This window comes from Lagenorhynchus albirostris, chromosome 2 (genome assembly GCF_949774975.1).
Source record: "Lagenorhynchus albirostris chromosome 2, mLagAlb1.1, whole genome shotgun sequence".
In the NCBI taxonomy this organism is placed as follows: Eukaryota; Metazoa; Chordata; class Mammalia; order Artiodactyla; family Delphinidae; genus Lagenorhynchus; species Lagenorhynchus albirostris.
In genome coordinates, this window is record NC_083096.1 from 169,696,223 (window position 1) to 169,827,258 (window position 131,036).

General features: G+C 48.0%; 1 protein-coding gene and 1 non-coding gene across 3 annotated transcripts; one reads left to right on the top strand and one right to left on the bottom strand.

The window, feature by feature from the left end:
- Positions 1-11,541: 11,541 nt before the first annotated feature.
- On the bottom strand, positions 11,542-75,913 carry ALPL (alkaline phosphatase, biomineralization associated). 2 transcript variants are annotated; one of them, XM_060141181.1, is made up of 12 exons: positions 75,748-75,913; positions 31,151-31,314; positions 26,467-26,586; positions 26,039-26,154; positions 24,640-24,814; positions 23,682-23,857; positions 20,316-20,459; positions 18,351-18,420; positions 16,099-16,233; positions 13,835-14,026; positions 13,247-13,366; positions 11,542-12,546 (listed from the first exon to the last, which is right to left on the bottom strand). In XM_060141181.1, exons 2-12 carry the CDS (start codon positions 31,209-31,211, stop codon positions 12,281-12,283), a joined length of 1,575 nt encoding a protein of 524 aa, XP_059997164.1. In that variant the 5' UTR covers positions 31,212-31,314; positions 75,748-75,913; the 3' UTR covers positions 11,542-12,280. The 2 variants fall into 2 exon arrangements, with proteins under 2 accessions (XP_059997164.1, XP_059997165.1); XM_060141182.1 differs by lacking the exon at positions 75,748-75,913 and adding an exon at positions 65,868-65,950.
- Positions 32,541-32,614, top strand: TRNAR-UCU (transfer RNA arginine (anticodon UCU)). The gene has a single exon. It is a non-coding gene; the product is annotated as a tRNA-Arg (tRNA).
- Positions 75,914-131,036: the final 55,123 nt, after the last annotated feature.

A 131,036-nucleotide genomic window follows, 5' to 3' on the forward strand; every position in this document is an offset into this window, starting at 1 on the left:
CCTCTAATGGATGTGGCATAGACCCCATGCCCAATAGGAGGGGTCCTCCCCATCCCCCAGCAGCTGGGGCATCCCTGGACATCCACGGCTAACTCTGGGGCAACGTTGCCAAAGAGCCGGCCGCAGGCCCAGGCCCGCCCAGTGCCAGGGGACTGGGACCTGGACAGTCTCTGCTGCTCAGGCCACAGGGGGTACTTAACCAGGGACCCTGGAATGTGGAGGTCCCTCCCTCCTTCCCTGTATCCGCCCTGCCAAGGGGACAGTCAGGGACGGAGCCTCCTGAAATAACCAGATCTGGTTAGCAAGGCTAATTTTAAAAGCCACTCTGGCTGCCCCATAGGCCCTTCTGGGAAGCCATGAATGTCCCTGTGTTTGCCCCTGGGAGGCAGGGTGAGGGGAGAGCAGAGGGGCTGGGAGGACTCCCACCCCTGACTGCCAGTGCCGGAGACCCCAAGCTGCCTCCCAAGGCCTGCCCATCCAGGGCGCAGAGCCCTGGCCCAGTACAGGGGCTCAGGGGCCCAGCCTCTGCCCTGATCCACTCAGAATGAACCCTGGTGGGCTCTCAGGATCCTCCACCCTCTGCACTGGTCTCCCTGAAGCAGTTCTGGGCAGGGAGCCTTAAGCTCTCTGTCTGTCTCTGTCTTGGCTATCTCCCACAGTCTCCATCTGCTTACTCTTTATGTCCCTTTATCTCTGTGTCTCTGCCTCTCTCTGTCTCTGACACTCAAGGTCTGTCTCTGCAGCTGTGACTCTATCCCCCTCTCTCTGGGTCCATCATGCAGGAGGCCCCCGCAGCCTTCTGACAGTCTGTAGGCTGGACTGTGCACTCCAGGTAAGGGGTGAGTGTCCACCTGGGAGCTGGGGCTGCAGGTGGGTCCTGGTGGGGGAGGACAGTAGTCCTGGGGACCGACAGGAGCTGTAACTGGGCAGGCAGGGGCTCTGTCATGGCCTGGGCCATCCATCCAGGCCAGGTGTGAGCAGAAGAATTGAGCTCCAGGGGTAGGGTGGCCAGATTTAGCAAGTAGAAACACACAGAGCCCAGTTAAACTTGAATTTCAGATAAACAAGGGATGATTTTTAGTTTAAGTATACCTCATGCAATATTTGGGACATACTTAAACTAAAAATCATCCCTTGTTTCTGAAATTTAAGTTTGACTGGACATCCTATGTTTTATCTGGCAGCCCTATTGGGGAGGCTCTAAGAATGAGAGGAGAAATTTCTTAGGAGCAGCAGGTTCTATAGACCGAGGGAGCCCCGCCTGGCGGGGATGTCACAGCCACGCCTGGGGGAAATCCCTGTCTGATGTGGGAGGAACAGCTCCTACCCACAGGGAGCTTTCAGTTTTCTGGGGTGGGGCCAGTCCTCAGGAGTTTGGCTGGCGGGGTGCGGTGCACGTGATACACAGACACCAGTTACCTCCTCAGGGGAACCATAGACATCAGAAGGGAGGGTCTCTCCTGAGCCCTGGTGCCTCATCCAGGGCCTGGCACACAGTAGGGGCTTCATAAATATTTGTTGAATGAATGAAGGATTCTCCCAACCCATGCCCACAGCAGTGGGGTGGTGCCTGGCCAGCAGGGGCTCCAGCACCCTACCTGCCCCTCCCAAGCTCCTTGGATCCAGCGGGAGGGTGCACCGCCCTCACCCCAGGGGCTCCCCAAAGTGAGCTGTGGAGGGGAGGAGCAGGGCAGAGGGCACAGAGAGATGATGCCAGCTTTTCTCCTACCCCACCCTCACCCCAGACCCCAGTCCCAACTCAGAGTCCAGCCTGGGCAAGCATGCAGGTCGGGGCTGGGAACTAGGGCAGGGTGACCTCTGGCTTCCGGCATTGGGGGCTTTTGGGGACTAAGGTAGGGGAGCAGGCCAAAGAGGTGCTGATCAGTGCTCCTTAGGGAGACATTTGGACAGTTGGGAGATCCTGGGACCCAGAAACTTGAGGACACTTGTTTCTGGGGAGGTAAGATTTGGATCTTTTCCTGAAGCGCATCGATCTCAGGGGTCTTCCTGAAGGGGCCAACTAGGGAGAGGCCTGTGGTTCTCCCACACCTCCCCCAGGACAGAGTCCCTTAAACAGCCTTTGTGTTCATTCATTCATACATTCATTCACTTATTCACTTGCTGATCCCTCCCTCACTGCCTCCATTCGCTGGGATGACCCGGCTCCAGGCCAGGTGATAAAGGACTGCAGCATCTCTTCTGGTCTCAGTAGGAACATACCTGTTCCAGTGCTGGCCCTGCCACTGGCTCCCCATGTGACCTTGGGCAAGTCACTGACCACTTTGAACCTCAGTTTCCCCATCCCTACAATGGGGATAACGGTAGCAGCTCCCTCCCTGGCTACTGTGAAGGGTATGAGATGATGCCAGCCCTCGGTGAGAGAGCTTCAGAGGGGGAGCCACCATGATTATTGTTGTTATTATTATTATCAGTATCATTTTTTAAAATTTTATTTATTTTTGGCTGCGTTGGGTCCTCGTTGCTGCGCGCGGGCTTCCTCTAGTCGCGGCGAGCGGGGGCTACTCTTCTTTGCGGTGCGGAGGCTTCTCATTGTGGTGGCTTCTCTTGTTGCGGGGCACGGGCTCTAGATGCACAGGCTTCAGTAGTCGTGGCTCGCGGGCTCAGTAGTTGTGGCTCTTGGGCTCTAGAGTGCAGGCTCAGTAGTTGTGGAGCACGGGCTTTGTTGCTCCGCGGCATGTGAGATCTTCCTGGACCAGGGCTCGAACCCGTGTCCCCTGCACTGGCAGGCGGATTCTTAACCACTGCGCTACCAGGGAAGCCCCATATTATCGGTATCATTTTGAGGCCCCTGTGGGTTGGGCAGGGAGTGGCTGGCCCCAAGGCCCAGGTCCCATGGCCAGTGTCACACTGAACCATCCCGACAGGCCCGCTTCCTCTCGGGGCTTCAACCATCTTGGACCCCATCCCTCTTTTTCAAGTCATGTCAGCTCCTTCAAGGTGCCTCTGGCTTCTAGATCAGCAAGAAATCCTTCAGAGAAAAGTTAGAGTTGGGGACAGAGCTTGGAGTGGCCATCCGGTGGCAGGGCTTGGGCTGCAGTGTGAGCTGGAGCTAGTCCCTCCTGCTCTGGCCTGGTTTCCCCAGTTGTACAGTGAGGGGGCGGGGCTGGATGTCCTGCCACGGCCTGGACGGGGCCCTCCGTGTGTCATCCTGTTAGTAACGGGTTAGCTCCGAGCCTATAATCACATCTGCCCTGGGAAGAACTAACAGTGACTCTGTAAATTGAGCTCTAATTGCGGCTTTTAGTGGAGTCAGCTGCTCCCCCATTCCCCACCCCCCCGCCCTGCCCACTGCTCTGAATCAGCGCGGTTGTCCCGGCCTGCCCTGCCAGGCCCAGGAATCCCCCAGGGTTGTTCTGGTTCCCACTGAGCCAGCGATGGGTCAGGGACTAATGTCCTTCCAGGACCTACTGTGCACGAGGCTCTGAGCCGGGTGCTTTCCATGCAGTGGACTCCAGGTCATGTGACTACAGCTCTGGGAGGCAGGGGCTACTGGGGCTGTTTTTGCAGAAGGGGAAACTGAGGCACAGGGCAGAAAAGTCACTTGCCCCAGGCCACTCAGCTAGGATGTGGCAGAGTCTGGATATAAACCTAGATCCGTCTGATTCCGAGGCTTTGTTCCCGGCCTGAGGCGGAGGAGACACACCCCACCCAACCCAGGGGCTCCGAGCCCCACAGCTGATGCGCCTTCCCCACTGGCGTTTGCTGACAAGGTCAGAGGCAGCTCCCCTCCTCAGGCGGGGCGCAGGCCTGTGGTTTCCCTGTTTGTTCTGGAGGTCCCAGCCGCTACCCCGAGGAGACAGCTAGTGGTTCCCAGGCCACAGCCCCTCGGGCGGAGCCAGACCACGACTGGCCGGCCTGGGAACACTGCCCGCCAGCCCCACGGGGCTCCACCAGGCCCTGGCGCTGGGTGGTCTGGGCAGGGGCCGGGGAGGGCCTCGATCCTGGCCACGGGGCAGGAGCCACAACTGGTTCCAGACTCGAGGATGCCCTGACAGAGACCTGGAAGGGTCCTGAGGCCGGGGATGGCTAAACTGGGGCAAACGTTGCCCTGGTGGGGAGCCCAGGAGGGAAGGCCCCAGGCCCCAGTTCTCTCTGAGGACCTCAAGAGAAACATCCACCCCCTTCAGGATTGTCATTGTTGGGTGGCTGCAACTCAACCACTGAATTGGTTCAGACAGGAGCCCTCCTTAGAGGCTAGTGGAGAAGCCAGGGTTGGCAGGCAGAAGACCTAGCGTCCAGCCCTGCCCTCCTCTGGACCTCAGTTTCTCCATCTGTACAATGGGCAGGGGTCAGGACTCCATGCTTGACCAGGGCTCCACCAGCTGGGCAGGCTGTGGTTGTGGGGTGGGCAGCCCAGGCTGGAAGGATCTCAGTTGTTCCCAAAGTCATTTTCAGGGGCTTCTTCTTGCCCCCGCCCCCAAGTCTTACAGCCCCCGCCCACACCTCTGACACAGCCCCCTCTGTTCCCCTCTCCCAGGTGACTGCCTGATGGAGTGGAAAGAGCTCCCATGGGTTTTGGAGTCTGACAGAGCCCAGTTCAAATCCTGGCCACTGGCTCTCTGTGATCTTGGGCACGTTTCATCTTCTCCCTCCCCCATAGCTTTAAATGCCATTGTGACGCTCATCCTTCTATCTCCGGCCTGGGCTCCTCGCCTGAACTCCAGACTCTTTCCCAACTACCTACCAGCATGTCCACTCCAAAGTCCAATGGGCATCTCCAAGCTAACGTGATCCAAACCAACTCTCTATTTTCTCCCCAAATCTGCTCCCCCATATGCATAAATGGCATCCCACCCAGGTGCTCAGACCCCAAACTGAAGGGGCATCCCTGCTTCCGCTGTCTCCTCCGCTCCCTGCATTCAGCCCGTCAGCAAGCCCGGCTGGCTTTAATTCCCAAACGTGTCTGGGATGAAGCCCCTTCCCACCACACTTAGCTGGTCCAAGCCATCACCACCTCCACCCCCAGCAACAGAAAGGCCTCCAGACTGCCCTCCGGCATCTGCCCCTGGCGTTGCTGATCCCTGCATGGCAGCCAGAGCAATCTTTCCATAAGCTGGATTGTGTCGCTCCCTGCGTCTAACCTTCCCGTGTGACAGAAGAAGATGCAGGTGCCTATCGTGCCCCACGCGACACAGCTCCTGTCCGCCACTCCCACCTCATCCCATCCACCGTCTCCCCTTTCTCTGGGCTCCAGCCACATTGGTTATTTCTGTCCCTCAAACATATTAAGAGTATTCCTGCCCCCGGGTCTTTGCACTTGCTTTATCCTACTTGGACTAATCTTTCCTCCAGCTCTTTGAAAGGCCGCCTTCTTACCGACTGGGTCTCAAACCAAGTGTCACCTCCTCAGACAAGTCCTCCCTGCCCACCAGCTACAGCAGGGCCCCCAGGCACTCTCTGGACCTTGGTTTTCTTATTTGTAAAATGGGGCCAGTGCCAGTGTCCTACCTAAGAGGGTGGAGAGAGATGGCTGGCGGGGAGGGGGTGCTGAGATGCCAGCGTGAGGCAGGCACTGGGCTCCTGTGTCCTCCTCTCTCACTGGCACCCCCCAAGGCATGGCTGACCCTGAGCTGGCTGGACCCAGGGTCAGGAGACAGGGAGAACCCTTTGCCAGAGGTGGAAGCTGGGCTCCTCTGCCCGTTTTACTGTGTGACTTCAACTCGGTCTCTGACCCTCTCTCGGCTACCTTCCTCCCTGGCCTGCAGAAGCCAACTCCAGCCCTGAGCTTTGTCTGGGTGACAATGGAAAGAGGCCTGTCCCCAGGAGATCCCTCAGGAGTGGAGGGATCAGGGCAAAAGGCCCATCCAGCACTGAATCTTGCCTTGAGGTTGGATGTCAGGACAGCACCTGTTCATACCCTGAGAACAGGCAGCAGCTGCTCAGGCCTTAGCCCTGGAAGGGCTCTGGGAGAAGAGGGAATGGTCACATCTTGAGCCCGTCCATATTCTGCCCCAGAGCCCTCTTCTCATCCTGACCCAGCCCCCATCCTCAGGGCACAGCCTCTTAGCCACCACTGTTCCCCAACCAGGTCACCTGAGTGGGCAGGAGGCTGATTACAGGGCCCTCAGCCAGAGTGTTCAAGCCCAGGCTGACCTCAGAGACCCTGGGGCCACCCGCCCTGGCCTGGGCAGCGGCAGGGAGGAGGAGGAAGGGGGAGGGAGGGGGAGGGAGGGGAGGGAGGGGGAGGGAGGGGAGGCAGGGGGAGGGAGGGGAGGCAGGGGCTCTGCCTGAGGCTGCTGGGCACTCCCCACTGGGACAAGGGCACAGGCCCAAGAGGTCAGGATCTCCTGACTGACGCCGGCAGCCCTGCTCCCTCGAACCTTTGCAGAGTTACAATCCCGACTCCTGCTTTCTGCTGCTCATCCGGCCCGGTGCGCGGTCGCACTGCCTGCCTTCACATCCTTCTCATCTCCTGTTAGTTGTGGGACTTCACAGAAGTTATCAGATTTCTCTCTGCTTCCTTTTCCTCATCTGTAAACCAGAGACAGTAACAGTCCCTGCCCTCGGAGAGTGGTTGGCGGATAAATGAGTTAAGTGCGCTATGAAGCACTAGGAAGGATACTGGCACTCAGGGAGCACCGTGGAAATGTCCACGGCTGTGCCTGTAGCCAGTGTTTCCAACACCTCAGCGACTCTAAGCCTCGGTTCCAGCGGGCAGGAGGGAGAGCCAGCACTGGCCGGTGGCGTCCCCACGCCCCGCCTGCCCCTGCTGGGCTGGTGGGTCATGTGCGTGCCCCCCATCCTGAGGTTGCGGGCAGATGGCTGAGGAGCCGGAAAAGATCCTGGAGCCATGATCAAGGCAGCATCACAAGGAGGCCCCAGGAAGCCACACAGGAACTCGGAAGCCCAAATCCTCTCTGAGAACTTAATCCCCCACCCCACCCCCAGATCGGCTGGTACTAGATCTTGGTGGGAGGCCTCAGGGTTAGCCACCAGGGCTAATTATAAACGCTGCTGCTTTGGGGATCTCACTACCTGATCGAAGGGCTTCTGTGGCTGATGGAGCTGGGGTTGTTTTCCTTGGAGAGATTAGCGCCTCGGAGGGCCTTGGAGGAGGTGGACTGGGGGTCAGGCAGACCTGGGTTCAACTTGCAGCTGTCACTAACAAGCCATGGAACAGGTCCCTGTGCCCTGCCAAGCCTCAACTTTCTAATCTGTAAAATGGGGATGATATTGTCCAGCTCACAGGATGGTGGTGGGGTATGTGGATGTGTCTAGCATCTGGGGATGCTACTAACCGTCCTACAACTTCACTGCCATGTCTGGGGTGCTTAGTAGGGTGTGCGATGCATTGTAGGTCCCCTGCTCCCTCCTGCCTTCAATCTCAGAGCAGTAAGTTTGCTGACAATCTATCCACTTACATGCTGGTCCAGTTTCCTTCTTCACAAACAGGACTGAGACTCTCAGGCACAGGTTTGGGGACTGCTTCCTCCTCCCCACCTCCATGACCCCAGCTTTCCTTGCCTGGCCTCTTGCAGCAGACTTCCTTGTTGGTTTCCCAGGCTCTAATTCTTCTCAAAGCTGGCAGCCAAGATGATCTTTCAAAAATGATGCTCATGTCCCAGCTCCAGAATCTTCCATGGCTCCCCAGGGTCTTCAAGGTCAACCCCCGGCTTCTTGGAATGGCATTTGAGGCCCTCCTGCCCATCTTTCCCGCAACATTTCCTCTGAATTCCCCTCTGTAGCCTCATGCCTGCCTCAGTCCTCCTCGCCTTGTCAAGCCCCAGTTCATTCTTTGCCTTCTGCCTGTGCCCACCCCACTTGTGCCCCCAGCTGGTTAGGTGCCCCCTCCATGCCCCCACAGTTCCTTGCCTCCCCACTGCCCTGGAATTCCCCCTGGTGGTCTCTACCATGAGACATGAACTTCCTGAGGACAGAGTCTTGGGCCTATTCGCAGTTGTCTCCCAGGCGTGGCCCAGGCTATGGCCCAGAATAAGGCAGAGGCCACAAGCTCAGTTTCCACAACGACCAGACAAGTAACGCCAGTCCAGAGGGGCTTTGCATAAGGGCCCAGGGAACCCTGGGGACTGAGGCAAACAGGAGAGGTACCCCCAAGATGGGCAGCCATCTCTCAGCTCCAGCTGACTACTGCCTTGCAGAAATGTGGGGCAGTGCCAGCACACCTTCCAATTTTTCAAAAAAAGCCAGAAATCCAAATCTTTTGTGCACGTTCCCAATGTTCTAAAGCGCTGTGAGTTGGAAGGTGGCCTGAGCGTAAGTGAAGCTGAGACAAGACAACCCAAGCTTCCTACACCCCTTCCTTTCTGTGGAGCAAAGGTGCTCATTGTTGAGTGGGGTGGGGGGCAGTGGTCGCATCCCCTAGAAATCTAGTGAGGAGGGGCTGGGCATGTTGCTAACCATCCTATAATGCACAGGACAGTCCTCACAACAGAGAAGCACCCAGCCCCAAGTGCTGGTAGTGCCGCAGTTGAGAACCTGCTAGAGTTGTTGGTGGGAAACAGCCACTCAACCGAAGACTACATTTCCCAGCCTCCTTTGCATTTGATGGGATCATGTGACTAGTTCTCACCAATGCACCGTGAGTAGAAGGGACATATGTTACTTCCAGGAAGAAGTGGTTAAAAAGTGGGTCCCTCCCACCCCCCCATTGGTGAGCTGGTCAGATAGACGTTCTGGTTAGATAGAACATCTGGAATTTAGAGGACAGCAGAGCCACATAGTGGAAAGAACCTGGGTCCCAGGCACCTGACCAGAGGCACCACCAGCTGTTTGAGATAGAAATAAACTCTTATTGTGTTAAGTTCTAGATTTCTCTTTAACAGAAGACAGGGTTATCTGGATGACTAGGAGAGGATTTGTCAGCTTAGCTTCAGTCTTCCTCCCTGAGAAAGCATCTTACCGTCACCCCTAGCTTCTAGTTCTGCGGGTGGATGGGTGGAGCTGGGACCTCTGTCTGGACCCCTGGCCTGGATTAGGACTCAGAGCCACCAACAGTTAGACTAAAGGGGTGATGAGTGACGTGAAGGTGTGGGGTCCAGCCTGGGTGAGGGAGGCATGGGGAAGACTCTGGAGCAGCGGCGCCTGAGCACCCTTGATTATCCTTGAAGCAGACATCAGCCCACAGCCTGGACTCACGGCAGGAGGAGCTCCTTGTTTCTCATGGGATCCTAAAGGCTCAGTATGTGTTCAGCATGGTGCTGGGACTGTACATTCAGATGCAGGAATGGAACGTCAGCGAAGTTAAAGAACTCTCCTGAGCTCATGGAAACGAGAAAGTGATGGAGCAGAGACAGGAACCCCTATCATCTCTCTGACTCACAGCCCATGCTTTTGAACCCCATCCCAAAGTCTAGCAGATGTGATGGTGCTTGTTTGTATCCTTTGAGCATTTACTGTTCTAGCACATGCTTGGGAGCTTTGTCTCAGCCCTTCCAGGGGCCGGTTGGAAGGGCTAGGGTGTTCATTTTCCTGGGAGCCGCCCTCAGCCAATGAGGGATTAGAGCTGGAGAATAAATACCCCAGCTCCCTCGCCCCACAGTGGTATAACTCTGAGATACATCTTCTACACAGTCTCCTGGAGGCCCACAGTGGGACTGAGCCCTAGTTGTCCAGAATGGTAACCTGCTTAATAACATATCCTTCCCTTTCCATGCTGACTCCCCCACTCTGCCTGGTGCTTTCTGGGTTCCTTTTATAAACCAGTTGTACCCAGATCCTTGTCTCAGAGTCTGCCTCTGGATAAACCCAACCTAAGAAGACACAAAGGATGGTTTGCATACCCCAGAGACGTGTAAATTGATTTTGGGTGGTACTGGCGAAATTTTTTAAAATTTATTTTTGGCTGCGTTGGGTCTTTGTTGCTGCACATGGGCTTTCTCTAGTTGTGGCGAGCAGGGGCTACTCTTTGTTGCAGTGCGAAGGCTTCTCATTGCAGTGGCTTCTCTTGTTGCGGAGCACAGGCTCTAGGCATGCGGGCTTCAGTAGTTGTGGCGCACAGGCTTAGTTGCTCCACGACATGTGGGATCTTCCCGGACCAGGGCTCGAACCTGTGTCCCCTGCATTGACAGGCAGATTCTTAACCACTGTGCCACCAGGGAAGTCCCTGGCAAACTTTTAAAAACAGCCTGCTTAACTGTGAATTTAAAGAAGTGTTTAGGGGGACTCCCCTGGTGGTCTAGGGGGTAAACACTCCATGCTCCCAGTGCAGGGGATGTGGGTTTGGTCCCTGGTCAGGGAACCAGATCCTGCATGTATGCCACTACTAAGAGTTTGCATGCCCCAACTAAGAAGTCCGCATGCCGCAACTAAGGATCCTGCATGCCGCCAACTGAGACCCGGTGCAGCCAAAATAAATTTAAAAAAAGAAAAAAGAAGTGTTTAGGAAATGATAGTACAGAGATATGACAAAAATTATGAAGATGGTATGAGAATAACAAATGAAAATGCTGTAATGTACAGTTGAAGATGAGGTCTCCGTCCTGGCGAGAACGTAGGCATGTAGTTTAATTTGTTATCCCAGCATCAGCTCGGCTGCGCTTCCCTTTTTGCCAGGACTGCTTGGAAACTCAAAGAGAAATCTGCTCAGCTGCATTTTCATTCTTGAAGGATGTCTGCTTCTGACATACAATTTCTCATCTTTCCAAGTTCATATTTAACTGGCCCCTGTTATGAGTCATTAGTACTGGCTGCCTCAGAGCCCGGTTGGCAGGAGGTCGGAAATGCATTATAAAGAAATAAAGCGTGTCATTAAGTATGGGAACTTTGTAATCAAATTCCAGCTCCACAACTTGAGGGACCTTGGGCACTCACATCCCCTCCTGCACCCTTGGCTTCATCATCTAGAAATGTGGATGATGGAGGCCTACTTCCTAGTGAGGATTAAATGAACTGAATGCATACAAGCATCAAGCACAGAGATCGGCAGATGGCAAATGATCAATATTAATTGTTAGGATTAGTATCATTATTGGGACTTTGATTCTAATTGAGGAAAGAGGAGCAAACTTGGGCAACTCTGTATACTCCCAATATCGGGTGTAATCTTGAGTCTGGTACCCGGGCTTGACAATCAGGAATGGAAAAATCACAATCATCTAGGCTGAAGCTCTGTGAGGGCAGCCACTAAATTCTTAGGACCTAGTACAGTGCCTGGCTCATACTCAATGCTTATTGAGTGAATGAATGGAGGAACAGCTACAATGGGCCAAGGTGGGCAGTTGTTTGTGAGCGCCATGCAGCAAGGGTGTCCCAGGGCCCTTGAAGGCCTTCCTGCCGTGGGTTTCAGGGCACAGAGGCAGTCTTCTTTAATCCTCATGGCAGCCCCAGAGTGGACTGTCTCCCATTTTACAGATAAGGAAATGGAGAGGCAGAGACACAAAGGACTTTGTCCAAAGTCGCCCAGGTAATGAGCGGTGAAGTTCCCAGGTCAGCAGGAGACCCCTTTCTCCCCATCCAACCCCACCTGTGCTCCTGGGCCCTGAGTCCAGTTCTTCCCAGAGAAATGATCTTATTTCAGTCTCTTCCTCACTGACCACAAAGACTCAGTCCTGTCCTCAGAAATATTTGGAAAGTTTTATTTAAATGTTTTGTGTTCCCTTTTAACCAACATCAAAAAGAGAAAAAATTTTGGCTGCTCCGAACAGGAGAGTCACTTCAGAGAGGAGCTGGCATGTGTGTTCAGAGCTAGGAAGTGTCTGCTCTGCCAGGCTGCCCTTCCCAGCCTGGGCCACCCTGGGCTGGATGGCCAGTCCCAGGAGCTGACTTCCTGGGAGCCCCAGGCGGCCTTGGAATGAGTGAGTGAGCAAACCCCCATCCTGAGGAGAAGGACTTGGTCTCCCCTGCAGTTAGGACTGGGCTTGGGGACAGGGACATGAGCCTGGTGGGGCCTGGTGGGTTCCAGAGGGAAGGAGAGGGGAGTGGGAGGGTCAGATCCGGAATGTTCTGTAGAAGCTCTAAGGCCTCTGGGTCTGGAGAAATACGTCTGCTAGAAAAATAAGATGCTTTGAGAAGTTCTGCAGTCTATGCTCTCTGCCTGCCCAAGAGAAACCTACCCTGTTGGCCAAAGGGGCAGCGGGTGGGGGCAGAGGCTGGAGGCCAGCAACTGGTGGAGATTTCCAGCGGGGAGCGAGGTGGGCAGCAGGCAGACTTTGGTTTCCTGGGTCCCCTTTCTGGCAGCTGCAGAGGCTGTGGAGGCCTCTGCCTCCCGCCCCTTGAGGTGTGGGCTGCCGGGGGTGGGCAGCACTTGGAGAGGGAGGCCAGCCATCTGTCGTGGGCTGGTAGATGCCCAGGCCCTGGGCCCTCAGAACAGGATGGCCAGGGGGAGCAGGGCCAGCAGGAACAGCAGAGGGCCTGGGGAGGGGCTGCCTGACAAGCTGGCGGAGGCACAGTGGTCGCGGTTGGCACCGATGCAGGCTGCGTAAGCCATCACGTGGGGGATGTAGTTCTGCTCGTGGACGCCGTGCAGCAGGTGTGCCATGGGGCCCTTGGCAAAGATGGCTACGTCCTCCCCGCCATGGGTCTCGTGGCGCAGGGGCACGGCGGACTGTGCCTGGTAGTTGTTGTGAGCTGCGGGCCAGAAGAAACACTTGCTGAGAGCCTATCAGGGGCCTGGCACTATGCAGTAGCTTCCCCGTGCCCCTTCCAGGTTGGCTTGAATGCCCCCATTTTATAGAAGAGGAAACTGAGGCTCTCTGGAGGGAAGTCATTTCACACCAGGCCACAGGATTTGGGCCTGAGTCTGTTCTGACACAGAAGCCTGCACTCTCAACCCCCAGACCTCATCCGGGCCGTCTGGATTAGAAGGGAAGAGTCAACCCAGGAAAGCCTCTTACCATTGGCTGTGCCATTAGGCCCCCAGGGACCCCTGGGGACATCATGAACAAACATCCAACAATATGGAGTTGGATAAGCAGACTGGGAAGACTCACACACTGGAATATTATACAGCCAGTAAAAATGACAGTGTAACATAGCAAGTACCTACACATGCCAGGCACCACGCTAAGCTCATCAGATCTATCTAGTCCTTCAGACAAACTTAGGAGGTAGATATGGAGGAAACAGAAGCTGAGGAAGGTGAAGTTATTTGCCCAAGGTCACAGAGCTGCTAGATTTTAGGAGGGATTCAAATTAAGGTTGTTCTGACTCAAGTCCTGGCTATTCTGAGACACCCCCCCCGAGCCTTAACCACAGGACTACACTGTTTCCAAGCTCATCCCTAAGGGGGTGCCCTGTCCCCTCCCAACTCTGGGCCTTGCAGTCTTACCGTAGTCCACCATGGAGACATTCTCTCGCTCACCGCCTACCACCTTGTAGCCAGGCCCGTTGCCGTACAGGATGGCAGTGAAAGGCTTCTTGTCTGTGTCACTCACCATGGGGGCCAGACCTGCACAGGGAGGCACTGGTCCAGGGGTCATGTTGGAGTACAGTCCCCAGCCCCCAGCTTGGCAACCTCTGGGTCCCCTTTCAAGGAAGTCGCCTTCCAAACCCAATTTATTTCCAACCAGCCACCCTTCAGTTTTCACTGTGCCCACATCCTCCCATCTGTTGGTCTGTCCTTCCATCCTTCCATCCATCCATCCATTCTCTCCTCTCCCCTGTCCATTAATCCATCCTCCCTCTCATTTTTCTACCCATCCATCATCCAGGTGGCCACCCATACACCCACCCAGGCATCACTTCACTCCATCCCCCATCCTGTGTTCCCCCACCTGTCAGTGACTTCTCCTCCCTGCCCAATTCTGAGTCTCACACGTGCCAGGCCCTGGGCTTGCCAGGTCTCCCACCCCACTCCTGCTCCCAGAGGGCAGACCCTGGGAGTGCCCAGTGCTCACCCCAATGGAGGCCCACCTACCAAAAATAGAGTTGCCACGGGGGGTGTACCCGCCAAAGGTAAAGACGTGGGAGTGGTCGGCGGTGACAACGGTCAGCGTGTCTTCCACGGAGGTCATGGCGCCTGCCTGCCCGATTGCCCGGTCCATCTCCACCGCCTCATGCAGTGCCTGCTTGGCTTTGCCCTCATGGTGCCCGTGGTCAATCCTTCCCCCTTGGGACACCAAGGCAAAGGCCTCCCGTGAGGGGGCAGGGAAGGAGATCTGACCTCCAATTCCCATCCCATGATGGCCAGGGGACTCCCCTGGGCCAGGCACCACACGAGGCACTTGACACAGCCATTTGACCTTCACAGCGCCTCCGAAGGCGAGTTGTTGGACCACAGGCCCACGCATGGAGAGTGCAAAGCCAGGGCTTAAAGCAGCCCCACCACCCCACTCGGCTCCCAGCACTGCTTCTTCAGCTTCTCGGGGTCCCTGAAGACCTCGGAGAGGGAGGGAAGGGACCCAACATGCCTGAATGGCTACTAGGTGCCAGGCATCATACGCTGATGTCTTGTTTCCCTTTCACAACAACCGTGGGCAGAGATGGGTATGATTAGCCCCGTTTACAGATGGAGCAGCTGAGGCCGGGAGTGGGAAGTGATGTGTCCAAGGTGGGATCTGCTAGGATTTGATTTCAGGCGTGACTCGCTGTAAAGCCCTGTTTTTCCATCTCCGCTTTGAATACATCCCCTCCGAGGGTTAAGCACGCTCCTAAAGGGGAAAAACCCTCCATGCCTGGGCAGTGCCTACGGCAGCCTTCCATAAAGGCCCGGGGAAGCCTGCACCTCATGCCACCTCCCCAGACGAGCACAGGAGGCCTGGCGTTAAGCCTGGCTTAAAGGTCACGGCTAAGGCTGTGTGACTTCGGAGAACACCTTCCATCTCTAACAGGAAGACGATGCCTGGTGGACACTCCCATCTCTGAGGCTCCTGAGCCTGGGGGCCTGGCCGCCCTCCTTCCTGCTAGCCTGGGCCTCACCACTCTGGCCCGGCAGGCTAGCAGGGTGGGTCCCTCCTTTGTTGTGGCTCTGGGAGCAGCTGGTCTGGCAGGCCCAGTCTTGGCCGCGCTCACAAAGAAGACCGCTCCCGGGGGAGCCCGTGCTCACCACTGGTTCCTGGTTGGTTCTTAGGCATCAGAGGCCCGTTCAGGGCCAGGCCGAGACCGCCGTGCTTCAGTGGGAACCCCGGGGCTTGGCAAGAAAGCCGCCGAGTTGGGCTGGCGGCCGCTGGCCTCCGGAGGGCGGAGGGGCCTGAGCGTGTGCGTATGTGTGGTGACAGGATGTGTGCAAATACGTCCGTGTGCGTGTGTCCATTTAGAACATGAAAGACAATAGTTGTTAGAACCTTGGAAGATTCTGGAAACTTTATCATTTCCTCTCACTTCCTATTGTGATTGACTTAGCTACTGTGTAATCATAATAATGATAATAACAGAAGCATAAAGGATTTATTCTCTTTTGGGCCCTGCTCCAAGTACATTATGTCTCTGAACTCAATGGATGCTAATAACCCTTCTTGGAGAGGGGGTCTATTTTTGGCCTCGTTTTACAGAAATGTACAGGTAGAGGTCACAGAGCCAGTGGGTGGCAGCATCAGGACAATGACTCCAGGGCCTCACAACAGTGCTGGGAAACCCCAGGAATGTCGGCATACAGCACCGCTGCCTCCTGAAGGGTCTGGCTCTCCCAACCCAGGGGACCCCGGGATATCCCAGGGCCCGCCCTGGGCCTTCTCCTCTCTGACCTTGTTCCTACACGGGCCCAGTAACATCAGAGGTCTGCTGTCCAGCTGCGAGGGTTCCTGCAGACCGATGGGCACCTACAGAGGAGGACCCTGGGCCGGCGTCCTTGGGCCCAGCCAGGCAGCTGCTAAGAGCACATTTGTCTACCGGGCCTGCTGATTTGTCTTTTGGGAGGAGTGAAGCTGAGGGGCCTGCACACCCCTCCAGAGCCAGGCCTTGGGGAGGTATTTCCAAAAGGAAGAAACTTGCCTCCTCTCTCAGGAAGCCTTCCTGAACTAGTAAGCCAGATGTGCCATCTCCACGCCCAGAGGAGAGCTGCTTTTTGGGCTGGGAACTTCAGCACCACCCCCTTTCCCCCCCTCCCTCCACAACCCATCTCCCTAAAGGAATCTCCCTGCTCATCCCCAAACTGGACAGTTCTGAGAGCTGGACCGCCCTACCCCTGAACCCATCTGGAAGCTGCCAGGGAAGTGGCCCTGCAGTCAGGTCCTGGACCCCTACCTTCCACCAGCAAGAAGAAGCCTTTGGGGTTCTTGCTCAGGATCTTGATGGCCATCTCCACCATCTCGGAGAGTGAAGGGTCAGTCACGTTGTTCCTGTTGAGCTCATACTGCATGTCCCCTGGCTCAAAGAGACCTGAGGAGGACCCGGGAGGATGTGGGTGTCTCAGGGAGCACAGGCTCCCCACACACAGCTTGGGGGTAAAGTGGGGGGATGGAAGCTCATCTGGGTGGTGCTTGCGGGCCTGACTTGTGCCAGGTGCTTTGGGCGCACTTCCTCCTTTCATCTTCTTAGCCACGCCATGGTGAGAGGGACCACCGTGTCCATTTCACAGAGGAGGAGACTGAGCCTCAGGTGTTTAGTACCTTGCTATTTTCAGCTGCTAAGTGGGAGACCTGGGATTCCAATCCGTCAGCCCACCCTGAGCCCATAGAACCCTGGACATGGCAGAGGATTGTGTCCTGGCCTCCACAAGGCAGCCTGGGCGTGTATTTACATGTCATTTACAGGTCAGCCTTGAAGGGCTCAGTGCCCTGTGCAGTGAAACAGAAGAAGGGTTGGGGTCACTGTCCCTTCTGTTCACCGAGCTCGGTTTTTTCCCTTGTGAAGTAAGGAGAGTGATCCATTTCTTACCCATGTCACAAGATTCCACAAGTACTGGGTTGGTGCTTCCAGTCCTGGATGTCCTTCCAGAACACCTTGCCCTTCCATAATTGCACGCAGCCAAGCAAGGGCTCCGAAGAACAGAGTGCTTACTCTGTGCCACACGCTGTCCTATGCGCTTTGGAAGCACTTAGGCGCCAGCCTCCGAGATGGTGCCCAATAACCCTCCCTCCTGGAATTCATGCCCGTGTGTGCCCCTCCCTCACGGACTGGGGCTGGCCGGTGTATCCAACAGAACACTGTAGAAATGATGGCGTGTGACTTCCAGGCCAGGGCATAACACATTGTGGCCTCGGCCTTGCATACTCTTACATTTCTGGGGGAAGCCAGCCGCCATGTTGTAAGGACACTCAAGCAACTCAATGGAGAGATTCATGTGGCAAGGAGCTGAGGCCTCCTGCCAACAGCCTGCACCAAGTTATGAGCCATGTGAGTGGCCCACCTCGGAAGCCCCAGCCCCAGACAAGTCTTCAGATGACTGCAATCTCATGAGAGACCCAGCTAAATCACTTGCAAACTCTCGACCCAGAGAAACTGTGAAGGAATAAATTGTTCAACAATCATTATAAATAAAACAACTTTACAGTTGTTTTAAACTGTAAAGTTTTGGGATAATTTGTTATGCAGCAACAGGTAACTTATATATTAGCTCACTTAATCCTCATGACAACCCTGAGGTAGGCCCTATTGTTATCCCCATTTTACGGAGGATTCATTATCCTTATTTTATAGAAGAGAAAACTGTGGCACAGAGAGGAGAAATCACTTGCCCAAGGTTGCACAGCTCATGGGTGGTAGGAGCTGGATTTGAACCCAGCACTCTGGCTCTAAGATCCATGAACAGAACTTTCTTGCTCCATGGGTACATGCATAACTCTACACAGCCAGTGTGGGGTATGGGGTGTGTGCTGTGTGAGCCAGGCAAGTAGAGAGCTGTGTGTGTATCTGAGGGATCCTCCAGGTGCCCAGCTCTAAGCCCATAACTTCCAGTGACACACCCAGGACCCAGGGGCTGTGCTCCTTGAGAAAGATTTGCAGGAGGTCTTGCCACCACTTGCTTGGCCCAATAGCCAGAAGGGAAAGAGGACCCAGATGTCTGCATGGTGGCACTCAGGGTCTCATTCCACCTGGCCTGGAGCCGCCCCCAGGCCCCACACCTGTTTCCCACTCCCTGGGGAAATGGGGGTACCCCCCCCCACCCCAGTCGAGACCACTGGCGACAATCTAGCTGGCTTCTGCCCTGGCAACGCAGCAGGGCTGGCTCTGGGTCCCCTTGCTCCTCAGTCTAGGATCTGTTTAAGTCCCAGCTCCAGCCAGGGTTCAAACTCACCTGCGCCCTAATTCTAACTGGCTGTGTGGTATGCCAGAGGTCGCTTCCTTTCTCTGAGCTTTGTTTCCCTTTGTGCTCAATGGAGCTATTCACCCTGCACAGCCAGCAGATTTCAGGTCTAATTCTATGAACCAGAACCCCTCCTTCACCCCTCCCAGGTCCTGGAGCCTGAGGGCGAAGGTCCCTAAGTAGCGGGGCAGCCTGGGACCTCGTCCCCGGGGCACCCAGCTGGATGTCCACTCCACCCCCCTCCACTTACCCAAGAGGTAGTCCACGGTGTAGGGGTCGAGGGCCAGGAGTTCGGTGCGGTTCCAGATATAGTGAGAGTGCTAGGAAGGAGGGCGGTGTCAGCCATGCGGGGCTGGGGAAGTCGGAAGGACTAACCCCAGCTGGTCTCAGAGTCTGCGGCATGTACTGGTTCTCTTCAGTCATTTAAAATCCCTCCCCGAAGACCCACCATCCCTGCCTTCAAGAAATGGCAAATAAACGGGAAATTTTAATGCAGGGAGATGAGAATTTGGAGACCAGAGACCACTGTGAGCCTTGAGGCAGGATCAGAGAGAGCTTCCTGATGTCCTAATGGGGCCTTGAAGGACAAGCAGGAATTGATCAGCCTGGGGTCAGGGAGCAGAGTTCCAAGCATGGGGAGGGATCAGGGAGCAAAGAGGGAGGCGCAGATCACAGGCGGCCCTGAGTGCCCACTGAGAGGTATGGGCTCTGTGTATTCTGAGAGCTGTGGAGAGCCAGGGAGGAAGCAAAGCCCTAGCTCTGCCCTGGGGACCCCATCCAAGGGGGAGATAAAGGAAGTGCTGTTTCCCCAGGGCATAGAGGCCATGGGAAGGGCTGGCCAGCTTGCCTGGTGATGGTACCATTCAGGCCTAGACCGGGGGGTCCCGAACTACCGGGAATCAGCTGTGTGTCCATTAGAGAGCCCCTTGCCTTCTCTGGCCAATGGCATTGGGATCAGAGGTTTCTGAACCTCAGGGGCTGCTTTGGGAAGGAGGGTGGGAAGGCTAAGAAAGTGGAGCTCCCCTCCTTCACTGAGATGATTCTCCTACGTTATGTCATTTGTCCCTCACATCACCCACCCAAGGTAGGTACTGTATTCTCATTTTACGGATGGGGACACTGAGACACACAGATTAGCCCATACTAAGGCACGATTTGCAAAGAATGTGTGGCTTATCTGAAACCTCAAAGTGATACCCTGTTCGCTCCAGTGATGTGGGTGCCTCTCTCCCTCTTGGTGTCTAGACTGAGTTCCAGGGTAAGCCCCCTGCCTGGGCAAGAAGAATTATAAGCTCCGGTCCCATGTTCCAGGTAGAGAAACTGAGGCTGGGAGTGGCGGTGTCTCTCTGACTCGGGCTGGGATGGGGCTCTGGTCCAGCCTGAGCTGACTCAGGAGTGGGAAAGGTTCAAAGCAGCTCAGTCCCACCCCTACCAGCCCCGGGGGGCCGTTTCCCAGCCCCTACCCCCCACCTCGCTCTTGGCCCAGCCCTATCCCACAAGGCCTCCCCGGGGGCCAGTCCTGGAACCCTCAGAAACCCAACCCCAGAGTGACATCAAAGTGGCTGCCAGGCTGCTTCCCACTGTCTTCAGCCCTGACCGCAGTCATTTCCAGACCCCAGCTGCCCCAGGCCCAGCGGCCGGCAGACGGATTTTAAGGGTCAGGGCTGCTCCAGGGAGCCAGCGCCCAGGTCTTCCCACGCTCCGGGGGGCCAGCACGTGCCCGGCCCGGCCCCTCCCTGCCACCTCTGCCTGCAAGACCCTCCCAATATTGCCTCCTCCCCCTCCTCCCCCTTGTCAGGGCTTCTCAGCCCCACCCTTGTGTTCTGTCCCCTCTGGGTTCCCGTAGCTCCTGGGCGTCTCGCCATCCAAGCACACAGCATTCCACGTTTCCTTAACCATCTGACTCATCCTTTGGACCTCATGCCTAGCCAGGGGCCCTGCACACAGTAGGGGTGCAGGTGGACTGAATGTCTCTGCAGGTTATCCTTGGCCCGCCTTCCTCCTTACCGCCTGAAGGTATTTCACTGTGGTCTTGAAGGAAGGAATTGATGGGCACCTACTATGTGCCATTCATATATCTGTAAGGCCCTCTGAGCCCGCTGAGGTAAGAATTATGACCCCATTCTACAGAAATGAACACGGATTCAGAGAGGACTCCCGCAGCCCTGCCCACTGCAGGCGTACCCTGCAGCCATCAGGCCCCCGGACAGGCTACCTTGTGTTTCGGTTTGAAGCTCTTCCAGATGTCGATGAGGTTCAGGCCGTCCAGCCTCGTGCCCCTGGCCTTCTCGTCCATCTCATACTCCACATCGGTTCTATTCTTGGGGAACATGTACTTCCGGCCGCCCCCCATGATCACCTAAAGGGGACACAGCCATGAGGAGCCCAGGGCGCCATGACATCCAGAGGCTCCAGAGGCCCCGCCTGGAGAGCTGGGCTCCTGGAGGCCCGGCGGGTGGAGTGGAAGCTTCTCCAGCATGGCGAGTCCTGGCTTCAGTCCATGCTGCCCTCCCCGAGCCTCCACGTCTCCAGCTCGGGGGCAGGGATGAAATCACGAGGCTATTGGGACTGTGATTTGGGCTTCTGGGTGAAATATTGGAGCTAACCTCCCTTATTCGGCTTTCCAGAAGCCCGACGCATAACTTGGGCTTCTGTGAGAATAATACCGTGTACAGAGTGTGTGTCAGGCACTAAGGACTTGAGATACATGATCTTATTCAACGTCATACCAAGGCTGTAAGGGAACCCGTGTCACCTGTTTTCCAAATAAAGAAATGGGTGTAGAAATGTGATTTCTTTCCCATAAGGCCACACGGCCAGTGAGGGGCAGAGCCAGGATTCAAACCCGAGCCTCCTCCAGCCCCGGCACCAGGGCCCGGCAGCGTCCATGGAGCTGAGGATGGGGACTCTGAGAGCCTCCTCCCCCCACAGCCAGGGAGGTCTTGGGGCAGCCCAGCTGGGAGCCTGGCAAACAGAGGACCAGTGCTCACGTCTGTGTAGTCACCGCCAGGCTAATTTTACCCACTGTGCTGACCCGCTTGGGCAGACGGACGCGGGACTGTTTGTTTTCCTGGGGAGTCCGTGTTTGAAGTCCTGGCTATTTTTAGAATGGAGGCCAAGAGCATACTAGCCGCCGCCCGCAGTGACCACCGCACCGGTGTCCTCCTGTCACCATGGGCGTCAGCCCAGGCCGCTGCCCCTGGCTGACACCTTGGGAGAGCAGACCCAGTGACGGCTGGCCTCAGATCCACTGGCATTTCATGCGCACCCTTCTCAACCTTCCATTCCAGCTCCCTCCTCAGAACCCAGGTTCCACAGGGTGGAGGGGGAGCCAGGAGTCCAGGCCGGTGGTACAGGTGGTACAGGTGAGGGGTACACGCTGGCCCCCAGGACCAGCCTGGATCCTGGGGAACCAGAAAGAGCTCTGAAGTCAGACTTGGGTTTGAATCTTGACTCTCCTGCATCTTGACCAAGGGCTTGTCACTTAAGCTCTCTGCACCTCAGTTTCCTCAACTATAACATGGCAGTAATGCCCACGCACGGGACCGTCCCAGCCACTGGACTGTCCCAGGAGGAAATGCAGTGACGCAGTGCAGTCCCGGCACCTGGGGCTGGCCTCCCGTGGAAGGTATTCTCAACGGCCAGAAGCAGTAGAGATCCAAGTAGTTCCAAGTTCCTCACTGCCAGCTCCAGCCAGGAGCTCTGGGGGCAGGGCAGGCTGTTAAAAAAGGAGAAGGGGACCCCGGGTCACTGGTCCCCCGCCCCCCCCAATTGTTCCCACAGAACCTGACCCCTTGCCATTTCCAGAATGGAAAATGAAGCCCCCAATCTTGTTGCCTGGAGCCTCATCATTTCCAGCCCCAGCACGCACTTCACACACTCATTAAACTCCCAAATAACAGACTTGCTGTTTGGCTTTGGGGTTTGGGTTTGTGTCTTTCATTTTTCTTTTTCTTTTTTTTTTTTTTTTTTTTTAGCAAAAGATATTTATTTTCAGGGCGGACACTAGGATTTTTGTTTCATGTACAGCCTGGGGGCTGGGGGGCTTTGGGGTGGTGCTGGTGCAGGGGCAGAGGGGAGAGGGAAGGACGAGGAGGCTGAGAGAGGAAAGGGAGGAGGGGCAATCCTCACAGCTGCCCCACCTCCACACTCACGCCCTAGCTCATCCCCCAGTGGCCTCTGTGGCTTACCACCCCCCTAAACCCAGTTAACACCCCTCCCCCCACCGCCCCCCCCCCAAGCCTTCATTTAAGCTCCTGTCCCCTTCTCAGGCTGTCGCTGCCAAATCTCTCTCAAGAGCAGCCCCGTAATTACACCCTGTGCTTGTACAACAAATGTTCTCACGTCCATGACCTCATCTCAGCCTCCAGCGGCCCTGGGAGGGGGCAGGTGGGGCTCTCGGCCCCTGTTGCACAGGTGGGGACACTGAGGCTTGGGGAGGGGAAGCGACTTGTCCCAGGACATGAGTCGGGTACAGGCAAAGTCAGAACGGCGGCTTTGCCTGACACGGTCGCTTGCTAGGAGCGATCAACGGGACTACGTGTCCCGAGAGGGGCAACTCAGTCCACTGCTCAGAAAAACAAGGGGTTGGAAGAGGGGCCAGGTGGCACTTAGAAATTGGGGGGATGGCATGGGGGGGGCAGAGGGTGGGTCTGGGAGCCAGGAAGTTTGTCTGGTGGGGGTAGAAACAGAGGTAAGGGGTAGGAGGGACCTGGGGGCTCTCTGAGCCTCACTGAACCCCCATTCTAGGCTTGGGGGCCGAAGTCCCCTCACTCCCTCACCAGCCCCTGGCAGTAGGTAACAAGAGTCTGAAAAGGGAACAAGTCAGAGGTTCTCATTTAAGAACAGAGAGTAGGGACCCATCTGAACATCAGGTGGACAATGCTGGGGTGCACATGTGCTGAGCCTGCCCCGTATGTCAAAGCTGGTGTTTCAGGGCAGGGACATGAGGCTGCTCGTGCATAAATGCTGCCACTTTCTGAGCACTCACTCGGCACTGGGCCCAGGGCTAAGCTCTACAGGGATTATTTTATTTAGATCTTGCAATGGGCTTATAAGGTAGGTACATTTCACAAAAGGGCTGTAGAAGGGAAGGCTCAGAGAGGTTAAGTAACTGACCCAAGGTCACACAGCTAGCAAACAGCAGGGCAAGGATTGGAACCCAAGTTTTAAAAGTAAGAGCTCGGGCTAACCACGGCCCACACCACCTTTTCTCTGGGCATGCTGCCTGAGTGCACGGGACGCGTGCCTGTCTGTGCATGTGGGAATGTACAGGGCAGGTACTCCCCTGAGATGGCACTGTGTCACCCCCACGCTCCAGTGCAGTGCCAGTTTCCAATTTACAGAATAATCCCTGGGCGTCTGGTTCTTGAGGTGTGGTGGCGGCCACATCAGGATTCATCCCTCAGCCCCACTGCGGAGAAATCCTACAGTGCCTCCCTGCCCCAACCGCAAATCCCCTAATGGGCTGGGAGCCCTCCCAGGTGTGTGGGGAGCCAGGCCAAACTGCTTTTCCCGGGCCAGTCTAGGCCTGAGGCCTCGGACCCACAAGCCCCTACTCTGACTGCACTCCCGCACTCACCTCGATGTCCCTGACGTTGTGCATGAGCTGGTAGGCGATGTCCTTGCAGCCCTGGCTAAGGGCCTCCGGGGGCATCTCGTTGTCCGAGTACCAGTCCCGGTCAGCAGAGTGGGCGTAGGCGGCGCTGGGGGTGGCGTGGTTCACTCGCGTAGTGGTCACGATGCCCACGGATTTCCCTGGGGTGTGGGAGAGGAGGGGTTGGTTTCGCCTGGAAATGGGCGTGTCCAAGCTGTCTTCCCCCTCCCTCTCCTAGCTAAAGACAGGTTAGTTCTGCTGCCTGACTGGGCCCCAGTCTCCGCATCCGTACTAAAGGTGGGGTTGGTGGCTTCCAAATATCCCGGCAGCTCAGATACTCTGCTTCTGTGACCCTCCCCTGTCCTGAGGGCCCTTGAGCTGTGAGCCCCTGGGCTGGAGCCCTCCCTTCCACCAAGGACCCTGCAGAGCCCCAGCCTGCAGGAAGCCCCCCCACTGCCCTGCAGGAACACAAGGGCCCCTCCGAAGGGCTCTCAGGTGGAGTGTGGTTCCGTCACCTATGTCAGCCAGCCTCATAGCCTGACTCCAAAGTCCCTGGGGGCACGTGCCAGGGCCTCCCAATTCCCAGGAGGAAGGGAGAAGGGGTAGACATTTACTGGACTTCCACGGGAACAGTGCTGGGCTCGTTCCTGACCTCCCTCACACTAAACCTGGGAGGGGGCTACATTTTCATGCCCATTTCATAGTCAAAGGAATAGACTCAGGGAAATGAGCTGGGAGCAAACGCACACCTGAGTGACCCCCTAAACCACTAGCTTTCACTGTCATGGAAAGGAATCCATGACTATTTCACAGAGGCCCAGAACCTCAGAGCTGGAAGGGCCCTGGAGAGCATCTTCTTCTTCCCTCTCCCCATTGTACGGTTGGAAAGAGGCTCAGACAGGCCACAGAGCCAGGCCCATTCCCCACCACTCACCCCACTCACCTGCGTCCTTGGCCCAGCGCAGGATGGAGGTGACCTCGTTGCCCTGAGTGGTGTTGCACTCGGTGCGCTGGGTCGCTGCGCTCACCCCCACGGTGCCCTCGTTGGCCTTCACCCCACACAAATAGGCGGTGGCGGTGCCCGCGCTGTCAGGGACCTGAGCGTTGGTGTTGTATGTCTGCAGGCGGGAAAGGAGGATCGGGAGGTGGCCCGGCCTCGGCCCGCTCTGCTGCCCTCCGACCCCCACTCACACCATGGGGCCTGGGCATGAGGGAGACACAGGCCTCCCGTGGCCTTGGCCGAGCCCTGCTACCCACCGAGGTCCCCCCAGAGCCACAGGATCACCTAGCTGCCTGCTTCCTGCCCACGCCCGGTGCCCTGGCAGCCACTGCAGGAAGGGGCGGGAACGCAATGTTCCAATATGTGGAGACTCGGTTGGCAGAGAAATGGGGGCTGGGTCAGCTCTCTCTGGGTCTGGGGCTGCAGAAGCCAGTAAGGGGGAGGGGGAGGCAGGTGAGCCGTGGAGAAGGGAGACGGAGGGGGTTCTTGAGGGAGTGAGGGAGGCTGGGGAAGGGGAGGGAAAGTTAGGGGGAGGCAGGATCTAGGATGGGGAAATGGGGACCCCCCCCACTATTCAGACCTCTGGTCTGAAACTATCTGCCCGTCTCCCTGCCCCACCAGCCTGAGAGCTCCTTGAAGACCAGAAAACATTACAGTCCCTGCTTTCCCCCAGAAGGGAGCCCAGGGCCTGGCCTAAAGGTCTAAAGGCCTAAAGGTCTAAAGGCCTTTAGGTCTAAAGGCCCTTTAGGTCTAAAGGCCTAAAGGTCTAAAGGCCTAAATGTCTAAAGGCCTAAAGGCCTAAAGGTCTAAAGGACCTTTATTATGTGACACCACGGCCACCAGCAATTACAACACCAGAAACAAAGCTACCACTTTCTATCTGAGCCGCCTTGGGAGAGAACGAATGTAACAGAACCCCATGCAAAAAGTACACACTGCGTGAACCCATTTACGTCAAGTACAAAGGCAGGAACAGCTAAGCTATGGTGTTAGAAGTCAAGGAGCAAGGACTGGAGCGGGGTGCGGGGGGACCCCTGGCTGCTGTCATGTTCAGTTTCTCAACCTGGATATTGGACATACAGACACGTGCCAAGTTTGTGAAAATTCACTCTGTACACCGGTGCACTTCTCTCTATGTATGTCATGTGTCAATAGATTTTGAAATCAATGAGCGGAAATCCCCAGAGTCTTAGGAAGCAGCCGCTACTGTCCTCAATTCACAGAGGGGCCACAGAGCCCCCGGGAGGGCTGACTGCATTGCCAGCAGGTTTGAGGGCTCCAGCGAATGCCATTCCCCTGCCCTTTCCTCCTGAGAGGTGGGAGGCTTGGGGCTGGAGCTCACCTTGGAGAGGGCCACGTAGGGAAACTTGTCCATCTCCAGCCTGGTCTCCTCCCCTGGGCTGTGGTGGAGCTGACCCTTGAGGATGCGGGCCGCCGTCACCGTGGAGACGCCCATCCCTGTGGCGGGGGGTGGGGAACGGGGGTCAGGGGGGCTCAGTCTCTCGGGCTCCCAGCCTCTCCAATCAGCTCTCTTGGGCACCCAGAGCTCCCTAGAGTTAGGTGCCAAGGCAGGCTGAGCAGTGGGCACCAGAGCATGACTGGGTGGTCCCTTTCCTCCTTCCCTCCCGAGACCCTTGGGGTTCACAGCCCGGCTCTCCCATCCTCTTCAACATGCCCCCAGGGCCCCAGCCTCTACAACACAGCCACCTTCACCTCTGCCTGGCTCCCTGGGCCCCCATCCAGCCCCTCCCTTTGGCCCCCAGGCCTCACCATCTCCAAGGAATATGATGACATTCTTAGCCACGTTGGTGTTGAGAGTCTGAAGCCTCAGGGCATTTTTCAGGGTCTGCTGAGCTTGGTCTCTCCAGTACTTGGGGTCTTTCTCTTTCTCTGTACCGACAGAGAGGCAGAGTTATTTGGGAGGGGGTGGGGCAGCTTCCCATCCCCAGCCACTACAGACACCGACTTCTCATTGCAGAAGGCTGCCTGGACTCGGCAGAGGAAGCAGTAGTTGTCCATCTCAGACAGCCATTGTGAGATCTGCAAAACCTGTGCCAGTCCCATCCTCCAAACGAGCCTGTGGACCCTACAGCTGAGACTGGAAAAACCAAGGCTCAGAGACACCAAGCGACTTGCCCAAGAAGGCCACACCGCTCTGGCAGACACTGGCAGAGCTGGGCTTCACTCCAAAGCCCACGCTCTTTCCTTCCACCCAGCAGAGAGACATTGTGCTACAGCAGCACATGAACTGTGCTAGCACAATTAGGAGGGTGATGTTTAACTCACTCAAGAGAACAAACTACTTCCAACTGCAGGAGCCCCCAGATGTATCCAGCCATCAATTATAAACCCTGCTTGGCTTATTCATTAAAGTAGGCTCCGCAGGAACCTGACTTAGCAACAGCTATTTAGCTGTGCTGGAAAGCAAGACTTGCCTGTTGTTTAACGTATCAAACTTAAAGTAGCCAAGAACAGCCTCACTCCTGTAAGGATAAGTTAGCAAAGACGTTCTGTGTCCCTAATCTTGAGAAAAATTGGGAACCAGGAATGCCCTCTCCTCTCTCTCTCTCATGTCCATGAGTCTAGTCGTCAATTCTCCAGTGGAAAGAACACTCTAGTGCCCGACAGTCCTCAGTTAGAACCGCATCTGTGCCAAGCAGCAGCTGTGTGGACAAGTGATTCCCTGGACCTCAGTCTCCTCCCCGTCAGATGCAGGTGTTTGTACCTTCCTCTCGGGGTCTTCACGAGGGCGGGATTTAGATAAGGAAAGCGACACACCTGACCCACAGGAGAGGATCGATGCCCCCCCACCCCAGTAAGTCCTGGAATCCCCTTTTCATACAAGCAGAGGCCCAGGATCCCTTTCCACGGGGGTGGGGGTCCCTGCCACCATCTGCTGGTTTGTCTTCTGTACTCAGGCCCCATCAAACCTGCCCATCGAAATACAGAAGCCTAGAGAGGGGAGCTCCTTGGGGATTCTCTCTTTCAGTGGCCTCCATTGCATGGAAGGAAGGCTGAGGCCAGCAGAGGTGGGAGGGTCCTATCCAAGGCCATGTTACACATTCATAGGCTGAAGACACAGGCCTCATCCCTTGGCCCAGCTCAGGCCCATGCTGTGCGGGTGAAGAGCACAGCTCTCCTTTCTTACACACTCATGGTACCCAGGCTCGTGCCAAGTGCCCCGTACACGGCAACAGTGCTTTCCCCTCCCCCCAGCCTTACAGGGTGGCTACCATTACTTCCTCCACGTTGCGGAATGAGGAAACAGGATTCTGAGACTGAGCTGCAGGGGAACCCACACATCTCCATGGCTGTGCTCCTGCCTGGGGCAGGTAGCGCAGGCAAGGAGATGGAAGGAAGCAGTTCTCCACCTCAAGCCTGGGACCTACCACGCCCCACTCCTCCCCCTAGAGGTCCCATCCCCACCCTGATCCCTTAGTCCCCCACCTTCACGCTGGCAGCCCCCCAGCGCCACATCTCTCTTCTGAAGCTCCCCAATTTCAGACCTCACGGGCGGAGGCCCCTGGCTGGAGCCCGGAGAGCCCTGGCCCTTCCATCCAGCTGTGCACCTTTAGGCAAGTTCCTGCCCCAGAAAAATAGGAGGACATAGCTACTCGCAGGCAGTTCTAGGATCAAGTGAGGTAAAGCCTGGGCAAGTGCCCTGAGCCAGTGTTTTTTTTTTTTAAACTTGGGTTTGTTTTATTTCCAAATATAAGCTTTTCTTATAAATTTATTTATCTATTTTTTATTATTTATTTTATTTATTTATTTTTGGGCTGCATTGGGTCTTTGTTGTGTCATGCCGGCTTTCTCTAGTTGCGGCGAGCGGGGGCTACTCTTCGTTGTGGTGCGCGGGCTTCTCATTGTGATGGCTTCTCTTTGTTGCAGAGCACGGGCTCTAGGTGCGCGGGCTTCAATAGTTGTGGCACATGGGCTCGGAAGTTGTGGCTCACGGGCTCTAGAGTGCAGGCTCAGTAGTTGTGGCACACGGGCTTAGTTGCTCCGCGGCATGTGGGATCTTCCCGGACCAGGGCTCGAACCCATGTCCCCTGCATTGGCAGGCAGATTCTTAACCACTGTGCCACCAGGGAAGTCCTATAAATTTATTTTTTAATTGAAATATAGTTGACTTACAGTGTTGTGTTAATTTCTGCTGTACAGCAAAGTGACTCAGTTATACACATAGATACGTTCTTTTTCATATTCTTTTCCATTATGGTTTATCCCAGGATATTGAATATAGTTCCCTGTGCTATACAGTAGGACCTTGTTGTTTCTCCATTTTACATGTAACAGTTTGCATCTGCTAACTGCAAACTCCCTGGGCTAGTGGTTTTCATCAGGGATCCCACTAGCTCTGGGCGGGTTTCAATCTCCCTCCCGCCTTCCTCCCACATACCATGGTGCCAGGGCTTTGGTCAAGGAGCTTCTTTGGCCATTTGGGTGCCATCTGGGTGGTGATGAACTTCTACCCACCTTGCCCTCCCCCAGCACCTGGCACAGCACCCCCGGGGCTGGGCTGCCATCAGCCTCCCCATTCCCGTTGCTACTTCTCCAGGTAAGCCCTGTTACCCGTTTGCCAGTTCCCTGCTGTGCCTGCTCCCTGAAGGACTGGGACTCGGGCAGAGCCCTTGTCTTTTTCACCAGCACCATCCCAGGGTCCGAGAAGGGTTCAGTGGGTGTCAAACTGACTTTATTGTCAGAGGACTGGTTTAAGCAATGGTGGCTTTGGACAAGTGAGTATCAGGAGGCCATTGTGTTTGGAGACCATTAAATGACACTCAGAAATGCTCGTGCTGTAATGAATGCTACGTGAAGAGTGCTTGTCAGTACGTACTGTATGACTCCATTTATACAAAGCTCAAAACAGGCAAAACTCGACTAAGGTGACAGGAGTTAGCCTAATCACTTCCTCTGGCTTGGGGCAGGGCGGGGCGGGGGCAGTGGTTGGGAGGGGCACAGGAAAGCCCTTGGTGTCCCATGATCAATATTCTTTCTTGATCCCAGTGATGGTTACATGGGTACAAAAATATGTCAAAACTCATCAAGCTATACATTTAAGATCTGTGCACTTTGCTGTAAGTTACACCTAATTTTTTAAAAAAAGTTAAAGACCATGATGTAACACCATTACACACCCATCAGAATGACTAAAATGAAACATGCAAAAAACTGAAGTGCTGAATATTTGAAGATTTTTCGTTTTGTCACTTTTTCGTCTTCTCACATTTCATCCATCTGCTCACCTTTTGCTCAGGTGGGTTGTGAGTGCTGAGAAAGCAGGGACTCGGTCCCAGAGTGACCTTGGGCCCCCAAGGACACAAGCCGAAAGGCATCATGGGATCGCAGAGGGAGCAGTGGCCTGGGAATCTAGCGGCTCAGGTTCAGTCCCCAGGGCTGCTACTGACTTGCTGTGTGACCTGGGAGGGCCAGTCCCTTCTCTGAATCCCAATTCCCTCATCTGCTGAAATATATTCTTCCTACGAGCACCCACTCCCTGCCTGCACTGTGACTGTCCCTTATAATTCCCACAACAGCCCTAAGGAGGAGAGATGATTATCTCCACTGGACAGATGGAGAAATTAAGGTTCAGGGAGGGCAAGTGGGGACTTCCAGCCACATGATGGACTGAGCCAAGGAGGGCTCCCCTCCTACAACAGACACTAAAATGTTGAAAAAAAAAAATCAAGAACAGTATATTACTTGAAAAAGGAAGAAAAGGGGGAAGGGAAACCCCCAGGAGGCAGAAATTCAGAGGGTATTCAAAACCAGAAAGGTAAACAGGAGCTGAGGCCGAAGGACCCTTGCAGTGTCAGACCAAACACAAGTCTAGGCTGAAACTTTTCAGGTACATGTTTTGCCTGGGAGCTATGGAAGGGATGGGGACAGAAAGCCAGTCATCAAAATGTGAACTCAACTCCAAATCTGCGCCTGAATTTATAGTGTAAGAACCAAAAACTGAGAAATTAACGTAAGTACTCTCATAGAATTAGTTGAAGAATCAAACACAATACTGCACTGTAGAAACACTTTTGTACGAGTTTACAACAGGAAACAAATACAAAACGACAACAACAAAAGAACTGTTGAAGGTGAGTTTACAAGCAAGAATTACAAAATATAAGGAAATGTACTATCATGAGGGAGAGTTAAGCAGACGAAGCCAACAGGAGACTTAACATACCGCGACTTGGAAGAGTTTATAGAATAAAGTTCTATTTCAGATTCTTTGAGTTAAGAGAGAATAGAAACCCCAATTAAAGAATAATAAAAAGGGGAAAAGAGTGACCTTTCCAACACTAGCATGTGTAGAGGCTGGGATTTCCTGCTCTGAACATTTGTTTCCAGCTCTTAAATACTTTGGATGGTTCTATGACCCTGAACAGACACTGCCCTCATCCTATCCTACCTGCACCATGTCTCCCCCTCCCTCCACCCTTGCCCCCAATCCTACCTGGCACTAAGGAGTTGGTAAGGCAGGTGCCAATGGCCAGCACTAAGAATGGTGAAATCATGGTGCACTCCAAGACCTGCTTTTTCTCTGGAGCCCAGAGGTATGATGGATATGGGTGGGAAGGGTGGGCTGCCAGTGGTCAGTAGTTAATTGATGTTCCAATCCTAGAAAAAAAAAAAAAAAAAGACATGAAGGTCACAGCTCCAGAGTTCATTTGTTCATTCACTTATTTATTCGTTGATTCATTCATTATTCACCTATTACAAGACACTAGGCATTTAGATGCAAAGCCTAGGTGGTCCCTCCCTCAAGAAGCTTCATCACATAAACAGTTGTATAGGCATAAATGAGTTCCATGCTGCAAAGCGGTTCCTTCTCCTTTCCCAAGTGAATTCCCACTTTCAATCCACCTGAAGCCCAGAATCCACCAGAGTTCACGTTCTGTGTAGTGCTTCTCAAACTGCAGCATGCATCAGAATCTTCTAGAAGGATTGCTGAAACAGATTCCAGTACCCTCCACCCCTCGCCCAGAGACTCCAGCTGCATTTCTAACAAGCTCCCAGGTGCTGCAGCTACTGCTGCTGCTGGCTCGTGGACCCCACTTTGAGAAGCACTGTTCTAGAACATCAGCCTTTAGCCTTGAATTACCCATGTCCCAAGCACATCAGAGACAAAACCAAGAGTCCACCTTTTCTTACAGGGACACCTACATTTGCTCTTACTGTATTTGCTACGTTCTACAGCTTGTCATTTATGGCGAGAGATATAAAAACTATAGGAGGGACATACAGGAAAAGATTGTCTTATAAGTGTGGCCATTTCTGGGCAGTGACATTTTAGATGACTCATTATTTTTTCATTGTCTTTTTTGCATTTTCCAAATTTTCCTTCTGTGTTGAGATGTTACCTTTATAATTTTTTTTTAAAATGTTATTAAAAAAAAACTGGAAGGAAATACACCAAAATGTTAACTGGTTTTCTCTGGGCAGTAGGACTGTGAATGATTATTTCTTCTTTAATTTTTTTTTTTGAATTTTCCAAATTGCCTAAAATGAGCATGTATTAATGGCCTAAGAATGTTTTTAAACTGTGGTCATCCTGTTAGGATCACATGGGATAATCCCATTGGCAGCTGCGAAATGTAAATACTAACCATGTTGTGTATAAATGTTACTGGAAGATGAGGAATTTTAAATGGTAAGAGTTTCACTGGGAAATAATGTTATTATTTCCACCAAAATCAAGATAAAAATGATCATTTCATTTGTTGTGGGAAATGGCAGTGATACAAAACATTCTACCATTAGACAGAGTGGGCTGTTAGGTAAGAAACCACTCTAACTGGAAAAAGGGCTTTTGATTCAACCTTAAAAATGTGCATGGAGGGAATTCCCTGATGGTCCAGTGGTTAAGACTCTGCACTTCTCCTGCAGGGGGGCACAGGTTCGATCCCTGGTTGGGGAACTAAGATCCCACATGCCATGAGGTACGGCCAAAAAAAAATTTTTTTAAGTGCACTCTGGCGCTTTTCTACTGCGTTCCTTGTCCACCTGGCTCCTTAAAAACCTGGCTTGGGGCAGGGACAGGTGGCGGGAAGGAAAGCACAGGAATTGAAAGGAAATACCTTTCATCTAACGTCTAACAGCATTTAACTCTGAGTGGTGGGATTTCAGATGACTTCTAATTCTTTAAGTCTACTTTAGTTTCCAAACATTACTAGAGTAAATTCTAACATCAGAAAAAAAGTTATTAAATTGATATACAATATCAATACAATCACTGCATGTACCTCTCTGTTTTGAAAGTAATTCCTTCCTGGTCCATCTCACCTACCATCTCACCTACTGGGAGCTTCTAAGAGCAGAGACTTTGCCTTGTTCGTTTCCACTCCAGGGCTTGGCATAGGAAGTATTTACATCATCAGTTGAAAGTCAGTGCTCTAAGAAGTGGAGGTAGGGAGGAATCACCCCCAAATCCTCCCTTTGTGTGTGAAGAAAAGTCCAAGTGTTGGCAAGGAATTGGGACTACCAGAGCATCTGTTCACTGCTGGTAGAGTGTCGATTGGTACAACCACTTTGGAAAACTGACAGTACTACCAAGGTGACACCATACACATGCCCTCTGACCCATTTAACTTCAACAGAAATGTACATGTGTTCACCAAAAGAATATATAAGAATGTTCATATCAGCCCTGTTCATAATGGCTTAAAAACTCTGTCCAACTTCAGCAGGATGGATAAATCCATTGTATGGGTTCACAAGAAGGTAATCCACACACAACAATGAGAATGAATAATTGAGAACTCTATACACCAACATGGATGCATCCCGCAAAGGTGAGGCTGAGTGAAGGAAGCTGACCCGAGAGTATATATAGTGTGATTCTAATGATATAAAGCAGGGGTCGCCAACCCCGGGCCTCGGACCGGTACTGGTCCTCAGCCTGTTAGGAACCAGGCCACACAGCAGGAGGTGAGCGGCGTGCGAGCGAGTGAAGCTTCATCTACTGCTCCCCATCGCTCGCTTTCCCACCTGAACCATTTCCCCTCTCCCCGTGAAAAAACTGTCTTCCACAAAATGGGTCCCTGGTGCCAAAAAGGTTGGGGATCGTTGATATAAAGTATAAAACCCAAGGGGGGGGAGGGGCAATATAGGGGTAGGGGATCAAGAGGTACAAACTACTATGTATAAAATAAGCTACAGGGCTTCCCTGGTGGTGCCGTAGTTGGGAGTCCGCCTGCCGATGCAGGGGACACGGGTTCGTGCCCCGGTCCGGGAGGATCCCACATGCCGCGGAGCGGCTGGGCCCGTGAGCCATGGCCACTGAGCCTGCGCGTCCGGAGCCTGTGCTCCGCAACGGGAGAGGCCACAACAGTGAGAGGCCCGCGTACCGCAAAAAAAAAAAAAAAAGCTACAAGGATATATTGTACAACATCAGGAATATTGCCTGTATTTTATAATTATAAATGGAAAATAACCTTTAAAAATTGTGAATCACTATACAGTACACCTGTAACTTACATAATATTGTACATCAACTATATACTTCAATTTAAAAGAATTTTTTAAAAAGTATAAAAACCAACTAAGGGTATTACAAGACAGGATAAAGGCAGAGGGAGATTTGACACAGAAGAGAAGGCTGAGTGAGGACAGAAGATTCATAGAAGGAAGATGCTAAGCGACTGGCTTTGAAGAAAAAGGCCACAAGCCAAAAAATACAGAAGCCTCCAGAAGCTAGAAAGGCGAGGAAGTGGATTCCCTCTGGAGCCTCCCCAGAAGGGAGCGGCCCCACCAATGTGTTGATTCTCAGCCCCAAAGACTCTCTTGGAGCTCCTGACTTCCAGAACTGAGGATAACTTTGTATTGTTTTAAGTCACTGTGTTTGCGGTCATTTGTTATGGCAGCGACAAGAAAGTGAATATTGAACATCAAAAAAAAAAAAAAAGGCATTCTGCCTTATATGGGTGGGCTCAATCTGAAAATCCAACAAGCTGTCAATTGAGGATATAGACATTTTGCTGTATGTATGTTATACTTCAATAAAATGAAAACACTACTCTCTCAGAGATTATATGAACAATCCCTAAAGGACACTGATAAAATGTTCACCATAATAACTTATGTGGTAGACAAACAGAGCTGTATGAGCTCCTTTGTAGACAGGAAAAACAAGGCTCTGAAACGAAAAGTGACTCGCCCAAGGTTACAAACAAGCAGGTAGCAGAGCTGAACTCTAACCACTAAGCTGCCAATTACAAAATTAGCAACGAGGTTACCACGGTGATCCCCCAAGGGTGGGATCACCAACTACAGGTTCACCAACTACAGGATGAAGGTTCTGAACTTTAACACATGGATAGATTCGTGGATATGGATATCCACATGGATATCCACCACAATCAGGATAGAGAACAGCTCTGCCAGCCCAAAAAACTCTCTTGTGCTTTCGCTTTGTAGTCAGAAGCTGCCCATGCCTGTACCTGGCAGCCACAGGTCTATTCTCCATCACTATAGCTTTTTTTTTTAACTAATTAATTTATTTTATTTATTTATTTTTGGCTGCGTTGGGTTCGTTGCTATGCGTGGGCTTTCTCTAGTTGCAGTGAGTGGGGGCTATTCTTTGTTGCGGTGCGCGGGCTTCTCGTTGCAGTGGCTTCTTGTTACGGAACACAGGCTCTAGGTGCACAGGCTTCAGTAGTTGTGGCATGCAGGCTCAGTCGTTGTGGCACACGGGCTTAGTTGTTCCGCTGCATGTGGGATCTTCCCGGACCAGGGCTCGAACCCGTGTCCCCTGAATGGGCAGGAGGATTCTTAACCACTGTGCCACCAGGGAAGCCCCATCAGTATAGTTTTGATTGATATTGTATTAAATCTGTGGATCAATATGGGGAAGATTTGCATTTTGACAATATTCAGTCTTCCAATCATGAACACAGTATGTCTCTCTGTGCGTTTAAATCTTATAGTCTTCATCATACAGATCCTGTTAGATTTATACTGTTGTATTGCACTTTGGGGGAAGCTATTAAAATAGCATTGCTTTTTTTTTCTTTTGGCCACGCCATGCAGCATGTGGGATCTTAGTTCCCCGACCAGGGATCGAACCCCTGCCCCCTACAGTGGAAGTGCAGAGTCTCAACCACTGGACCCCCAGGGAAGCCCCTTTTCTGTTTTGTTTTCTTTTTGGCCGTGCTGCGTAGCTTGCAGGATCTTAGTTCCCTGACTAGGAACTGAACCTGGGTCCTTGCCATCTTCTGTGTAGTCAATCATGTCATTGACAAATAGGGACAGTTTTAGTTCTTCCTATCCAATCTTTATGCCTTTTATTTCTTTTTCTTGCTTTATTGTGCTGGCTAGGACTTCCAGCACCATGCTGAATAGGAGAGGGAAGAGTGGACATCCTCACCTTGTTCCTAATCTTAGAGGAAAAGCATTCAGCCTTTTAGCATTTGGGGCGGTGTTTTGAGGTGTGAGGTGGAGTAAATTTGGTGGGGAAAATCAGGAACGTGGTTTTGGACATGTTGAGTTTAAGATGAAGTGGAGATGTTAAGCGGACCGTTGCATATAGGCATCTGGCAACCGGGAAAGAGTTCTTGGCTAGAGGTATACACTTGGGAACCCTGGGCATAAAGGTGGCATTTAAAACCTTAATCAAACTTACAAGATCATTTAAGAAGAGGGAATGGGGGTGTACAGAACTATATGATAAAAGCCCTCAGAAAACCAGGAATTGAAATAATATTTTTAAATTGATAAAGACTTTATATATATCAAAAAAACCCTACAGAATGATCATATTTATTGAAGAAACTTTTGGCGTGTTCCCTTTAACACTGGCGTATGATTAGAAGATTTGGGGGCAACCTCTAGGTCCATAACTAGGGGAAGGAAGTTATAAAGAGTGGTGGGGCAATAACTATGTGGCAGGAGTATTAAAACTAGAAGTAAAACAGTAGGATCGGTGGAGTTTAAAAACACAGGATTTCAGTAGTTCGTATGTCAGTGTAAACCACACTCATATACACAACACAGCGTTACTTGCAAGGACACTTATAAATTCAACAACATATTAAATAAAGCATATTAGCATGAAGACCTTTGGAGGGTGGTGGGATTGGTACTGGGGAGCAGGGATGAAGGGGAAAATGAGCAAATAAAACAAAAACTGAGCTCATGATAGTACCCCACGCACTGAGGAATATGACTTGTTCAACCCTCTGCACCGCAGGTCCAAAACAAACACATAAATAAGGTCCAAAGCAAACACATAAATAAGGAAAAATAAAAGTGAAGCGTGGCTCCAGGAGCTCTAAAGGGCTCGCCCAGCCCTGCACGGTTATTCTCATTTGTCTCTCTTCTCTGCTAGCCCGACACTGTGTGCGAGTAAAGACCATCTCTTCTCCATCTCCGACTCCCAACCCCGTGCACATAGAGTCAGCTCTGAAAATGCTAACTTCATGAAAAGCTCCATGATTCAGGCTGGAATGCTTTGAATTTTGGCCCCAGAGATGTGGCATTGAGAAGGGCCTGTTGTGGAGACACTCAGGTGCCTTCTCCCACTGCCTCTGCCTGGAAAGGAGAATCTAGGAAACCCGTCAGGAGCCAGAGTCTCCCCTGCTGGCTCCCCTTCACGGCCCCCGTCCCTACTCAGAGGCTCCAGGTCCGCTCTCCGGCAGCCCTAGATGCTGGGCTCCGTGGGGCCCAGCCTGGGGCTGAGGGGCCCCAGCTGCCCACCACCCTCTGCCAACGCTCCACCAGTTCATAATGGAGCCTCCGGGTGAGTGCCAGCCCCATCGCTCCCCACCTCCCAGCCGAACCATCTCTGCCAGGCTCCCAGCTACATGCCCTGACTATTCATGACAAGTGTGCAGAAGCCCTGGCTGCGCTCTGGCCTTGGAGGAGAAACAGCCACTTGGCAGGTCAGGGGAGGGAGCGGAGGCTGGGCCTTGCCCCTGGGGACTGACTCAGCATCCTGGGACAGAGGGCACTGGAGCCCTTTGGAGCTGGGCAGAAAGCCAGCCCTGGGCTGGGTCTCAAAAGGTCCAGGACAAATGACAGAACCATAGGACTGATAAGAATCACTACCACTTCTTGGGCATCTCACTTGATCCTCACAAGTGTTATTAACTCCTGTTTTACCGTTTAGGAAACCGAGCAAAGGATCTCAGCTCGTCCATGGCCAAGTGCAATTCGATCCCAAGCTGACTCAACCTCTCTGGGCCTCAGTTTCCCCACCACGGAGAGGGAGAGAGACCGGCGCCCACCTTTCCACTATCCCTCAAGAGCAAACAGAAGCCAAATGAACTTAGGGCGGGAGATCTGGCAGAGGAAGGAGTCGGGCCGGGGTGAGTTCTACCTGAGCGGCCTGGCCAGGCGGCAGGTGAAGAAGCAGACCAGGCTCAAGGTCAGCGCCAGGAGGAGAAGGCTGAGGACCGCTGTGAGGACCACGTCCATGGTGGGGGCCGGGAGGGCCATCTTGGGTGAAGAGAGCCCCACGGAGTAGCCAGCACAACCTGTAACACCTAGTCACAGTAGCCTTGGATGTCTGCTCCAAAGCTCTGGGTCAGTGGCGGTGACCTGGCTTTGTTCCCTGGGGTTAATCTTTGGGGCTTAGCCCAGGAGGGGTGAAATGGGAGGGAGGACAGTCCATGGGGCTCCCCTCCCCCAGCCCAGTCCTTCCCCACCTGAAGCTTGTTCATTCCTCTTTGTCCATTTATTCTTTATTCCCAAACATTTACTGAATACTTGCTATGTACCTGGCTCTGTTCTAGGTACTAAGGACTCAGTGCGGAGGAGGACAGACACAGTCTCCCTCAGTGGGGAATGGGAGGGGAGTTGGAGGGGGTCCTGCAACATCAAACGGGCTGCAGCAGCTGCTCGGGGAGGGAGTGCCACTAAAGGTCAGCCCAGGAACATCTCACCTGCAGGGTCAGAGAGAGGGAACATAGAACCGCCCAGTGCCTCCGGCAAGCCTTGCTGGTCGGGACTCTATCCATTCACTGATGGAAGTCATTTATGGCTGCCATAAAGCAGCCTCTGGGTGAAGGGCTCTGGAAGGAGTGTGTGCTGTCAGAGTAGGCTGCAGGTCAGACCCAAGAAGGGACTTCCCCAGAGGGCGGTAGGCCAGGTGCTGGCATAGAGCAAGGCTCAGACCTCCAGCCGCTGCAGACAGCACCCCATCTCGACAAAAAAACAGAGGCGGGAGTGCCTGGGGAGGCTTGGCGTCAGCCCTGCCTGCTGCCAAGCCACTGCATCTTTAGGGCTGTGATGACAAGCCAGCTGTCCCTCTGAGCACCTCCAGCCTCAGCACCTCTGCACACTGCGTTCCCTGGTCTGGAATGTTCCCTGCTGTCCACCCGATAAAGTCCTCCCATCACCCTTCCCCCTTGACCTCAGCTCTGCTGGGCTGTCCTGCAGCCCAGCCCCAGCCCAGGCGGTAGTTACAGTTCCTCCCCAATCTCCCAAAACCCAGCCGCTCAAGACCTTGGTCACGTTTATCAGAGCCAGAGAACCATGGGGTGAGCTCCTGGAGAGCAGGGATCTTGCTCTGTGGATGCTGGCAGCCCCACGGCTGGCAGAGCCGGGTGCACAGCCGGCTGGCCGGGCAGGAATGTGGGTAGGTGGGTGGAAGGGTGGCGGGTCAGTGGTGAGTGACCAAAGAGGCAGCTCGGCAGCAGGAAGCACGCTCTGGAGCCAGGGCTCCAGGCTCAGATCCTGCCTCTGCCCCTCGTGAGCTGAGTAGCTCAGGGCCAGTGACCCCACCCCTGGGGCCTCAGGTTTCTCATCTGCAAAGTGGGAGACGAATAAAATCCATAGGGTCCTTGTAAGGATTATATGAGTTAATGCACAGAAAGGCTTAAAACAGGGCCTGGGACACAGTAAGTGGGCAATGAATGTCACCCAGCAGCCATGATCACCGGGCAGGGGAGGATGGAGTGAGGGGTAAGTGGGCAGGTGAGGGGCTGGAGCTGAGAAGGGACAGACCCTTCTCTGCCCACTCGGCCAGCAGACATTTACCCTTGTGCTCATCACAGGCCTGCCCACCTGGAAGGCCCACAAGGTCTTTCCAGCTCCAAGGCTCTAGAAACCAAAAAGCTTACCTGGCTGCTATGCACCTCCACTTGGGGGAGGGGTTAATTAGGGGGTGGAGGTTCCAGTTCCTATACTCAAGGGGCGCTATGTTTCCTTAGAGGACCAGATTTTCTGTCTGCCTGTCTCTCTCTCACACACAAACATCCCACCAGGAGGCCAGATGCCTTCTCTTCCTCTTGAAGGAGAAAGAGAAAGAGACCACCTAGGGTCAGCCGGGAAGCTTCCATGGAGTGGGTGGGAGGAGAGCCAGGCGGGAAGGATGGTAGGGTTGAGATGAACAGAGAGAGAAACAGTGCTCTCTACAGGAGAACCTGAACGTGCAAAGGCAAGGAGGTAGGAATGAAGTACTTAGAGGTCGGGGAGAAAGGCAGGAGCCGACAGCTGGTGACAGAGTACAGAGAGGCAGCCGGGACCAACCACAAAGGGCTTCGCTCCCTGAGCTCAGCCTGGTCAAGAGCGGGCGCTTGGCATCCCCGCCTGACTTACACGTCTCTTGCCAGCCCATTTCACAGGTGAGGACTTTGCAGCTCAGATGGTCTGCCCCTCGCCCAAGGCCACATGGCAGAGCTGGAATCGGAAGCCTCAGCGGTCTGGGTTCCAGAGCTAAAGATCTTTCTGTGGCTTCCTGGGGTGCCTGGCCGGTCTGGATGCCACAGACTGGCTCTGTGGGCAGAGGACTGGAGCCAGTCAAGGTTCATCTGGTGGGAGGAGAGCTGGCAGCAGGGAGGCGGGGGAGGGAGATGGCAGGGCCCAGAGGCACCGTGCCTGGGGTGGCTGGAGCGCCCGGGCAGAGGGGTGTCAGGGATGGCTGTTCCACGGGCACACAGGCTCCCACCATCCCACGCAGAGGACATGTTCTGTCCTAGGCCACCTTGCTCTGAGCCAAGCCTGGGAGCTGAGTGGTGGGATCAGGGGAAGGAGCATGTGCTGTGTTTGTCATCCCCTGCACTCTGGTACCTCACCCAGCACTCCTGCAGTGGGAGCCCCTCTGGTACCAGGAGACATCGCCATCACAGTGGACAACAAGAAAAGGAAGGCACAGAGAGGGTATACAACCTGCCCAGGGTCACACAGCAATCATCAGCAGGGATAAGTCTCCCCACTAACCAGCTAAGATTTGGGAGGCTATTACCAGAAGCACAAGGCAGTCTGTGAGGCATAGCATGGATACCAGCGTCTTGGAATTCCGGAAATCAGTGATTTCTGTCAACTGAAAAGAACATTTCAAACTGAGGCTACTCTAGAGAAACCCTTACTTGATATACTTTGTCGCTGTATTTGTAATAATAATAGCATACCTTTTACTATGTGCCAGACATTGTTCTAAACACTTTACCTACATTAACTCATTCAATCTCCACAACAACCTACTAGGTAGGCACTATTATTATACCCATTGTACAGGTAACAAACAGAAGTACAGAGAGATCGTGCTTGCTCAAGGTCACACAGCCAGTAAGTGACCAAGCCAGAATTCAGCGTCACCTGTAGATGTTTCTGTCTCCCAGGGCCAAGTATAAACTCCTGAAGCAGTCAGTAAGACTGAAGACAAACCACACTTGTTCCATCTGCAATATGTACATTATATGTTTGTAGATGAACGGAATACACACCTCTACCATTTGACTTATACACTCTTCCCAGATGTCACTTTATTGTATGTGCATCACAGCCCCCTGAGGGAGGGCTTCTTATCCCCACTTTATGGAAGAGAGGTGAGGTGACTTGCCCAAGGTCACATAGCCCGAGAGTGGCCAAGGACTGACTGAGTCCAAATCCTTGATCACAGGTGGTCTGCCCTGTGGTGTGCAGCAGAGACGGGGGGCGGCGTGGGGAAGACCACGGCTGGAGACCTGGCTCCACCCCTGGACAGGCCAGTGACCGTGGACACATCCCTCCTCCCCCACAATCTCCTACTTCAGCTGGTCCCCATGCAGGACCCTGGACCACCGTGGCTCTTCCCCCCTCCCTGCCCCCGATGCCCCATGTGCTCTGGCAGCCTTCCCCTAGGAGATGAAACCTCCATTCCATAGACAGCCCCACACAGGCCCTGTAAGAAGAGGCTGAGGCGGCTCTGGACTTCAGGGAAATAGGCCATGAACTTGTAACCTTCTGAGTGGCGGCCAACACAAGCAGTATCCCTGGGTGGCAAGTGCCCGGTTTCTCGAATGCCCAGCTTGCGTCAGAACAGGGAGTACACAGATGTTCCAAGAGACAGGTCTCACTGCCCTGGGCCCATGGTAACAGCACTCCTCGTATTCCCAGAGAACCTTCCAGCTGGTAGAGGCTCCTGGCACTATTACATTTGATATCCATGGTGACCCTGGGAGGTACAGGGCAGGGATGCACCCCAACCTCCAGGCAGGAAATATGGACCCATAGAGGTGAGGGTCTCACCCAAGGGCGCACAGCTGAGCAGAGCCCCCAGATTGCTTACTGGCTTTATGACCTTGGGCACATCACTTCCCCTTTCTGGGCCTCAGTTTCCTCACTGGTCCAATGGGGATAATCACAGAGAGTGCCTATATCACTGTGCTATTATAAGAAGGATAATTGCACAATAAACAGTGAGATCAAGGCCCAGGGCTTGGCCCATATTAAACACTCAAAATAGATGTTAGCTAGTAGTAAAGGTGATAACGAGTGTGCCAGGCACTGTTCTAAGTGCTTTCCAGGCATTCCTTCCTCTACTCCTCACAACACCATGTGGTAGGTGCTATCATTGCTCCCACTGCACAGAGAAGTTAAGTAACTTGGCCAGGGTCACACAGCTATTAACAGGACACTATGAAAGGGGAAAAGGAGAAACTCAAAATGAATGAAGCCCCTATTATGTACTGGGAGCTTTTTGTTCAGCCTTCTAAGAAACCAGTCATGTGGGAATTATCAGCCTGGGTCAGAAGAGAAAACTGAGGCTCAGAAGGGAGAGGGAAGTGCGGGGTCACACAGCAACCATGTGGGAGAGCTGGGATGCAGGCCAGGCCTGACTGGCTCCGTATTCAGTGTGCTGGCTCCCCCGTCTCAGTCACATGCCAGAACAGCTTCCATCATGGTCACCATTACGGGCAGCAGACCCCAATGCCTTGGCGACCCCCGGTACAGGGAGCCCCACGTCAGTGTGTCACGTGACCTCCCCCTGCCTGTGTGGCAGTGTGCGTGTGTGAGTTTGTGTGCACGTGTATGCGCGTGCATGCCGGGGTCCTGGCAGTGAGCGAGGCAGGGTTCCCATTGTGTGTGTGCCCAGCCCCGTGACCAGTCCTCACATCAGGCTGTTCCCTCTGCCCACAGACCAGCTCCTCCTGGGCTTTCACATGATTGCAGCTTCCTGGGGACCTCTCATATCTGGAACAGGCGCTCCCTCTGTAAAGGGAGGGCCTTCAGTCACACTGGCTCCCTCCCGCCCAGGTCAGCCCCTCTGGGTTTATAATTTTACACAAAGAGGCTGAGGTGGGTGAGGGCAGCTCGGGGTTACAAGTCAGAGTCCTGGCCAGTTGCTCAAGCAGTGATAATAAGTGCCATTCTGCTTCCAATATTGGCTTCTTAGGAGGGAAGGAACTTTGCAAACTGTAAAGTGCTATGCAGATGTTTCTATGGCTTTCTGTTGTTTCCCCTTCTGATGACTGTAGTAGATATCTGCTATAATTTTTGGCCACCCAGAATCCATTCCCCTTTCCTAACAACACCACAAAGTTTCCTTGGGAAGTGGCTCTCCCTTTTCCAGCCAGCTGGTTTGGGTAGGGCTGATCCTACCTCCAGCGGCTCCAGGTGGGTCCTGACTGACTGGCTTAAGCTCAAGGCTCTCTCCACCTGGATGGTGTGTTGTGAGGGAGTGGGGCGATGGGAGGGGCACTGTGTGCAGCCTGAAGATAAGGCAAGCTCTCAGAAGGTGGAGGAGAGAGATGCAGAGAATCTGAGTCTTTGATGATGCTGCTTGAGCCCCTGGATGCAGCCACGCCTGAAGCCTGATTCTGAACATTCAAGTTACAGGAGCTAATTAATTCCCCATATTGCTTACCTTGGATTTTCTGTTACTTGGAACACAGAGTCTGACCTCAGAACTCCAGTTCAGCCTGTTTCTCTCAGCCCCTTACATTGTAAGCAACCACATCATGTCACTCATCCAGTTGTTTTTACCAAAGGATAAATCTTGCAAACAAGCTAAAGATGGGTCAATAAGTTTCGAGTGCATGGTAAAATGAGGCCAACCAATACAAGCTTGGTTTTCTTCTTGGAATCTATAAACTTGTAGAATTGTAGGAGGTCCTTGGGCAGGATTTGCCTAAAAGCCCTACTGTGTGCAGGACTCGGACCCTCCCCTTCCAAGGTTGTTGTCAGTTGAGTTTAACAACTCTTTGACCACTAGGTTCCAAGTGTCTACTGTGTGGCTGGCCCTGCACTAAGGGCCGCAGGTACAACTTCTGCCTTGTAGGCCCTTCAGTCTAGTGATGATTGGTCACAATACACATTTTTACTGTATTTTACACAAAGCCCTAGGAGGCTGGCATACAGGGGGGAAACTGCTACACCCATTTCACAAGAGGAGGAAACAGAGACTCAGAGAGGTGCAGTGATTTGCCGAACAACCCTCTGGTAAAGAGGGGCAGGGCTAGGCCATAACCCTGGATCTGCCTGCCTCCAAACCCAGTGCTTTTTCTTCTAGCCTTTGTGGTGGCAGGGATGGCACTGGGACTGACATTTCTTTGAGGTAGTCTGTTCCACTTAGGGGCCATCAGAATGGTTTAAAAAGCTAAAGAAAGCAGGGAAGCCAAGTATCATGGGCTTCCTGTTTGCCCCAAGAGTCTTGGCTCCATGAGAAGCCCCAGTACTCAGGCCCATCCAGCTTTACTCTCCTAAAGGACTCACCTCCTACAGGCTGTGTGTGGCCAGAGACGGCCCAGCCACAACCTTAAAATCCAGGCCCCAGTTGCTTTCATGGGCAGCCCTTGGCACCCCAAGTGAGCTGTCCTGGCTGCTCTCGTGCCTCTGTCCTGCATCTCTAAGATCCAACTGACACGGCCTCAACATCCCCTATCCCCTAGGGTCTTCCCTATATGTTATTCAACCAACATTCATATGACCTCTGTTTATTGGGCACCTACTATATGCCAGGGGCTGTTCTAGGTGCTCAAATCCCTGCTGGTGGGGTGAGCAGACAATAAGAAAGTAAGTAAAGGGACTTCCGGGAAGATGGCGGAAGAGTAAGACGCGGAGATCACCTTCCTCTCCACAGATACACCAGAAATACATCTACGCGTGGAACAACTCCTACGGATCACCTACTGAACGCTGGCAGAAGACCTCAGACCTCCCAAAAGGCAAGGAACCCCCCACGTACCTGGTTAGGGCAAAAGAAAAAACTAAAGAGAGACAAAAGGATAGGGACGGGTCCTGCACCAGCGGGAGAGAGTTGTGAAGGAGGAAAAGTGTCCACACACTAGGAAGCCCCTTCGCGGGTGGAGACTTCGGGAGGCGGAGCGGGGGAGCTTGGGAGCCGCGGAGGAGAGCACAGCAACAGGGGTGCGGAGGGCAAAGCGGACAGATTCCAGCGCAGAGGATCCGGCCGACCAGCACTCACCAGCCGAGAGGCTTGTCTGCTCGCCCGCTGGGGCGGGCGGGGCTGGGAGCTGAGGCTCCGGCTTTTGTCGGAGCGCCGGGAGAGGACTGAGGTTGGCGGCGTAAACACAGCCTGCAGGGCGTTGGTGCGCCGCGGCTGGCCGGGAGAGAGTCCGGGGAGGGGTCTGGACCTGCCGAAGAGGCAAGAGACTTTTACGTCCCTCTTTGTTTCCTGGTGCACGAGGAGAGGGGATTAAGAACGCTGCTTGAGAGAGCTCCAGGGACAGGCGCGAGCCGCGGCTAAGAGTGAGGACCCCAGAGACGGACATGGGACGCTAAGGCCGCTGCTGCCGCTGCCAGGAGGCCTGTGTGCGAACGCAGGTCACTAGCCACACGCCCTTCCGGGGAGCCTGTGCAGCCCGCCACTGCCAGGGTCCCGGGATCCAGGGACGGCTCCCCCGGGAGAACGCACGGCGCGCCTCAGGCTGCAACGTCACGCCGGCCTCTGCCGCTGCAGGCCCGCCCCGCACTCCGTGACCCTCCCTACCCCCCGGCCTGAGTGAGCCAGAGCCTCCGCAGCGGCTCCTTTAACCCCGTCCTGTCTGAGCAAAGAACAGACGCCCTCCAGCGACCTACACGCACAGGCGGGGCCAAATCCAAAGCTGAGCCCCTGGGAACTGTGAGAACAAAGAAGAGAAAGGGAAATCTCTCCCAGCAGCCTCAGAAGCAGCGGATTAAAGCTCCACAATCAACTTGATATACCCTGCATCTGTGGAATACCTGAATAGACAACGAATCATCCCAAATTAAGGAGCCCTGTGGATGAAAGGCTCTTGGTGCTGCAGCCAGGAGTCAGTGCTGTGCCTCTGAGGTGGGAGAGCCAACTTCAGGACACTGGTCCACAAGAGGCTTCCCAGCTGCACATAATATCAAACAGCAAAAATCTCCGAGAGATCTCCATCTCAACGCCAGCACCCAGCTTCACTCAACGACCAGCAAGCTACAGTGCTGGACATCCTATGCCAAACAACTAGCAAGACAGGAACACAACCCCACCCATTAGCAGAGAGGCTGCCCCAAATCATAATAAGTCCACAGACACCCCAAAACACACCACCAGACGGGGACCTGCCCACCAGAAAGACAAGATCCAGCCTCATCCACCAGAACACAGGCACTAGTACCCTCCACCAGGAAGCCTACACAACCCACTGAACCAACCTTAGCCACTGGGGACAGACACAAAAAACAACAGGAACTACGAACCTTCAGCCTGCAAAAAAGGAGACCCCAAACACAGTAAGATAAGCAAAATGAAAAGACAGAAAAACACACAGCAGATGAAGGAGCAAGACAAAAACCCACCAGACCTAACAAATGAAGAGGAAATAGGCAGTCTACCTGAAAAAGAATTCAGAATAATGCTAGTAAGGTTGATCCGAAATCTTGGAGATAGAATGGACAATAGAATGGACAAATTGCAAGAATCAGTTAACAAGGACCTAGAAGAACTAAAGATGAAACAAGCAACGATGAACAACACAATAAATGAAATTAAAAGTACTCTAGATGGGATCAATAGCAGAATAACTGAGGCAGAAGAACGGATAAGTGACCTGGAAGATAAAATAGTGGAAATAACTACTGCAGAGCAGAATAAAGAAAAAAGAATGAAAAGAACTGAGGACAGTCTCAGAGACCTCTGGGACAACATTAAACATACCAACATTCGAATTATAGGGGTTCCAGAAGAAGAAGAGAAAAAGAAAGGGACTGAGAAAATATTTGAAGAGATTATAGTTGAAAACTTCCCTAATATGGGAAAGGAAATAGTTAATCAAGTCCAGGAAGCACAGAGAGTCCCATACAGGATAAATCCAAGGAGAAATACGCCAAGACACATATTAATCAAACTGTCAAAAATTAAATACAAAGAAAACATATTAAAAACAGCAAGGGAAAAACAACAAATAACACACAAGGGAATCCCCATAAGGTTAACAGCTGATCTTTCAGCAGAAACTCTGCAAGCCAGAAGGGAGTGGCAGGACATATTGAAAGTGTTGAAGGAGAAAAACCTGCAACCAAGATTACTCTACCCAGCAAGGATCTCATTCAGATTTGATGGAGAAATTAAAACCTTTACAGACAAGCAAAAGCTGAGAGAGTTCAGCACCACCAAACCAGCTCTACAACAACTGCTAAAGGATCTTCTCTAGGCAAGAAACACAAAAGAAGGAAAGGACCTACAATAACGAACCCAAAACAATTAAGAAAATGGGAATAGGAACACACATATCGATAATTACCTTAAATGTAAATGGACTAAATGCTCCCACCAAAAGACACAGATTGGCTGAATGGATACAAAAACAAGACCCATATATTTGCTGTCTACAAGAGACCCACTTCAGACCTAGAGACACATACAGACTGAAAGTAAGGGGATGGAAAAAGGTATTTCATGCAAATGGAAACCAAAAGAAAGCTGGAGTAGCAATTCTCATATCAGACAAAATAGACTTTAAAACAAAGACTATTAGAAGAGACAAAGAAGGACACTACATAATGATCAAGGGATCGATCCAAGAGGAACATATAACAATTATAAATATTTATGCACCCAACATAGGTGCACCTCAATACATAAGGCAAATACAACCATAAAGGGGAAATCGACAGTAACACATTCATAGTAGGGGACTTTAACACCCCACTTTCACCAATGGACAGATCATCCAAAATGAAAATAAATAAGGAAACACAAGCTTTAAATGATACATTAAACGAGATGGAGTTAATTGATATTTATAGGACATTCCATCCAGAAACAACAGAATACACATTCTTCTCAAGTGCTCATGGAACATTCTCCAGGATAGATCATATCTTGGGTCACAAATCAAGCCTTGGTACATTTAAGAAAATTGAAATTGTATCAAGTATCTTTTCTGACCACAATGCCATGAGACTACATATCAATTACAGGAAAAGATCTGTAAAAAATACAAACACATGGAGGCTAAACAATACACTACTTAATAATGAAGTGATCACTGAAGAAATCAAAGAGGAAATCAAAAAATACCTAGAAACAAATGACAATGGAGACACAACGACCCAAAACCTGTGGGATGCAGCAAAAGCAGTTCTAAGGGGGAAGTTTATAGCAATACAAGCCCACCTTAAGAAGCAGGAAACATCTCGAATAAACAACCTAACCTTGCACCTCAAGCAATTAGAGAAAGAAGAACAAAAAAACCCCACAGCTAGCAGAAGGAAAGAAATCATAAAAATCAGATCAGAAATAAATGAAAAAGAAATGAAGGAAACAATAGCAAAGATCAATAAAACTAAAAGCTGGTTCTTTGAGAAGATAAACAAAATAGATAAACCACTAGCCAGACTGATCAAGAAAAAAAGGGAGAAGACTCAAATCAATAGAATTAGAAATGAAAAAGGAGAGGTAACAACTGACACTGCAGAAATAAAAGAGATCATGAGAGATTACTACAAGCAACTCTATGCCAATAAAATGGACAATCTGGAAGAAATGGACAAATTCTTAGAAATGCACAACCTGCCAAGACTGAATCAGGAAGAAATAGAAAATATGAACAGACCAATCACAAGCACTGAAATTGAAACTGTGATTAAAAATCTTCCAACAAAGAAAAGCCCAGGACCAGATGGCTTCACAGGCGAATTCTATCAAACATTTAGAGAAGAGCTAACACCTATCCTTCTCAAACTCTTCCAAAATATAGCAGAGGGAGGAACACTCCCAAACTCCTTCTACGAGGCCACCATCACCTTGATACCAAAACCAGACAAGGATGTCACAAAGAAAGAAAACTACAGGCCAATATCACTGATGAACATAGATGCAAAAATCCTCAACAAAATACTAGCAAACAGAATCCAACAGCACATTAAAAGGATCATACACCATGATCAAGTGGGGTTTATTCCAGGAATGCAAGGATTCTTCAATACACGCAAATCAATCAACGTGATACATCATATTAACAAACTGAAGGAGAAAAACCATATGATCATCTCAATAGATGCAGAGAAAGCTTTTGACAAAATTCAACACCCATTTATGATAAAAACCCTGCAGAAAGTAGGCATAGAGGGAACTTTCCTCAACATAATAAAGGCCATATATGACAAGCCCACAGCAAACATCATCCTCAATGGTGAAAAACTGAAAGCATTTCCACTAAGATCAGGAACAAGACAAGGTTGCCCACTCTCACCACTCTTATTCAACATAGTTTTGGAAGTTTTAGCCACAGCAATCAGAGAAGAAAAGGAAATAAAAGGAATCCAAATTGGAAAAGAAGAAGTAAAGCTGTCACTGTTTGCAGATGACATGATCCTATACATAGAGAACCCTAAAGATGCTACCAGAAAACTACTAGAGCTAATCAATGAATTTGGTAAAGTGGCAGGAAACAAAATTAATGCACAGAAATCTCTGGCATTCCTATATACTAATGATGAAAAATCTGAAAGTGAAATCAAGAAAACACTCCCATTTACCATTGCAACAAAAAGAATAAAATATCTAGGAATAAACCTACCTAAGGAGACAAAAGATCTGTATGCAGAAAATTATAAGACACTGATGAAAGAAATTAAAGATGATACAAATAGATGGAGAGATATACCATGTTCTTGGATTGGAAGAATCAACATTGTGAAAATGACTCTACTACCCAAAGCAATCTATAGATTCAATGCAATCCCTATCAAACTACCACTGGCATTTTTCACAGAACTAGAACAAAAAATTTTGCAATTTGTATGGAAACACAAAAGACCCCGAATAGCCAAAGCAATCTTGAGAACGAAAGAAGGAACTGGAGGAATCAGGCTCCCTGACTTCAGACTATACTACAAAGCTACAGTTATCAAGACAGTATGGTACTGGCACAAAAACAGAAAGATAGATCAATGGAACAGGATAGAAAGCCCAGAGATAAACCCACGCACATATGGTCACCTTATCTTTGACAAAGGAGGCAGAAATGTACAGTGGAGAAAGGACAGCCTATTCAATAAGTGGTGCTGGGAAAACTGGACAGCTACATGTAAAAGTATGAGATTAGATCACTCCCTAACACCATACACAAAAATAAGCTCAAAATGGATTAAAGACCTAAATGTAAGGCCAGAAACTATCAAACTCTTAGAGGAAAACATAGGCAGAACACTCTATGACATAAATCACAGCAAGGTCCTTTTTGACTCAACTCCTAGAGAAATGGAAATAAAAACAAAAGTAAACAAATGGGACCTAATGAAACTTAAAAGCTTTTGCGCAGCAAAGGAAACCATAAAGAAGACCAAAAGACAACCCTCAGAATGGGAGAAAATATTTGCAAATGAAGCAACTGACAAAGGATTAATCTCCAAAATTTATAAGCAGCTCATGCAGCTTAATAACAGAAAAACAAACAACCCAATCCAAAAATGGGCAGAAGACCTAAATAGACATTTCTCCAAAGAAGATATACAGAGTGCCAACAAACACATGAAAGAATGCTCAACATCACTAATCATTAGAGAAATGCAAATCAAAACTACAATGAGATATCATCTCACACCAGTCAGAATGGCCATCATCAAAAAATCTAGAAACAATAAATGCTGGAGAGGGTGTGGAGAAAAGGGAACCCTCTTACACTGTTGGTGGGAATGTAAATTGATACAGCCACTGTGGAGAACAGTATGGAGGTTCCTTAAAAAGCTACAAATAGAACTACCATATGACCCAGCAATCCCACTACTGGGCATATACCCTGAGAAAACCATAATTCAAAAAGAGTCATGTACCAAAATGTTCATTGCAGCTCTATTTACAATAGCCCAGAGATGGAAACAACCTAAGTGTCCATCATCGGATGAATGGATAAAGAAGATGTGGCACATATATACAATGGAATATTACTCAGCCATAAAAAGAGACGAAATTGAGCTTTTTGTAATGAGGTGGATAGACCTAGAGTCTGTCATACAGAGTGAAGTAAGTCAGAAAGAGAGAGACAAATACCGTATGCTAACACATATATATGGAATTTAAAAAAAAAATGTCATGAAAAACCTAGGGGTGAAACAGGAATAAAGACACAGACTTAACTAGAGAATGGACTTGAGGCTATGGGGAGGGGGAAGGGTAAACGGTGACAAAGCGATAAAGAGGCATGGACATATATACACTACCAAACGTAAGGTAGATAGCTAGTGGGAAGCAGCCGCATAGCACAGGGATATCAGCTCGGTGCTTTGTGACCGCCTGGAGGGGTGGGATAGGGAGGGTGGGAGGGAGGGAGACGCAAGCGGGAAGAGATATGGGAATATATGTATATATATAACTGATTCATTTTGTTGTGAAGCTGAAACTAACATACCATTGTAAAGCAATTATACTCCAATAAAGATGTTAAAAAAAAAAAAAAAAAGAAAGTAAGTAAAATCAATAGGATGCCAGGTAGTGGTAAGTGAGATGGAGGAAAAGAAGTGGGGGAGGAGAGGTGGTATTTGCAGTTTTAAATAAAGAGATCAGAGAAGGTCTCACCACGAAGTCATCTCACTGGAGGCTTGCAATAATCCCACGCAGGCAAGAATGTGATTCCCAAACTGCAGATACGGAAACTGAGGCTTCAGGATTAAATCGAGCCTACACATGCCAATCTAATCAGCTGTGGAGCTGAGGTTCTGGTGCAGGGCTACTGCCGCTCCCCCACGTACCCTCTCCCCTACCAAATGGTACTAGCAGCCCTTTTGCAGGCTCTGAGAGGTAAAGCCACGTATCTGGACCAGCAAGAGTACAGGGCGGGGCTGGAGTCAGCCCTAGTGCCACCCTCTGGAACTGCCTCTTAGCAAGACCTACATCTGCTTCCACAGGCCTCGCTCTTCAGCTTCAGCTCTGGGCTTGCTGAATCTCAGTCCTCCTCTTCGCTGACTCCGTGTCCTCCAAGACCACTGCTCTCTTTCCCAGAGCCCCTTTGGCTCTCTATCCCAGGTCACATGAGACGCTAATCGTCCAACCCACCCTTGTTCTGCCTCCTCAATTAACTTCTGGCCCATCACTAAATCTGCATTTGCATGAAACCTACAAAATACATCTTGTGGACGGCCTAGGCGCACAGACAGCTGGCGTACATGTGTAACGGGGAGGGGGAGTTTCTCACCAAGCTTTTCCATCTGGATTTGTTCAGTAATCTCCCAAAACCCCAGACTAATCTTTCTGAACACTGTGGCATAGTGGAAAGGCCTTGACCATGGAGGAGCTGGATATCGGGTTAAGTCCTGGCTGTGTAGCTTTGAAAGTGACTTTATGTTTGGGGCCGCAGGATCCTTATCCATAAAACAGGGTTACAGATCCTCATTCTGCAAGGATGTTTTAAAGATAAAATGCAGGGACTTCCCTGGTGGTGCAGTGGTTAAGAATCCGCCTGCCAATGCAGGGGACACGGGTTTGATCCCGGTTCCGGGAAGATCCCACATGCCGCGGAGCAACTAAGCCCATGCGCCACAACTACTTAGCCTGTGCTCTAGAGCTCACGAGCCACAACTACTGAGCCTGAGTGCCACAACTACTGAAGCCCGCACGCCTAGAGCCTGTGCTCCACAACAACGAGAAGCCACCGCAATGAGAAACCCTCACTGCAACGAAGAGTAGCCCCAGCTCGCCACAACTAGAGAAAGCCTGCACGCAGCAACAGAGACCCAACACAGCCAAAAAAAAAAAAAAAAGATAAAAGGCAAAAGAGAGTATCTGTTAAGGAATAAAATTTGGTAGAATTTAAAAAAGCATTTAGATAGAGCCTGGCAGACAAACATCAAGATTTTGTTGAATGGAATGGAGAAGTCTGTATAATGGTGAACAACCACCAACAGCACAACAACAGCTGCATTTATTGTGCTCCTACACTTGGAGGTAGGCACCCTTAATATCAACATTATTTTACAGAAGAGGGGGAAAAAAAGCACAGGGAGGCTCAGTAACTTGCCTATGGTCACACAGCAGGCAAGTGACAGAGATGGGATTATGAACCCAAATTGTCCAACCCCAAAGTATAAGCTGTTAACCATTATGCTAGGTTAGTAAATGAGCTTGAAACACAGCGATTAAGTCCAGAACGTTCTTTTTTTTTTTTTTTTTTTGCCATACGCGGGCCTCTCACCGCTGTGGCCTCTCCCGCCGCAGAGCACAGGCTCCGGATGCGCAGGCTCAGCGGCCATGGCTCACGGACCCAGTCGCTCTGCGGCATGTGGGATCCTCCCGGACCGGGGCACGAACCCGTGTCCCCTGCACTGGCAGGCGGACTCTCAACCACTGCGCCACCAGGGAAGCCCAGAACCTTCATTCTTAACCACTGTACCAGCTTGTCAGAGCTGAAAGGGGTTCTAGGACTAATCTAACCCAGCACTCTCATTTTTTTCCCAGCAGGAGCCGAAGGTCCAGAGAGGTAGTGTGACTTTCCCAAAGTCACACAGTCAGTTAGTTGAAGAATAGGACAAGCACCCTGGTTTCCTAACTCTTGAACCCCATGCCATCACTGAGTATCACAATGACCGTGAGAGGCCTTCAGGGAAGGAGTCTCGAGGATGTCAGAATTTTTCCAGCAGAAGTGTAGGGAAGGCAGACTAATCAGAGGGAAGAGCCCATGCAAAGGTCTGGCGGCCATGAAAGTCTTTTTTTGGAGAAGAGTGAGCTGTGAGGTGCATGCAAAGGTTGGGGCTGGAACAGATGATAAGGCTGGTTTTCATATTAAACCATATTTCATATTTCCACATGGTTCTTTTATTGTTTAACACTTTCTCATTCTGTCTTATGTTGCTAATATATTTCCTTATTTCTTTCGTATGTTTCTAATGTTAATTAAAAATTCTTGGTCTATCTGTTCTAATGTCGCTGACTCCAGCGCTATCTCAAGTCAGTTCGCTGTTTTTCTTTTGAAGTCTCTGTGCTCCAGCTGCTGATACAGTGGGGTTGAGGGTGCTGCACACACCATCCCTAGAAACAGCGAGGGAAGACATATGGCTCCCGGCCCCTCATCCTCAAATCAACGCCAGAGTAACAATAGAGCAAAAACGTCACTAAGCCTAGGAAATCCTGGAGAGAAACGGAATCTCCTGGGGAGACGGAAGGGGGTTTTAACTTGGTGTGTGCAGCGCTGGAGGGTGGGAACGCAGCAGCCAGGAGAAGGGGCAGGGCCTAGTCTTTAGCAGGTGGAGAATATTGTAGAAAAGACAATCGTATTTGAGCTCTGCTCTTGCCTCTTTGCATCAAGCCTTCCCCAGCACACCTCCCCACACCCCCTGCCCCCAAACATGCCCACTTGCCCTGGAGCAATCGAGGCCAGCATTCTCGCTTGCACACGCGGGGCCCAGGCAGACGGTCCAAGTATATGGCGGAGTAAAATCAGGGCCGTGCAGCAGGCACCGTGGAATTGCGGAAACCAAGAGGGAACTAATGAGCTGACAGGCCTCCACGGTCACTCCACCACCCCTTCTCTTCTGGACCTGGAGGCTGGTGGATTCTGACCTAGGCAGACAGCCCTCTCCCTTGCTGCTTCTTCCTGGCATCCAGAAAGTGAGGCTCGATGCTGTAGAGTTAGTTGCTTGGTGGGGGGGCTGGGGGTGAGGGTCCTGATGACAAACCCAGGGAGGAACTATGCAGTTCTGACACCTGGGGGCCTCCACTCTGGGACTGTCATCTCCTTGGGCTCATCAATGCTGACAGAGACCAGGGTCAGGCTTGGATTCTTACCCCAACATGCAGCACCAGACAGAATAGATGAAACCCTCCCACCCCGAGGAATGAGCTCACGGGTTACAGAACAGGGAATCCGAGGAGTACACTGGCTTCAAAAGAAAAACAAACCAATTAGAGATACCACTGGAATTGGCTGTGTTCAACAGATGGACTGAGAATTTTAAAATAAGCATTCGAAACACGTCAAAGAAATAAGGAAAGATATTAGTGAAACAAAGCATAATAAGAGAATGTTAAAGGACCCAAGTGGAAATATTCTATATGAAAAAACAGTTGAAGTAACAAACATAATAGGTAGAATTAACTGCAGAATGGATACTGCAGCTGAGGAATGAAATAGGGAACTGGGATATCAGACGGAGGAATATTTCCAGGAAGAAGCCAGGAAGGATTAAGAAATCGGAAATATGAAAGAAATGGTAAAAGATCTGTTAAAAGTTAAAACAGCAGCCCCAATCTTACTCCATTAATTTGAAATGGATCATAAACCTAATTGTACAAATCTTCTTGTTTGTTTGTTTTTTTTTTTGGCCGCAACACACAGCATGTGGGATCTTAGTTCCCCAGCAGTGGAAACGCCGCGGCTTAACCCGTGGACAACCACGGAAGTCCCCATAATCCTAACTACAAAAGCCAGAACCATAAAGCCTCTAGAAGATAACATAAGCAGATATCTTTGTGACTTTGGGGTAAGGCAAGGAGTCCTAACTTCATTAAAAAAAAAAATGATAATTTGGACTTCATCAAAATTTTACATTTCTGCTCATCAAAAGATACCATTAAGAAACTGAATAGACAAGACACGTAATGGGAAAGAATACGCACAATACACATAGCTCCCAAAGGACTTGTATCCAGTAAATAAAGAATTCCTGGGCTTCCCTGGTGGCGCAGTGGTTGAGAATCCGCCTGCCGATGCGGGGGATGCGGGTTTGTGCCCCGGTCCGGGAGGGTCCCACATGCCGCGGAGCGGCTGCGCCCGTGGGCTGTGGCCGCTGAGCCTGTGCGTCCGGAGCCTGTTGCTCTGCGGCGGGAGAGGCCACGGCGGTGAGAGGCCCGCGTACCGCAAAAAAACAAACAAACAAAAAAAAAACGGAAAAAAAAAAAGAATTCCTAAAGTTGCCAATAAAATGATTAACAACCCACACACACACAATGGGCAAGAGATGTATCACTTCAAAATGAAAACACACGAATGACCAATAGTTCATGGTGCTCCACATAATTATCATCAGGTAAATGAAAACTAAACCCGTTTCACACCCACCAGAATGACTAAAACCAAATCAAAATGACTTGCAAAATCAAACATTGGCAAGAATGTAGAAAAACTCATGGTTATGTAATAAAGTACACTGACTTTGGAAAAGAGTTTGGCAGTTAAACCAACATACACTTATCACATTATCCAGCAATTCCACTCCTAAGTATTTGCTCAAAAGAAATGAAAATACACCCAAAGGGCTTCCCTGGTGGCGCAGCGGTTGAGAATCCGCCTGCCAATGCAGGGGACACGGGCTCGAGCCCTCATCCGGGAAGATCCCATGTGCCGTGAAGCAACTAAGCCCATGCACCACAACTGCTGAGCCGGTGTGCCACAACTACTGAAGCTCGGGCACCTAGAGCCCACGCTCTGCAACAAGAGAAGCCACCACAATGAGAAGCCCGCACACCACAACAAAGAGTAGCCCCGCTCGCTGAAACTAGAAAAAGCCCCTGCGCGGCAATGAAGACTCAACGCAGCCAAAAATAAATAAATTTATTAAAAAAAGAAAGAAAATACACCCAAAGAGTCATACATTAAGTGTTCATAGGAACTTTATTTATAATACCCCCAAACTGGAAACACGCTATTTATTTAATTTTTGGCAGCATGGCATGTGGGATCTTAGTTCCCCGACCAGGGCTTGAAGCCACGCCCCCTGCATTGGAAGCGCGCAGTCTTAACCACTGGACCACCAGGGAAGTCCCGGGAAACAGTTTAAATATTCACTAAGAGATCAATGAATAAACAATGGTGGTATATTAATTCAACGGAAAACCACTTGACTAAAAAAGGAGAGAACTACTGAGGCAACAAACATAGATGAATCTCAAAAACATTATGCTAAGTGAAAGAAGCTAGACATAGAAGAGTATCTGCTGTATGATTCCACTTACACGAAACTCTAGAAAAGACCGATCTAATATATGGTAAAAGAAATCAGAATAATGATTGCAATTTGGGAGGAAAATAAACTGGAAACGGTTGTGAGGGAACTTGCTAGAGAGATAGAAAAATTTTTTTAATCTTATTTTAAAAATTAAAAAAATTTTTTAAATCTTATTTAAAAAATTTTTTTAATCTTATTTTTTAATCTTATAATTATTATTATTAAAATAATAATCTTATTTTAATCTTATTTTGGGGTTATGGTTACAAGGTAATGTAATTGGTCAAAATACCACATTGAATTGAACACTTAAGATCTGTGCATTTTATTGAATGAAATTATACATCAACCAAAAAAAAGAGAGAGATGGAAATATAAGCACCAACATCTAGATATTAGGAGTCCCACGAGAGGAAAATAAATCAAAAGAAGAGATATTTGAAGAAATAATGAAGACAACCTTGGAACTGAAGAAAAATGATAGATTTCAGTTTGAAAGAATCCCAAATACATCAGACAGGATAGATAATGAAAAACCCACACTCAGAAATATTAGAGTGAATATCAGAAGACACATTCTCAAAGTCTAGAGAAAAACAGATCACTTACAAAGGAATAAGTAACAAATTGAATTGACCGAAGTACCAAAGGAAAAGAATTTGAACTGAGAATTTTATATCCAGCTAAACTGCCATTCAAATGTTAAAGGCTAAAAAAAAACACTCAATGGCTCAGGTTTATACAAAAAGACACCCCCCCAAAAAAAATTTTGAAGTAACTACTTCAGTAATAGAAACAAATTCCACATATGATACTAAAGATATGTGAAAGCTGAGCAAATAACTTAGTAAAGTTTAGTGTTTAAAAAAAATCCCCAGATCAAAGAGAAGAACAAGACAAATATATAATATCTAAACAACTGAGAACTGTAAAACCTAGACAGTTTTAATGTGCTGTCATGGGGGCTCAAAGGCATGTCACTGAAGAGTATAAGGGTTGAAAGGGAAGAGAGAGACCAAAGGGTATAAGAAAGTGCTAATCTTGTCTTTGCAGGGAAGAGCTACAGCTAACAATTCTTTTAAAGTAATAAAATATTAAAATGAAACAGAAAAAGCAAGATAAATTGAAATTAAAAAGTAGGATACACACATACTTTTCAGGAACACTCAAACATTTTAAAAATTAATCACATACCAGACCACAAAACAAGTCTCACATTTTAAATAACAGGTTTTCACATAGTCCACATTCTCTGACCATTAAATTTGAAGTTAGTTTTTAAAAGGACAAACAATTTTCCATACACTTAGAGATTTAAAAATCCCTAAATAACTCATAGATCAAAGAAATGTCATAGTAGAAATTAAACACCACTTATAACTGAACGATAATAAAACACTATATATCAAAAAGTGCAACGCAGCAAAGGAAGTCTAAAAATTAATGAGCTAAGTTTCCAATTTAGGAAATTAGAAAAAACAGAAACTCGAAGAGAATAAAAGGAGATTACAAAGAGCAGAAATCAACAAAACAGAAAACAAAGATTAAACTGAGAAGATCAAAGCCACAAGTTGGTCCTTTAAAAAAGTCAATAAACTTGAGGCAAGATTAATTTTAAAAAATAAACAGAGGGAGAAAGAGATAATACACAATTATTACGGAAAAGAGGAATACAATAAGAAAATGCTATAAGCAACCTTACACTGATAAATATGAAAATGCAGATTAAATGCATACATTTCTAAAAATACATATATAACATACCAAAACTGACGCAAGAAGAAATAAGGAAACTAAATTTAAAAATTGAAACAGTAGTTAAAATCCTTCCACAAAGAAAACAGGCCAAGGTGATTTTACAGGTGAGTTCTATCAGACTTCAAGAAGCAAATTATCTCAAATTTACCCAGACTTTTCCAGAAAACAGTAAAAGAGAAAATATTACCATCTACTTCTGTGAGGCCATTATTATTGCAATACCAAAGCCAGAAAAGCACAACATAAAAAATGAAAATTACAGACCCATTTTATTCATGAAAACTGATAAAATAATTCTAAACAAGATATAAGAGAATAACCAATATACAAGTTAGACTTATGTTAGGACTGCAAAGATGGTTTAATATTAGAAGATCAAATAAGTAATTAACTACATGAACAGATTAAAGGAGAAAAACCATATAATCATCTCAAGATACTTTTTGAAAGCATTTAATGCAAATTAATTCAACACAAATTATTATTTTTAAAAAGCTCTCGGTAAGTTATGAATAGAACAAAGCTTCCTTAACCTAAAAAAAGCAATTTATAAAAAATCTGCAATACATATATATTAAATGGGGAAACATTAGAGCATTATCTCTAAAATAAAAAACAAGACAAAGATACCTAATACCACCTTTTAAATTTTTAAGATTGTACTGGTAGTCCTAGACAGTGTAATAAGATGAGAAAAAAAGTTAAAAGCACAAAGATCTAAAAATACAAAAGAAAACTATCATTACTTGTAACTGATTGTCTGCATAGGATCTACAGACAAATAATTGGAAATAGAGTTTAGCAAATTAGCTTGATAAGATCAAATGCAAAAAAGCCTATTGCACTTTCATACATCAGCTACAAAGAGAACTGGAAAACATAAGAAAAAATGGGTACCCAGATGGGAAAAAAGTTGAATTGGATCCTTATCCTACACTATACACAAAATCAACTGAACATGGATCAAGGTCTTAAATGTGAAAAACAAAACTTTGAAACATTTAGTAGAAACTGTAGGTGACAGCTTTCTGATCTTGGAGTTAAGGCACACTTTCTTAAATAAGATCCAAAAAGCACTAAATATTAAATAAAACAGTGCTAGATTCGACTCTATTAAATTTTAGAATTTCAGTTTCCAAAACATCAGTAGACTCAGAAATATAAAGAACTATTACAAGGGAGTTCCCTGGTGGCCTCGTGGTTAGGATTCCGGGCTTTCACAGCCGTGGTCTGGGTCCAATCCTTGGTCAGGGAACTGAGATCCTGCAAACCACACAGTGGGGGAAGGAAGGAAGGAAGGGAGGGAAGGAGGAGAAGGAGGGAGGGAGGGAGGAAGGAAGGACTATTACAGATCAATAAGAAACAAACAAAAAAAGGACAAATAGAAAAATGGGCAAGGGACTTCCCTGGTGGTCCAGTGGTTGGGAATCCACCTTCTAGTGCAGGGGACACGGGTTCGATCCCTGGTCAGGGAACTAAGATCCCACATGCCTCGGAGCAACTAAGCCTGCATGCCTCAACTATAGAGGAGTCTGCAAGCCTCAAGGAGGAGCTGGCGCACCGCAGCTGGGACCTGACACAGCCAAAAATAAATAAATAAATATTTTTAAAAAAAGAAAGAAAAAAATGGGCAAAAGACATCTCTCACACACACATTCATACACACTTCTTCAACCTCATTGGCAATCAGGGATATGTAAATCAAATCTACAGTGAGAAATCGTTATGCTTGTTGGGTTGGAAAAAATAAGAAGTCTGACAACACTTATGGAAGATGTAGAACAACAGGATCTCTTATATGTTACTGGTGGGAGTATAAACTGATACAATCACTTTGGAAAACAGTTTGCTCTTATCTTGTGATACTGAACAAATATTCATATACCCTATGACCCCACAATTCCACTCCTAGTTATATATCAAGAGAAAATTTCTATATATATGCATTAGAAAGCATATACTCATGAATACTCATAGTGCTTTTTCTACACTAGCAAAAACCTGAAAACAACCCAAATGCCATCAACAAGAAGTTGACTAAATAAAAACTGTGGTGGGAACTCCCTCGAGGTCCAGTGGTTAGGACTTGGCGCTTTCACTGCCAAGGCCCCAGGTTCAATCCCTAGTCGGGGAACTAAGATCCCACAAACAGGGCAGCACGGCCAAAAAAATATATATATATTATGGAATACTCAGTGGAATATTATACTGTAGTTAAAAAAGGAATTACAGCTACATGCAACCATTGGATCAATCTCGGCAATGTAAGATTGAGTGAAAAAAGCAAGTCCCAGGAGGTTATGTAAAGCATGATACACTTTCATAAAGTAAAAAAATACATATTTTACATAATGTGTATAATACACACATATATATGATTTTAAATACTAATCAAAAAAAGGCAAAGCACATGAGAAACTTCATATGTGTAACATGTATATCTGTGTGTGATAATACTACTAATAAAGTATTAATCAAAATTTTAAAATAATAATTTTAAAAGGCAAGGGAATGAGAAAGCCCGGACTCAGGAGAGTGGTTTCCCCACATGAAGAAAGGTGGGTAGGAGACAGATGGAGGAACCCAGAGGAAGATGTAAGGTATTGGATGATGGCTCATAGGCATTTAAAATTTATTTTTAATAATAAAATAGGGACTTCCCTGGCAGTCCAGTGGTTAAGACTCCACGCTCCCACTGCAGGGGACATGGGTTCGATCCCTGGTAGAGGAACTAAGATCCCACATGCCACGCGGTGCGGCCAAAAAATAAAAATAATAAAATATACAAGAGGGCCATTATGAACCAGTGATAAATGTGCTTGAACAAGGATCATGATTAATCCACTGAAAGATCCCAGGGTCCATAAAACAACTTAAATGAAAATAAAAGTGCTCAGTAAATATTCACATTTTGTCAAGCGCTATAGAAACTGTTCAACACGCTTCATATCTCATTGAATCCTCAACAGTTTTACAAGCTGGAAACCATTACTGTCCCCATTTTATGAGTAAACTGAGGTTCAGTCACTCGGCCAGGGTCAATCATCTGGAACCCAGGTCACCTCCTCCTGTCAAAGTAGGCAAGATATGTAACTTTCTTGGCAAACAGTAAGTGCTTAATAAGTGTTTGCCTTAACTCAGAGGGGCTGTGTGGGCATATTGGAGAGAAACTGGTTGGTGGCTAGGGGACCCAGATACAGTCCTACCACCACCCTTCACAACCTGGGAGGGTCACTTTCCCTCTCTGTGCCTGGAGAGGGCTGGAGTGGCAAACCCCAAAGTCCATTCCTGCTTAAACAACCATTTAAGGGGCCACCCAACAAACAGGTCACCCTTACCTTACTTCTCCTGGCAGGCCCTGCTGATTCTCCCAGAGTCGGTCTGAGGTCTGCAAGCTTTGGGTCCAGCCCACCTTCTGACATCACCTCCTGGCCCACCCCACCCCCCCACCCGCCCCGCTCACCACTCAGACCTTCTGTGCCCTGTTCTCTTCCCTCAGGGTTTTTGCACGGCCTGTTCCCCTGCCTGGAACACTCATCCCCAAGGTCTTGCTTGGATCACTCCTCATTCTTCAGGTCAAAGGCCACCTCCTCTGAGCTCCTACCGCACCCCAGTCTCTCACTATTTCACAACCCTGCTCATCGCTGGCTGAAATTAACCCAATTTTATTGTGTGGTCTGTCTTTTGCATTACAGAGGAGCTCCTGTATCACCAGCGCCCAGAGCCACACCTGCCTGCAGAAGATGCTCAGTATTTGTTGGAAAGAGAGAGGAAAATAAAAAGAAGGATGCTGCCTCCCGCAGAAATGCTTTGTGGTTGTTCTGCCTGAGGCTTGGTTAGGTGGCTCCTCTGGTCCCACAGCTCTTGAACTTTCTCCTTCACCCTACACCACCTGGTGAGTGTGTCTGAATGTGTCTGTTTACATGACCATCTCCTGCACACACTGGTTGATCTTTGAAGGAAAAGCTAGACCAGATTCGTCTGCGAATTCCAGCAGCCAGCCTGGGGCCTAGAAGGCAGCTGGGATAAGGAAATGTTTGTTGAATGAATGAATGAATGAATGTTCTGCACCCATCTTTCCCCCTTCCTGACTCTGCTCCCTCCTTTTTCCAGCCTGACAGGCGCCAAGAGGTGACACCCAGGTGAGCTGACAAGAAAGGCCACTCCAGCGTGAATTTTCTGAAGTGGGGACAGCCCCTCCTTCCACCAACCAGTAGTCACTCCAGACAGTGAGGGAACAAAGCCCAAGGTCAGCCCTGCCTCTGCCACAGGAACCATCTGGGGCCTGCCCAGCAAAGCCAATGGGACAGGCTTTTCTGTGCCTCTCAGCCTCGCTGATTAGAGCGTGCTACAGGATGGGGAGGCTGGCAGGCCTGCCTCAGAGCCCCAGGGAGAGGCCGTGCCAAGTGAGCTCAGCCTGGCCAGGGGCCAGTGGGGAAATACTTGATTATTCCAATCAAGTCGCCACGCAAGAGGAAAGGATCTGCTTCCTCCAAAAGGACGAAGTGGGGCAGGCAGGCCAGTCCAGGGACCTGGGTGTCGAAAGGGGAAACTGCAGAGCACAGTTCTCACACAAACCAGGGCTCTGAGATTTGCCACCCCAGGAAGACTCTGGAAGCCTGAGATGGAACTCCAGGAGGGTGAGGTCCAAGGCCAGAGCCCTGGACTGAAGCTGGGGCCAGTCCCCCACTGAGGCTTCTCAGTTAGCAGTAGCTCCAGCCAGGCTAATTACTCTGGCCTCCTTCTGACCCTGGTTCTGGAGGCACCGGGACTGCCCCCTGTGCTCCCCACCCCTGTCCGTTCCTCCCTTTGACCAGGATCGCACGAGGGGTAGATAAACTCTGCATCCTCGGCTCAGGGGGCCAGGGAGTGTCCCGCAGTCTATTCCTGCCACTTGCTCAACTCCTGCCTTGCACCCCCTCTCTGAGTCAGGCTCTGGAAGAACCATCAGGTGCAAGAAGAGTTTATACATCTGACCTGCAGAGATTTATCTAATACTTATTAAGTGACTCAGGGCCCACACTCTGCAGCCAGGCTGCCCAGGTTCCAATTCTGGCTTAACCACTTATGAGCTGCATGACCTTGGGCAAGTCCCTTCCCTTTTCCGTGCTTCTCCTTTTCACCTGTAAAAGCTGGGATTGGAGTACCTACTCTGTGGGAAGTTTAAGAGGACCAGATGAAAAAGGGTGTGTAAAACACTCACTTAGCAGGCCATACATGGGGATTCAGCAAATGACAACTCTTAGTATTATTAAACAAATTAAGATTGTTTGGAGGCAAGCCTAAGTCTCTGGACCAGGCATCCCCAAGACAGACAATTTTTCCCTCACCAGAGGCAAAACCAGTCAGCTCAGAGCAGACTGAAAAGCAGAGGGGAAAGCCCCCAGACTCTGGGTTCAAATCCCAGCTCCTCCACCCATCAGCTCTGCAACCCTGGGCAAGTTACTTAACCACACTGAGTCTTGTTTCTGCCTCTGTGTATTACAGACCACAGTAGTACCTCCCTCAGAACTGTCACGAATCTTCCCCATGGGGGGGGATGTTAGTCCCTGTTGCTGTCGGCTCTGAGCAGTGCCAGGGAATTAGGGAGCTGACACATGCAGGGGCTGCCCCAGGCAGGAGTAAGGTGATGGGCTGGTTTCCTTTCCTGAAAACCTCCATCTGGGCCCAGCCTCAGGGTGTGATGTGGGGAAGGCTCCCCAGGAGGTGGGGAAACTCTCCTCCACTGCAAGGATCATGTAATATCAGCGTGTACACTCACCCAGGCCTGCCTGCCAACAGCCAGCCCTGAGCAGAGGCGAGAGGAACTGACAAGCAGGAAACTTAGATGAGCCTTTCCTTACAAAAGGAGGCAGTACGGCCAGACTCCATAGCCTGATGGCTGGGATTTACACGCCGGCCTGCCAGTTGCTAACCATTTCCCCGAGCAAGTGAGTTCGTTTCTCTGTTTCCTCATCCATGGGGTGGGGATGATTAATTATGGTGCTGCCTCCCACGGCTGAAGAGTTCCTATATCTAACACACTTGGGGCAGTGTCTGCTCCTAGGAGGTATGAGCTGATGCTATTATAGTCATTCAGGACCGCTTTAATTTCTTCTGTGAAGGATCTCCCGGCTTTCTCCAGCAGACTCAGGTCTCCCTCCTGTGGGCTTCTATACAGGGCGGGATCCACGCCTGTTACACGGATGAGGATCACAAGATCTACTATGTGCTCGGCACTGTGTCTTAACACAGTGTCTTAACACATTTTAGCATATTTTATATCCATGGACATGTTTCCTAGTCAGGGGGCAAAACCACCACTGGACTCACCTACTACTTATGACCACAGGCTCTGGGGCAGGGGCTTCTGTGCTATGGAAAGAGGTTGGGGGAAAATGGTCACCACATTATATTACTTGGAATACATGTGCCCTGGAAGGTATGAAAATATTTGCACTTGGTACCGACTGTGTGACTTAGGAGACATTACTTAGACTCTCTGGGGCTCAGTTGTGAGGAAAAATGAATAAATATAAGTGAAACACTTAAAACAGAGCCTGGTCCATGACATATTTAAAACAAATATCTATTGATATATATGTATCAATCACTCCTCCGAGTACCTCTCAGGGACAGAGGAGGAAACAGGCACGGAGGTCATACAAGGTCTTAGTTCCTAAGAGATATTATTTCCTGCAAGTATTCACTCACCCATTCACCATATATGTATTGAGTGCATGCTATGCACCAGGATGCATGTTATATAGATTCGGCAAATGATGGCTGTTCCTATTTTTAAAGAAATTAAGGTTATTGGGCACTGAGGGTCCACCTGTGAACAAGAAGATTGGTCAGAGGTATGACGCTGGGGAAACTCATACCTGACTAAGGGTCTGAGCCACCAATAGGGAGACTGGATTGTCCTGCTGCCAATCATTAACCCATCATTCATGAGCTGATGTCACTGACGGAGAGAAGAAGACACCAATGCAGATGCGGGAAGGGCAGCCAGGCTCAGCCTGGAGTGGCTCAGGTGTTAAACCCAGCGGGACAGCCTTTTCAGATTTCCCCATGGGAACCAAGCCCAGCTGGGCTGCGGAAACCCCTGCCAGGCGGGGCAGCCTTTCATTACGTTAACGTCATTGGACGCTTGCTGAATGAGGGTACCTTGCTAGACACTGGGATTCACGAATGGCTCAGTTGGGGTTCCTGCCCTCCAGAAACTCAACTCACACAGAGCCAGACACTACCTGGATGATCAGATTACAAAGGGCTGAAGATTTCCAAGCAAGATCTAGAAAAGCAGCCACGATGCCAACTGGCAACACAGGCAGGGAGGACACTGCAGGGGAGGGGACAGCAGGTGCAAAGGCAAAGATGGGACAGGTTGGGGGACACATCTGGGGAAAGATCTTTAGCCTGTGATCCTGACCTGAGTTTGAGGGCTGGTTCTGCCATCCACTTGACCTGAGCCTGTTTCCATTCTGCAAAATGAAGATAATACTTTATTGGGCTGTTTCAAGGATTCAGCGAGTTCATGAATAAGAAAGAGCTTTAAAAATGGAAAAGTATAAGAGTCTGGATACTGAGGCTGGCAGTATCCAGTATTAAAGTGACTATTAAATGAGCGTTAACGTGACTCATCTATGGTCCCATGGCTGATTAAAACAGGATCTAGTTTTGGTTCATCCAGGATGAGGGGTCAGCAACTCAACCCCACCTCAGCTGCAACACTCCCATGTTCCCATCCCCCAACCCAGGCTCCCCTGGCCAATCCAGGGCCCAGGGATAACCATTTCCTCACCGTGTGATCCCAGGCCCAATTTTCTAACCTGCAACATGGAGATACCATTTGCTGTGCTACTCCCATGTGTACACGGAAGGCTCTGCATGTGGAAGAGCGCTTTCCACAGGTGAAGGAATGTCAGGGTCGCAAATGAGAGGTGATGATGGTGAGTGAGGAAGAGCCAGTGTGGAAACTGAGCCAGGGAGGGGAGCCAGCTTCAGGGCTGGACGGATGTGAAAATTCCAATCTCAGCAACTCCGCTGGTTCACCAGCTGAGGACACTCGGGCAAATTATTTCACCTTCGAGTCATTTCCGTCACTTGAAAAATGGGCTGTTATAAGGATTAAAAGCATGGATGTATATAAAGCACTTAGTAGAGTGGCTTGGTGCATAACAAATATTCAGTAGCTGTTAATAACTCTTATTACTACTATTACGACTACTATGGATATTATCAGGGAGGGTGGGGGAAGGGGTTAGCGGAACTCTTTCCGGGACGATCTGAAACCAGCCTCTTCCTTCTCCCTTTTACTTTAAGCCTGAGTTGTGACAGCCCCAGAAACCCTTCCGCGGGGAGTGAGCCGGGGACACAGCCCCATGAAGGTCTGCACCCTACACCAGAGGCGAGCTCTGGCACAGCCTAGCTCCGGAGTCCTCCTGCTTTCCCAGACCAGGAAAAGGAGACAGGAGCACAGTGACACCGACCCGGGCACCACCTGGGCCTGTCCCTTCTCTGCCCCTGTTCACACAATGCCTGAGTCTAATCTGGTTCCGGGATGTCTTTCCATCTTGTGTGCCAATTCTAATGAGTGGATAATGGCTGCCTGTAGGGCTGCATTTAGAAGGAACTTAAGGTTTAGAAGGAAAGAGCAGTGGTTGATTAGTCATGTCTGACATGTACAGGACAAGAGGGTGACAGCATGCATGCCAACTATTTGCCACACGTGAACTAGAAAAGTCCTAACCTTGCCTCCCTCACACAAGCCATAGTTGTCAGGCAGGGTAACTGAAAGCCAAGAGGGAAAGGGATATGTCCAAGGTCACACAGCTTGAAATGGCAGGGCTGGGATTCAAACCCAGGCTCCTCTGGCTTTCTGAGGATGCTTCCTGCTAGGATCGTCATTTCCTTCCTCTTGACCAGAAGAGGAGGTGTCCAGGCCAAAACCCATTGTCTGGAAGAACAGAAGCGTCTATCCAACCAGGAGTGTGCCTGTGCTTGGTCCCCTCCCTCTGAGACCTTTGCAAACCCTAGAGACAGATGGTTCCACTGAAAACAAATATATACAGCAAGGTCCCTGAGGGCTTGTATCCAGACAAAAAAATTGAATCCAGATGCTAATCTGATTGGGCAGGAAGGCATGAGACCTAAATTTGGGTCTCACCGCCTCTTTCTGGCTGTGTGACCTTGAGAAAGTTACTCAGTTTCTCTGAGCTTTAGTTTTCATCTCTATAAAATGGAGAGGACAACAAGTTAAATATAATAAGGTCCTTAAAAGTGATTTGCTCAGTTCCTGACACAGAGTAAGACCTTAAATGTTCGTTGGAAGGATGAGGTCAAGGGGAAAAATGAAAACTCACAGCATTTTCACAAAAACTACTCAGGCGATTAAGGCAAGGCTCAAATGAGCTTTTGAGAGGAACTTGTTTATCTTTGATATCCTGATAGGCTAACTGAAGCTGAAATATGAATTACTATATTTGATCATTTCAAAATAAGCAACCACACTCTTCTAGGGAAATAGGGTGTGTCATTCATGTCACAAAGAAGGAAACATCCTTGAGTGGGTGGATTGGCAATGGTAGGGGATGAGTGTGTATATTTCCGACTTTCAGGCTGAGTGATTTTGTGCCTCAGTCTCCTCATCTGTAATGGGATAATTGCACTTGCCACATAGGGCAGCCGTTAGACCAACTGAACAGTTCCAGGACAGGCACTGAGTACCACATGGCATGTGGCATGGCAACGTTAGCGGTGGTGTGTGGAGGTGGGAGGGGGGTGCTCGCTTAATGAGGCAGAGGAAACAGAGCAGCTATACAGGTGCTAAGAAGGAGTGAAGGAGGGGAGGGGGGGGTCTCAGAGTCAGCTGACACACTTTCCACCCAGAATGGTGGCAGATGAGTACGTTATTAACTCCTGTATGTTAAGAGGCCAGTAAGTCAAAGTCGGAACAGGTGGAGTAGAAAGAGACAAATGATACTCAGAGAGGCCAAGCCTGACACAGCCAGCTTAGAGGATTATAGGACATCGAACTGACAACCTCAACCTGAGGTCTGGGAGAGTGCCCACCCTGCTGTTCTGTAGACAAAGTAAAAGGTGGATCAGAGAAGGCAAGAGCTTGACTTCACAAAAAGTCACATGGCAGATCCTTTTAAAAGTGAGATTTACAGGGACTCCCCTGGTGGCGCAGTGGTTAAGAAACCACCTGCCAATGGAGGTGACATGGGTTCAAGCCCTGGTCCGGGAAGATCCCACATGCCGCAGAGCAACTAAGCCCGTGCACCACAACTACTCAGCCTGTGCTCTAGAGCCCGCGAGCCACAACTACCGAGCCCGTGCGCCTAGAGCCCACGCTCCGCAACAAGAGAAGCCACCACAATGAGAGGCCCGTGCATGCCGCGAAGAGTAGCTCCCGCTCACCACAACTAGAGAAAGCCCGCGTGCAACAACGAAGACCCAACGCGGCCAAAAAATAAAAATTTTAAAAATTAAAAAAAAATTTTTTTTAAGTGGGATTTGCGGTTTTTCAAGTAAAATCCACCTAAACACTTTTTTAAAGAACATAAAATGTTAGCTGGGCCTGGCCGGCAGCTTGCAGACCTGGCCAGCGGAAGTTCACCCACCTGAATCACAAACTGAGATCTGGGAAGATGAAGACGCTTCTCTCAAACAAGCCCTGGGTCAGTGCCGCACTACAGGGTCTCAGAGGAAATAGCCTCCCAGCCGCCATTCCCCTCTCTCCCTTCCCTGGGTCAGGGCAGGGTGACTGAGGCACCTCGGGAAGGGATTTGGACCCAAGGTGTCCATCCCTTGAGCCTCAACTGCAAAATGGCAGGGGGTGAGGGGTAGGTGAGGTTCAAAGATGATGTGGAAAGTGCCTGGTACCCAGCGGGTGCTCACAAAATGCTACTTCCCACACAAGGTCATTCCTAGCACTCCTCTGCAGCTGCAGGGACCAGGGGCCCTGTGGCTCTGTCAGGAATCAGGGCTCCCCCTTGTTCACCTTGTACCCCGCAGAACAGTTGGCTTGTGGAGACCTTCTAGGATCTCACGCTAGGCAGCTGCCTCCAGAGCCTTCACCGTGAGCTTTAACCATGAGGTTTCATGGCCTCCTACACTGCCCTTGAGCTCAGACACGGCGATTTGGCGATCTGTGCTACAGCTGGGCTATGGCCTGTCCTCAACACCAGGCCTTGGCCCCCAGCAAAGGGGGCAGAACAGAGAGCTGTGGGTTCAGAGTGCAAGATGGTGTTTCCTGTCTGCGAAGTGACACCAATGCACAGGGCTACTGGGAGCATTAGGTGAGGTGGCAGATGTCAAGGGGGTCCCTCCCCTCAGGGGGCTGCATAATCTCTAGTCTGAAGCACCCCAGGTTGCCTGTCCCCTAGGGGGTGGGCCCCAGGCCCAGCTTCCTAAGCACTGACAGGCTGATGCTCTGTTAGCCCCCAAACTCTAGAGCCCTTAGCCTCTTCCTGGGACCAGAAAAGCAGAAAGGAAGCTCCCTCCTCCTGGCTGACATGTTTCAGAGATGCTGCCAGGCCCCGGAAGAGGGGTTGGTGTCTATGTGTCCCACATTCCTAACCTGAGCCTCCTGAGGGCTGGCCCAAGCCTCATGCACCTAGCCCAGAAACTGCAAACTCAGAAGGCAGGCAGGGAATGGCAATGAAGCAAATGGGCTGGGTGCGAGAGCAGGGCACAGTGGGGACTGCGGTCAAGTGGGTGGAGCAGCTGCTAATCAGCTCCAGTCATGGTGGCCAGGCAGGGATGCAGCCCAGAGTGGCCACATCTTTTGATCTTTTGAGAGAAGCCAGAAACCCTTGTTTTTATGTAAAATGCAATCACCAGCAATGAAATCAACGTTTTAAAATCACTGCAGGAGACTTATAGACATCGAAAACAAGCTTATGGTTATCAAAGGGGAAATGTGGCGGGGAGGGATAAACCAGGAGCTTGGGATTAACACATGCACACTACTATATATAAGATAGATGACCGACGGGGACCTACTGCATAGCATAGGGAACTCTACCCAATATTCTGTGATAACCTATATGAGAAAAGAATCTAAAAAAGAATGAATATATGTATAACTGAATCATTTTGCTGTACACCTGAAACTAACACAACATTGTAAATCAACTATATTTCAATAAAATTTAAAAAAAATCACTGCGGGAGTCAACAATGCCCCCACCCCCACCCTTTTCTGCCTCAGGAGGGCAGTTTGTGACTGACCTGCCATAACCTAAGTCACAAATGTTTGAGGACCAACTCAAATTAAATCAGACCCATTCCAAGTCTTAGGGATGTCCCAACCCCCCAACTCCTGCTCTTCAGGCAACTTGGTTTACAGATGAGGACACTGAGGCTCAGAAAGGGGAAGGGACTTGCCCAAGGTCACACAGGTAGTATATCAACAGTTCAAGGGCTTAAACTCTGCTCTGAGTTGCGGATCTTTTTCTACCAACTCACACCACCTGTATTCTCCCTTCAACAATTCTTTCTTTTTAAAAAATAGATATATTGGGCTTCCCTGGTGGCGCAGTGGTTGAGAGCCCGCCTGCTGATGCAGGGGACACAGGTTCGTGCCCCGGTCCGGGAAGATCCCACATGCCGCGGAGCGGCTGGGCCCGTGAGCCATGGCCGCTGAGCCTACGTGTCCGGAGCCTGTGCTCCGCAACGGGAGAGGCCACAAAAGTGAGAGGCCCGCATACCGCAAAAAAAAAAAAAAAAAGATATATTAAGGATATACTATGGAAATGATACACACCAAAATCAAGATAGTGGTTACTTTTAGGACAGTCATGGGTGACCCTGAGCAAGCCGTTCCCCTCTCTGGACCTCAGTCTCCCTGGTCTGCAAAGCAGCCGGTTGACAGAGGCAGCCTTTAAATGCCTTCCAGCTCTGAGGAATCTATGAGGTCTCTTCTCTGGCCAGTACTTTGTGACCTCAGATGAATATAAAATAGTAATAATAATAATAATGGGGAGGGCTAGTCCACGGTAGCCAGGAAGGAACACTACAATTTTAAGTGAAACTTGACTCCTGGTTACTGGAATTCAGAAAGAATGATCTTAATACCCAGGCAGTTTAACCACCATCCGACAGTTAAACAAAAACACATCTGGTTTAACTTCATTTTCCTCATCTCCTCCCCCCCACCCCCTATCCTCATCTCAAATTTTACCTCTTAATTTGAGAAGTCAAATTAAATGCAAACAATTGATTTCATGCCACAGTGAGGTTGAGAATTTCAGCATGGAAAACTTTAAGCATGAAGTTTTTCTGGGAGTAATTAGTAAATGTTGGGGGGTGGTATGAGGGGGGTGGAAAAATATGGAGACTATTCTTGAATGTTCTTTGGACACTGAGCATCAGAGAAGAGTTCCTGGGGGCCTACTATGAACCCAGCACTCAGAGAGGCCAAGTGACTTGCCTCAGGTCACACAGCTAGGGATTGGAACCCAAGATGCTGATCCCAAAGCCAGCACTTTCCCTCCTGTCTAGGCCTTTGTAACCTACATATAGGGCTTTCCCTCTGGCCCTTATGGATCACCTGGTAGTGGCAAAGAAACTGTCCCATAGGAAATATTAACTTCTCAACAACAATCTCCAACAGTGGGTCAGCCCCAGCTGAGCCATTCAATGGTGAAAAGCCATTTATGATTTTGCTGGCCCCACATATCAACTCTGCTATTAACCCATATTACAGATGATTTCCTTACCTGAGGCTCAGAGAGGGAAATAAACTTGTCTAGGGTCACACAGCAGTGCTGGGACTGAACCTCCAATCTACTGCCCACAACTGCCCTCTAAAAGTGAGGCCATCTCTAAAAACAAAACAAAAAAACACACCGCGCAGCTTAGCTCCAGCCTGCTGAGGATGAGGACGACGACGTAGCACGGGAAAGCTGAGTGTGCATTCCTGTGGCCACACGGAGGTTGCTGGGTGCCGGTTCTCAGCTCAGCTTGCTCACTCCCCGTAATGTTCTCTTCAAGCCCTGAGTTTTGTATTAATAACTCAAGGTGAGAACTCTGAGCTGTGTCACGGGATCCTACCCCTCCATTAAGAGGCCTCATCCCCAAAGATGGGTACTCGTGAAGATCGCTAGAGTCATCACCAGGGCTCCAGCCCCAGCTCCCCAGGTAGCATCTGTGTGTCCTTGAACAAGTCACTTCCCTTCTCCAGGACTGATTCCTAGTTTGCAGGGAATGTTGGGTATGTAAGCCATGGGACAGGCAGGGCTTGAGTTTGGTTTCACCTCATTTCAAAGCTGGGACACACAGAGGCAGAAGGCACTGTGGAGATAACAGCCCCAGGCCTGTTCCCAGCAAGGACCTCCAGGCTCCTGGCCAAGGCTGAGTTTAGGATGACAGGAGGTGGCACCTGAGTGTGGGCAAGGAAGACGCCATGCCACTCCACAGCTCAACCCATCAGGGAAAGGACAGGGCCTAGGCAGGGGGGTGACAGGTTTCCAGGGTTCAGGGGCAGCGACATAACCCTATGCCCAGTCTCAGGGTTGCATTTTCTGCTGAGATTAGAGCTGATTATAGACAATACTTTCTTAGGCACAGACACTAGCTAAACACTTTGCATACATTAATCATACTATTTATTGATCTCCTCAACTTAAAGGAGGAGACTGGGGCATGACAGAGAACAGAATTTGTCCCAGGTCACACAGCTAGGTTGCCTTTTCTATTAGTGAAAACCAAAGGCTGGCTGATCAGTTTTACCCATGTTATTGCATTTTAATCTCCTTCCTTGTGAACTGCTTAATTCCAATTCTAAAGTGTCAATTTCAGAGCCTGAAAACATTTTGTTACACAAGCGTCCAGATGGCTGTTTAATTTACCCGCTGCATTCTCAGCACCTAGAACAGGGCTTGGTGCATTCATAAGTATTTGTTAAATGAAGATAGCATTTTGGTTCTGGCCTCAGTTCAGTTTTATTCCTCACAATAGTCTCATGAGAGAGGCATACTCCCTATTTTCCAGGTGGGGCCACAAATACAGACAGGGGCCATCACTCAAGTCTGTCTTACTCCAGGGGATGGGAAGTTAGGAAGCCATGTCCAGGAGCCTCTTCTGCTTAGGGAGTTCAGAGGCATGAAGTTCAGGAAGAAAAAAGGAGGCAAAGGGACAAGAAGAGCAGGGGCAGGGAGTGGAGTAGGTGGTGGTGGTAGGGGAAACAACACAGTGGGGAGGACTAAAGATTTGAAGAAGGCAGGTCTAGAGCATGGGCGGAGGTAAGCCTGAGCACCAGCAGGGCCAGAAGAGGAAAGGTCAGCCCCTCATCTCTTGGGTCACATAAAGGAAGCAGGAAGGGCTTCCCTGGTGGCGCAGTGGTTGAGAGTCTGCCTGCCGATGCAGGGGACACGGGTTCATGCCCCGGTCCGGGAAGATCCCATATGCCGCGGAGCGGCTGGGCCCGTGAGCCATGGCCGCTGAGCCTGTACGTCTGGAGCCTGTGCTCCGCAACGGGAGAGGCCACAACAGTGAGAGGCCCGCGTACCGCAAAACAAAAAACAAAAACAAAAACAAAGGCAGCAGGGAGCTAAGGTTGTAAGGTTTAGAGTCTGGGTTCACATCCTGGTCTCATATTTACATAACTTCTCCAGGCCTCAGTCTTCCTATTTGTAAACAAGATGATGCATGTGAAGTGTTGGAGTCTGGCGCACAGTAGGCATTCAATAAACAGTTGCTGTCATCTTTGCTGGTGTGGGAGCCAACCCCTTGCTCACCAGGGAAGCCCGGCCCACCTGAGGAGTCTTTCTTTCCCAGGGCCCAGAGGCCCTTTCTGGCCTGAGAATTGCCCCCTTTTGATCTCCAGGGTTTCCCCCCTCCACCCTCAGGCCTTTGTAAAGCCCCCCCTCCCCCAATCCCATTACGCTTGGAAAAAGGGTCAGAAGGGGCAATGTATGGGAAGGATGGGACTTTCCTTAGCTTCCCGCCCCACCATTGTTACCATGCATTTAACACTTTCTTATCAAGACTAGGCTTGGGAACCAACCCTGAGCTATCCGCTCACCTGCACATGCCCAGAGATGGATCGCAAACTCCCTCAGCTTCCCGGGCTCCGGAGCTTTGCCCTAAGGCTGCTGTGGCCACCCCGGACTCCCAAACAGACTCCAACACGCCGGATGTCCGTTCCCCCACTCCCACCCCCCTGCGGCTCCCGGACCCAAGTGCCTCCCTCCCTCTACTGTTCCCAGCTCTGGCCCAAAGTACTTTGGAGCCCACCCAGGCAGACCAGCCCCCTCCCCGACTACTGTGGCAAGATCTAGAGATTACTAGGTGGTTGGCAGTTCTGGGTGGGCAACCTGACTCGCTTGATCTCGGACACAGGGGGTTCCGTAGAAGCCGCTCAGTCACGGAGCACCGGGAGGAGATGCCTAGACTGAAGGTGGGGGTCTTGGGCAGCGGCCTCGGAGGTAGGAGACCCCAGGGCTGCAGCAGCGGTCGCGAGAGCAGTCCCCTTGACTCGCCGGCTCGGCGAGCGCCAAGTCTGATTTCCAGCCCGGCCCAGCGCGCCCGCCGGGAGCTTCGGATGCACGCGAGCACGGGAGCGGGACAGGTGGCTGGGGGGTTCCGAATGGGCTGCCTTGGGAGGTGTCGGGGCGCAGAGGTCCCTGCCCCGCCACTGATATCCGACCTCGCCACCGTCCCCAGGCGAGGGGAGGATGTGGGAGGGGCCGGGGAATCGACCACATCCCTGGGGCCGCGGGGAGCCTGGAGCCAGCGTCGAGTCTTTACCTGCGCAGAGTTCGTGGGCGAAGGTCTGTCCTGGCACAAGTGACGAGAGGTCGGTGCGCTGGGACGGAAGGCGCGGAGTGGCGGGAGCGCGACGCTACCGGGGCCAACTCCCCCGCGGGCTTATAAAGGCGACCACGGTGCCCGAGCGCGGCCGGGGCAGCCCTCCCCTGCTCCCGACCCCGCCCCCGGCCGGGGCTCCGGCCCTCCCCGCCCCCGCCCCGCCCCCGGCCCCGGCTGGAGCGATGCCCGCCGGTCCGCAGCGTGGCCAGGGCGCCCCCTGCCGGGGAGTGGGGCACCCTCCCCCTTCCCGCGCCCCGGCTCGGCTCGGGTCCCGCGTGGGGTTGGGGAGGGCTGGGGTGCCACTGTCTCCGTGTTCTCCTGCTCTTTCCGCCTCCGCGCTTCTCTCTCTGTCTCTCTCTCTGTCTCTCTGTCTCTCTGTCTCTGTCTCTCTGTCTCTGTCTCTCTGTCTCTCTCTGTCTCTCTGTCTCTCTTTGTCTCTGTCTCTCTGTCTCTCTCTCTCTGTCTCTGTCTCTCTGTCTCTCTCTGTCTCTGTCTCTCTCTGTCTCTGTCTCTCTCTCTCTCTCTCTACTTTCTCTCCACGAGCTCCAGCTCTGATTCCGTCTCTGTGCATGACTCTTTGGGGTTGTCTTTAGCTTTGGATCCAACTTCCTTCTGTGTCTCTTTGTGGCTGTCTTTCTCGCGCCCTCTGTCTTGTCTGGCCCTTTCTGTGTGTCTGCCTCTGTGTCTGACAACCTGTCTCTATTTGGGTCTCTGTCTCTACCCATCTCTGTCCACGAGCCTGTCTCTCCGTCTCTGTGCACCTGTGTCTCTGACTCTCCTCACTGTTCCCTCTCGCCTTCCCACTCCAACCAGACCACTAGCCTGCCTCTCTCTCCCCTGCCCTTGGGCTGAGTCTTTTGCTAGGGGCTGAGGAAGCAGAGGGAGACCTAGAAGGGGGTGGCTTCAGGGAGGGGAGCCTCCCCTAGGACAGGGCCAATTCTCCTAGACAGGGACTGTTCCCTTTTTCTCCTTAGAGCCAGCTAGGGTTCCTGCAGACTGCATCCCAGCCAGATCCTGAGAACCTGTCTCCTGGGTGACCAGAGGAGGAAGCCAACACGCCCCATGCAGTAGAAACAGACAGCCCAGGTTCAAGACTCCACCCTGGTGACCTTGGGCAAATCATTTGAGCCCTGTGGCATGGCCGGCCCCTTAATAGGCAGACATGATCTCCCCTGGCTTCCCTTATCACATGCTGAGAGGCAGATTAATATGAGACAGGGTTGAAAAGTGCACAGGAAACTCTAAAGTTCTAGATAAAGGGGGTTGGAGCTGGGACTGGAGGGGATTGAGGCCAGAGCAGAGCAGAGAAGGTGTCAGCACCAGCAGAACCAATACCAGCCCAGAATTCTCTCTCTTACCTACTCCATGCCAGCTCAGAGCAAGGCATCTTGCATACTTTATCTCCCAACAACCCCATTTTAGGGAGGAGAAAACAGAGGTCCAGAGAGAACATGCAGGCGGCTTGTCAGTATAATTGGAACAAGAGCTGGGGCCTGGCACCAGAAACCAAGAATGTATTTATTTTTCTTTTTTCTTGTATTTTTAGCAACTGATACTGCTTCTTTATTTACAGGAGTGATATGAAGTTTCTTTTTTGACATAAATTTATGTTTTTAGAAAGTGAAGCAAAACATTCATTAAATATTATTTATTTATGTATTCAGTGGGTTAGATTATTATGGCAAAAATCATGGAGGTGGTAAATGAATCAAGTTTGGGAAACAACACTTTTGCATAAGAAATTGTGGGTGAAAGCATCCAGGACGTGGGAGGGGTTCTGTAATTGCTCACAAACTCCAAGGAAGGATTTAGGGATACGAAGAGGCTTGAGATGGTGTCATCCTCAGTGAGTAAATCCCCAGGTATGGGAGGTCTGCCTGTCCCAGCCTGAACAGAGGCTGGGGGGCTGAGGCAACAGGGAGTTGGAAGGACCCCGTTTCACCAGTCTTGGGCCCCCATGCCTGCCCCTGACTTCTGAGCTCCCCAAGGCTGGGGGGATGGACACTTCTGGTTGCACCACGTGGCCAGCATTGGGCCTCCTGTGTGTCGATGGTTTTTCCCCAGGTACCACCTTGGGAGTCCAGGGATTGGTTATGAGCAAGACGGACCACTACCTTGCCAGTCCTGCTACCTTCCTCCCTCACTCTCCCTACCCTGCTCCTGGGCTCTGTGCCCCAAGAATTCAACTGAGGTGGAGTCACCCAGCAGCCATTGCCTCCCCTGTTCCCTGGATGCCAGCCCTCCTGGTGCTGTCAACACAGCAGGAAGGAGGCCCGAACTGGAAACCAGGAGCCCCATCTTCCAGCTCTGCTTCCTGGGTGAGCTGAGCAATCTCTTTCCCTGTCCAGGCCTAGATTTCCTCTGGCTGGCTGGACTGGACAACCTCTAGAATTCCAGGATTCCTGGACCACTCAGCTGTGAGAAAACAGTTCATTATATTAGGTTTCTCTGCATCTACGCATACCGTGTCTCTGGGGATTTGTTTCCTTCTTGAAAAAATAAGCAAATTGGACTGCGTGACCTCCAAGCTCCCTTTATTCTAAGAGCTGATGATCTCATTCGATTCTTACAACAGTTTTTTAAGGTGGACAGGGAAGGCATTTATAACCCTCATTAGAGATGAGGAAACCGAAGGCCAGAGATGTTAGTTACCTAATGGTCAGGGTCAGAGCTGGGGCTTTTCCTACTCATTCATTCACTCCATGTTTATTAAATGCATGCCATGAGCCCCCTGCCTTGAGCAAGGTCTGAAGCTCACCAGGCATCAGAAACTGAGTTAGAGGTGAAAAGACCCAGGAGCTCAGAGTTTTCTCATTTCCACTAATCCTGGGGAGGTTCCTACAGGGATAAAGACTGAGATGGAGATCACAGGGATGTCAGGTCCTCAGGGTGAAGGATGAAGGAGAAAGGATGGAGAGAGAAGAACAAAACTCCAAGGCCTATTTATGGGTGGCATCGAGGAGTCAGCTGTGACCCAGCGCTGGAGGATGGAGCGCCTGAAATCTAGGGAGATATTTAAAGAGGAGGGAGTCTGGAAACCCTTTGTCTGTTTTAAGCCTTGGATTTGAGGGATCATTTTATCTTAAGCTTAAGCATAACCAAAGGTTCAACGATTTGACTCCCAGAGTCACCTCCAGCCTCTCCTTCAACTCAATAAAACAAGGACCCAAAAGCCTGAGATGGAAGGAACTAAGGGTGGTACTGCCCAGCGTTACTGAACGCTGACCTCATGTGAGGCTCTGACCTAATATGAGGCTTTGTACATATTAATCCAGCTAACCCTCACAACAACTTTTATTCCCACTTTACAGATGAGGAAACTGAGGCATATACGAGCTGTCATTTGCAGAAGTGCCCGCCAGCCGGGTGCAAAGCTCTTCACAGGCGAGATCTCATTGGCTCCTCCCTGCAACACCGAGGCAGCATCATTAATGTCATCCTCGCTTTTCTTTTCTTTTTTTTTATTAATTTATTTATTTCATTTTTGGCTGCGTTGGGTCTTTGTTGCTGTATGCAGGCTTTCTCTAGTTGTGGCGAGCAGGGGCTACTTTTCTTGTTGTGCACGGGCTTCCATTGCAGTGGTTTCTCTTCTTGCGGAGCACGGGCTCTAGGCACACAGGCTTCCATAGTTGTGGCGCGCGGGCTCAATAGTTGTGGCTCACGGGCTTAGTTGCTCCTCGGCATGTGGGATCTTCCTGGACCAGGGCTCGAACCCCTGTCCCCTGCATTGGCAGGCGGATCCTTAACCACTGTGCCACCAGGGAAGCCCTCATCCTCGCTTTTCGAATGAGAAAGCTCTCGGCTCAGAGAGACTTAACAACTTTATTCACTCAACAAATATCTATTGGATGCCTGCTCAGTGGCAGGCACCGTGCTAGGATCCGGGGACACAAGTGAACAAGATAAAGATTTCTGTCCTCATGGAACTGACATTCTAGTTAAGGAAGACAGATAAACAATAAACATTATAATTAAGTAAATTATATAGTAAATGAGAAGATGTTAAGGGAATGAGTAAAGAACGAGCACAGATACAGGGGGAGGAGGAGTGCCAAGGGGGCCAGATGGTGGCATTAAATAGAGTGTTCAGGGGAGAGAAGATGGGATCAGAGCGAAGATGGAAGCCGAGAGAGGGCCTGCCTGAGACCACCCAGACAGTCAGGGAAGAACCCAGGCCGCCCATGGCTAAAGCCTGTGCTTTGAGCAGTATACAACATGCTCTCCCAGGACCAGCTCTAACCCCCAAGCCTCTTCCCAGCTTCCCAGCCCTGGCTGCAGCCCCAGGCCTAGATTTACCCACCCGCCCCAGTCCTGCCCTGGTCCCTGTGCTGTCCCGTCTTGAGGCTTGCCCTCGCTCAGCCATCGTCTTCTCTCTCTTAGGCCAATCTCTCAGGCAGTATTAACTCAAGCACACTTCCAGCCCCATCTGTAGTCCCAGGCCCCCCCCTCCACCCCCCCACCCCGCAGTCAGCTCAGTGCTCAGGCCGAGACCGGAGGGTGTCCTCCAGCCCCGGCTGCAATTAAAGGAAGTCTTCCTCACAAAGGCCTGGGCAGCCCACCCTGTGAGAAAACCCCATTGTCCGAGGAACAGTGTCCCCATTTTGCCCTTTATTTCTAAAGGGACTTGTGAGCAGGCTCGAAGCTCCAAGAGGGAGCATGTTGCTTCCTCTTCTCAGCCCCGGAGAAGGCTGCAGGCCAAAAGGAAGGGTCAAGGCTGTCTGCTGGGGGCTGGATTCCAGAGGTCAGGGCAGATTCAGGCAGGCCCAGCCATAGCAGTTCCATGGCATTTCCAGAATGAAGGCAGGAAGGAAGCCATTCTGAATAAGCAGAAAGAGAGTTTGGCCGTACGCAGGACGGCGGAGAGATCTCCTCCACCCTCGCCCCCCTCTCCCCCATGCATATAATGGCTTTTATCATCACTGATAAAACCTTCCTGAAGATCCACCCATCCTCCTGGCTGTGCATCAGTCTGTCCATCCATTTCCCTGTCTTCGATGGACACTCCTGAGATGGGCCTTGGAGATGCTCTCCCTGGGGGCTGTACCACTTTAGCATCCCACTTCCTGTTAGATGCAAATTTGGGGACCCAAGAATACTTTAGGCCTTGGGCAATGGCAGGCTGATAATGGGCAGATTGGGGATTACTTTAGCAATGTTCTAAAAGGCTCAGTAGGTGTCTGACCTATTTGCTTTTAGCCAAATACATGGAGACTTTGCCACTTATCTGTGTCTAGGACATGACCTGGGGATATTCATCTCCTGACAACTAACCTTGGGCTCAGTGCATGCCCCTGCCCTTGGTTTAATGGATGGCTTCTTCCTTGACGTGTCAGAGCCATAGCAGGTGTGGAGAGATATTGCTAATTGACCTCTTGTCCAGAGTCTGCATCCCAGCAGAAGCGTGAGAGGAGGAGTTGGGTCTCCTTGTCAAACAAAGAATGCTTGGGAATTCCCTGGTGGTCCAGTGGCTAGGACTCAGCACTTTCACTGCTGCGCCCCAAGTTCAATCCCTGGCTGGGGAACGAAGATCCTGCAAGTCGCTTGGCGCAGCCAAAAAAAAAAAAAAAAAATCATCTCAGACAAAGAATGCTTAACGGGATGAGTTTGGGAAGGACCTGAGGGGTCTTCAGCTTTATCTCCTGCCAAGTCCCCTGCCTCCTGCCTCTGCTTACACTAAATATAGCTGGGCATGGAAAATTCAGCTCTTTGGCTGTGATCCTGGACTCACTGTTAACTTGGATCACAGACCTCAGGTCTAAAGTGTCTAGTTCTTCTTTATCTTCTTTCAAACAGGCCAGTTTCAAAGGAACCACGCACGTCTCTTGTAGGAATTTACTAAAGACTACAAGACATGAACAACCTCCAAAATCCTGAAATTTTCCCACAAGTCTCACAAAAGAGCAGCCTTGGAGGTACCTTGGTTTGAATTCCAAGATTCCGACTACAGCCTAACTGACTTCTTCACCACCAGCTCTTTGAGAATTGCCAACCTCCCAGGCAGAAGCCCTGGCTCCGCCTACACCATACCTCCCTCCTCAGCCCCACAAGTTCTGCACCACAGGGTCTATTATTTGCCCTATCCCACTTCAGGTCCCTGTTTCCTCATAGTTAGGAAGTTGTAAATAACAAAATCTAACTTCGCAAACCGGTTTTGAAAATAAAGGAAATTTACTGGCTTGTGAAACAGAAAAGTCTACATTCAGGAGAGGCTTTTTTCCCCAGTGGTTCAGTGATGTAATCAGGACCTGGTTTCCCTCTCTTTCCATTTCTCAGCTCCTTTTCCTCTCTTTTGGCCCCAATTTCACCCAGGTGGAGGTTCCCAGGTGACATATGGATGTGTGTCCCCTATAATATATCAAAAACGTGGAAATCTGTTTCCCCAGACAAACACAAGCCTTGGAATTAAGTCTCGTGCACCAAACCTCCATCACGGATTCCCTAATCCAGTCACCACAATGATTGATTTAAGCCGACCCAGGCCCACCTGTGGAGATGGGATAAGGTTTCCACCTACCCAATCTGCTCCAAAAGGAGAAGAGGGAAGTGGATGTGGGAGAGGCAACTCACAAATGTCCCCCACACATGACTCTAGGACCTGGACAAGTACTCACACTCTACATTTATGGGCTCTGTACTTGCCAAAGCACTTTGAAGTAAATAATAATAAAAATATTTTATATGTGTAAAGTAAGATATATATATATATATATATATATATATTTTTTTTAGCGGTACACGGGCCTCTCACTGTTGTGGCCTCTCCCGCTGCGGAGCACAGGCTCAGACATGCAGACTCAGCAGCCATGGCTCTCGGGCCCAGCCGCTCCGCGGCATGTGGGATCTTCCCGGACCAGGGCACGAACCCGTGCCCCCTGCATCGGCAGGCGGACTCTCAATCACTGCACCACCAGGGAAGCCTATAAGATATATTTTTAAATACATAAATCATCCATGTTCATGTCAGAAAGTTTGAATCCAAAAAATAAAAAGTAAATTAAAATACCCTGTAGTCTCATCACACAGGGATATCCAATTTAACACCTTGGTATTTATCTTTCCCAATTTAAAAGCAAAACAAAACAAAAACTCTAAGAATGCAATTGTAGGATACATAGGAAACAAAAAAGTCTACATTTAGGTGAGGCTTTTCCCAGTGGCTCAGTGATGTAATCAGGACATGGTTTCTCTCACTTATTGCGGAAAGCACAAAGGCCCCCACTTTTCTCACTTAATACATAAACATTTTCCCATTATCCTATTTTCTCCTCTGGGTAGGGGTTATTATAACCCCCATTTTACAGATAACAAATCCAAGGCTTGGAGATCAAGTTAGGAGCAGGCAGCCAGGGTGCAATTCCCAGCCCAGGCCCCTCACCATGGTGGCTTCAAGTGGGAGAGAGGATGCGCTGCTGGTCATTCAGGAAGTGCCCAGAAGCAATTCTGGAAGGTGAGAGTGACCACATGCTGCACCTCCTGAACAGTCTTGTCCCCTTTCCAGCCTCCTTCGAGGTGGTTCCAGAGGTCTCTGGGCACTCAGAGGAAGGAAGACCAATGGGTTTAATGTTTACCACCCCAAAGTGCAGTGTCATGGAAACCCAGGGACTCTGGACTCTCCCTCTACTTCTGGGGGTGGGGTAGGCAGGGCAGGGGGCAGAGGGCAAGCACTCCCCCTCAGAGGCCAACTCCTCCAGCTTGAGTTTTCTGTGTGGGTGCAGGGCTGGAATGAGCATGTGATGCAGGGGGAGCTCAAAAGGCCTGAGTCCCCACCTCCCAGCAGTCTCAAATGAAAAGGCTGTCATAATGGACAGTGGCCCAGACTCTGAAGCCAGATGACCTGCGGTCAGATCTGGCTCCACTAGCTGTGTGACCTTGAGCAAGTGAACCTATCTGTGCTCAGTTTCTTCAGCTGTGAAATGGGAATAATAATACATACCCCTACAGAGTTGTTGAGGGGTTTAAGTAAGATAATCTATATTAAACCCCTTGGGAGAGTGTATGACATATAATAAGCATTCAATAAATATCAGCTATTATTTTATTAAATATATGTGTTAATGAGTATTCTAGTTGCAGGCAATAGAAAACCACTCCTGCTGGACTAACAGAAAAGAGGAATTTATTTATTTATTTATTTATTTTTTGCGGTACGCAGGCCTCTCACTGTTGTGGCCTCTCCCGTTGCGGAGCACAGGCTCTGGACGCGCAGGCTCAGCGGCCATGGCTCATGGGTCCAGCCCAGCTCCGCGGCATGTGGGATCTTCCCAGACCGGGGCACGAACCCATGTCACCTGCATCGGCAGGCGGACTCTCAACCACTGTGCCACCAGGGAAGCCCCAAAGAGGAATTTATTAAAGGGAAGATTGTCATGAAGGTAGGCAGCCAGGGTTCCAGAAGCGACTGGAAGCAGGGATTTTTTTTTTTTTTTTTTGGCTGGGGGAAACATTCAAAAGCCTTTGTATTCAATTCTTTTTTTAATTGAGATATAGATGATGTACAGTATTATATAAGTTTTAGGTGTACAGCATAGTGGTTCACAATTTTTGATGTTTTACTGCATTTATATTATTGTAAAATATTGGCTAAATTCTGTGTGCTGTACAATATAACCTTGTAGCTTATTTATTTTATACATAGTACTTTGTACCTTTTAATCCACTACCCCTATCTTACCCCTCCCTGTTTCCCTCTCCCCACTGGTAACCACTAGTTTGTTCTTTATATGTGTGAGTCTGTTTCTTTTTTTGTTATATGCATTAGTTTGTTTTATCTTTTAGATTCCACATGTAAGAGATATCAAACAGTATTTGTCTTCTCTGTCTGACTTGTTTCACCTGGCATAATACCTTCCAAGTCCATCCATGTTGTTGCAAATGGCAAATTTTCATTCTTTTTTTATGGCTGAGTATTCCATTGTATATATATGTACCACATCTTTATCCATTCGTCTGTCGATGGACACTTAGGTTGCTTCCATATCTTGGCTATCATAAATAGTGCTGCTATAAACATTGGGTGCATGTATCTTTTTGAATTAGTGTTTTCATTATTTTTCAGCTATACACTCAGGAGTGGAATTGCTGGGTCATATGGTAGTTCTGTTTTTAGTTTTTTGAGAAACCTCCATACGTTTTCCACAGTGACTAGAAGCAGGGATTTGATCAGTCACCAATTCAGACCATTTTCAAACTTAGTTTCTTCTCTCTGTACCTGCTTCACTCTGCCCTCCCTGCAGACCCACCTTCTCTTCTTGCCAGTCGTTGCGGCAGGACCTGGCCCCCCAGGGCTATCTGGCAAGTGCACTGAGGCATTGCAGTGCCAGCGCCCAGGAGAGAAAATTGGATAGTCCCGTCTGGGTCACATGTCTACTCCTGGTCCAGTCAACTATGGATGGGGTCGGGGTCATGCAGTGCCAACATGGCAGCTCTTAAAGAATTGGGGACTGGCCTGTGAAGGGGTCTGTACACTCAGATGATGAGAGGCTATCATCCCACTTCCTTCTGTTACAAACCACGTTTGCTCCTTGGTTCTCAAATTGAGAGAACAAACTCTCATTCCCACTCGACCACACTTACTTAGAGGGCCTGCTTGCAGCATCCCTCATCCCAGGGGAAACCCTACCACAGCATCTGTTACTCTAGGTAGCCACCACAACACACCCCTTCACACACACACACACACACACACACACACACACACACACCCCTCTGGACGTAGCTGATCAGCTCAGGTTCAGCCAATCCCTAGACTTGTCCCCTGACTCCACAATCAATCAGAATCTGAACCAAGAAGCACTAATGGGAGGGCAGTTGTTGACCACAAGAAAGGGAAGGCCAGGTTCTCCTGGGTGCCAGGGGCCATGTGGAGCTATGTGGAATCTGAGCAAGTGGAGAGTGTCCGCTGGATGAGAGGAGAAAGGAGCAGTTGCTCAGAAAGAAACTGAGGTAAGAGAGACCTGCAGCCCAAGACACTGGGCAGGTAGCTTCAGTCTCCAACTCTCCAGTTCGCATGTCCAGCACCAGAGGGACCTGGCTGCGTTTAGCTTTTCTGGGCCCATGGAGCTCCCTGGAAATTCCAATATGGCCTCACAATGCCCTCCACCCAAGGTTTTGTTTCATGTCACCAAACGTGCCCTGCCCAGAAAAAATTCACTTCCTTACTTCTCCCTAAAACAAATAATCCAACTTCCTTATTTCTCCGAGGAGAGAAGACGCCACAACCTAACCCACCCCCTTATTTCTCCTACTTAAAGCCCCATGGACATGTGTGCATAGAGCGTGTACCAGAAACACCCATTTAAGGACACTTAGAACAATGGCTGGTGCCACAATACTCTCCTTGTCCCAACGCCACCTGACCTCCCCCAGTAGAGAGGGGACAGAAAGCAACTTTGCCAAAATGGCCAGTAGAAACAATCGTTATGACTGCCAACTCCAGATTGTGGGCATGGCATCCCTGGGGGCAGAAGGGGAAGATCCCCAGTGTGCACGGCCCTTCTCCATGCCTCAGAGCTGGGCTGGTCATGGCACGTCAAAGTGGGGCCAGAGTAGGACTTTGAGGAAAATATCTCCTCCGAAGCACCACTCTCAGTGCTTCTGCACTTAATTAGATGCAGAAGTTGTTTGTACACTAAGCAACCATTCACTGGGAGGGAGGTGGGTTAGAATCTGCCACGGAGGCCACCTCTCTCTCTTTTTAATATATATTTTATTTATTTATTTATTTTTGGCTGCGTTGGGTCTTCGTTGCTGCGCGTGGGCTTTATCTAGGTGCGGCGAGCAGGGGCTACTCTTCGTTGCGGTGCGTAGGCTTCTCATTGCAGTGGCTTCTCTTGTTGTGGAACACGGGGTCTAGGCATGCGGGCTTCAGTAGTTGTGGCACGCGGGCTCAGTAGTTGTGGCCCACGGGCTTAGTTGCTCTGTGGCATGTGGGATCTTGCCGGACCAGGGATCGAACCCGTGGTTAAGAATCCGCCCGTGGCAGGCGGATTCTTAACCACTGCAATACTGGAAGTCCCTAGAGGCCACCTCTCTCCCCACCACGTTCCCACCACGGGTAAGTAGCTCAACCAAGACCTGGTTCCAACTTCCTCTCTCCTGCAGCATATCAGAAGATTTATTTGAATTCAGTGATGATTTTTTTTTTTTTTGAGCCCATGGTGTGCTAGGACCTGCCCATGATTAAATTACACACATGCTAATTCCTCCTTGGCAGGAGACACTGTTAACACCGAAATCTTATTTCCTTATTTATAAAATGACAAGGTTGGACAAGGTATGGTCTCAGGCTCCGACTTGCTCTGATGGTCCAGAAATGAGGTATCTCATTGCTACCGTGTGTTATGACAGTGGATAGTAGACTGTTTTATTCTTTATTCTTGGGCCATTTTCTACACCTGTTTCCTGATCTCTTGGTGTCCCCAACACAGAGAGTCTGTGTGGCGTAAACTGATGATTGCTTGCTGAGAATCCAGCTAGTGCCTGTGAGATGAGACAGGTTCCTGTTTGGCTGGCTAAAAGCCTGATGTCAGACTGACAGCACAGAGTGATCCTGACAGGTGACATGGCAACATCCTGAGCCTAGGTGCAGCGGCAGTCCCTGGGCTGGGCCGGGTCACACTCCCACCTCATCTTGCTCCACACGCACCCTCCCTTAGCAGCTAGTGGTTAGGTGAAAAAAATGTGGCCAGGGTGCCAGAAAAGTGGAAGAAACACCCCCGGTCCAAACAATACCCGAGAACAGAAGTTCATTTCAACAATCCTGTTCAAATTCTGCCATCAGTAAGTGTAAAATATGGAAATATAAGCTAATTTTAACTTTGGCATATGTGTTAGGTGTTTGTGGTTTAATGTTATTTATATTTCAAATTACACGGGAAGAAGGTAGTAAGGGGCACCACAGTGGTCAGACAACTAAACGTCTAAAGCGGGCCCTGGTGCTGGAATTCGGGTCCGCAACCTTGGAACCGGTGGCCCCAAATCATCGCTTTTCTCTTTCTCTGGGTGGACGGCCCTGTCTGTTTTCTTATCACCATCTCTTAAAATATCTTAAGACCGTAGTTGCAAAACAACGCTCAACTCACCCAAACAACACTTAACTAGTTGAATCCAAGTGGCTTTGTTTATATTAACTTTTTTTCCCAGGAGGAGGGGTTGGAGGGAGGAAAACAGTCCCTGCAGAAATGAATACCAAGGTTGTTAATTGCTCTTTATCCCAAGCAGGTTGAGTTGATCCCAGACCGAAAGGAAAATCCTCCATTCTCTGGAGTATTTTGGAAATAGGTGGGACAGGGATTCCACGGGATAGCCAAGAGTCTGTGGGGCTGGGCGGAGACAGCTTGTTTCCTTTTGCTTACCTCCAGGTAGCTGTTGGCCTGTGTGGGTCACCACCTGTGCTATTACTGGTTGATACGCTTCTTCAAGTGGGTGCACGCTTACATTTTTCTAAATTCCAATAGATTCATTTTAGAATTAAATCACTATTTCAAATGGGAAACCAATTTCATTTGCCATAATTAGAAGCTAACCATGACCATAGATTCAATGAATTCTAGCTTGAATCTGTTGCCTGCCAAAGGCTTTTAACAAGTGGTGGGGAGGTGGTGGTGATGTATTGGCCCAGGGAGAGTGAAATAAAATTGAAAAAGGAAAGCTTTCTCAATTTGTGATTTGAGGTTATTCAAGATCACATCTGGATACCACCCCAGATGTGATTATGGGTCCTTTTTTTTTTAACATCTTTATTGGAGTATAATTGCTTTACAACGGTGTGTTAGTTTCTGCTATATAACAAAGTGAATCAGTTATACATATACATATATCCCCATAGCTCTTCCCTCTTGCATCTCCCTCCCTCATTTTTATGAGGCTGTGAGCTCCCTGGGAGAGAGAGGTGGGTTGATGTCCTTGTTAGCAGAATGTCTTACGTATATCGAGTGCACGGTAAATATGTCTATGTTTTGGGTGCCCTGAGCACAGGGGCAGCCTGCCAGGGCTGTGACAGCCCAGGGGCCAGGTCCTCCCTCAGACTTCTAACTTGGTGAGAGGTGGAAGAGCCTATGGGTAGGAGTGGGGGATGGAGCTTCACGATCTTGAACTGCCACTAGGTCCCAGGGTCTTACAAGCAGGGCAGGGCTGGGGTGAAAGTTCCCCACTTGCCTCACCCTGGTGTGACCCAAAAGGGTCTGGAGAGCTGGGTGAGGCCGACCTCTTTTCTGGGAGAACAACGCCCCAACACAATCCATGAACTGGCCTTTTGGTATTTGTAATTCTTAAAAGAACAATAATTTGTTGCCACTTTTCCTGTGGCCTCCAGCCAATGTTTGCTTTCTGCCTATTTTCAGCTTTCGCTGCTAATTTGAGGCAAATTGCCAAGTGTTTGAATAGGATGGAGTTACATTCCCAGCTTGGGAATTTTATCTCTTCCCCCACCACCCAGGAGCGGGGGAGGTGTTTTGGAACTTGAAATTCAACTTCGGCAATTATATTTCATCTTTTCAAATTTCCGAGCCCTGGGGGCTTCAGAACCAACCTTGACCTCTTTGTTCTGATACCTAGTTCCTGCCTTGGGTAGAGTATCAGCCCCGAGGCCCCCAGCCTGGAGGCTCTGGGCCCCCCTCAGCAGAGGGCCGTTGCTTACTGAACACCTACTGTGTACCAGGCACTGTGCACTGTCAGCCGGGTGGCTACTGCCAGGATATTCTTGTGCTCTTAGGAAACAGTTTCTTGGCTTCGTTCTCGCTGGCTCTGTCGTCCATCTGAGGTGTGAAGTTGATTCCAGAATGCCCAGACAAGAATGCTCCCAGATCTTAAGCAATGGAGCATTTCTAACTACCACCTCCACTCCCCACCCCACCCCTACACGCCAGCTGGAAATTTCCTCAGGCGCAGCAGGTGTTCAGAATAGCATTACCACCCATCCCCACCTCATCCTGCCATCTGGCCATAACCAGTCCCTTTACCTCGCAGAACCTTGGCTTGTTCAGCTCAGAATGGTCTCCTGACCCCTCAGGTCTGGTCCCCACTAGGAGTTCCTACCTCACTGGCGTTGCCTTTTATCCATGGCTCACACCAGTGTCCTCCCTGGCTCTCCCTCCTTATGTCCAGACCATCTCCAAATCCTGTTTGTTTTACCTGATAAATCCCTAAATATTTCTGACCACTCCCCTTCATGCCCACCACCACCATCCTGCTCCAGGAAACCAGTTCCTCACCAAGATGAGTGCAGGTCCTCCCCATGGTCTCAGGATGTGACACTGCTCTCTCTTCTCAGGGCAGATCTGATCATATCATGTTCCTGTGCTAAAGACCTGATTTCTAACTACAGCTGCCTGAGCCTTGTGAGGTCTGGCCCTCACCACCTTCAGCCACATCTGGTCCTTGCTGTAGCTACCTGGGCCTTCCTTCGGTTCCTTGAATGCACCATGCTCTTGCCTGCCACAGGGCATTTGCACATCCTGTTTCTTCTTCCTGGAAAGCCATCCTTTACTCCCCCAAAGCCTTGCTTCATTCTGTCCTATTTACTAAGTTCTTAGCTAAAGGGTCACCTCCTCCTTGATGCCCTCTCTGATCAGCAGCCCTGAGAGAGTCAGGGCCTCATTATACCCTCTCAGAGCACTGGGTACTTCTTCACCTTACTCTAATGTGGTTATTTGATTAATCATCTTCTTGACTGTAACCTTCATGAAGGGAGGGACAGTGGCTATTTAAAGTCACATTGTTGTCCCAGAGCTTAGCACCTGACACACAGTAGTTGAGTGAATAAACGATCGTATGAAGGCTGTTCTGAGAATCAAATAAAGAAGAGGGAGTGGGAAATGGAGAGGGAATTAATGTTTGGAAGGTGCCCACATGGTGCCAGGTGTTTCAGATACATTGTTCTAACTAATTTTCACGAACCACCAATTTTACATCTGAGAAAACTGAGACTTAAAGATATTAGGTAACCCACCCATAGTACACAGCCAATAAATGGTAGAGTTAGGATAAGAGCATATTCTATTTAACTCCAATGCTCATGATCTCCCCTGTTCCCCAGTCTGCCTCCAAGTTAAAAACGTGAAAGAATGTGTTTTGCAAATTCTTGAGATAAATATTAGTCTTTTATGACCATCCCCAGAGCTATCATTACCATATTCATAATAGATGTGGAGGGAGGAGGGGGAGTTGTTGGAAAGAAAAACATTCGGGGTAATGGAAAGGTCTGTATTCTGTTTGGAGTGGTGGTAGCACAGGTATGTATATATTTATTGTAATTCATTGAAATGTGCACCTTAGAGCTGTAAATTTTACCGTATATGAATTTTACCTCCATGCCACAGCTATGAATAGTTGGTACTACTGAGGAAATTTGACTATGTCTCCATTAGCTAATATTATTGTATCAATGCTAAATTCTGTCAAAGTTTAACCACAGAGTTACCATGTAACCCAGCAATTCACTCCTAGTACCTAAGAGAATTGAAAACACGTATACACCCACACACAAAAATTGTACATAAATGTTCATAGCAGCATATTCAGAATAGCCCCAAGGTGGAGATAACACAAATGTCCATCAGCTGACGAATAGATGAATAAAATATGTTTTTTTTAAAGTAGAAAGAACATGCACAAATAATTTTCAAAGAAAAAATCTCAACCTGAAAAAAATAAAAATAAAACAAAATGTCAGCTACATATAAAAGAATGAAATTAGAACACTTCCTAACACCATACACAAAAATAAACTCAAAGTGGATTAAAAACCTAAACGTAAGGCCAGACACTATAAAACTCTTAGAGGAAAAGGTAGGAAGAACACTCTTTGACATAAATCACAGCAAGATCCTTTTTGACCCACCACCTAGAAAAATGGAAATAAAAACAAAAATAAACAAATGGGACCTAATGAAACTTAATTTGCACAGCAAAGGAAACCATAAACGAGATGAAAAGACAACCCTCGGAGAAAGTATTTGCAAATGAAGCAACTGACAAAGGATTAATCTCCAAAATATACAAACAGCTTATGCAGCTCAATATCAGAAAAACAAACAACCCAATCCAAAAATGGGTAGAAGACCTAAATAGATATTTCTTCAAAGAAGACATACAGATTGCCAAGATGCACATGAAAATCTGCTCAGCATCACTAATCATTAGAGAAATGCAAATCAAAACTACAATGAGGTATCACCTCACACTGGTCAGAATGGCCATCATCAGAAAATCTACAAACAGTAAAGGCTGGAGAGGGTGTGGAGAAAACGGAACCCTCTTGCACTGTTGGTGGGAATGTAAATTGATACAGCCACTATGGAGAACAGTATGGAGGTTCCTTAAAAAACTAAAAATAGAACTACCATATGACCCAGCCATCCCCCTACTGGGCATATACCCAGAGAAAACCATAATTCAAAAAGAGTCATGTACCACCATGTTCATTGCAGCACTATTTACAATAGCCCGGACATGCAAGCAACCTAAGTGTCCACTGACAGATGAATGGATAAAGAAGATGTGGCACAGAGAAGCAAGAAGAACTACAATCCTACAGCCTGTGGAACAAAAACCACATTCACAGAAAGAGAGACAAGATGAAAAGGCAGAGGGCTATGTACCAGATGAAGGAACAAGATAAAACCCCAGAAAAACAACTCAATGAAGTGGAGATAGGCAACCTTCCAGAAAAAGAATTCAGAATAATGATAGTGAAGATGATCCAGGACCTCGGAAAAAGAATGGAGACAAAGATCGAGAAGATGCAAGAAACGTTTAACAAACACCTAAAAGAATTAAAGAACAAACAAACAGAGATGAACAATACAATAACTGAAGTGAAAAATACACTAGAAGGAATAAATAGCAGAATAACGAGGCAGAAGAACAGATAAGTGACCTGGAAGACAGAATGGTGGAATTCACTGCTGCAGAACAGAACAAAGAAAAAAGTATGAAAAGAAATGAAGACAGCCTAAGAGACCTCTGGGACAACATTAGACACAACAACATTCACATTATAGGGGTCCAAGAAGGAGAAGAGAGAGAAAAGACCTGAGAAAATATTTGAAGAGATTATAGTGGAAAAGTTCCCTAACATGGGAAAGGAAATAGCCACCCAAGTCCAGGAAGTGCACAGGGTCCCAGGCAGGATAAACTCAAGGAGAAACATGCTGAGACACAGAGTATCAAATTGGCAAAAATTAAAGACAAAGAAAAATTATTGAAAGCAGGAAGGGAAAAAAAGACAAATAACATACAAGGGAACTCCCATAAGGTTAACAGCTGATTTCTCAGCAGAAACGCTACAAGCCGGAAGGGAGTGGCAGGACATATTGAAAGTGATGAAAGGGAAGAACCTACAACCCAGATTACTCTACCCGGCAAGGATCTCATTCAGATTCGCTGGAGAAATCAAAAGCTTTACAGACAAGCAAAAGCTAAGAGAATTCAGCACCACCAAACCAGCTCTACACAAATGCTAAAGGAACTTCTCTAAGTGGGAAACACAAGAGAAGAAAAGGACCTACAAAAACAAACCCATAACAAGAAAATGGTGATAGGAACATACACATCGATAATTACCTTAAACGTGAATGGATTAAATGCTCCAACCAAAAGACGCAGGCTAGCTGAATGGATACAAAAACAAGACACATCTATATATAGGCTGTCTACAAGAGACCCACCTCAGACCTAGGGGCACATACAGACTGAAAGTGAGGGGATGGAAAAAGATATTCCATGCAAATGGAAATCAAAAGAAAGCTGGGGTAGCAATACACGTATCAGATAAAATAGATTTTAAAATAAAGAACGTTACAAGAGACAAGGAAGGACACTACATAATGATCAAGGGATCAATCCAAGAAGAAGATACAACTACTGTAAATATTTATGCACCCAACATAGGAGCACCTCAATACATAAGGCAACTGCTAACAGCTATAAAAGAGGAAATTGACAGTAACACAATAATAGTGGGGGACTTTAACACCTCACTTACACCAATGGACAAATCATCCAAACAGAAAATTAATAAAGAAACACAAGCTTTAAATGACACAATAGACCAGATAGATTTAATTGATATTTATAGGACATTCCATCCAAAAACAGCAGATTACACTTTCTTCTCAAGTGCACATGGAACATTCTCCAGGATAGATCACATCTTGGGTCACAAATCAAGCCTCAGTAAATTTAAGAAAATTGAAATCATATCAAGCATCTTTTCTGACCACAATGCTATGAGATTAGAAATCAATTACGGGGAAAAAAACGTAAAAAACACAAACACATGGAGGCTAAACAATACGTTACTAAATAACCAAGAGATCCCTGAAGAAATCAAAGAGGAAATCAAAAAATACCTAGAGACAAATGACAATGAAAACACGATGATCCAAAACCTATGGGATGCAGCAAAGGCAGTTCTAAGAGGGAAGTTTATAGCTATACATGCCTACCTCAAGAAACAAGAAAAATCTCAAATAAACAATCTAACCTTACACCTAAAGGGACTAGAGAAAGAAAAACAAGCAAAGCCCAAAGTTAGCAGAAGGGAAGAAATCATAAAGATCAGAGCAGAAATTAATGAAATCGAAACAAAGAAAACAAGAGCAAAGATCAATAAAACTAAAAGCTGGTTCTTTGAGAAGATAAACAAAATTGATAAACCATTAGCCGGACTCATCAAGAAAAAGAGGGAGAGGGCTCAAATCAATGAAATTAGAAATGAAAAAGGAGAAGTTTTTCATAGGAGAGAAAAACAAATACCATATGCTAACACATGTATATGGAATCTAAAATAATAAAAAATGGTTCTAATGAACCTATGGGCAGGACAGGAATAAAGACACAGACGTAGAGAATGGACTTGAGGACATGGGGAGGGGGAAGGGTAAGCTGGGATGAAGTGAGAGTGTAGCATTGACATATATACACTACCAAATGTAAAATAGATAGCTAGTGGGAAGCAGCTGCATAGCACAGGGAGATCACCTTGGTGCTTTGTGACCACCTAGAGGGGTGGGTTAGGGAGGATGGGAGGGAGACGCAAGAGGGAGGGGTATGGGGACATATGTATATGTATAGCTGATTCACTTTGTTATACAGCAGAAACTAACACAACATCGTAAAGCAATTGTACTCCAATAAAGATGTTAAAAAAAATGTGGTATATATGTCTAGTGGAATATTAATTGGGAATAAAAAGAAACAAAGAGATGCAGTGAAAGCAGTGCTCAGAGGGAAATTTATACCTATATATCCCTACACTATAAAAGAAGAAAGATCTCAAATCAATGACCTAACCTTCCACCTTAAAGAACTAGAAACAAAGGAGCAAACTAACCCCAAAGCAAGCATAAGGAAGGAAATAAAAAAGATCACAGTGGAGATAAATGAAATTAAAAAGAGAATAACTATAGAGAGGATCAATGAAACCAGAAGTTGGTTCTTTGAAAAGATCAAATTTTTTGTCAAGAGGTTGGCAAAGCTTTAGCTAGACTGACCAAGAAAAAAAAAGAAAAAAAAAAAAAAAGAGAGAAGACTCAAATGACTAAAAATCAGAAATCAAACTGGGGACATTACTACCAAACTTATAGAAATAAAAAGGATTATAGGAGAATACTATCAACAAATGTATGACAATAAATTAGATAATGTAAATGAAATGGAAAAATCCTAGAAAGACACAAACTGTCAAAAAAACTAAAGATAGCACCACTATATGACCCAGCAACTCCACTCCTGGTTATGTATCCGAAGAAAATGAAAACACTAATTTGAAAAGATAGATGCACCCCAATATTCATAGCAACATTACTTACAATAGCCAAGATAGGAAGCAACCTAAGTGTCCATCAACAAATTAATAGATAAAGAAGATGTGGTATATATATATATATACAATGGAATATGACTCAGCCATAAAAAAGAATGAAATTCTGCTCTTTGCAATATGGATGGACCTAGAGAGTATTATGCTTAGTGAAATAAGTCAGACAGAAAAAGACAAATACTGTATGTTGCCACTGGTATGTGGAATCTAAAAAATAAAACAAACAAATGAATATAACAGAACAGAAACAGACTCACAGATACAGAGAAAAAACTAGTGGTTACCGGTGGGGAGAGAGGAGGGGGAGGGGGAGGGGCAATTATAGGGGTGGTAGATCAAGAGGTACAAACTGCTATGTATAAAATAAGTTACAAGAATATATTGTACAGGGAAATATAGCCATTATTTTATAATAATTTTAAATGGAGTATAATCTATAGAAATATTGTATTCCTATGTTATATGCCTGAAACTAATATATCAATAATATTGTAAATTTTAAAAAAATCTGAATAGATACATAGTAAGTAAGGAGATTGAGTCAGTAGTCAAAAAATTTCCGGCAAAGAAAAGTTCAGGACTAGATGGTTTTACTGTTAAATTATATCAACATTTCAAGGAAGAATTAGCCAAAATCCTTCCAAAACTCTTCCAAAAAAATAGAGGAGGGAACACTTCCCAGCTCATTCTACGAGCCCAGTATTACTCTGATACCAAAGCCATTACAAGAAAAGAAAACTACCGACCAATATCCCTTATGAATATACATGCAGAAATTCTCAACAAAATACTAGTAAACCAAATACAAACCAAATATACCGTGACCAAGTGGGACTTTTCCCAGGAATGCAAGATTGGTTTAATACGCAAAAATCAATCGATGTAGGGCTTCCCTGGTAGCGCAGTGGTTGAGAGTCCGCCTGCCAATGCAGGGGACACAGGTTCGTGCCCCGGTCCAGGAGGATCCCACATGCCGCGGGGCGGCTGGGCCCGTGAGCCATGGCCACTGAGCCTGCGCGTCCGGAGCCTGTGCTCCGCGGCGGGAGAGGCCACAACAGTGAGAGGCCCGCGTACCGAAAAAAAAAAAATCGATCTATGTAATATACCATATTAATACAATAAAGGGAGAAAACCACATGATCATCCCAACTGATGCCAAAAAAAAGCATTTGAAAAGCTCCAACATCCTTTCATGATAAAAACACTCAACAAACTAGGAAGGGAAAGAAATTTTCCTCAACCTGATAAAGGGCATCTGTGAAAAACCCACAGCTAACATCAGACTGGTGATGCTTTCCGCCTAAGATAAAGAACAAGACAAGGATGTCTGCTCTCACCACTTCTATTCAACATTGTACTGGGGGTCCTAGCCAGAGCAAATAGGCAAGAAAAAGAAATAAAAAGCATACAGATCGGAAAGAAAGAAGTAGAATTATCTCTATTCTCAAATGACATGATGTTATATATGGAAAATCTTAAGGAATCCATTAAAAAAACTATTAGAACCAACAAACAAGTTCAGCAAGGTTGGAGAATACAAAATCAATATACAAAAATAAATTGTATTTCTATGTACTAAGCAATAAACAATCCAAAAATGAATAAGAAAATTCCATTTACATTTCATTGAAAAATAAAATATTTAGGAATAAACTTAACAAAGGAGATATAATATATGTACGCTAAAAGTTACAAAACATTATTAATAGAAATTTAATAACCCTTAAGTAAATAGAAAAATATCTCATGTTCATGGATTGGAAGACAATATTTATATGATGGCAATACCAGATTGATCTACAGATTCAATGCATTTCCTATGAAAATTCCACCTGATATTTTTGTAGAAATGGACAAGATAATCATAAAATTCATGTGGAAACTCAAGGGACCCAGAATAGCCAAAACAATCTCAAAAGAAAAAAAGAACAAAATTGGAGAATTCACAATTCCTGATTTCAAAACTTACTACAAAGCTACAGTATTCAAGACAGTGTCGAACTGGCATAATGGAACAGATCTGAGAGACCAGAAATAAACCCATAAATCTATGGTCAATTGATTTTCTACAAGAGTGCCAAGACCTTCAATAGGGAAAAATGGTCTTATCAATAAATGGTGCTGGGACAACTGGATATCCACATGCAAAAGAATGAAAATGAAGTAGAACCCTTATCTCACACCATATGCAAAAATTAAGTAAAAATTGATCAAAGACCTACACATAAGAGCTGTAAGCATAAATTCCTAGAAGAAAGCATAGAGTTAAATCTTCATGACTGTGGGTTTGGAAATGGATTCTTACATATGACACCAAAAATACAAGCAACAAAAGAAAAACTAGGTAAATTGGATCTCATCAACATTAAAAAAATTTGTGCATCAAAGGGCACCATCAAGAAAGTGAAAAGACTTAACACAACATTGTAAATCAACTATATTTCAATAAAAAAGGAAAGTGAAAAGACAATCCACAGCATGGGAGAAAATATTTGCAAATCATGTCTGATAAAGTTCTAGTATCCAGAATATGTAAAGAATTCTTACAGTGCAACAACAAAAAGACAACCCAATTACAAGATGGACAAAGGACTTGAATTGACATTTCTCCAAAGAAGATATACAAATGGCCAATACCACATGAAATGATACTCGGCATCATTAGTCATTAGGGAAATGCAATTAAAAACCACGAGATGCCACTTCACACCCACTAGGATGGTTCAGGTGTAAAACATTTCTATCATCACAGAAATTTTTATTGGCCAGTGTTGATATACATAGAGATAAAGCAAGTGTGGTAAAATGTTAGCAAATGGGAAATCTCGGTGAAGCATATATAGGTGTTTCTTATATTTCTGTCAACAGAGGATAATAAAATGGCAAAGAATTTCCAAAGTTCATTCCATGGGCCCAAGCACCATGTGAATCCAAGTTCTTTGGAAATTCCGAGATCCTTGTCCCAACAGTCTGTTTTGCTTATTAACGCGTTGTTCCCAGGAGCCTCTCCCTAAAGTGAGGTATGTGCATAGTACACAATGCTCTTTGTGCCCCTGTTCATCTACTTCCTTAGAGAGGAATTACAGGGTAGTGGTTTTGGAGCTAGTCAGACTCAGGTTTAAATTTCTGCTCTGTCACTTAATTAACTGTGTGACCTTGGTCACATTGCTTAACCTCTTAGTCATAGGTCTCTCACCTGTAAAAAGAGGCTGAGGATAGAGATTGACTCTTGCATTATGGAGGACACTTAGCTTTGGTCCTAGCACAAAGCAAGTGTTTCTTACAAGCAGCTAGGCTTGCTCTAGGGTGATGGAGAGATGGATCGGCTGAGACTGCGGGTTGAACTGCCATGGCTTCTTTGGTTTTTTGTTTGTTTTGTTGTTGTTTGGGCATTTTGTTGGGGTTTTTTTGGGCATTTCTTTTTTAAATTTTTATTGGAGTATAGTTGATTTACAATGTTGTGTTAGCTTCTGCTGTGTAGCAAAGTGAATCAGTTATACTAATATATATCCACTCTTTCTTAGATTCTTTTCCCATATACGTCATTACAGAGTATTGAGTAGAGTTCCCTGTGCTATACAGTAGGTCCTTATTAGTTATCTATTTTATATATAGTAGTGTGTATATGTCAGTCCCAACCTTCCAATTTATCCCTCCCTCCCTTCCCGCCTGGGTAACCATGAGATTGTTTTCTACATCTGTGACTCTATTTTTGTTTTGTAGATAAGTTCATTTGTACCTTTTTTTTTAGATCCCACATATAAGACATATCATACAATATCTGTCCTTCTCTGACTTACTTTACTCAGTATGAGAAACTCTAGGTCCATCCAGGTTGCTACAAGTAGCATTATTTCATTCTCTTTTAACGGCTGAATAACATTCCACTGTATATATGCACCACATCTTCTTTACCCACTCTTCTGTCAATGGGCATTTAGGTTGCTTCCATGTCCTGGCTATTGTAACGAGTGCTGCAGTGAACATTGGGGTACATGTATCTTTTCAAATTATGGTTTTCTCTGGGTATATGCCCAGGAATGGGATTGCTGGATCATATGGTAGCTCTATTTTTAGTTTTTTAAGGAACTTCTGTACTGTTCTCCATAGTGGCTGTACCAATTTACATTCCCACCAACAATGAAGAAGGGTTCCCTTTTCTCCACACCCTTTCCAGCATTTATTTTTTTATTTTTTATATCTTTATTGGAGTATAATTGCTTTACAATGTTGTATTCATTTCTGCTGTACAACAAAATGAATCAGCTATATGTATACCTATATCCCCATATCCCCTCCTTCTTGAGCCTCCCTCCCACCCTCCCTATCCCATCCCTCTAGGTCATCACAAAGCATCGAGCTGATCTCCCTGTGCTATGCAGCAGCTTCCCACTAGCCATCCATTTTACATTTGGTAGTGTATATATGTCAATGCTACTATCTCACTTCATCCCAGCTTCCCCTCCCCTCTCTGTGTCCTCAAGTCCATTCTCTATGTCTGCATCTTTATTCCTGCCCAGCCACTAGGTTCATCAGTACTGTTTTTTTAGATTCCATATATGTGCGTTAGCATACGGTATTTGTTTTTCTCTATCTGACTTACTTTACTCTGTATGACAGACCGTAGGTCCATCCACCTCAACACAAATAACTCAATTCCATTCCTTTTTATGGCTATTCCATTGTATGTATGTGCCGCATCTTCTTTATCCATTCATCTGTCGATGGACATTTAAGTTGTTTCCTTGTCCTGGCTATTGTAAATAGTGCTGCAATGAACACGGTGGTACATGTATCTTTTTGAATTATGGTTTTCTTGGGGTACATGCCCAGTAGTGGGATTGCTGGGTCATATGGTAGTTCTATTTTTAGATTTTTAAGGAACCTCCATACTGTTCTCCATAGTGGCTGTATCAATTTACATTCCCACCAACAGTGCAAGAGGGTTCGCTTTCTCCACACCCTCTCCAGCATTTATTGTTTGTAGATTTTCTGATGATGCCCATTCTAACCAGTGTGAGGTGATACCTCATTGTAGTTTTGATTTGCATTTTTCTAATGATTAGTGATGTTGAGCATCTTTTCATGTGCATTTTGGCCATCTGTATATCTTCTTTGGAGAAATGTCTGTTTAGGTCTTTTGCCCATTTTTGGATTGGGTTGTTTGTGGGTTTTTTTGATATTGAGCTGCATAAGCTGTTTGTATATTTTGGAGATTAATCCTTTGTCAGTTGCTTCATTTGCAAATGTTTTCTCCTATTCTGAGGGTTGTCTTTTCATCTTGTTTATGGTTTCCTTTGCTGTGCAAAGCTTTTAAGTTTAATTAGGTCCCATTTGTTTATTTCCGTTTTTATTCTCATTACACTAGGAGGTGGGTCAAAAAAGATCTTGCTTCGATTTATGTCAGAGAGTGTCCTGCCTGTTTTCCTCTAAGAGTTTTATAGTATCTGGTCTTACATTTAGGTCTTTAATCCATTTGCCATGGCTTCTTACCTCAAGGAGTTTCTAGTCTAAAACAGAGGTTAGCCATCTGCCGGGGGACCAGGGTAGCTGTGCTGACAATTGAGCACATAATTTTGTCAGCAATAAAAGAACAAGTGTTATGACTATTCAATAAAATTAAGTATGCCCCTATGCTTGCATTAAAATGACCTTAATTTCTGGACAGATGGAGCTAGGTTGCCAGGAGTTGTGGTTTTTAATGACCTTATATGGCAATTCTACGTCAGTCCCTGTGTCTTTTGACACTGTACAGTCTTGTGAAATCCCAAGTCTGGGAACCACTTACTCAAAGGACACCTGAAGGGGGCTCAGTGGACAGGGAGAGCCAAACTTCTGCGTCAATAAATTGAATTCACTCAAGTATTTACATGTTTATAACCAGTCAGTGAAGTAGTAGACATTTGCCTGTGGGAACGAGTTCCTAGGAAGGTTTTTTTTCTATTATCTTTTGCTTGAGCAATTGTTTCTCTGGGGCTGGCATTTCCTTCCTGTGTCTGCCTGCTCCCTGTTACCCAGATTTGGGACAGAGAAGGGCAAGGGTGAGGTGAGGCTCTGCAGAGCAGGAAAGAGGCAAGGTCAGGAGAGAAGGCTGAGCTGGACCCCAAGGTGTCAGAATCGTATCCTGCCACTCTCCTGCTTTGTGATCCAGGGAACTCACTTCACCTCTCTGGGCCTCCATTTTCTCATCCATTAAAATAACATCTCTTCCCAGTGTTGGACAGTTTCTGCTTGTATGCTCAATTTTAAGGCTCAATTTCCTCAGCTGTAAAATGGGCATAAAAATCTTACCCACCTTATAGCACGGAGGTGAGGATTAACACGTTAGCACAGTTCCTGGCACATAGTAAGTGCTCAGGAAATGCTTGCTAATGCTGGCCATTAGCTTTTGCTACAGATCTACAATCCCTTATCTGCAATTTGAAATTCCTAAAGCTCTGAAAATGCAAGTGTTTTTGTAACTTGGCCACCAAAACTCATTTGATGGCAGAAGCTGATCTGAATGGATGCCAGGCTATTTACAGTCTTAATGGAATAACCCACTGATTGTATGTTAATGTGGTGGATTACCAGGTGTGGTCCCAGAATAGGCACCAAATCACCCTTTTCCTGTCTGAAAAATTTTGAATTCTGAATCACCTCAGGCCCCTAGAGTTTAGATAGAGGACATTGAGCTTATCGTAAGGGAGATATGATAGAGACACAAAATAATGGCTGGTTATAGCCAGGACTTGCTGGCTGCAGGGAGGGGGGATCCTTTGTGCTGCAGGAGCCTTAGAAGTGAGAGAGAAGGACAACCAAGAAGGACCTAGCAGAGGGGGGGTCTTGGTTACAACAGAAACTGACTCTGGCTAATTTAAGGAGCAAGGAGACTTGTTGGAAGAGTATCGGATTCATTCCAGGGTATTGGTAGGAGGGAGAACCAGGCTCAGAGGCCTCAAGGCCAAGAAACTACCGAAATCACCCACAGAACTGGCCAGGTGGATAACAGCCGAGCCCCAGAGGCACAGCCTGCGGTGCCAGTCCTGACCCACAACTGGTACCAGATGAGGGCAGCCACTTCCAGCCTAGCTGCGGCTGCCCCACTGGGCACAGTCTCTCTGTCCCTGCTTTGAATTCAGAGTTTAGAGTGGGAACATCTGATTGACAGAACCAGGTGACGTGACCATGCCCAGACTGCAAGGGAAGCTGGGAAAACAAACATCTAGAAATTTTTGCTTTTAAAATGGGAGGTAGTTCTGCCTCCTCCCACGACTCCTAAGGAAGAGACTCCTCTAGAATAGGAAAGAGGGTTCAGATGTCAGGCAGTCAAAACAAACAAGAACAGGCAAAGGCTCAAGCAACAGTTTCTCAGAGGAGGCATTGATTCTACCAGCGCCTTGAAGAGTGATCAGACTTAGTCTGGAAGGGGTATGAAGGGTGGAGGCGTTCAGACCAGGGCAGGGGCTTACGTGTCTGGCTGGAGAGTGCTTACTAGATGACAGTCACTGAGCTCAGCTCTTTATTCATACCTAATTCTCACAAATGTAAGCAGCAGGGGAACTATTATTAGCAACATTTTTCAAAGAACCTGAGGGTCAAAGTTGTTAGGTCAACTTGCCCAAGATCATACAGCTAGAAGGTGGCAGAGCTGAGATCTGAATGCAGGCAATCTGACACGTGGCCCATAACCCCTACACTCTACAGGAAATAGGTTCCCTATTGAGGTCATACTCCTATCAATTGATAGTGGCTGCCTGGAGCCCTATGTTGAGAAGGATTCTGAGGTTGCCTCTGATATATAATGTAAGAAGGGCTGTGATCAATTAGTGATATTTTCTTAACAAATTTGACCTGAGAACTCAAAATTCATGTTTTCAAGTGAACATGCAATATTTATCAAAATTGACCATATACTGGCCCATAAAAAAAGACTCAACATATTTCAAAAGATTGAAATTATTCAGACTATATTCTCTAACCACAAAGGAACTAAACTATAAATCAATAACAAAAAAGAAAAATTAAAAACCCCAAGTGACTGGAAATTAAACATTAAACTCATCAAAGGAGAAATCAGAAAACTTTTTGGACTGAATGATAATAAAGATACCTCATATTAAAACTTGAAGGATGTAGCTAATGCAGTTCTTAAAGGAAAATTTGTAGCCTCAAAATGGGTATATTAGAAAAGGAGAAAGATTTGGAAATTAGTGATTAAAGCGTCCATCTCAAGAAGCTGAAAAGTAACAGCAAAGGGAAAAAAAAAGAAAAAAGGAAAGGAGAAAACAACAAAGATAAAAGCATAAATCAACAATGCTAATAGTTGGTTCTTTGAAAGTATCAACACTAACAAAAAATTGAGTAAGTCGTATCTATCATAGACAGGGTATTGAGGTAATGACAGAACATGTGCCAGAAAGTACCTATCCTTGGAACCCTCTCCCTTTTATATGGTATATGCTTACAACAGTATTAGTTAAACTGAATTTGAACAAGAGCAGAGAGACACAATATTTAAGGGATGGTGAGTAATTCAGTTAAGTTGGAGTTGAAATGCTGTGAGGGAGACGAATTAGACTGGATTCTGTTGTAGGTGACAGAAGCCCATATCAAATTGGCTTAAGCAAATAAGAGACTTTATTTGTTTGCATAATTGAAAAGTCCAGGGGGACGTCTGGCTCTACGCACAGTTGGCTCTAGGTGTTTAAGTGCTGCTGCAGGAGTGGCTCTTTGTACTTTTTATCCTCATCTTTCTGTATTCATTTAGTTCTCAGGCAGACTCTCCAGCCTAGGCTGGAAGGGCAGTGAGCTACTTGGGTGTTTTCATGGTGATGGCAGAAGTGCAAGAGAACAAGGGCACAAGCATATTTCAGGCAGCTACGTGTGACTCATTTGCCAATACACTATTGGTCAAAGCAAGTCACATGACTAACCCCAAGGTCTAGGGCTTGGGAAATTCTCTCTGCCCATCCTGAGGTTGTGGCAAGGATATAAAATAAATAATTAGGAGCACTATTCAGTCTACATAGATTCTAACTCAGCATTGGGCTTTCTGAGTCATAAGGTACGTGGTTACAAACTGCCTGACTGTTCTCCAGAATGGCTGCACCAGTCTACATTCCCACCAGCAATTCACAAGGTGTCTCCCTGAATCCTCACCAATGCTCAGCATTATCCACTTCTCTCATTTTTTGCCAGCCTGATGGATGAGAAATGGCATCTCACTGATGGTTTACTTTGTGTTTCTCTGATTATGGATGCATCTAAGTATCTCTGCACCTTGTTAGTCATTTGGATTCCCTTTCTGTGAGTCGCCTATTCACATCCTTCACTCATTTGCCCTCACGTTTTGGTTCCTTTTCTTATTGATTTGCAGGAGTTCCATGTATAGTCTAGATATGAATCCCTTGTCAGCTTTTGACATTGAAAACATCTTTTACAAATCAGTTTTCCATCTGTTAATTTTGTTTACAGGGTCCTTCACTGAACAAAAATCTTTGATATAATCAAGTTCAACATTTCTTCTCATGGCTTTTGCTTTTTGGGTCTAGTTTAGGAGGTGCTTTCCCCCTTTCTAGATCACAAAATAGTCTACATTTTTTTTCTTTCACGTCTAGGTCTTTCATACAGCTGGAATCCACGTTTGTGGTGGCCAAGGGCAAGGAGTCAGTTTTGTTCTAAAAAGTCTGTTCCTTCCTTCTTTGATTCATGGTGCCATCTTTGTTATATATCAGATCTATCTATCATTTATTTTTATCTATCATCACCATCATCATTGTCATCATCTGTATCTATGTCTATCTATCTGTGTATATGATAAGACAAGTTCTCCCATTTAGTTTTTCTTTTACAAAGTTGACTTAACTCTTTGTGGACCTTATTCTTGCATATAGAATTTAGAACAAGCTTGATGAGTTTCTCCAAAATGAAATCCATCTAGAATTTTGCTTGGGATTGTACTGATTCTGTAGCTCAATTTGAGAAGAACCAGCAAATTTATGATGTTAAGTTACTCTAACCATGAGTATGGAGTAGGTATCCATTTATATCTTTTTTTATATTCTTTAATAGAATTTTAAAAATTTCACCTTAGGGATCTTTTGCATTCCTTAAGTTAATTTCTAGAGACTTTTTTTTTTTTTTTTGAGGTACGCGGGCCTCTCACTCTTGTGGCCTCTCCGTTGCGGGGCACAGGCTCCAGACGTGCAGGCTCAGCGGCCATGGCTCACAGGCCCAGCCGCTCCGCGGCATGTGGGATCTTCCCAGACCGGGGCACAAACCCACGTCCCCTGCATCGGCAGGCGGACTCTCAACCACTGCGCCACCAGGGAAGTCCTAGAGACTTTTAATGTAAATCTTAGGATTTCACAATTTTTTAAAATAATCTTAGACATACAGGAGAGTTGTAAGAACAATACAAAGAGTTTTTTTCCTGAACCATTTGAGTTTTTGTTGCCAACCTGATGCCCCATCATCCTCACATACTTTATTGGGTATTCCATACAAACAAGGACACTCTTATACATAGCCACCCTGTAACCATCAACGTTGGGAAGTTAATACTGATGCACTACTATCATCTCATCCCCAGACCTCATTCAAGTTTCAACAATTGTCCCAATAATGTTCTTTTTTAAAAAAAATAAATTTATTTATTTTATTTATTTAGTTTTGGCCGTGTTGGGTCTTTGCTGCTGCGCGCAGGGCTTTCTCTAGTTGCAGTGAGTGGGGCCTACTCTTCTTTGCGGTGCGCGGGCTTCTCATTGCAGTGGCTTCTCTAGTTGTGGAGCAGGGGCTCTAGGCACGCGGGCTTCAGTAGTTGTGGCTCGCGGGCTCTAGAGCACAGGCTCAGTAGTTGTGGTGCACTGTCTTAGTTGCTCCACGGCATGTGGGATCTTACCGGACCAGGGATCGAACCCGTGTCCCCCGCGTTGGCAGGCGGATTCTTAACCACGGCACCACCCGGGAAGCCCCCCAATAATGTTCTTAATGGCAAAAGGAATCACATGTTCGGAACACGTCTTGCATTTGCTTTTCATGTCTCTTTAATCTCCTTTGGTTTGGAACTGTTCCTCAGTCTTTCTTTGACTCACATGACCTTGATACTTTTGAAGATCACAGGCAAGTTATTTTACAGAATGTTCCTCAATTTAGATTTGTCTAATATTTCCTCATGATTAGATCCAGATTATGCATCTTTGGCAGGAACATCACAGAAGTGATGCTGCATTCTTCCTGTGGCATCCTCCCAGATGGCACACAGTTTCAGTTTGTCCTGTTGCTAATGGTGTTTACTTTGATTGCTTGATTAAGGTGGCATCTGCCAGGTTTTGCCATTGTAAAGTTACTCTTTTTCCCTTTGTAATTAAAAGTATTTTGTGGAGTGGTACTTTAAAATTATGTAAATAATCTATTTTCATGAAACTTTCAATTTATTCATGGTTTTCATTTTATTCAGGCCTTTATTATCATTATTTATTTTGCTCTCAGTTTGTCCTATTTTTGTCTAGTGGAAGCCCTTCCAAGTTGGACATGTCCTTTTGGCATGTCCTCATCATTCTTTGAGCCCTTCCTTGCTTTCTCTTATAACAAGATGATCTAGGCTCCTTTTCTGCTTTCTCTGCCCAAAACCTGGAATCAGCGATTCATCTAAAGACACCTGGTTCCTTTTAGCAGAGAATAGTATTTAGAAACTAAGAGCTGAGAACAGGTGTGCTTATTGCTGCTGGAGTATCACTGCTCCCAGGCCCTCTCAAAGCTAAAGAATATATGTTGCTCTCTTCACCTGTCTCAGGCCCCAGCTTCTCATGCCAGGCTTGCCCCATGCTGGATGCCCTCCTCACCCCACTTGGGCCCCCAACACCCCACACAGGCTGCCCCTCTGCACAGATGTCACTTTTCTGTGTGCCGCCTAATGGCTTTAGGACTGAATTTCTGGGGGAAGGGCAGGAAAACGAATAAAAAGGGAGAGGAAGCTAATTTCCCTGTTACTTTAGTATTTTATTTTCCTTTATATTTTTCAGTTGGCTATTGCTGATATGGAAAAATGCTTTCACTTTTTATAGGTAGGTCTTTTATGTGGTGATTATTGCATTGGTTTTTCTGTGCAGGTGATTAGTAAATAGTCTGCACGTAATGACAGGTTTACCTGTTATCTTCTAATCCTTACATTTCTTTTGCTTTTCTTTGTAATGTGGGCTAGAATCTCGGAGCTAAGTTATATAGTAGCTGTGATAGCAGGCACCTTTGAGTTGTTTCTGATCTTAGAGGCATCTAAAGTTTGTCCATTAAGAATATATTTGTTGGACTTCCCTGGTGGCGCAGTGATTAAGAATCCGCCTGCCAATGCTGGGGACATGGGTTCGAGCCCTGGTCTGGGAAGATCCCACATGCCGTGGAGCAACTAAGCTCATGCGCCACAACTACTGAGCCTGTGCTCTAAGAGAGCCCATGAACCACAACTACTGAATCCCGTGCTCCTAGAGCCCGTGTTCCGCAACAAGAGAAGCCACCACAGTGAGAAGCCCGCACACCACAACGAAGAGTAGCCCCCGCTCGCCGCAACTAGAGAGAGCCCGCATGCAGCAACAAAGACCCAATGCAGCCAAAAATAAATAAATAAGTTTATTTTTAAAAAAAGAAAGAATATATTTGTTCTAAATTTTTGGCATTTAATTTTTTGTTTGTTTGTTTGTTTTGTTTTGTTTTTGTGGTACGCGGGCCTCTCACTGCTGTGGCCTCTCCCGTTGCTGAGCACAGGCTCTGGACGCGCAGGCTCAGCGGCCATGGCTCACGGGCCCAGCCGCTCCGTGGCATGTGGGATCTTCCCGAACTGGGGCACAAACCCGTATCCCCTGCATCGGCCGGACTCTCAACCACTGCACCACCAGGGAAGCCCCTGGCATATAATTTTTATCAAAATTTGCAGGTTATTTTCTATTTCTAGTTTGTAAAGAAGAATTTTTTAAATCATAAATTATTGCTAAATTTATCAAAACCTTTTTTGTGTATATGTGCCTATAATGAAACAAATACGATTTTTCTCCTTCAGTCTATTAATTAACATGGAAAATTTAAAGAAATAATTTTCTGATGGTTAATTCTCGTTTCTTGTTTTTTTTTGTGGTATGCGGGCCTCTCACTGTTGTGGCCTCTCCCGTTGCGGAACACAGGCTTCAGACGCGCAGGCTCAGCGGCCACGGCTTACGGGCCCAGCCGTTCCGCGGTATGTGGGATCTTCCCGGACCGGGGCACGAACCCGTGTCCCCTGCATCGGCAGGCGGACTCTCAACCACTGCGCCACCAGGGAAGCCCAATTCTCATTTCTTATATGTGATAAACCCCATTTGGCTGTGATTTTATAACATCAACAACATAGGATCCAGTTAGCCAATATTTTGTTTAAGATTTTTATCTTCATGTTCAGAGGTGAAAGAACCTATAATTCTTGTCTTGTTTATTTTTCCAATTTTGAAAGTAAGATTATACCACCTCATCGAATGTCTTAAACAATTTCTTCTCCCCCTTTTCTCTGATCCCTCTGCTTGAGAATTGAAACTTTGATACCCAGAAAGAGGGATGGATTTAACAAAGATCACAGAAAGAGGAGGGAGTCTGTGACGTTTTCTACCCTGAAAAAAATCCCTCTTGGACATGTCACCCACCTGGGCTCCTTTGTCAGGCAGAAGTGCTCCAACCACTGCGTGATTATCTATACTTTGTGTGACCAATCAGGTCGAACACTGGGGCCTCAGGTTCAAGTGCTTGCTTTGCCGCAGGACTTTTCCTCTATGACCTTGTGCGTTGGTTTCCTCCTCCTTAAAATGGGAACACGGGATCAGGCAACCCTGAGCCTGTTCTATCCCTGACAGTTGAGGCCTTTGTCATTCTCAGACACCCTCCTGGGGTTTAGGCCGAGCTTCAGGGCACAAATAGAATCTGGTGAAAAGGGAAGTGCTTGATGGGAGCATCAACTACACGGGCAGCCAGGGCCTTGTTTGTGATTCCAGTCTTGGCCTTGATGGCAGCCGTGTGTGGATCTCCACATCTGAGAGAACTGGCTCTGGGTGATGTGTCCGCTGAGGCCATGGCAGGGGAGTGAAGGAACCTGGGAGAAGCAGCAGGAAGAAGAACAGACTGCCTTACTACTGACTAGCAGCAGAGTCAAGCCTGCTGGAGCACCGGCCCCGCCCCAGGACCTCCCTAACCCTTCAGAGGCCTCGTCTGGGTAGAGGAGTGCTTGAGGCCAGGGGAGGCCAGCTCAGCGGGGCTCCGGCTGCTGGGTCTGGGACTCCAGCGGAAAGCTGCCTCTGGGGCCTGACTCTCCTGGAGGCCTGATTGGTTCTCCCTGGCCCTCCTCCTTTGGCACCTCCACCATGACTCCCTGCCCTAGCTCCTGGATGCCAGCTCAGCTTTCCAACTCCCAACTGCAAAGCCCATTTCACACCCCAAGCCCCAACCCCCAAATCCCAGCCTAAACTCTGCCCTTTCAATCCCAGTACGATTCCTTCCCCCAGACTTACCTAAATAAGGCTCATTCTTAACTGAGTTCTTCATCTCATTCTCCCCAGGGTGTCCTTGGTCACCCACACAGGTCTGCTTTGGGCCCAGGGAAATATCTAGTGTTGATCTATTTCCCTCTTGACTCATCCAGGCTGCCCATGAAGCTGTCCTAGCTATTCCCAGGGACACTCCATGAGTCTACCCGCTGGCTCCCACCCCACCTGAGCTGGGGCTCCCCCTCCTCTGCCACTCCTAACCTTATTACCTACCAGACTGGGGCTCCATGCTGGCCTGGGCCCCCTCCAGCCTGCGTCATTGCCCCCTTGAGTACTACAACCTGAAGGTTTGCACCAAGTCCTTCCCTCCATGGACATGCTGCCCCCTGCTGGTCAGTTGGTTATAAAACATGAACGGTTTTCCAGGCCCAGGGAGGCTTGCAGAGCTGCCCTGCTGCGCTCTTACCACAAGTTGTAAGCACTTAATATGCTTTATCTAATTGAATCTTCACAGCAGCTTCATGAGGAAGGTTCCGTTATTACCCCTATTTTACACATTGGGATGAATGGAGCTGGTTTTGAACCCAGTACAACTAGGAATAAGAACGAGAGCAGCTCATCAACCCAGCTCTTCCTTAGGATTCAGAACTGCATCAGGCCTTTCCAACGTGTTGTCTCCTCAAAACTTCTCTCCCACTTTCCACAACCTGGTATCAAAGGTTCTCCATGGGCCCCACACGGCAGCCACCCCATCCACAAATACAGCCTGCATGGTCTCCCCTGCTCTCAGCTAGGGACCCTCAAACTGCCCACAACACGTGCGAAACTCCCCACACCTGCATCCCTCCTCAACTTCCTTCCCACTACCTACCGCAGGCCAGTCTGCCTCGGTCCTCTGGGTCCTATTCCTTCCTGTCGCCAACTAATTATCCCTCTTTCTCCAGCTCCTTCCACCCCCCATCTCAACCAAAACTTTCCCGGAGACATTTAAAATGCTGAAGTCTTTCTCCTCTTAAAAATATAAGCAAACATCCCTGGTGGCAAAGTGGTTGAGAGTCCGCCTGCCGATGCAGGGGACACGGGTTCATGCCCCGGTCCAGGAAGATCCCACATGCCACGGAACGGCTGGGCCCGTGAGCCATGGCTGCTGAGCCTGCGCGTCCAGAGCCTGTGCTCAGCAACGGGAGAGGCCACAACAGTGAGAGGCCCGCATACCGCAAAAAAAAAAAAAAAAAAGCAAACAACCCCTCCACCCCCTGCTCTTGAACTCTAGCTACCCTCCTATTTCTCTGGAAGGGCTGTCTACACTCACTGTGCTCATTTCATCATTTCCTCCTCATTTTTCAGCCCAGGCCATTTTGGCTTTTGGCCCACAGCTTCAGAAAGCATCCTAAGGTCACCACTCAGGGGACATTGTTCAGGCTCTGGGCACTTGATTTCTCTCTCAGCAGCGCTTAACGCTGTTGGCCACACCCTCCTCTGGCAAGAGTCCCTCACCTGTGTTTCTGGCTTCTGGTTCTCCTCCCACCTCTCAAGCCTCTCCGCCCCAGCCTCCTCTGATGGCCTGTTATAATTATCTGGCCATTAGATGCTGGCTCTCCTCTACACTCGGTCCTGGACCCTTTCCTCTTTTCATCCCATTCTCTCACCCTGGGTAATCTCACCCGCACCCATATAGATGCTGATGACTCCCAAGTGTATACCTCTAGCCCAGGGTCCCAACTGGGAGCAGGTTGGCCCTCCAAGGGACCTTCAGCAATGTCTGAAGACATTTGTGGTTGTCACAACTACGGAGGGATGCTACTGACATCTAGTGGGCAGAGGCCAGGGGTGCTGCTAAACATCCTGCAATGCACAGGACGGCCCCACAGCAAAGAACTGTCTAAGCCGCCAATGTCAGCAATACCCAGGCTGGGGACCCCATTCTAGCCTAGCCCTTCCTCTGAACCCCAGGTTGGTACATCCAACCACTTGTACCACATCTCCACTTGGATGTCTCAAACATACCTCAAACTCAACTTGTGCAAGTTGAACTCATGATCTACCCCAACCTGATTCTCTAACAATCTTCCCCACCTCAGTTGCACCCTGTTATGTGAGCTACAAACCTGGGAATGTCATCCTGGAAACGTCCCTCTCCCTCGCCTCAATATCCAGTCCATCACCAGCTACTGCCCATGTTCTCTTATCATCTCTCCAACACCCTACTCCAGATACCATCATCTCCTGCCTAGGCTTTTATAAAAGCATCCTGTCTGGTCTCCTGGCAATATCTCAGGGGATTCCCTCCAATCTTTTCACCACACAGCAGCCAGAGTGGTCCACATCAAACTGCGGATCTGATTGTGACACCTCCTTGTTTGAAACACTGAAGGCTTCCCATTGCTCTTTGGATTAAGACCCAAAATCTTAACACAGCCTGCAAGGCCACATGTTCCGGACCCTGGCAATTCTCCAGCCTCTCGTAAAGCCCTTGCCCACCCCTCTCTCGGCACTCTAGTCACCATTGCTCTATTTTTCAGTTCTTCAAATCCACTGAGCTCCCTCCCACCCCAGGGCCTTTGCATATGCTGTTCCTCTGCCTGGACCCTTCTTCTGCTTCCATTCCCTTCACCTAGTTCACTCCTACTCATCCTTTAGATATATCAATAACTTCAGAGGTCACCACTTCAGGGAGACGTTACATGACCCCAGCATCTAGGTCAAGTTCTATGGTAAACCCTATCAAAGAGCCATGTTTCTTTCCTCACGAAACTTAGTTCAGCACGTAATTTCCCTGCTTATCCACGCAACGACCTGGTTAATGTCTGTCTCTCTGAGTTGATTCTGTGCCCACCAGGTGGGACCACATCTGTGCTTGTTCACCAGCCTGTGAGGGTAAAATCAGAAATACAAATAAACAAAAGGAAGAAAATATAATCCTGCTGCACGTACTATTTCGCAAACTACTTTTTAACCTGAGCAATAAAGCATGAACAATAGGTATAGAGGTGTGTCAGGAGTTACATTTCTTTATTATTGCTTTTCCTGAATAATATCCCATTATGTACAGTGTATAGATTCTTTCTCAATGGACCCGCTGCATTAGAATACCAGGAAGCTCTTTAAAATACAGATTTCAAGCTCCACGCCCAGGAGACTGATTTGGGAGGACTTGGGTGGGTCCCAGGTATTTCTACTTTAAAATTTCCCCTGCAGATTCTACTGGGCTTGCCAGGGTTGGGAACCACTAATTGAACGAATCCTATATTTGGGGCCACAAAGGGAGCACCCAACATTTTGTTATTCCTAGTTGTGCAGCAATGAGAATCCTTATGTCTGCACTAGCAAATGACCTCAGTTCTTTCAGAAAGCTGGTTCTCGGGGTGGCCTTGCACAGTGGTAAGCCTGGCTGGGCCATGCTGCCAAACCATTTTGAGTTTTCAATCCCCTTTCTCTTGATCAGGTCTCTTCTCCAACGTCAAGTCAAGACTGACTTGATCTGGGAAGGGTAAAGCAGTGGTGGGAGAAGCATGATTTTCATTTCTTTACTTTATGCCCTTCTGAATAGTTTGATTTTGTGATGACTGGCATGTATTTTTTAAATTACTTTTACACTAAGACTTGGGATTTACTTTATTTAATTTTAAATGTTTTATTTATTTTATTTATTTTTGGCTACGTTGGGTTTTCGTTGCTGCCCGTGGACTTTCTTCTAGTTGTGGTGAGCGGGGGGCTGCTCTCTGTTGCGGTGCATGGGCTTCTCATTGCGGTGGCTTCTCCGGTTGCAGAGCGTGGGCTCTAGGCACACAGGCTTCAGTAGTTGTGGCACACGGGCTCTAGAGCGCAGGCTCGGTAGTTGTGGCTTGCGGGCTGTAGAGCACAGGCTCAGCAGTTGTGGCGCACGGGCTTAGTTGCTCCGTGGCATGTGGGATCTTCCCGGACCAGGGCTCGAACCCGTGTCCCCTACATTGGCAGGCAGGTTCTTAACCACTGCGCCACCAGGGAAGCCCGGCATGTATTCTTTTTGCAATTAAAAAAAAAAAATAGGATTTTCTGAAATGTCAAATGAGCTTCCAGCCTGGATGGATCTCTTTTGCTGAGCTCTGACCTTGCTCTCCAGATGCTTCCTCGTGACCCTCAGTTGTCGAACAGACATCTCAAAATAGACACACATGTGAAAATTAACAGAGCCAAACTCATTCTCCCCTCTCAGACCTGCTTCACCACAGCAAATGGTACCTCCGCTCACCTAGCTGCTTGGACAGAAGCAGGGAGCCCTCAGCACCCTCTCCCTCACCCCCAATATCCATCCTTCCCAAGCCCTGGGGATTCTGTCTACAGATCCCATCTCACACTTGTCCAGTTCTCTCCATCCCTACCACCATCATCTTGGTCTAAGCTGTCTTCATCACTTGCTGGACTTCTGCATCTCACCCCCAAACAAGCCATTTTACCCGTGGTAACCAGAGTGGTCTTTCAAAACCTAAGTTATATCAAGACAACCTGACTCAGGATTTTCTGATAACTTCCTGTTGTACTTAGGATGAAATCCAAGTCCTGAAGGTGGCCTACCAGCCCCATGTGGTCTGGTCCTTGCCCACCTCTTCTTACTTTACTTCTCTCTCAGCTGCAACAGCCCTGGCCTCCAGTGACTCCTCCTGACAGGAGGTGAAGCTCCTTCCGACCTGAATGTCTTCATACATCTCTGGAACATTCTTCTCACCAAGCCTCACCTTCCCTTGGCTCTCAACTTGAGGGCCCTTCTCTAGGGGTTTCTCTGACCTGATCTAGGGTAGAGTCCCCCTCCACCTTCTTTCTAGCTGCTTGTGCTTCTTCATAATCCTCAGCCTCCCTTGCAATGATATGTTTAGGTGTCTGATAATTGGCTATTGTTGGCTTCACTTACTGGAATGTAAGCTCCCTGAGAGAGTAGAGACATGGCTGTTTATTCACCATGAATCCAGCACTAGCGCAGTACCTGACACATGTAAGTTCTAAGTACATGTTCATTAAAGACGTTGAAGGACAAGGGGTAAGAGTATCATTCTTCCTGTTTTAAAGGGGAGACGATACGGGCCTGAAATGTAAAGGGACTTACCTGATGTCATACAGCAAGTCAGTGGAGCTCAGGGAACTCACCCTGTAGGCCCTGGATGCAGTGCTCCCCTACCATTTTAGGCTGCCCATCATTTAAACTCACCATAACTCTGAGAGAAAAGGGATGGTCTCCTCATGTCACAGGTAACTGTGCAAATTCAGGCCCACTGAGGTCATGTGACTTACCGAAGGTCACCGGGTTAAGAGAGTGGACACTGTACTCGCAACCAGTCTGTTCTCTCTCTGTTCTTTCTCCTACAACAAACTCCAGTCCACACATTTTTACTGAGTACCTACTAAGTGCCTGGCACTGCGCTGGGAGCTGGGGAAGTGGAGTGAACCAGAAGACACATCCCTGCTCCCCTGGCATTCACATCACTGTGGAAGGAGGCAGGATAGCACCGCAGAGAAAAGCCCACTAATAATTATGAGTTGTGATATCAGGCTTAGAAACCCAGCCAAGTGCTTTAGGCATCATCCCTGCCACCACCTCTGTCTCTGGACATCTGGAAGTTCTTCTGCTCCCAGCCCTTCCCCAGGGCCTCCCTAGCTTGCCAAAGCTGGCCCCTTACCAGAAATAATAAAGGTCAGAGTGGAAATAAATGAAATAGCAACTAAAAACAATTTAGAAGAGATCAATGAACAGAGCTGGTTCTTTGAAAAGGTAAAAACGAAATCAACAAAACTTTAGCCAGACTAACCAAGACAAAAGAGAGAGGACTCAAATAAATAAGATAAGAACTGAAAGAGGAGAAGGTACAGCTGATAACTCAGAAATACAAAGAATCATAAGAGACTACTATGAACAATTATACACCAATAAATTGGACAAACTAGAAGAAACGGATATTTTCCTAGAAACATACAATCTTTCAAGACTGAAACATGAAGAAAGAGAAAATCTGAATAGACTGATTACTAGTAAGGGGACTGAAACAGTAATCAAAACTCTCCCAACAGCAACAACAACAAAACCCTGGACCATATAGCTTCACTGGTGAATTCTACCAAACACTCAAAGAAATATTAATACCAATCCTTTTCAAACTCTTCCAAAGTAGAAGAGGGGGGAATTCTTCCAAACACATTTTATGAAGTCAGCATTATCCTGATACCCAAAGCAGACAAAGATACTACAAAAAAAGAAAACTACAGGCCAATATCCTTGTTGAACATAGATGCAAAAATCCCCAAGAAAATATTAGCAAATTGAATTCAATAATATATTAAAAGGATCATACACTATGATCAAGTGGGATTTATTCTAGGGGTGCAATGATGGTTCAGTATCCACCAATCAATTAATTTGATACATCACATTCACAAAATGAAGGAAAAAATTATGATCATCTCAATAGATACAGAAAGAGCATTTAACAATATTCAACATCCATTTATGATAAAACTGTCAACGAAGTGACTATGGAGGAATGTACCTCACCATAATAAAAGGCACATGTAACAAACCCATAGTTAACATCATACTCAGTGGTGAAAAGCTGAGACTTTCCCTCTAAGATCAGGAACAAGACAAGGATATTCACTCTTGCCATTTGTATTCAACATATTATTGGAAGTCCTAGCCACAGCAATTAGGCAAGGAAAAGAAATAAAAGGCATCCAAATTGGAAAGGAAGAAGTAAAACTCACAATTTGCAGATGACAGGACTCTATGTACAGAAAACCCTAATGACCACCAAAAAATATTTAGAGCTAGTAAATGAATTCAGTAAAGTTGCAGAATAAAAAATCAATATACAGAAATACATGACATTTCTATACACTAATAATGAAATATTAGAAATTAAGAAAACAATCCCATTTACAGTTCATGAAAAAGAATAAAATGCCTGGGAATAGATTTAACCAAGGAGGTAAAATACCTGTAAACTGAAAACTGCTAGATACTGATGAAATAATTTGAAGAAGACACACACAAAAAATGGAGAGATAGTCCATGCTCATGCATTGGAAAAATTAATATTGTTTAAAATGTCCATACTACACAAAGCAATTCACAGATTCACTGCAATCTGTATCAAAATTCCAATGGCACATTTTATGAACTAGACAAATAATTCTAAAATTTGTAGGAACCACAAAAGACCCTGAATAGCAAAAACAATCTTGAGAAAGAAGAGCAAAGCTGGAGGTACCACAATCTCTGATTTCAAACTATACTACAAAGCTATAGTAATCAAAACAGTATGGTACTGGCACAGAAACAGACACACAGATGAACAAAACAGAATTGAGAGTCCAGAAATAAACTCAAACATATATGGACAACTAATTTACAAGAAAAGAGCAAAGAACATACAATAGAGAAAGGATAGTCTCTTCAATAAATGGTGTTGGTAAAACTAAACAGCCACATGCAAAAGAATGAAACGGGACCGTTATTTTATACCATACACAAAAACTAACTCAAAATGGATTAAAGACCTGAATGTAAGACCTGAAACCATAAAATTCCTAGAATAAAACATAGGCAGTAACCTCAATGACATTGGTCTTAGTGATGTTTTAGTGGCTCTGACTCCAAAAGCAAGGGAAACAAAAGAAAAAGTAAGCAAATGGGACTACATCAAACTAAAAATTTTGCACAGCAAAGGAAGCCATAATCAAATCAAAAAGGCAACCTACTGAATGGGAGAAGATATTTGCAAATTATATATCCAATAAGGGATTAACACCCAAAATATATAAAGAACTCACAGACTCAACAATAGAAGAACAAACAACCCTGTTAAGAAATGAGGATCTGAAATAGACAGTTTTTTCCAAAAAAGACAGAGAGATGGCCAACAGGCACATGAAAAGTTGTTCAACATCACTAACTACTAGGGAAAATCAAATCAAAACCACAATGAGATATCACCTTGCACCTAATAGAATAGCTATTATTGAAATGACAAGAAATAACAAATGTTGGAGAGGCTAGAAACCCTCGCACGCTGTTGGCAAGACTGTAAATTGATGCAGCCACTATGGGAAAAGGTATGGATATTCCTCAAAAACAGAATAGATCTACCATATGACCCAGCTATTCCACTTCTGGGTATTTATCCCAAGAACAGGAAAACACTAATTCAAAAAGACATATGCACCCCTATGTACATTGCAGCATTATTTACAATAGCCAAGATATGGAAACAACTTAAGTGTCCATAGATGGATGAATAGGTAAAGAAGATGTGGTATATATAAAATGAAATACTACTCAGCCATAAAAAAGAGTGAAATTCTGCCATTTGCAGCAACATGGATGGAACCTGAAGGTATTACGCCAAGTGAAATAAGTCAGATGGGGAAAGACAAATACCATATGATCTCACTCATGTATGGAATCCAGGCAACAACAGCAACAACAAACAAACAAAAACAAACTCACAGATACAGAGATCAGAGAAGTAGTTAGCAAAGAAGGGGATTGGGAGGTGGACGAAATGAGTGAAGGGGGATCAGCTGTATGGTGATGGATGGTGACTAGACTTGTGGTGGTGATCACTTTGTAGTGTATACAGATGTCAAATGATGATATTGTACACCTGAAACTTATATTAAAAAAAAAAAGCTGGCCTCTTACCCAGGTCTGTCCCCACCATCACATTTCCACATCGGACTACCACCAGGGGGCAGTTGTGCTCCATCTCAGATGGTTCCTCCACCAGCGCAGCTTGGGATGGGGAGAGAAGGGGAGAGAAGCAGATATCTAGGGGACAGAAGGGAGCTAAAAGGCTGCCAGACTCCCCAGCTATCGGGTGTCTTAGAGAATCGGCTCTGCCCAGATCTAGAGAAGAGTTTCTCAATTGTTTTTCCTCCCTTGTCTCCCTCCTACTTTTATGTCTCCTCATTCATTCATTTAATACACTTTTAAAATAGGTTTATTGAGATAATTTCTATCCCATAAAAGTTCACCCCCCTAAAGTGGACAAGACAATGATTTCTAGTACATTTACAGAGTTGTGCAACTGTTACCATAATCCAATTTCAGGACATTTTCATCCCCCAAAGAAGCCTTGTACCCATCAGCAATCACTTCCCAGCTTTCCATCCCCTGTTCCTCTCCCTCCCTGCCCTAGGCAACCACTAATCTATTTTCTGTCTCTATAAATTTACCTATTCTGGATGTCTCCTATAAATGGAATCATAGAATATGCAGCCTTTTGCGACTGGCTTCTTTCACTTAGTGTAATGTTGTCAATGTTCAACCATGTTGTAGCGTGTATCAGTACTTACTTCCTTTTTATGGCTGAAAAATATTCCATTGCATGGATAGACCACACTTTATCCATTAATCAGTTGATGGACATTTCGGTTTTTTTCTACTTTGGGGCTATCATGAATAACACTGCTATGAACATTAGCATTCCAGTTTTTTTAATTGAGGTATAATTCACATACTATAAACTTCATCCTTTTAAAGACTACAATTCAGTGGTTCTTAGTATATTCACAAAGTTGTGCAACCGTCGCCACTACCTAATTCCAGAACATTTCATCATCCTACAAAAGACCCCATACTCATTAGCAGTCATTCCCTATTTCCCCGTCCCTCTAGACCCTGGAAACCACGAATCTACTTTCTGTCTCTGTGTTTTTGTCTATTCTGGACATTTCATATAAATGAAATCATACAATACGTGGTCTTTTCTGTCTGCCTTTTTTACTTAGTATATATATATATATATATATATTTTTTTTTTTTTTTTTTTGCGGTACGTGGGCCTCTCACTGTTGTGGCCTCTCCTGTTGCGGAGCACAGGCTCCGGACGCACAGGCTCAGCGGCCATGGTTCACGGGCCCAGCTGCTCCGCGGCATGTGAGATCTTCCCAGACCGGAGCACGAACCCGTGTCCCCTGCATCGGCAGGCGGACTCTCAACCACTGCGCCACCAGGGAAGCCCAGTATATGTTTTTGAGGTTTGTCCATGTTGTAACGTGTATCATTACTTTATTCTTTTTGTTGCTGAATAATATTGCATTGTAATGATATACTACATTTTATTTATGTATTTGTCAGCTGGTAGACATTTGGATTGTTTCCAATTTTGGGCAATTATGAATAGTGCTGCTATGAGCATTCATGAACAAGTTTTTGTGTAGGCATGTGTTTTCATTCGCTTGTGTATATACCTCGGGTTGGAATTGCAGCGTCATATGGCACACAAAACAGCCGCACCATTTTCCATTCCTACCAGCAATGTACAGAAATTCTAATTTCTCCGCATCCTCGCCCTTTTGATTCTAGCCATTCTCATGGGTATGAAATGTTATCTCACTTACTCGATATGCTTTTACGGAGCACCGAACTATGTGTCAAGCCTGTTCTAGGTGCTAGAGATGAGCAGTGAACAGGACAGAGGTGGCCCTGCCCTCATGGGGGCCCAAGACCTACTATAGATTTAGATATTCAAGGAGTAATGAATACATTAACCAGACAAGTTCAGGAAGTGCAACGATGACTTGAAGCAGAGTATGGGTGGCAGGGCAAGGGCAGTGGTGGCGGAGCTGCCTCATCCAGGGGATCAGGGGAAACGGCACTGCTGGGAAGGTGACATTTGTGATGAGACGTAACAGGTAAGAAGGGGCCATCCTACTCAGCGCTGGAGGACAAGGTCCCAAGTACAGGGAACAGCAGGGGCAAAGGCCCTGAAACCTGATGAGTGGTGTCTTCTAGGGACAGCAGGAGAACAGTGTGGTGGGAGCTAAGTGAGCAAAGGAGAGGAGAGGAGGTGACGGGGTTGTGCAGGAAGATCGCTCATGCCTTTGGAGGCTGCCATGAAGAGCCTGAATTTAATTCTGAGCTTGGTGAGAAGCCACTAAAGTTTTGAGAGCAGAGTATCTACATTCTCAGCATCTCCCTCTTTCTGCGTGTGGGGAAGTGGCTCTCGGGAGACAAGGGCAGAGCAGGGAGACTGATGAGGGCACCATTCGCACTGTGCAGGAGAAGGATGGCGGAGGCTGGGAGGGTTAGGCCTGGGTCTGGATATGCTTTGGAGGTAGAACTGAACAGTTTACTGGAGGATTGCATGTGAAGGATGAAGAGAGGAGAAGCGTGTTCTTTCTGGCCCCTCGCATTTGACAAACATGCAGTGAGGCCTCAGTGTACTGATTTGATCCAGTGGACCCACCGGGACCAGAAGAGGTACATCTTCTGCCTTCAGCCCGGAGAGCCAGGACTCTCCCCCACCAGAAAATTGCAGGCTGGCGGCCAGTCTTCATCAAGCTTCTGTGGCATCCTGGGTCCTACCCTTGGCACGGTGAGGGCTCAAAAGAAGACCCTTATTTTTGCCCTTAGGAGTTCAAGCCTCATGCCAACCCTACGCTAACTGCTTCTGGTCATCCAGAACACGCTGCCCAATTCATCTCCCTGGCGCCGTGCTCCCACCAGCTCATCCCCGACTCGGAGCCCTTCAGTAGGTCGCTGTGCCCCTAGCTGTGTTTCCCAACTTGAGTAATGTATAGGCAGGCTCTCAAAAAGAAGCTGATCCTCCCATGCCAGATACTGTTGATTTAAAATGCTTTTTTTATACTGTTCCTTAAGATATAAAGCTAGGTCCAAACTCCAAGGGCTCCTATACAACCATAAAACCGAGTTATAAATTCAATACAAACACACTACAAACCTGGTAACACTCAGACGAATGTTGTTCATTTAATGGGCTGGATGATGTGGTTTTGCAGAATCAAAATCACCCCCTTGCAATTTTGAGCATTTTATTGGCTGCGCCAGTGTGGTGTTCTGTTTTGTCTTTGTTTGTTTGTTTTTACTTTGGAGCTCCTACACAACTGTGTGGGCTGAATTGATTTGCTCACTTCTTTTCTCATGTGGGTGAGGGGAACCCTCTCAAAGGGTGAGCACATAGCCCATCATTTGGCTCCCTTGCTGTGGCCATGTCCATTCCTCTGTGTTTTAAGCCCGGGACTGTTACAAGGACCTTCATGGGCCCCCAGAATTCTTACCTTTGGAGGCTCCACCTCACCCCCTGTCAAACATATGAACATGTACCCACACTTCACATCAACTATACTTTTCCTTTTTGCTATTAAAAGGGATTTATTTTTATAATTCTGCAGTTGAAATTATTTCAAGGAACAATGTTTGCGGGTGTGTCTGTTATTTTAGTTGTTGTTGTTTGTTACTTCGGAGTCATTAACATTCTTTTCTCAGATGTGAAACACTGTCTGGGCCCTTGGAATCCTCCCAGGCCCAAGGGCTGAGCTCACGGTGCTGGAAGATAAACCAGCCAAGCCGAGGCCTGCTTCTTTCTTTCCTCATCAGCCCAAGACTCTTAAAGTGGGGCAGTTGGCACCAGCCTGATCCCAAGCACAGACCAACACGGGCATGAAAACGGGGTTGGCTGCTCTGGGTTACGAGACCTGGGTCATTCAGAGGAGTCAGAATTATGCTTGTACTCGTTTTTAGATTATCAGTGAAATGAAAGCCCTAAATTATGAAAACCCTAGTGAAGCCAGATTACTGGGAACATGCCTGAGGTTCCCCAGAGGTCAGAGACCCCAGTTTGAGGCCCCTGGGCCTTCAAGATCAAGTCGCAGCACCTTGGCCTGGGACCAAGTGCTGCACATTGTACGGCTGGTTCTCCTTTCCAGAGGTTTTGTCCTCATCACTCCCCTACCCAATACCAGATACAGGAGCTTCTCCACAGCCAGCCTTTGGTCCTACTGTTGTCTCTGCTCAAAATGACCCCCTTACAGTTTTCAGACTATTTTATTTTTTTAAGGTTTTAAAACATTGTGCGGGTTATACATGTTAACTCTAGGAAAATCAGAAAATACAGGTATAGGAAAATAAAAAAATAAAAATAATCAGTGATCTCATCTCAGAGAAATAATCATGACGAACTGATTATTTGCTATATATACTCTTTAAACTTCAGTTTTCCACATGCATATATTTATATTAACAAAATATAATGAGTGTGATTTTTCAAATGAAGTATCATAAGTAAATAAAAACAGAGAGAGTACTATAACATGTACTCCTCACAACCGAGTTTTGACAAAACTTAACACTTTTAGCATATTTGCTTCAGCTCCTTAAAAAAAAAAAAAAAAAAAAACCTGACAGATGTGGCTGAAGCCCCCTCTACCCCTGACCTAGTGCTCTTTGGCAATCCCTCCCCTGCATCCCCCTACAGAGTCGATCTCTCTTACAAATTTGGGGTTTAGCTTTCCCATCCACGCTCTAGATATTGTTAAACTTCAAATGAATTGCATTGTTGTGCATATATCCTTCTGCAATCTGCCTTTGGGTGTGACACTATGTTCTATAGGTGCGTGCGTGTTGATTCATGTCACCTAGTTTGTTCATTCACACTGCCATTCACAATTCCGTGGAATGAATGGACCACAGTTTCTTTACCAAGTCCACTGATAATTGATTGTGCAGACTGTGCTACAGAACACCTTGGTACGTACAGTCTTCTTGTGTTGGGAACATGAATTTCTCTGGGATCAATACCCAAGACAGAATTGCTGAGTTGTAGGGCACATGCAATATCATAACCTTCCTTTTTCTTACTTCACTCACAATTCATGAACAGTTTTCCATTTCAATACCTATCCCACATCAATATATTTTGTTTGTTTGTTTTGTTTTTTATAAATTTATTTATTTATTTTTGGCTGCTTTGGGTCTGCCTTGCTGTGCGCGAGCTTTCTCTAGTTGCAGTGAGCAGGGGCTACTCTTCATTGCGGTGCGTGGGCTTCTCATTGTGGTGGCTTCTCTTGTTGTGGAGCACGGGCTCTAGGCTCGCAGGCTTCAGTAGTTGTGGCATGTGGGCTCAGTAGTTGTGGCTCGCAGGCTCTAGAGCACAGGCTCAGTAGTTGTGGCGCACGGGCTTAGTTGCTCCACAGCATGTGGGATCTTCCCAGACCAGGGCTCGAACCTGTGTTCCCTGCACTGGCAGGAGGATTCTTAACCACTGAGCCACCAGGGAAGTCCTAATATATTTTTAACAGCTATAGAAGTTCTGCCCAAAATTTCTCAACATAATCAAGATAGGCATAATTAGTTTCTATTAAAATCTACTCTGTGAGGGAGTATCTTTGCAGCTATATTTTTATAGCATATCTTTATTTCTGTAAGAGGAATGCATAAAGGTAGAACTTCTGGGTCAAAAGGGATATGTATTTTCAAGACCAACTTCCCTGAGAATTCTTGAACCAACTGCTCCTTCCACCAGCTCCCACCTCCTACAAGGGTACGAGGGCCTGTTTCCCCTAAATCTGGCCCAGTCACACCCTTAAAGTTTTTGCCTCTGGAAATACTGTCCTTACACCTTCACCTCTCCTGCCGCTTCTCCTCTTCCCTCGGCCAAAATCTGGCTTGCGGACTTTCAAAGCCCTTAATAACTCTTGTTTAACATTCATCACTTTCTCATTTCCTCCACAGCTATTTTGGTGTGTGATCTATCTTTGCTCCAGATATAAATATTTTAGTATCAGGAATTCTATTTTCTTCAATGTTATTCTTTCATAATTTATACACTTCCAAGTAACATATACAACATCTATAGTAAACTACACATGCAGACTGTTAAAAAATACATGGACTTCTGGAAAATATTTGATTAAAATGTTCTAAGTCAGTGAAGTTACTGCATTTCCATTCCATTCCACCCAACCAACATTTGTTGAGAAAGCTCTCCGGGATAGGAGCTGTGCCAGGCCCCAGGGAACCAGAGGCAAATAGGCCCTGGTCCCTGTCCTCCAGGAGTTCACAGTCAATTAAATGTTGCCCTGAGCATCCTCTCATGCAAGGCAAAAAGGGAAACATGATGTATTATCTCCAACTCATGATTAAAGAACGAAGGCTATTTCAGCTGTGAAAGACCCTTTACCCTGGTGTTAAAGTACAAGAAGGATTTTTCACATAAGTGCTGCTATAAGAACCTATGTTTTGAACAATCTCTTTAGCAGTCTTTTAGAGACAATGCAGAGATGCTCCGCTCCATGTGGATTTAATTCCTCCATCATACGTCAGAGAGGCAAGGACATACTATTAAGACATCATTCAGGCACTTTCCTGGTGGCGCACTGGTTAAGAATCTGCCTGCCGATGCAGGGGACACGGGTTCGAGCCCTGGTCCAGGAAGATCCCACATGCCGCGGAGCAACTAAGCCTGTGTGCCACAACTACTGAGCCTGCGCTCTAGAGCCTGCGTGCAACAACCACTGAAGCCCACGCGCCTAGAGCCTGTGCTCCACAACAAGAGAAGCCACCGCAACGAGAAGCCCGCGCACTGCAACGAAGAGTACTCCCGGCTCCCCGCAACTAGAGAATGCCCGCGTGCAGCAACGAAGATCCAACGCAGCCAAAAATAAATAAATAAATAAATAAATATTTTTTAAAAAAAGAAAGACATCATTCGGTAAAGGTCCTTCTGGGGGTTGGGGTCGGGGTTCCACCAATGTAGCCTGGGTATAAAGTGGCTTAATGTCTGCTGGCTTAATGTCAACCGCAGAGGAGGACAGCCACTGGGTGATTAGCACAGTGTTAGACGCCTAGTAGGGGTCTAACCACACGCCAGTTCAGCCAGCATTTGTTTACTCACTTATTTAACTGACTGCTTACTCTGTGCCAGGCATTCAGGCTAAATCCTGGGGACATTTTGGTAGATAAAAGACATGTTGCCACCTCATACACTGCTGGTGGGAATGTAAAATGATATGGCCACTTTGGAAAAGAGTTTGACAGTCTCTGAGGAAGTTGAACATACACTGACCATAAAACCCAGCAATTCCATTCATAGGTATCCAGGTATTTACTCCAGCAAAATGAAAATGTGTGTCCACACGAAGACTTGTAGGCAAATGTTCATATCAGCATTATTCTATAGAGAAAACCGGAAGCAATCCAAAATCGAAAAGGCGAATGGATAAACAAAATGTAGCACAACCATGTTAGGGAATACTACTCAGCAATAAAAAGAAACAAACTTCCAATACTCGCAGTACGGAAGAAGCTCAGACTTCATGGTCAGTGAAAGAAGCCAGACGCAGAAGGTCTCATATTATACTGATTCCATTTATGGGACATTCCCAGAAAAGGCAAAACTGGAGAGACAGAAAGCAGATGGGTGATTGCCTGGCGATGAGGGTAAAAGCAGGGATTAACTGCAAACAGGTCTGAGGGATCTTCTGGGGGTGATGAAAGTTCTAAAACTGGATTGTGGTGATGGTCATGCAATTCTGCGAATTTACTAAGAATCATGGAATTACACACTTAAAACGGGTGAGTTTTCTGGCATGTCTTGTAAAGAGACATGACAAAACAAAAAAGACACAGGCTCTACATTTATGGGTTTTATCATCTAATTAGGGAGAGAGTAACCAAGCACCTAAGTATAGAATAATAAAGTCTGTCAAAGAGAAGGAAGGAAATACAGTGGGTGCAGTGACAGAGAATAAAAAGGGGAAGCTCCTTGGAGAGGCGGCCAGGGAAGGTCTATCTGAAGGGGTGTCATTTGGATAGAGACCTACAAGGAGGACAGATGGGAAGGGCACTCCAGGAGAGGGAACGGCATGGTCAAAGTCAGGGTTGGAAGCCCATGAGCTATACTTTTATGCATATTTTGTAGTGCTTCAAAGAGGTGCCCCGACCTACTAACCACATGGCGCATGAGCGATGGGGCAGGTGTTTAAAAGAAGGCCTGCCTGTGCCTTAAGTTGGCATCAGTTTTCCTGCCTGTTTGTTCCTGCAGCCGATGCGACTGCCCCAGTTACACAAAGGCTGCCCAGCATGTCCACACTGGCCTGCCGCTGCCCAGGGTTTGGGACACAGTGGGTAGTGGAGGTGCCTGGCCACATGCTAGGCAAGGAGACGGCCAAGGTATGTGTGACCTGATGCTGCCCCAGCACCTGCTTCCCAAACTGTAAGTCACGGGGCAGGGATGACTGCAGGGTCCCACTTGACAGACTCCGCCCGGGCTCAGGCAGTCCAGAGGGCCAGGGGAGCTATAGGCCTCAAGTGGACCTGCCTGCCTGCACCTCCTCTCCATATCTAGACCTAATGCCCCTGAGGGCCGACCTGGATTCAAACTGCCACAGCGGCACTTCTGAGCTGTGTGACCTTGGACTTCACTGAGCCTTGCTCTCCTCCTTTGCAGGATGAGGACGTTGGGGTATGGGAAAGAGCAGATCTAGGATTAGAACCCACATTCGCTTGGTTCTGAAGCCCTGGTTTCTCCGCCATGCCAGATGGAATGGCTTCTTGCAATGGGCCTCACTGAGGGGCTATCTGGATGTTCTCAGCCCTGACCGTGCAATCAGATCACTGGGGAGTTTGAAGGACTTTGGGATCCACCCTCAGGGATCAGGTTTAATTGACCTGAGGTGGGGCCCAGATGCCAGTACATTTTAAAAGCTCTCCAGATAATTCAAATAAATAGGCTGCCAGGGTTGAGAATTGCTGATCCAACCCCTTCATTTTCTTTCCTTTTTTAAACCCCTTCATTTTAGAGATGGGGTGACTGATGCCCAGAGATTCTGAGTGGCTGGCCCCATCCCCCAGGTCCTCCAGCCATTTGAAGCTGAGCTGGAGTCTTTTGAATTCTCCCCTATGTGTGAAAGAACTATAGTGAGGACATACAAAGCCTCAGTCCAGAGCGGGACCTTTGTAATCAGCTAGAGGTGGGTTCATTTCCAAGTTGTCACTTACCTACACACTGTGTGACCTGGGGCAAGTCACTTCACCTCTCTGACCCTCAGGAACTTCATCTGTGAAAATAGGGGTTATGTGAAGTCTAAAGCAGATAGTGTATGCAGAGAGGAGGTGCTCGTTAATCAGGCGGCATCCCCTAGAAGAGACCGTCAGTACAGTTCGATAGACATTTATTGAGCACCAGCTATAGGCTGGTGCCTGTTTCTGGGGCTACAGAGCTGGGATCAGACAGGGGAGACCGACAGAGGGAACACAGGAAACAGACTGGGCTAGACAGAGTGGAGGGGCGATGTTAGCAGTAACATAGGCTGTGGGAGCACAGGCGTGGGAGCCCTAATCACACTTGAGATGGGGCAGGGGTGTAGGGTATGGGGATGGTTCCATCAAAGGCCTCTTTCCTAGTACCCTGGGTTTGGGGAAGTGAATGTTCGTTGAAATAACTACTTTATGTTAAGTCTTTTGCTTTTGTCTACTCACCTAATCTTCAAAACACCCCTTCAGGATAGGTAACATTACTTGCATTTTAGAGATGAGGTTCAGAGAAGTACGGAACCTTGGCCAAGGTCCCTCAGCTGAGGTCAGAATCCACTCAAGGAGTCTGACTCCAGAGTGGAAGCTCATCCCATGGTCCCCAGCCCTAGTCACGTGGGGTTTTTTGGGGGGTCTTAGTCCACCATCCTTGGTTCTGACTGGCTGGGCAGCCCCTGGGGAGTTGTCCCCTGAGTCAGTGGGGCTGAGCAGCTGGTCTGCTTCAAGGGCACCTGGCTCGATGCTCTTCTCCTACCTGCACCTGCTTCCCCACACCAAAGTCAAAAACACCCAGGAGTGGGAATCAGCAGCTCCCTGGGAAACCTCCTGAGAACACAAATATTCAGCCCTTAGGATAAAAGACACCTCCCTGAGTGGCAAGCCCTGGCCTGGCTCTACCACTCCCAGCCCCAGCTCACCACTGTCCTCACTTCTCTAAGCACTCCAGCCACTGGAGCCTTCTTCCTGTCCTCCAGCACCCTTCCCACTTCCAGGTCTTTGCACAGGTTGCTCCCACTGCCTGAGCCCTCTTCCCTTCTCTCTGGGTGTGTGACTCCATCCTTCACACTCAGCTACTCCCTCTCTAGTGCCCTGACCTCCCCACCACGTGGAATATCTCCAGCACCAAGCACCTATTCCCCATGTGACCAAAGATATTTGCTAAGGGACTTCCCTGGTGGCGCAGTGGTTAAGAATCTGCCTGCCAGTGCAGGGGACATGGGTTCGAGCCCTGGCCTGGGAAGATCCCACATGCCGCAGAGCAAGTAAGCCTGTGCGCCACAACTACTGAGCCTGTGCTCCAGAGCCCGTGAGCCACAGCTACTGAGCCCGCGTGCCACAATTACTGAAGCCCGTGCACCTAGAGCCCATGCTCCGCAACAAGAGAAGCCACGACAATGAGAAGCCCACACACCACAACGAAGAGTAGTCCCCGCTTGCCATAACTAGAGAAAGCCCGTGTGCAGCAACAAAGACCCAACAGAGCCAAAAATAAATAAATTAATTAATTAATTTAAAAAAAAAGATATTTGCTAAGATGGTCTTGACATCCTCTTCCTCCTGCCTGATCCACCTTCCCCCACCTTGACCCAGTCCAGTCCTATGCCCTATCCTATTTCTCTAGGACCCGACTCTCTCCAGTTGTCAACCAACAAATTCACATTACAGAATGTTTTTGTTTATGATCAAAATCTCCTCCATTTACAAAAATTCAGTGGAGCAGCTGCTCGGTGGTAAAGCAAACATTATAAAACATGGATTTAAAAGAGATTGAGGGCTTCCCTGGTGGCGCAGTGGTTGAGAGTCCGCCTGCTGATGCAGGGGACACGGGTTCGTGCCCCAGTCCGGGAAGATCCCACATGCCGCAGAGTGGCTGGGCCCGTGAGCCATGGCCGCTGAGCCTGCGCATCCAGAGCCTGTGCTCTGCAACGGGAGAGGCCGCAACAGTGAGAGGCCTGCATACCGCAAAAATAAATAAATAAATAAATAAATAAATAAATAAATAAATGAGAGATTGAAAGCTACTAGAAAGAGATAGGGAGAAATCTATCAGGCTTCTGTACCAAATTAGTAACTGAGGTTCAATATATAACTTACCTAAGAGCTTCCTAGCAGCCAAAGCAAAAGGGGAAATATACTGGGTTAGAGTAGTCTGGCTCTGGGGTGACTTGGTCTCTTGAAAAAACACATCCTTACTCCCCCCACTGAGAGGGGCTGTATATAGAAGAGCTGCTATTGGCAGGGAAGGCCTTTGAGCCTATGTCACTCAAATGCTCTTTCAAAGCTCAGCCTGCACTGTTCTTACCTCCTTGGTCCCTGCTCTAGCCTCTCCCATCTTTTCCCATCCAGCAATCTCTGCCCTTTCTCTCCTAGCTTGTTTGTTTCCCCTCCCTCCTCCTGTTACTTGGAGGGAGTGGTTTTCCATTCTCTCTGCACTCCTGTCCCTGCTGGCAGTCTCCGTGCTTGTCCCAGCTAATTCTCAGGCATTTCATCTGCTTCACCGCTCCAGCCTGGCCTACTTTCCCCGGCTCTGGGCTCCGCAAAAGTAGTGGGTTTTCCATCAGCAGAGGTGTTCAGACTTGGGCCATGTGACCTCTGTGGGGGAAGCAGCAGAGGAGATTTATAAATGGAAAGAGGGATTAGAACAGATGACTTTTCACATCTCTTTCAGGTCCAGCCCACAGGGTCTGTGACTCTGTGCCTGGGTGACCGAGATGTAGCCCAGATTCCCACCCCAGCTCCGGCTCCTGTATGGTCCTTCAGAGAAAACACAGTTGAGTTCAAATCCCATGACACAACTTAAAAGCTGCCTTACTCTAGATTAGTGAGCATGTCCCACTCAGCTTCAGGTTCTTAACATAGAAAACAGGGGTAATACTGACCGCAGGGAATTGTGGGGTCAACGACAGTGCATGCCTAACTTTTATTTATGTATATTCCTGCCCAATCACAAGCAGAAAGGGGTTTGAAGCTCATTAACAAATAAACACACAAATAACAACGACAACAAAAACTGAGCAACTACATACCAGATGATTAAAATAATGGAAAAATTATCTCATCCCAGCTCCCCCACTTGCTGGCTGTGTGACCTTGGGCAAGTTGTTTCACCTCTCTGAGCCTCAGCTTC

Excerpts from the sequence above, each read along its gene's own strand:
- ALPL (XM_060141181.1), bottom strand. The coding sequence starts at position 31,211 with ATGATTTCACCATTCTTAGTGCTGGCCATTGGCACCTGCCTTACCAAC. Across the intron at positions 20,460-23,681 it reads ACAACGTCAGGGACATCGAG|GTGATCATGGGGGGCGGCCG; the intron begins GTGAGTGCGGGA and ends TGTCCCCTTTAG. Across the intron at positions 12,547-13,246 it reads TGTCTCCATGGTGGACTACG|CTCACAACAACTACCAGGCA; the intron begins GTAAGACTGCAA and ends TCTGGCCCGCAG.